This window comes from Micropterus salmoides, unplaced genomic scaffold (genome assembly GCF_014851395.1).
Source record: "Micropterus salmoides isolate LMB-PRFRI ecotype aquatic unplaced genomic scaffold, ASM1485139v1 Ms_hic_scaffold_8, whole genome shotgun sequence".
Taxonomy (NCBI): domain Eukaryota; kingdom Metazoa; phylum Chordata; class Actinopteri; order Centrarchiformes; family Centrarchidae; genus Micropterus; species Micropterus salmoides.
Genome location: NW_024044570.1, coordinates 14659300 through 14803478, shown reverse-complemented (window position 1 = coordinate 14803478; position 144179 = coordinate 14659300). Strand labels below are relative to the sequence as shown.

The 144179-nt window shown below is 39.6% G+C and overlaps 4 protein-coding genes across 6 annotated transcripts in view; 2 read left to right on the top strand and 2 right to left on the bottom strand.

The window, feature by feature from the left end:
- The first annotated feature begins 28137 nt into the window (after positions 1 to 28137).
- Positions 28138 to 103490, top strand: LOC119893568 (cGMP-inhibited 3',5'-cyclic phosphodiesterase A-like). Its single transcript, XM_038705807.1, is given in 15 exon segments — positions 28138 to 29005; positions 29008 to 29810; positions 66831 to 66881; positions 76253 to 76513; positions 78574 to 78731; positions 90109 to 90182; positions 91116 to 91267; positions 91401 to 91538; positions 91827 to 91938; positions 92160 to 92273; positions 92894 to 93093; positions 93547 to 93750; positions 95010 to 95171; positions 97825 to 98083; positions 98802 to 103490. Coding segments are annotated over 15 exon segments (3114 nt in total). The 5' UTR covers positions 28138 to 28893; the 3' UTR covers positions 99116 to 103490.
- Positions 103491 to 107113: 3623 nt separating this feature from the next.
- Positions 107114 to 121899, top strand: LOC119894428 (solute carrier organic anion transporter family member 1C1-like). Of its 2 annotated transcripts, XM_038707173.1 has the most exons (15): positions 107114 to 107329; positions 110006 to 110176; positions 114092 to 114233; positions 114963 to 115095; positions 115412 to 115533; positions 115798 to 115944; positions 116184 to 116282; positions 116790 to 117038; positions 117320 to 117484; positions 118050 to 118245; positions 118679 to 118844; positions 119036 to 119220; positions 119559 to 119623; positions 120059 to 120176; positions 120779 to 121899. In XM_038707173.1, the coding sequence occupies exons 2-15, from the start codon at positions 110081 to 110083 to the stop codon at positions 120999 to 121001; spliced, it is 2106 nt and encodes a 701-aa protein (XP_038563101.1). In that variant the 5' UTR covers positions 107114 to 107329; positions 110006 to 110080; the 3' UTR covers positions 121002 to 121899. The 2 variants fall into 2 exon arrangements, with proteins under 2 accessions (XP_038563101.1, XP_038563102.1); XM_038707174.1 differs by lacking the exons at positions 107114 to 107329; positions 110006 to 110176 and having other exon boundaries at positions 114102 to 114233; positions 115389 to 115533.
- Positions 121900 to 122208: 309 nt separating this feature from the next.
- Positions 122209 to 125237, bottom strand: LOC119893076 (B-cell receptor-associated protein 29-like). 2 transcript variants are annotated; one of them, XM_038705004.1, is made up of 8 exons: positions 124990 to 125237; positions 124521 to 124625; positions 124207 to 124307; positions 124048 to 124103; positions 123610 to 123711; positions 123316 to 123412; positions 122974 to 123074; positions 122209 to 122869 (listed from the first exon to the last, which is right to left on the bottom strand). In XM_038705004.1, the coding sequence occupies exons 2-8, from the start codon at positions 124610 to 124612 to the stop codon at positions 122834 to 122836; spliced, it is 585 nt and encodes a 194-aa protein (XP_038560932.1). In that variant the 5' UTR covers positions 124613 to 124625; positions 124990 to 125237; the 3' UTR covers positions 122209 to 122833. The 2 variants fall into 2 exon arrangements, with proteins under 2 accessions (XP_038560932.1, XP_038560931.1); XM_038705003.1 differs by having other exon boundaries at positions 123610 to 123745; positions 123956 to 124103; positions 124990 to 125236.
- Positions 125238 to 141981: 16744 nt separating this feature from the next.
- LOC119894339 (G-protein coupled receptor 22-like) overlaps positions 141982 to 144179 on the bottom strand; it is a 5311-nt gene continuing 3113 nt past the window's right edge. Inside the window, exon 3 of the mRNA XM_038707032.1 lies at positions 141982 to 143671. Coding sequence (XP_038562960.1) covers positions 142351 to 143667 — 1317 coding nt within the window. The 5' untranslated portion in view covers positions 143668 to 143671 and the 3' untranslated portion in view covers positions 141982 to 142350. The remainder of the gene's footprint in view (positions 143672 to 144179) is intronic.

Here is a 144179-nt window from a genome sequence, read left to right as displayed (position 1 = left end):
ATGCAAAAGCTTCAACAAGGCCAAAGGGGGATCCCCGTTTGTTTCCCAGAGCAGAAAGAAAAGGGTGGCCAAGTAACAAGGAGCATAGTTGGGCCTCACCAAGCAACACACATCCCCCAAGTCTTAATAGGGAAACCCACAGTGAGAAAGTTGATCATTGAAGGTGAGCCTTGTGATGTTTTAATGGACAGTGGCTCTACTGTCTCTATAGTCTTTGAGGGGTGGTATTCCCAACACTTGTCCCATCTGCCCCTTCACCCTATTTCTAGTTTAGACTTATGGGGCCTAGGCCAGACAAGCTACCCATATAAAGGTTTCATTGCAGCTGGGATACAATTTCCCGAAGAGGAAGGGCAGTGTGAGCCTAAGCTAGTGTTAGCCCTTGTGTGCCCAGAAGCTAATGGCCCAGAGCAGCTGCCAGTTATTATTGGCACAAATGCCTGAACTTTCAGTCACAAGTCTCAGACCCAGATTTCTGAAGGAAACAACAATCTAGCCCAGACCATGCAAGTGTGCACCCAAACCCCAAAAATGAGTCTGTTAAGACCAAGCTATTCCCAAGGGTACTGTAATTGCCCATGTTCATAAAGCAGACATAGTCACCCAGCTGCAGCAGACTGAATCTGTTTCAAAGAGACTTGACCTTGCCGTTTCAATTTTGGTGACTCCCCCATTGCTCAGAACTGGAAAAGCAGACTGGCACAGCTGGCTAATCGTCCTGACGTTTTCTCCATGTCAGAGTAGGATGTTGGTCTGGTGAAGGGAGTTGAGCATCACATCAGACTTTAAGACTCTAGCTCTTTCAGAAAGAGTTCGGTAACTGACTCTAGTAGATATCGATAATGTTTACCGACACCTGCAGGATCTTCTTGCCGCAGGAATCGTCAAAGATTCATGCTCCCCCTATGCCTCGACCATTGTGATAGCTTGGAAGAGAAATGGCAAAATACGGATGTGCATTGACTACTGCACATTTAATCTCAAAACTATGCCAGATCAGTACACTCTTCCTTGGATTAACAACGTGTTGGTCTGCCTTACAGGCAGCCGCTGGTTTTTTGTGTTGGATCTTCGCAGTGGCTATTACCAAATTCATGTCAGAGGAAGACAAGGAAATGACAGGGTTTCTAACATTTCGAGTGCATGCCACAAGGCATCACTGGAGCTCCTGCCACATGAACTTACTGCAGTGTCTTGTCTATCTGGATGACGTGATAGTGTTTGGTCGCACTCTGGAGGAACACGAAGACCGTCTTCTAAAAGTTCTCGGCCGCTTGGAAGAGTGTGGCTTGAATCTCTCCATTGACAAATGTCAGTTCTACCAGCCACAAGTCAAATATGTGGAGCACATTGTGTCTGAAGCAGGCATTGCAACAGACCCAGGCGGTTGTTGATAACTTTCAGGACAATCTTTATGTAAATGTAAATGCTCCGTATTTGTATAGCGCCTTTCTAATCTTTTCGACAACTCAAAGCGCTTTTACACTAAATCTGCATTCACCATTCACACACTGAGCCTAAGAGCTCAAACAGAAACTAACATTCACACACCTCCTGGATCCAGCAACAAGTGTCATCAAACAGGCGGTAAGCCATGGAATCTGGCCAGCAACCACCAAAAAACTTTGGAAAAAAGCAGGTCTGTTGTACAGAAAAGCAGTGAGACCATCAGGGGGACAGACAATACAACTAGCCCTTCCAGATGAGTACTGCCTTAAAGAGGTGGTATTATGCCTTTTGGCTTTTTCCCTCTCATTTATTGAGTTATAGACCTTTTTGTGCATGTAACAGGTTTGCAAAGTGAAAAAGCCCAAAGTCCAGCCCAAAGAGAGTTCCCATCTCCCACAGAAAACACTGCTCTGAACTGCCGAAAAGAGCTCATTTGTAGTCCAGCCATTTCCCTTTCACCCCTGTGATCTCACAGGCATGAAAGCAAATGCCCCTCATATAACGCTCGCCAAGCAGCTAGTCCGACACACCCTCAAAAACACTGAGCTGCAGCACACACCTCCCCCTTCGAAACACTAGCTACCCTCCAGGCAGTCAATGGACAAAGTTGATACTGTGATGTAGAGACTGTGCTCAATTAAAACTTTATGGTTGAAAGATGCATGTGTACAGATTAATAACTCACCACTCTGAAACTCTTGCTCCAGTCTATGTTGCTCTACAGCTGAACTGAAGCCCTGTTGACCGGCTTCTCACTGATGCGCCTTTCTCTGCTTCTGATTAGCTAGTAGTCCTTAACTAGGAACTGCGCATGTGCAACACCCAACAAAGATCATTTAGAGACAAGATGTAAAACTCTATAGCTAAAACGAAGCGTTCAACATACAGGGGGAAAAGAGGAACTGCAGCAATGTGCAGTATGACAAAAATATGATGTTTTTTTTCTCAACCTGTTCTGGTACAACCCCTAAATAGGATTTTGAAACTGAGAAAATGAACATGATACCATCTCTTTAAAGTGCTAAAGTCACTGCATGATGACTCCGGTCATCTGGGTGTTGAATGCACCATTGCATTAGTGAAGGACAGATTTTACTAGCCAAAGATGGGGGCTGACATGTCTCATTACATGAAAAACTGTGGTAGGTGTATTCCCCGTAAGACTTTGCCTCACCGGGCGTCCCCTAGACTTAGTTTGTATTGACTTCTTGTCAATTGAATCAGACTCAACTAACATCCTCGTAGACCATTTTACCCGATATGCCCTGGCTTATCCAACCAAAGACCAAAGAGCATCAACAGTGGCCAAGGTGCTGGTAGAGAATTATTTTGTGGCGGCAGGATTTTGAGAGCTGCCTAATCAAAGAGCTCTTTGGACTGCTAAGATGACACCTTATCACCCCCAAGGTGACCTGCAGCCAGAGCGGTTCAACCGCACTCTCTTGTCCATGCTTGGAATACTCAGCCCCAGCCAGAGACAGAAGTGAAGCCAGTTTGCTCGTCCACGCCCACAACTGCACATGGAGCGATGCAACTGGCTACTCTCCCTACTTCTTAATGTTTGGTCATGAGGTTTGTCTGCACATTGACCTGTGCTTTGGGACATCACCTGATGGAGAAGATAATGTTAACTACTTGCAATATGTTGACAAAATGAGAGGAGATATGAGAAGGGCCTCCAAGTTAACAGTGAAAGCAGCTAATAAATCACATGAAAGTAATAAGACACACTATGACAGCAGAGTAAGAAACCAAGTTCTAGAGGATGGGACCATGTTCTCATTCAGGCACAGGGTTGCCAGGAAAGCACAAACTTGGGGATAAGTGGAGCTCATGCCCTTACCTGGTGTTGGAAAACTTCCCAACCTGCTAGCGTACCGAGTAAAGCCTGAGAAGGGAAGGTCCATAGTGAAAACTCTGCACCGGGACCATCTCTTGCCTATAGGGTGTTTGGTGAGGATTTCTGCTGGTCCAGAGGAGACATGGACATGTCAGAGCCTGAGAATGAGAGTCTCTGATCCCACCAACTGCTCCGAGAGAAGATATCTATCAAGCCCTTGACTTTCTTGCAGATCACTTCAGTAAGGAATGTACTTCCTGATGATGTAGCCTCAAGACTTTGTCTAGGCCTGCTGCAGAGTGACTGTTGTGAGGAGCCGTTTTTCCTGCGGATCGAGGACTTTGGTAAATCAGACTTTGGGGTGGTGAGTAACCTGGTTTTCACTGATGGTCACTGTAAGCCGCCGTCATCTTTATTGTGGCCCAACACACACCAGCAACAATCAGGCCTGCATCAGGGGGTTACAATTTAAGAACGTTGCTGGCATTTTTGTTGTTTTTTATAGGTGGGCCCACTAGTATTTCAAGAGCAGTTACATTTTGTGAAGGTTTGAATAGTTCAACTTAAGTATAAGTGTCTACTGGATATTTTATACACATTCAAGGTGATTTTCAAAGGTTTAAGAAGTAAATGTTAAGAAGTGAGGTTGAGATGAATACTTACCCATAGAAGAGGAGACTGTCAAATACTCAACTGGTGTATTTGATTGAAGTGAAATCCTCAACTGGTATTTGTTTTGGTGAAAATGGGCAATACAGGCATTTATGCACTAGACATTTTTGTTTTGTTTTCCTTTATTCAAACCTCAATATTAGTTTAATAAATATGCTTATTGATACTTTAAAGAATGTAATGTGGTCCATGTGACTAGTGTCCTTTGTTAATAGGGTGTTAAGGGTGCATTATAAGATCCCACAAACATAGTATAGTCATTAATAGTCTTATTTCTTTATCACGTAGACAGTCACCCACTCAGAACATCTGTGTTGTACAATAAAAATAATATCACTATTGAGTGTAAGTAAATTAACTTAGGGCCCTGTTCTCTAGGGATGTCGAGCAGAACAGGGTTACATATATTAAACTTGCTCAGCTGCAGTACAAAAAGTGATTCCTGTATAAGATATGAAAATGGGCCAGCATACTCCGCCTCACATTACCTTTCCAACAGAACTTTGTTTTTGTCATTTTGGATAACTCCAAACACTTCCTTGTCAGCACACTTGAGTTGTGGCATCCCTCAATTCTCAGTACTTGGTCCCTTCTGTTGCTTCTGGAGCAACTAGGGGTTAAGTGTCTTGCTCAGGGACACACCGGTGGATGGGTCACAGTGGGGAATTGAACCTCTCACACCAAAGGCATGCGTCTTATCCAGTGCGCCATCACCACCCCATTTATATATACTGCCTCTTGGCCAGGTTACAGTATACAGTATTACAGTATATAATATGCCGTTAATAATAATCTTTATTTGTAGAGCACTTTTCAAAAACAAGTTACAAAGTGCTTTAACAAGTGTAAAGTCAATAATACCCAAAAGACAATAATACAAAAACAATACAAGATAAAAGCAAGAAAACGTTGAAAAGACTAAAATACACGTTTAAGATAAATAGAAAATAAGTAAAATAGAATAAAATAAAAAGTGATAAAATAAAGTCAAATAAGATCGGGAAAGGCTCTCCTATAAAAGTGTGTTTTAAGAAGGGACTTAAAAGAGTTCACTGACTCAGCTGATCTGATTTCCTCGGGCAGGCTGTTCCAGAGCCTCGGGGCCCTGACAGCAAACGCTTTGTCCCCTTTAGTTTTCAGTCAAAACTCTGGAACAGACAACAGACCTCTGGCAAGGATCTCAAGGTACGTGCTGGTGTGTATGGGACTGAAAGGTCAGAAATATAACAAGGCAAGAGGCCATGAAGAGCTTTAAAAGTGATCAATAAAATGTGGTCATATTTCTTTGTTCTGGTTAAAAGCCTGGCAGCTGAGTTCTGGACAGTCTGCAGTCGATCAGTAGATTTTTGGGTTAAACAAGTGAAAAGGCTGTTGCAGTAATCCAGGCGTGTAAAATGGTCTCAGTGTCCTTAAAAGTTAACATAGATCGAATTTTTGCTATATTTCTAAGTTGATAAAAACATGATTGAACAAGCTTTGTGGTGTGCTGCTCAAAATTTAAATTACTATCAAACCAAACACCAAAGTTCTTTGCAACAGGCTTAATGTGATTTACTAGGGAACCAGCAGATGGCAGTATTTGTTTTGCCATTTGCTGGGACCCAATGACCAGGATTTCTGTTTTGTCTGAGTTCAGCTGGAGGAAATTATTTGACATACATTTTTTAACTTCACAAAGGCAGTTGTTAAGTGAACTCAGCATTCCAGGATCTGTGGATCTGACGGGCAAGTACATTTGTGTGTCATCAGCATAAATATGAAAAGAAATACCATGTTTATGGATAATATGTCCAAGGGGAAGCAGATAAAAGGAAAACAAAATGGGTCCTAAGACCGACCCCTGAGGCACACTATATTTAACTGGACAGAACGAAGAGACATAGTTGTTTACAGACACGCAAAACTTCCTGTTTGACAGGTAGGAGGAAAACCATTCTAGGGCAGTACCAGAGATCCCCACCCAGTGCCTCAGTCTGTCTAACATGATGTTGTGATCAATGGTGATGATACATCTAAAGTCATTCTGTTCGGTCCCCCAAATTTCCAAAGCTCTAATATTGGCTGTTGTTCAGTCATGTTTCTTCCAGCTCAGGATAATCTTTAAAATTATGTGATTTTTAATAATTGTTGCTTTACAAAAAGTGGTGCACGCTTTTATCTACTCCCGGCTTGATTATTGCAACGCACTTTATTTGAGTATCAGCCAAGGCTTCCACCACTGTCTCCAGCTGGCACAAAATACTGCTGTTCGACTCATAAACAGGACAAAGAGGCCCAATCACGTCACCTGCTTGCCTCCGTACACTGGCTCCCTGTTAGATTTCAAATTGATTTTAAAATGTAATTGCTCTACTTTTAAGGACTTAAATGGCCTTGCTCCTAAATACATCTCATGTATTTTGGTCAAGTATGTGCCCTCTCAACCATTGAGATCCACAGATGTAGCCCTGATGATTACTCCCAGGTCTCAGCTTGTGACTGGGCTTTTGCTATTAGAGCCCCCACACTCTAGAACACTGTCCCTACTGAACTCAGACACGCTACCTCTAAGCTCCTTTTAAATCTGTGAAAGCTTTTGTAAATGTTTGATATGTGTTATTGTTTTCACTGTTTTTATTTTGTATAGCTAATTCACTTCAATAATTTCAAGAAATTCAATTTCAAGTAATTTACAATGAATGGGGTCTACCAAAGGATTGCTCATTGTCAATATGCAAATGTGGTTGTATCTTGGACTTTAACAAACTTCTCAAAAATAAATCTAACTTTAGTGAAAAGCATAACATTTTAATTGAAATAGACTAGATCCTATACAGTATATACATACTGTACATGTCTTCTGAGAGGTCAAAAGTCAGGGACAGAGCTGACAGAACTAAGCTCTGAAAGGGTTCAACTGAGTGGTGTGTATATTATCTTTTTTGAAATAATAATCCACTAACAACAACGTTCTCAGTTGTAAGATGTTCTTTGGAAACTTAGCTAGTCCTTTTTATCCCATGACATTATCTTCTCAGCTTTCAATGTCGGGCCTTTTCCCAGCCATAAATCCAGTCTCCTACAAAATGCCTTAAAAACCATGTAATTGTACATTGCTAACCAAACAGATTCCTTTGTTGATTACTGCACAGACACAGAAGCCAGCTGGAAAGTTTCCCTTCTAGATTTGGCCCTGAAGACAGAGGAGCAGACAGGAGAAACATTGGCGGGGTAACAGGGTGGCAGGGTAGCCTAGTGAGATACCCTCCCTAAACAGAAGGGTCAAGGAATCGATTTGCACTCCCACAAATGCAGGATCACCCACCAACAGTTTGTAAATGACTACAAAAATTATAAAAGTATTTATAAAAGTACTAAAAACACAAATCATTTTAAATTCAATTAAACTTTCATATCCAGATGATTTAATTTATAATACTTTGACTTAAACTACTAAGTGCAAAATACTGTAGGCAGATAGACTAGCAGTCTGAAATTGGTCATGTGAACATAGTTGCGTCTAATTTCTCATTTATGTCGTGAATTATTCTGCCCCTCCTTTTCTGCTGTAACATTGTTTTATGTATCACACTGGGTGTCCCTGCAGTGTTAGTATGACTTTATCTCTCACATTCTTCCTTGTCAGATAGACTATCGTCTAGTGTGGTCTGAAAGGTAAACAGGACCCAGGGGGTCTGGGAGCCCCAGCCTGCATTCACTCCTCAGTGTCAGAGTCAAGTGTTGGCTAATGGAGCCTGTCAAAATCCCTGTAGCCTAAAACCACCTGCCTTGAGAGACCTTGTGTGTGGATGTCAACTCACTATAGTAATACCCACTAGCCCTGCAGCTAGACTCAATACTGTGCTGTCACACTTGATTTATACACTAAATGGAGAGGAATAAATGCCACAATTAATCTTAATTAAGCCTTGGTAATCCCAACAGGACTCTATTAGCTGTGACTTGTGTGACCTGTAAATTGAAAATGCCTCTGTGTTGACTTGGTCAATGTGGTCATTTAGATTTAAAATGCAACTATGTGGCAGAATTTTCATTCATTTCATTTTTTAAAATGTTTTTTCAGTGATTTTGATATTCTGTATATATTTGATTCTTGTTTATGATTATTACTGAGCAATTTAGTCATGTCTGGGTAGATGGGTATTAGTAGTAAGTATCAAAATGCAATGTACCCCATCTGAACATGTGTTCTTGAAAATTAACACACACATGCCCATGCATATAGAAAGAATAAACTCTTATTGATATAACTTTACAATAATTATAAATATGAATTTAATGGCACATGAAGTATTACAAGTCGAAATAAATTATAAAAATGGCATAATTGTTGCAAGTGAGCAACGTTACAATTTGTTGTTTTGTGAAGACCTAAAACAATTGATTGAGTGATTATTTGACTAGTTGATCGACAGAAAATTAATCAGCAATTGTTGTGATAACCAATTAATTGTTTAAGTATTTTTTTTACAACAAAAATAATCAGGTATGACTTGAATATGAATATTTGTTGTTTTTTGTTGTAATCTATGATGGTAAACTGAACATCATTTTGGACTGTTGGACTCAGGCTACAGTAGCTAATAGCTATGTGTTCTGATGTGTGTCAACTGTGTGCTCAGCCAACTATGGAATAAACAATTAAACAATAAACAATTCTTAAATATTTGTTATGGTAATGGCGCATTCAAAGGGACTTTATCATTCAAAAATGTATACAAGATCACAAAATCTACATATTTATAAAATTTACACTTATGATAACTAAAAGTAAGTATTTGTTTTATTTGCTTTCAGAATAGTCACCAACATTCACCATATATTCCCAAGGTCAAGACTGAATCTTCATGTTCAAAAGTATGTGTCATTCACAAACGATTTGGAAAAAGACTGCTTAACAATGAACAAATTACACTTATACTAATTACTTTACTAATTTAAATATACAGTATGTATAATCTGTATAGAGTTGTGTAATTATTTATTAATCATACTATTTAAATTTCATTAGTAGGATGATGTTTTTGTTATACAACTAGAATAGTTATTTTTAACAAAGCATATCACACTTTAATTTGAGAGCATATTGTATTGTATTGAAAATATGTATTACAGATGACGAATCTTGCATATTTATTTTTTGCAACAAATAAGAATATAACTTAGGCAGTGACCAGCAGTTGTAATACTAAAAGAAGGCCATACGATCCGGCTCCCTTCAAAGAACAGGTGGGTGTATAATGTATTATAACTTTTTGTGAAAATTAACCCATGAGCCTGCTTAAAAGAGAGCCAGCTACTATCCTTCTCAAGATAAAGCCCCTAGCTGTCTGTTCCTGGTGTTCACACATGCAGTGTCCATTCATGCTGCAGACACACTGCCTGTCGGTTGACTCAATCTGGCTCTCAAATCGCATTACTAGCAGCTGTTTTATGAGCTGGAGAGCCATAACGAGTTCTGGAAATTAGCTAATGCAAGCTCAAAAAGTCTTGTATTTGTAGCTGCAAAAATTGCCATTCCCTGTAAAAGTTAACAGTATTTATTTGTCCTGTATTCATACGCTGAGCATACATTCTATTTTACAGCACTGCTATGGTTACTGATACACTGAAGTTAGATAAATGAACGTCGAAAGAACAGACACAACCAGAAAACATTAATAAGCAGTCAGAATGCAGGCTCAGTAATAGCAGGAGTGATTTTAGATGATCATTGTATAGTATTTTAGTCACAGGGTAGTGTAGATGTTGATTTTAGGTGGCTTTGCAGATTACTCCATGACATCAGTGTGCTTACAGTAAACGAAATGAGATATACGATTTTTCCGACAAGGGTTTTTCAGATAAATAAATCACACTGGTTATTACGTCTCTCAGTCAACGAAGACCAGCCAACCTTATCATATAAAATGTAGTGGTGAGTAGTTGCAATTATTTTGAGTAATGAACCAGAGAGTGAATAGTAAACGGATCTCAGGGCCTAAATGTGAAGATCGTATCATGTTTATGAAATTACATCCTAATTATACAGAATTGAGAAGAAAACCCTTTTAATAATCATTTTCCCACACCTCTGAGGGATGCTACTTCTGTTTCTTTAAAGCCTATTTTTTGGGGGGGGTGGAGAGGCAAGTTTACCAACAAGGTTGTTTATTTAAAATGTAAACTTTTCATCAACTCAGGCTATATTTTTAAGACCAATAACCTCAACAATTGTGATGGAGTGGCTCCATCACTGCTGTGGGCAGTGCAAGCATATTTGCATTAATTACCTATTTAAGACTAATAAGGGCAAATTACAGTGCATTAAAGGAAAGTTGTACTTTCACAGTGACTAAAAGAACAGAAGAACAGCACACTATTCACTAGCAAGGACCACAATCAACAGGTATGATTAAATGATTTATTGATAAACAAACAGAAGATGTATGAAGCTTGCAGTAGCTGAACAGACATTCGAAAACGTTGTGGGAAATAAAATAAATACCTTGCAAAAGAGTACTTTTGGCAGAGCTGGTAGAACCAGAACTGAGTAGCTACTAGACTGGTCTCGGACGATATCGCGTGGTTGTGCGCCGGGTTTCCCTATAGTTCACGAGGGTTTTAGAGGGTTCAGAGATGACTGGATTTTCAAGAAAAGATGAATGTAAGCTGGCCCGATTTACTGGACTTCGGATCGCTTTGGTAGAAAGCAGTGTTGTTTGAGGAATGACTCAATTGTGGGCATGACGAAGGTCAAGCAAAGAGGAGATGCAGTGAAATGAAACCAAAGAGAGTGAGCGTGGACATGACGTCTAAGGTTCAAGTCAAGTGAGGGATGCTGTAACCAGCGCAGATGGTGTGGATGCAGACGGACAGAGAGTCTGCTGTAAGAGGAAGGCTGCCGGGGTCTTGAAATGTCTCTTGATGTTGAGCACCTCTAAGAAGTTGGGTTATCTGAGAATGCATTTGGAAGTTTGTAAAAGAAGCCAGTGCTTCCGCTAAGATGGACTTCAGTGGAGTGTGTTTTGTAGCCACTGTGGGCGTGTTGATGAAATGAGAAGTGGTGACGAGATTGAATGACAGGGAGGTCATGTTGTGCTTGTTGACAGTGGCTGAGTTCTTCGAAGAAAGCCTGTAACCCGAGAGGGCTATGCTGTTGGTAGGAGAGTTTCGGGGACCATTCTCTTGCGATGTCTTCTTTGTAGAACCCCCAAAAACCTGCAGAATATGTGGCGGCAGTGTACGATTGGTACCTTGGGGTGTCACAGTTGAACACGATCCCACTGGCGAAGGTTGAGCCAAAGCGAGGAGGAATTGGGGATCGAATGCTGATTGCATGAGCTTTCAATCCAGATTAAAGTGTGAGACGGATTGTGTCGAGAGTGAACCCTAGAAATCTAGGATCTTGGGAAGACCTGCTGTTTCTATGCAGACCTTGGAACCCTGAGGTTGGAGAAAACCGTAGAGCTTGGAGCGGCGGCAATGGGTTAGGATGAGGCAGGGAACCACTTGGGGGGCATGTTATGGTTGCGTGGTCGAGTGGGCCCTGATTACACTACTGAAGCAAGCTGTGGCTTGGAAGCAATGTGGATTTTTTGGTAAACCTGTGCCTCTGACTTGGGGACCCAATCTAGAATAATGGCCATGTAATTGTCTTAGTGTATGGAGAAGGTGTATGCAACTTTTCAGGAGTGAGTTCCCTCAACCAGGTGGAGGTTCTCCCTTTCGGGTAGATGTGCCCTTCGAGGAATCTTTTAGTTGGCGGTTAGCGAGGAAAAGGCATGATAGGAAGAACAAGATATCATGTAGTTTACGATGTGTTTGAGTAAACTATTGAGCTGAAGTACGGGAGATAAAGATGAAGAACGGGAGATGAAAGAATTAGGATTAGCTGATGTCGGCGTAATGGGTCAAGAGGAAAGACCGAAATTAGAAATGGAAATAACTTGGTTCTGTTAGGGCTATGGAGGAAAGCTGGGTGCCAGTGCCGGAGCTTCTAGCTGTAGTTGCTGGACTGGTAAGATGAAATGCTGGAGATCCTGGCATCCCGGTGCCAGAATCCCAGACTGGAGCAACCTGCAGAGATTGATGGATGTGGGCTGCTTGGGGTTTTTGCATCCCAGTGCCTAACAACCCGACTAAAGCTAACCCAAAACGGTTTCCAACAACAAATTGGATGGTTCTATGTAACGAACTGACTGACGCAGTCAGATTAGTGATGACTGGGAGTGAGCGGCATCCCGGTGCCCCAACTGAAGCCGTTCGATGGTAGGCAGCAAGTCGTCACGGTGTGCGTAATGACTCACCTGGAAGGGAGCTGGTGTTGGTGGAACTGTGGGCATGCCATGCTGACATGATAGCGTTGAAAAGTTTGCTGTACTGTCTGTTCTGTAAACAGGATTCTTTCATTTTTAACAGTTTTCTAAAGAATGGCTATTCTCCGTTTCAAAATCGTTTATTTGACACGGGGCCTCGCTGGAGCGTGGTAACGCTGTGATCAGTTGTTCTTGTGAGGCGGAGGATTCTTGTGTGAAAGTTCCCAATTGTTGCGATGAAGCGGGCCATGGAAGAGATGGAGTTAAGGCTGGACTCGCCCTCTTCCTGGACAGCTTTACGATCGTGGAAAACGGGGTCTCAGCATGGAGACGGAAGAGAAGATTTCGTCTTCTGGCGATATACCGGCCCTTTTGAAGAGGTAAGTGGATGGATGGAGTAGCTTGTGATGGTTCGTATTATGGGGTAGCAGCGTTAGTGTAGCGTGCTCGACAAGCTGTTGCTTGGTCTCGGTTCGGGTGCTGAATGCGAGAGCCGTGCAGGATACGAGAGTGAAGGGGAGGAGTTAGACGTGTGGGTATTTATGGAAATGCTGTCGATGACGTGCTTGATGTGTGGTCCCGCTCCTGAAACTCTGCTAATTAGCACCACTTAAATTGCATTAACTGTAGAAAGATGTGTCCTTCTTTAATATTTCTTTGAATATGTATTTTATGAGGGTTGTGACCAAGAAAGGAAAGAGCTTTTAAATGTATGTAATTTACATTTACATTTGGCAGACGCTTTTATCCAAAGTGACTTACATTTGACAGCAAGAGATCTACAAGTGACAATACATACTAGTAAGAGCAGCAATAAATACTAGTAAGAGCTAATAGCACGTACGTACGGCATCAATGGGGTAAATACCTAGGGAAAGAAGTAAGAGTTAACAAAACAGTGCAATCAATACAAGAGAATTGTAAGGGGATAGAAGAAGTGCATGTTGGAGGTTAGCAGTCTAACGTGTACAAGTGAGGAAAAAACACTGCTTTATTTTACAGTCAGCATATGTAGCTGGTAATAATCATAAGCAACATTATCCTTTGACCAGTTATGATGCAATATTAGTTTTGACCACCCTAAAAAATATATTTGTGATTTTCCCCCATAAGTATATCAATGTACCAAACCCTTAATTTATAAATCCCATGTAAATATTAAACGATTGCCTATTCCAAGACATCATGTGTAGGGTGTTATCTAATCCATTAGTTATATTTGTTCTAAAAATTTAACATTCAACACACAGTATTTGATCATTTGAAATCATTTTTGCCACCTAAATACTAGACATGACTGATGGAAGCTAAACTCAGAGACAAGCTCAGAGACATAATTATTGCTAACTACTTCTGCTAAATACTAGTTTGCATATTCAGTGGACAGAAAACAACTACAGTGTTTCAGAACAGTGTAAGCAGGGTAGTAAGATAGTCTGAGTGAGTTCCCTGGCTTCAGTGATGTGGAATTCTAACCACATTGTCTCATTATAAAGTTCCATTAATTTTTTGCAATAGAGGGTATGGGCATGACGTCACAGAACGCAGTTACACTCACTGAGTGGCAGAAAGATGAGCAGCAGTGTTAGCTTGAATCAGCTAAAACACAAAAAACACATCTAAAATGGGAAAGAGCACCACTGGTTCTTTGGTAAGCAGTAAGGATCACTGTTGAGTCCGACTGCCTTTAATTTGAGCAAATAATCTTGTTTTACTCCCGTTTGCTAAACACAGCCATGCTAACGGATGTTTTGCTACTCAGTCCAGCGTGTTCCGGAAGGGGAAGTGACATCAACGCATACCCTCTATAGACAATATTTGTTGACTTGCAGTTGGAACACTTCCAAGGCATAAAATGTTCCTGGTTGAAACATCAATAAAAAGATAAGTACTGTATACTGTAAAAAATCTGATTCTTTGATACAAATTAGAAGGTCGACTACAACTCCCAAGGAGCACCTCAACCAGAAACATCCAATCACAGAACGTTAACTCTGTTGCATGAGGGCTGAAGCTGAAGGTTACTCTTTGTTTAAAATGATCTATTCAGCAGATTAAAACAGTGCCTTTTTGGATTTTTTGTCAATGTAGGTGAATCCAGCAACTGTGGTGCAGTGTTTTGTTCCAGATAGCAAAATGAAAGCCATCTGAATTTGCTACAAGTCTAGGATTTAGGAGGAATGTTGTTAATATTATTAAAAAGAAACCTGGTTTAAAAATTGGAATTTGAAGTTGTAAAGAACCAGCAGCTTCTCACTCTTTGCAGTCTCAAGGGCTAAATTACCGCTACTGTATTTTTCTAGCTATCCTCTGTTCGACCTGTCTCAACATTATGGCGTCATCTATACTGTTTAGCCCTCCTATTGCAATAAAGCTAATGATACGATACTTAAGTAGAACATTTTAATGGTGCCTTCAAATGTGTGTCATCTTCAAAGATGTGAGTGTCCTCAGTGATGGTACTGTTGTTGAGATGACGGTGAGAGATATTCCACGCAGGTTAATCCACTCATATATGTGCGTCTGTGTGTGTGTTATAGGCTTCAACATATATGTTATATACAGGCATATATTATAGGCTCTATATGTTATAGGCTTGGTAAAATGGTACGAAAACAACATTGCCGGCAAGATCAAGTGTTGCTGTTCCAAACCTTACATGCACATCTTTTGACCTGACCATCTTCAAAGTATCTTTATAGTATATAGCGGAGATGTAGGCACAAGGCAGCCTAAGCTTTTGAGTCTAGGTCGACCAAGGTTGTCTGTGTGTGCTTAGCTCTGATTGGTACACTGAGTGAAAGAAGTGGTGGAGTAACATTCATACAAACTTTTGCTTGCATTGCTTGCGTTTCTTGCCTCCAACATGCTAAAAAAACTTACAGTATGACTACAAAATCTTGGCACAAAACACCATCCTCTTGGCATCATTGTAAGTGACTTCACACTACTTTTCTGACTACTGCCATTTGTCTATCTGGATATTGTAATACATAAAAGGGTGTGCTGGTTATAGTTCTCATGATTGATAAATATGAAATTAATTCTCTCTTTGTTGAATCAAATCAATTGTTAAATAACATTTGCCAATGCGTTATTAAATCAAGAACACACAATGAAGAGCTGGAATATTACATGAATTCATGAGTTCATAACTTTCATTCGATTTATGGACCTCCTGCTATTTTTAGGTGGGTATAATAAATCTGAGCCTACTAACACCATGGACTGTATATGCTGTTTAAAGGCTTGCCTTGGATCAACCCAGGGTCAATGAATTCAATCACATGATGTTAATGTCTCTTACAGAGCACACTACACAGCAAGTGTTTCTCCTTCCTCATGCAATGGAAACTCCATACAGCTTCTCTGCCAGTCAACACGGACCAACAAAATATCCAGCCAAGGAAACTTGACAGTACTGAGTATGTTCTTCCCAGATGGTGTGCCTGCTGTATCAGCCAAACATGATGTGCCCTCAGCTGCACATACAAACTAATATCAAATGCTCTCATTCACATGCAAATAGTGCTGCAGGCTTGGTTTGTCACGCACACCCAACCATGGTTACATGCTCACACATCTATCCATGGGCATATGTTCCCTTAACAGACTTGTTTGGATTCCTGAGTGGTTAGTTAGTCTGTAGGCTTATCTGGCCGCTGAGACCAACGTCAGAGTGCATGTGTAGAGGAAGGAGCACTTTCCTCATGCACCGGGGTAATAACAAGCTGTGCTGGGTTTTCTTGCCCAGCATAGATTAGATCAGAGCCAGGGCCTGATGGTTTTGTCTGTCTGAGAGCTCTAAGACTTTGGATTTTAACACTTGGACTATTTGGAGACCCCTCTCCCCAGGGAAATGTCCAGCTGAAGCCAAGCAGAGTAGACTGCTGCAGGGAAAGTCCAAGTCCAGCACACATAGGTCTGAGCACCAGGAAGTACAGACAGGAAATGACATGGCCTTTGGAAGTCATTAAACCCTTAATCTGATACCACAGGGTTAGGACACACTTCAACAGCTCCCCTTGCCTCTCCTGTGGTTATTTTATTCAGACTTTCCAGTGAATCTTTCAGTTTGTAATTTTAGTTTTTCTGCTGCACAAGTGATGTTTTTTGTTTGATGTGATTTGTGGTGATGTTTTATCTAAATCATTAAATCCATTAATGGTTTTATATTAATATTTTAAAATCCAGCATATCATGCCAAGCCAACATACTTCCAACAGAGGAATCATAATTGTAATGTTGACGTCAAATGTTGATCAAATAGAAATAAAAGAAGAACTCTTCGATTTTTTATGTAGTTTTTCTAGCTCTTTTTTTGTGTGGCAGCAATGTTATTTGGATCCTCTTGAAGTTTCTATGTTACACACCCCCCATGAACGTCACACTGGTAGGATAGTGAGCACAATAGTGCAGTGCACAAGTCTGGCAAAAGGGGGTGTTTAAATTTTTATACATATGCCATTTTAGCACTTTAATTATTGAACGCTCTCAGTGAGGCGTGAATAACTTCTGCATAATGCAGACCCAGAGTAATGTTTCAGCACCATATATTCTGATAAATTTGGCTTATGTCTGTATGCAGTGTATTACTCATTACAGTTTTCTAAAGGAGAAAAGAGTTTGTTTTGCATCACAGGACTTGAAACTCAGAAAAATGTTTTGTCAACATGAAAACAAATCTATAGAGAAGATGACCTTGACTTATAACTTGATGATGTATTCCTCAGGCCTCCTGTAGTTGAGTGAATACCATTGTAGCTGTATTAGTGCTGATACAAAAGCATGTCAGCAGAGATTACTGAAGGCACAAGGAGGAGAATCCAGATTCAATTAATGTCCTTTACCTCACCTTAGACCCACATATTCAGGCAAAATTCTTACTGACTGTGATGTAATGTATTTTGAGAGGAAACATGCATGATGTCAGCCACTCAAAATGTGTACCCCTCATTCTTAATCATTATTTCAACAATAACATGCATCTCCGCTGGCTTTGCCTTTAAAGGGTAACAGAGATCCGTTGGTACGGAGCGTCTCTTATAAACACTCCTGACACAGGGTAATGTTCAGTGTATCATGCCTTCTGTAAATTGGACCATATCTCTTTTGCTCTAAACAAAATAGGAGTCAGACAAAGCTTATCATCTAATAACAAGGGAAAACAAATATAACAGCTTTGATTCAATTAAATTTTGTAATTTTCTTAAAATATAGCAATGAAATCTAGGGTTTCCTGGTAGATTAAACACACGTCCTCTCTCTGTGCCAGCTCTCTGAATCACTGTTTAAACAACGTCAATCAGAGAAATCCCTTTTATCAACAGAGCACTGCATTTATAGATTAATCCAGTCAAATGCTTTTGCTAAGCTGCTGCTAACTGACTGTACTATATGTATGTCAATTTCCATGGCAATCTAGTAAACATATTTAGGGCTTGAGTACTTGACCAAGTGACTTGACATGAAGAACATGAAGAAAACAATTACGGAAAACGTAGGGAGAATGAAATGCTTCAACAAACACTAGAAGTGAGTGCATTGTCACTGCCATCAGTGAAAATCAGCATTTTAGCCAAAATGTCTTCAATATCTCCCTTTTGCTCGACAGCACATTGTGGGTTTTGGGAATAGGTATGCTTGGATTGCAGACATTATGAACATGGGAAAAATTCATTTACAAAAGAGGCAAACTTTGCTATTTTATGCACACGGTAACAAAAAATACAAAGGTGATTTACTAACTCTGAGACATAAAGGCCCTAGCTCTTTCTCCTCTTTCAATCCAGTTCTAAAGCACAACTGGATTTGCAAAGCTAATTATTATTTTATTTACTGCTAGGGTCAGGCTTTCACTCATCAATGACATGACGTTTTATGTCATGCCAGATCTCAGAGACTATAACAGGGTGTTAAGGTAGTGTGTAGTTAGAAGAATGTCATTCCTGTCATGTGAGGTAAGTAAGTAATGGCTTTTAAACTTCTTGTTAAAACTTAACATATAGCATATATTGTACTTGGCAGAGGTTCATGAGCGACTAGGATCAAGTACGATTTTCCCCTGATGTTTACAACTCTCTGGCTTAACCAAATGACAACTGTAAGCTGTTAGAGAGGTTTCTCATTTTTGTCAGTTTACTTAAGACAGCCTTTCCTCCATTAAATGACGTCAAACAGCCACTGGTTAGACTAAATAGGGCTTTTTAAAATCTGTTGCCGTCTACACAACTGTCGTCATGCTGTTCTTAATGCGAGATTTTAAGTCCGTCCTCAGTTGATGAAGGGAGAAAAGTGAATGGGTGGAGATGCTTTTCTCATTTTAAGAGGCAAAAACGTTGCCTTAAAAGTCTCTGTTTAGGGTATCATACATGTAGGTGTTTCCAATAAAATGTTATCGATAGAGGAGGGAACAAGAATGGAAAGTAAGTCTGTAAATGGAGGCCTCAATCCGCCTGCTTCCTCTTGAGGGACCACACACTATATGGATCACTTCTTCCTCTTCTCTGGTCCAAGAACTGGCTGATGTGTGCCGGCGCCATGCTCTTTGATGGCAACCTGGATAAACGGTACAAACAGCGGGGGATACATGGCAGCTTAAAAGCCTCTGTCCCAAATAAAAGTTGCAAAAAAAACCAACAAAAAAAAACAGAAACCGGCAGAGGGGCTGTCAGAATCTAAAGATGAAGACCAGGCATGTAAGATGCGAACTGATTGGACAGAGCTGAGATGAGACAGAGTCCTCAGGTGCTGCTTTTCAGGGACAGGAAGTCTGCTGTGGTGTCCTGTCTTCTCTCTGCCTCTCCCTCTGTTTAGGTGCCAGTTTGCCTGTCTGCTGTCTTTATTCATGTGCTTTTTTGAGTGCCAACCCTCCAAAGGTCAGCCAACATCAAGCTAAAATCTCATTCTCTCCTTTTCATCATAGAGCTAAATTGTGTTTTACAGCAAATCACCTGACAAGGGATTCAGAAAAACTGACTTTTATGAAGGTCTGCGGAAGTTTGGAGGATTTGGCCTCGGGAGAGGAAAGTTGACTTGTATGCTTCACTGAAATCCCACAGCTGTTGGCTGCTTCTGAGTGGCACCCTAAATTGTTCCGTAGTTTTTCATCCTGAATGATTGTTTGTGTCTGGCATTTGAAAGACCAATAGCATGTACTTCAGATTCCTCTGTGTATGAAGTCCTCCCTAAACAGCTAGACACATTCTCCAATAGCATATTTACACCCCAGGAGAATAAAGTGGTCTGCCAGCCTGCAATGCCACTAAATTATTACATACAGCTTGAAATCTGACCTTTTCTCTCCTGATACTGTTTCTGATACCTAAAATCAGGGCCAATACAGGGCTCCAATACCAGTGCTCACTGTTACCCAAATTTAAAATCTGTGAACCTCACTGCCGGGAATTTATTGGCATAATTTGCATGTAAGGTAACATGAGACTTTCACGTCAAAAGGAATAATTTTCAACCTAATTTTCAAGTGATGTCTTGGCCACATCCAACAGACACGGAGCCACATTATCATAAACTTGGAGTCATGTTTGTATCCACCTGATGAATGAAAGTCCAGTATTTACTCTAACTTTTTGGTGAATTCCTTGTGTGGCTCTTCACCATTTCATCAGCTAGTTGCTAACTATCTCTGTCCGATAGTTCGTGCTGAGCAGGTAGTGTTAGTGAGTTTTTCCACTGAATGTTAGCAGTGAGAGCCAAAGCAGTAAAGTTGTCATGTGATCCATTGTTAATATAGAATTAGTTATTATAATCGTTTTAACAATACTGCTCTTGACAGTTTATGAGATTGTGTTGTTGGAATGCACCTCAGCTTCATGTTTTGTAGTATATCCCAACCTTAGGGAAGAAAACTTCTATTTTTCTTCATTTTCATCACCTTAAAAATAATGTAGGTCCTTTATAGTTTTTTCTTCTCAGACTGAAACAATTGTCGTTTATAAGATAAACATGAGTTCTTGTCTTCTGTGCCATGCTATTGAGCTTGTTCAGCATGTAGTAAGGAAAATTATCCATGCAGCGCTTCAAACTGCAGTCATGACTGAATAAATTAAAGTGATAGCAGAAACACTGAATGTTATACTGACACTGAAGAAAGATTGTGGTACTGCAGTATATGATTGATACCCAGTCTGATTAAAAGGGTAAATATTGGAATGGTGCATCCCCACTTTTACCATCCATCCATCTAAAGTGGATGTAAGCATTGCTAGGAACAAAGATCCTGGTAAAGAATCAGGAAAGGTCATATTTGCTAACTTGAACTATGAACTGGAAAAAATTCATATAAAAATGTCCATTCATGTGTTCAACATGGCTCATAATCGATCAAACACATTTTGTTGATACAAAGGGAAAACTTGTCTCCAAAATGTCAACTGCTCCAAGCCTGAAAAAAACAAAAACTTGTTTTTACTTCATCCAGTTGGCTTGGAAAGAGTTTCATCAGCATGAGTGTCATGGGATTTTGTCATCACATAAAGGTCCCTGTGATCTTTAAGTTGAAGAAAATCAATAGAAGTGGAGCGCACAATTTCTCCCAACAGTGATGATTCCTTATGAGGGTTTTTCCTGGTAATTAGATATTTAAACAGCATAAGTATGTTGCAGTCAATAACAATCTGTTTGATTGTTTGTGATTATGCCTGGAAAAGGTTGTCCATTGCCCTCAACCTTTTTCCCAACTGGAAAGTTGCCGTGAAGCACTTTACCCATGACCCCCTGTTTCCCTGACAAGTGAATAGTGCCTAAGGATCTGTTTCTGGGCCCGAGCTCCCGACAGCATTCCTCATGTTTAGGAAAACATGTAAACTGACGTCGAAAAAATAAAAGTGAGCAGTCAGCTCCCTTGGCCTTTCTCGGCTGGCCAAGATGCCCATATGAAAGCTGACTTTTGTGTGCTGAACAACTCTCATACAAGGTGGACGGCCTGTGTTTTTCCTGGCATGTCTTGAACAAACACAGACCAATTACACTGGGCTGCCTGGTCTGTCAAGCCATGATCTACAGTTTTATTTTGCATTATTTGAGAAGGCTTAGGAAGTAAATCTGTACTCTACAGAACAAGAGAGACAGATATATATATATAAATATAATAGAAGTTCCTGCAGTTTCCCTGGGTTAGCATCAATCCCAGACTCAAGCAGATATCTGGTGTCTAAGACAAGCAGCACGTCCCACGCCAGCTAACTGCCACATGGTCTGAGCGAGCTGCGGTGGCAGAGAAGCTTTGAAAACTTTGATCTGAAATATTAAAAACTCATACATGCAACTTTCCTAACTATGCTGAATATATATGCAATAAAATGTGTGGCTCCTTTCCCACTCAAACCTTGGAATTGCATTATTCATCTGAGGCAGTGTTTCAACTTTCTCTCTTTCTCTGCCTGCAGTGCTCCCACACACACCAGTGAATTAAGTACCCGTCTTCTAATGCAATCCCAGCATTCTTCCCCATCGTTCTCCGAAAACTGAGCCCTACTAGTGTGTACATGTTCTGCCTGTATGTGCATGGTGGAGATACATAAAACCTTTTCACCTAAAGTTTTGGCAGATTGAGATGATATGATGTATGAAGAATTCAGATCCAAAAGATATTTGATGAGTTCATGCATAAAGAAATGTTTTTGTCTGTTATCTGTAATGTTGGACGATATATTCAGATCAACAGTAACAAAAGTAGCAAAACCACACTATAAAAATACTACTGTACAAGTGAAAGTCCTTCATCTCTGAGTGTGATACTGTTATATTGGATTATTATAACCAATTGCAGCATTTTACTGTTGTTAGTTGAGATGGAATTAATTAACTATTTTGTAATATAAAATTTGATAGTTTAATCTATAATGATGCATATGTTATGAGCTCATTTTGTGTTTTGATGTAAATTTTTTTTTAGATAACTAGAGTAACTATAGCTGTCAAATAGATGTAGATGGAGTCCAATATTTCCCACTGCAGTGTAATATCCCTAGAAGTCTAAAGTAGCATAAAATGGAAACTCTCAAGTAAAGTTTAAGTACCTCAGAATTGTACCCAAGTACAGTACTTCACTAAATGTGCTGCTGACTATATGCATGTGTTATGATTAGACTGATATGCAGACAATTAGGCTTTTATAATACTATTAAATGCTCCTGAAGCAGTTTTGTCCACGTTGTGTTGATTTGTTTAATTGTTCAGTAATAGTAGTAGTAAAGTCTGTTAAAGATCTTACAGTTTGCTTTGCTTTATATTTATCGCAGTGAGAATATATATAATAATTTACAGGTTTTTTTGATCACTTTGGTACTATTATCGCAAGTATGTGGTAAAATTTTACAACTCTTACTACAAAACTCAAAGCAGATCATCAAAAAGGCTATATTTTCAAACATGTAATCACATGTTCAATTGACTAAGTACAACACACAAAATTACACAGTAACTTTTTCACCACACCTAATCACTGTGTCATCAAAGATATACCTTTCATATGAAGTAACTGTCTTTCACAATGCAATGCTCACAATACTTTTGATATGCTTCTCTTCTGATTTGCATAAATACATCTGACCAACACTTAATCCAACTGATCTTAATGGTTAATCACTGAACCATTTGGTAAAACTATAGATTTTAAATTGGTTTGTCAGCTATATAAAATTTGTGTAGTGTTAGATCGCGAGTTACCCCTGTTCAGGAGGTACTGGACCAGCTCTCCGTCTTAAAGGGTCCGATCCTCTAGGCCTATGGGTGTTACCCTATTAGGTATAACTGAGGACTGTTTAAGATGGTGTCGAAGAGATTCGCCAAGCTTCTTCTTCTGAAATGGCACCTGACTGAATAGCCATAGAGCCAAATACCACCTCAGCCACGCCCGTTAACGATAGCTCTCTTCTCTTCTCTTCTTGTGTTTAGTGATCAGCACAATAGGCCCCAAGGATAAATTAATATCGTTGGCTGGCGGCAATTTGCGGTATTCTTCATCCGACAGATGTCCTCCTTTGCGAGGCGCTGGCGTTGGTCTTGACGGTGGTGGGCCTAGCTGAGTTCTTGGAGGCGTCCCCTGTTGTCTCTGATATGGGGCTTGAGGATTTTGCCTTGGGTATGATGACGCAGGGGGTGGTCTGTTGTACTGCCCCTGAGGATTCTGCCTCGGGCCACTCCTTTCCACCGCTCGTCTGTGGTCCCAACTCTTTTCTCCTTTTTTCTTCAGTATGTATGAACATCTCAATTATATTTAACCTTATCTAACATGAATACTCATTGATTTCATCTTGTAACCACAACTGGTCACCCATTTCAAGGCAGTGTGTAAACACTGGCAGTTTCTTTCAGTATGGAGCACAATAGACAGTAAGGAAGAGGAAGAAGTGGTGGACAAGGGATCCATCAGAGAGGTGGGCATAGGCCCCAACAGAGAGGTCAGACAGGTGGTCAAAGGTCCTGTCAAATGGGTGGTTGTGACGGAGGCAAAACTGTAGTCTCTAATGAAGTCTGGGCTATTATCGTTGATCGTGTGGTGAATCAAGCCCTTACTATGGCAGAGGGTGCCAGATTAGTTGAGCCAAATCTAAAAAGATCACGTCAATTGAATTATTCACACTTTTCGGCAACCCCCCCCAAAAAAACGGTAAGTCTGGAGGATATATACTATGCTTTACCTTTAGATTTACAGCGCTGTAAATCGTAATGCATGTAAATTCATCTTCAAATTCTAATTCATGTTACAGTATTCTTACAGTAAGATCTAGTGACAGTATATTCTTTTCTATGCTAAAAATTGACAGAAAAACTACTACTGTAAAAAGAGGGTGATTGTGCTTGATGCTGATGTGAACCATCACAAGTACATTTTTGTTGATGAAGTTGGCTTAACAGTAATAATAATAATAAAAATTTGATTGATTGATTTTAGAGAGTATACCTATGTTGTAATATATCTGGGGGAAAAAAATAAACTGGACAAATGATTGTAGAAGATGTCACAACTTGATCTTGACTTGACTTACAAAAAGGATAGATATGATGTAAATGATCAATTCTGTAAACGTTGGGTAACGAAAGTGTATTGATTAATGTGAAAATTGTGTAGTCTGTCTTTTACAATACTGTAGCATACTATTTTCAGCACTTCTAAGGTGATTTGAAACATGTATCTTGCATTGTTTATCATTGGATTCACTTATAGTTAAAACTACTAAACTGAAAAGATATCCTTATGTTGTGATTAAACCATATGTTCTCATAACTTTTCATGAGAAACTTAGATTTTGAATCAATGGCTTGTGTGGTGAGAGATGTTTACAATCCAAATGAATGCACAATGGCAAGTTTTGAATGAAAGACTGGCGGTGTTACAAGTGTGATGAGTTTGGAGTTTGTACTAAAAGTTGTGAAATTTTACCACATACTTGCGATAATTGTACCAAAGCGATAAAAAAAAACATGTAATTAGCATTTGTGTAGGTGTCCCACTGGTTGAATGTGATTTCAGAGGAAATATTAAGGTGCTGACACTTTTTCTGCCATGAAAATGGGCAACAATTGATACTGAATATCAAAACCAAAACAGTTATTGCAGTCTCTGTACAAACTTATTTTTATTGCTATCAGCTTTTAAAATTTGGCTGCTAAACGTGTGTGTGTGTGTGTGTGTGTGTGTGTGCGTGCGTGCGTGCATGTTTGTCTGTGTTAGTTTGCATGTGCATGTACTGTATATAGACACCTGTTTAGGTGTGACATTTTATAACCCTTCTTGTAGATACAGCGTGTTACACCAACAAGCACAGGAAGAAGGTGGCACACAGAGCCTTTCCGCTTCAACAGTAGACTGTTAGTAGTGGACTGTAAGCAGTGGATTATTTTCATTATTGATTCATCTGCAGTTAATTTTCTCTATTAATCCAGTCATCATTTGGTCTTTAAAACATGGAGATTCAGTTTACTGTTAAGTAAGACAAAGAAAAGCAACAGTGGGACCATCAAATGTTTGGCATGTTTGCTTGAAAATGGGCTAGTCTACTATGAAAACTGTATTTGACAGACCAATTAATCGCTTTAATCATTGCAGCTATAGATCACATATTTTTGTATTAGTCATTTTACCAGAGGGAGATTACAGTTTGCATTGATAGTATTAGCTTTATCTCATCATCTTTGGCTTGAGCATTTTATGTCAGTAGATTGGATTTATAAAATTATATGTAGATATCTAAGTCCTATACCTCTATTGTGCCAATGAATCCCTGGATTGTACATGATTTCAATTTGAATATTGATGGGAACAGTTTGGAAGATGTTGAAATCATTGACCCAGACTCATACATAATGCAGTAGGCTCTGCTGTAGGTTCCTGCTCCATTTTTGCCCAGATTGTGTAATACAAGATAGCACCCACTGATTACAATTTGAGGAAACCACATCAGCTCATCCATGTTTCTGAAGAGAAAAGACGCTTGTTGATTCTTCAGGTCTGGCACTAGAAGGTCCCTGCTCTGTGGGTTCTCTTGCAACTGTGTGTACATACACTTAGGCAGATAAATGACTGTCAGGAAGTGTGTGCACGTGCATGTCTGTATATGATGGTGGTCTTTGTCTGTGTATGTGTGTGTCTGTGTGTGAGATAGGTGTCCACAGCACCTCAGTGGAAACTTGGCCATGAGCCGACCGTTGCCCGTGAGGGCTTGTAAACATGCTGCGATGTATCTCCTTCTGCACACAAGTTCCAAAAACAATGTAAACTTGTTTCCATCACTCCATTTAGCCACTTACTCTTCTTTTTTCCCTCTGTTCCTTAGTCTTTTAAATTTGAATCACGATGTATTCTATGTATAATGTAGAATAATGTATAGCTCGTCTAACATTTAATAGCACAATCTGCTTTTTGTATCACATTGCAACTGCTGCCAGAGTAAGACCAAACAGACAGATTATTTAACACTACTTAAAGTCAGACTTGCCTGAAGTGTAAATCAAGTGTGAGGTATGTGATCAGTTCATTTTGGATATGAGGAGAGCATATAGGTTTAGGGCCGGCAAAGGTCTCAGTGAGATCACATCAAATGACTGCCCCCCATGCAACATCCAAACCAGATGTCTGATGAATTTGCTCCTCATAAAAGATTCTCTTTTACAATGGACCGTGGCATTGCCAAATAGGGTAAGACCGTTGCGCGTGCATTCCCCAGTCGTTAAAATTCTTACGGGTAATTCAGAATGGCCTCTAGACGAGTTTGTCAAGACAACTACAAGAAAATTTCACAATGATCTTGTCCTGAGATGCTGGGTGTGGTGGCTGCTGAGGACTGAAGTGATTCATCTTCATTTGAATCAGAAAGTGATGCTTTTCATAAGGGAAAGGTTCAAGTTATGATAAGTTGCATGCTTCCTTTACAATTGACAGTTTGCAGGAAAACAAGGACAGCTGTTAGGTTTCACATTTGATAACACAGGTGTTGTTCCAGACATTTGACATCTTGCCTAACTGTGTTTGTTCTCTTGTTTTCCAGCTTATAACATATGTCATTTTATATTTCATTACCTCACAGATATAGTTATTTTGGACAACCTTTTTGCCCTCATATGATGGACTTGCCTCTTAAATTTAAAAGAACACCAACAATAAGTGTACCACGGTATCCCACAAGTTAAATTAATACTTGTATATCCCTATTTTCTGGCTGACTTCAACTCCTTTCTCTTTTGTGTTGCTCATATCTCCTGTTTGTATAGAAGGAATGTTTCTGTTCCTGTCACCCATGATATAAACCAGTGAGATAAAGTAGTATTTTTCAAATCCTCCAAAAGTTACCTTTGGGCCCCGATAAGCTGAAAAAAGCAGTTGATGTTGCAAAAATCTGCTCACACTCGGAACTGGCAGCTGTCCTGTGTGATACACTACATTGAAATGGCTGTCTGGCACTTAGGGAGCATGTGCTGAGTGGTGAAGGACAGGACCTGGCCTCCTCGTGCTCCTATCACTCCCTGTTAGCGCTTCTTCTCCTCCCATGCTTCCCGTTAATCACAAATGACAAGGGATACACAGATTTCAAGATTTCAAGAACATCTGCATCGCAAACACGAGGCCTTCTAAATATGCTGCTTCTCTATTTTGAAGGCTGCAGCTTGAAGCATGGCATGATAGAGCATTGTCTATTAGAACACTCCATCTTCATTTAGATGCTGTGAGAAGACCAGATGTGGAAAAGCTTCAGGGTTAAATGTACAGTAAAACAGCATGTGTGTGCGTGTGCATGTGTGTGTGTGTCTGAGAGAGAGAGAGAGAGAGAAAAGGGAGAGTCAAGAAAGAGACAGAGACTGACTACATGCACAGTATGTTTGTCAGCTTCTTTGTGTGTGCATCAGCAAATGTGAATGAGATTACTTGCTTGGCTGTAGATGTCGGTATATGTGAGTGGGTGTGATCCCATGAGAGCGTTACATGGACATCTGAGGAAACACACGTGCGTCTCCTGAACTGTGAACACATATACTTATTACAAAAAGACCCCATCATCATTGACACTTAATGTGGGATGAATATTTCAATGACCCGGTGAAGCGGGGACATTAGGAGGCCACAGAACTATTCTGGGAATATACTGCAAAACAGTTGGCATGCAGGGCTCCCATTTCTTTCATCATAGACACATCTCCCCAGTTTGGCTTTGTAACCTTGCAAAGATATTATAAAGATAAAACATGTCTGAAATGTTAGCGCCTAAACATACCATATTTATTCCAGAGGATCTCACCAGGAAAATATAGGTCAATCCCATTTTATACAAAACAGGTTTTGCTGCAGTTTAAATAAAAAAACAAAACAAAATATATTAATATTAGTATTGTTGTTTTTCTTTTTTTTTTTACAAAAAACTAAGGTATTTAAAACTGTTCAAGAGGAAATAATTGTTAACATTAAGTCAGATCTGGTGAGGACAACGCCTGCTGGGCTGGCTGAGGAAAGATTTGGGGGTTTCACTGCTGCTGCAATATCTTGCTCCCTGTGTGGAGTCGGAACTCGGGGGTGTGAATGAGCTGAGACTCACGGCTGGTTGGAGAGCTGGTGACAAACACTGCGGATTTGCCCTTCAAAACGCCGAGCAATAACCTGACGGACACTCACTCAAACTGCTTATATAGAGTATAGAGACCGGGAAGTGCCCAAACAATGGACACAGAGAGTGTGTTTTATCGCTGAATGTTCACGGAACGGGACTAATGTTTTGCAAAGACTGCTGCTGCTGCTGCACGGACCGGGTCGTGGAGCCAGAAGGCGAAGACAGGGCCAGCAGAAGTCAAAGAAACGGCGCTCCACAAAGGAGGGCAAAGCAGGACGCGTGTGTGCAGAGAAGCAGTGCCCTAGATCTGTATAAGAACTGAGTTACTCAGATTCATTCGGGCTCCTTTCAGGCAGCAGTTCCTCAACCCGCACCTGGAAAAACAAAGAGAATGCGTTCTGGGGGAGCACATCTCCATGCGTAAATGGAGACGCATCGGTGCGTATTCGCTGTACTTTTTCATTACGCATACAATAAATGATGTTTGTTTTGTCACTAACTCATGCCCTGTCCCATGACCACACTGGTATAGATGCATTATAGACTTCCTCATACTTCATATCTGCCATGAGTGATGGCGATGCCTGCAGAATATGACAGTACCGGTGCGCAGAGCAGTACACATGAAAAAAGCTTCAGCGCACCGGATCGCAATGGATATGTGAAAACATGTGTCATCCCACTGTGCCTGACCGAGATTACGAGTCGTGGGTGAGGCTAATGTTCACAAAAATATGGAGTTCCCAGAGACTCCGGAGTGCGGTATGTGCGGGTTCGCTTTCGGTTTTTCTCGCTCTGTTGGTCAAATGTGCAGACTGGAAAGCTGAAGCCAGCAGCAGCAGCGCTGACAACAGACTCTCGCATTCATCGTCTCCCATTCACTTCGTTACAGGCTGCGCGGTGGAGCTGTTGCAAACTTGCTGGAGTGTGGTTTCGCCATTGTTCACCCTTGTATGTGCCTTCTTTTGGGTCGGTGTCTACTTAATCCATTGCGGGGTTCTAATCCAGACCGCCCTCTCACTCCTAACCCTGTGCCACCTGGGCGAAGCAGCGGCGTGGTCTCTCCTGGACGGGACAGATGAGCAGCTGTTTTCATTCACGACAGCAGCCGTGGTCGTGCTCATCTGCGTGGCTACCGGCGCACTCATGGTAGCACGGCTGAATCAGGGCATATCTGTGATCGTTTTCATCAGCATAGTCAGGACTATCTCGTTCTTCTCGCTGCACAAAGTACGGGCCACTTGGAGACCATACATAGCGTACCTGGTTGGAGTGCTGGGCATCCTGCTGGCGAGGTATGCTGACAAGTTCCTTCCCAACCAAGGGAGACACAAGGAGGGCTGCACCCTTGTGACTGGAGCCAGGGAAGAGATCCCTGTATTTAAAAGGCGCAGGAGGTCCAGTTCTGTGATAGCCTCAGACATGGCACACAGTCAGTCCAACAGTAAGTCACATCGCCGGACCTCTCTGCCATGCATCCAGAGGGACCAGGTAAGAAGTTTCTGTCCCATTCAACTTTTCTATTTCTGGCTTGTTTTCTTCTTCCAATAACGAGTTTTGTGTTTAAGGCAAAGGGGGAAAAGGAGGGAGCAGTGAAATGGCAATAAAACAAGGACTGTTGGCCTTTTATGACTCGGATTAGAATTTTCAGTATTATTTTACTATTATTATGGCTGTTAAGCAATAAATGTAAAATTGTGGGTTAGGGCGTTTTTATAAATTGCATGTAGGCCTATGTCATGTGTAACAACAGCAACAATACATTATTATAGAATATTATTATTATTATTTAATTATTTATTTTTTGTGGTAATAGTAATAATAGTATGTGTTTGCATGTTATGATCCTGTTTTGCACTGCAGTGTGGATATTACAGTTTGGGTGTGCTTTGGTCTTTGATCTTATTGATCTGATCATCTTTGTCCTGATATCTTGTCATATTCTGTAGAGTCAGTTGGAGCCATTGGCAAACAAATCAGGAATTATAACAAATTACAATATGTTTTTTCTACTTTACCTTCACAGGAACATTGTTATACAATGCCTCATTAGAATTACTTTTTTCATAAATAAATTATATATTATCTTTTACTGAAATAATTAATTAAACCTAATTTTCCAAATTTTCTTCTAAAAGAAGAAAAAAATGCTGTATCCATCACACCAATGTGATGATTTTATCATAAAGACATATACAGTATAGTTGCAGGTGGAGCTCTCTTCTGTCATTTGAAAATAAAATACCAAATTTGGTATTTTGTTGCTAAAGGGATGCTATTTAAAACAGCTCTCAAGTGCTTACGAGAAAGGGAAGCTGAGGATACGATGTCAGTGATTCATCTCACCCCTAATTATTTATGTCAAACATTTTCGCCAGATCATTTCTGACCCACTGCCACTAAAATGACAAATGCCTTTTTATCTTTCTGTCCTGGACTTTGATACCACTTCATCACTTATTGCAGCTCACTGTCCTTAAACCCCAGGAATGTAGCAGCTCTGGCCTTTAAACTTCCTCTCTGATATTGATACACATGCGTACCTGTGTTAAAAGGAGACTTGGCTGGACTCATATCAGTTCTTCTGCCCATCTTATGGAAAATCAATGAGTATGTGAATGGGAAACATTTGGAGTGATCAAAGGTCTCGTTGTGACCTGTGAGTGCGGTTAGGTTGGGAGATGAGAAGCTGCACTGTCGGCCCAGCCACTTGAAAGATGCCCTCAGCTCTCAGGGCTAGTTAGCGTTGTAGTGTGCTTGTTTGTTTTTCTTTGTGGTCACACACACACATGCACACACTCCTGCACGTACACAAATCAGATATAAAAAGACTAATAGATATTTTACAGTTTACACATTATTCTGATTTAGGTTTGATGTTTCAGCTAAAGATTACTCAAGTGTTAATCATTATTAAATTGATAGGCAGTAGTTGCTTTGCTGCAGTAATGGAGTAAGGGTGTATGTTTGTTTTTGAATGAGAAAATAGCTGGCTAAAAAAATAGGTACTGTATAGAACAAGCCCAGACGGAAGATTATTTTACACTCTGTTGTGTTTTAGAGAAATGATGGAAAGAGAAATCAGGCTCAGTGTGTATTTACAAAGAAAACAATTAGTATACATTATTGTTTATATCTTTTTTGTGTTGTTGCATTAAATAATGCGTGTGATCATGCATTAAAAACAAGAAGGAAACTGTATATAGGTAAAAGTTTGAAAAACTAAATAATAATATTTTCCCCACTTCACACTTTAGCGTTTTCATTATAGTAAGAGTGAACATAGGCATTAGACAACCAAGCTGTAATAAAGTCATTTATTTTCAGTCATAGCAATGTACCATTTCAAAGACACAAAACAGGATGGTTACCATTACATTTGGATCCAGACTCCATTACTTTAAGGGACTCAAAATGATGTTAGTTAGAGAACAATAAAAGCAGCCCAAATCAAGACATTAGTCGTAAACAGCTCTTATTGATGCAACTACAGCCATTAACACGTTTTTGTCTGCTTTAGATTTTTTTTTCTTGCAGCAATGTCCCAATAAAAGCTGAGAGGAATGGAACTAGTAGACAAACAAAGGAGACAATGTCATGCAAAGATGAAAACATTTACAACATCTCTGAATCTTGTCTGCTTTGTCACCTCAGCCAGACTGGAGCCCTCTGCTGAGAGATGATAGGATAGGATATATAGGATATAGCATAGGCAAATATAAGCCTTGGGATTCAGCCTATTCCTTTTTTTGGAATTCTTCCTTCCTCTGAATTATTCCTTTTAAATGTTGCAAGTTATTTTGTGTGAATGGATTGGTTTAAGCATATATAAGATTTTTGTAAATTGCATATTCACACAAATTGTCATTCTTTGTACATTATAATTTAAAACCAAAATAAACCATTCATTCATTCATTCATGATCTCTTTAACATTTTGTTGTGGGTCAATAAAGGCAGTCGTGATCAGACTGTCTTGATAGTATGTGAGAGTTAAGAATATAATAGATTTTCTGCAACAAAACCTGTGTTCTACTGTTCACTCGCATCTCTGCTAAGCAGTTGACCGGTCGTGGCCTGCCTGTAATTGAGACACATGGCGTACATATGCTGTCTTAACCGTGTCTTGTCTGTGTGGTCTGTAATGTGTAAACAAGCCCATGCTGACCCACACTAGTCATCACCTTGCTCACACCGAGCTCTGGCCTCCCTAAGGGGGGTCAGGCGCACGTTTGGTGGCCACAATGCAACCACCATATGGTGATGGGACAGCGGAGATGCCAGACAGCATAAAAATATAGGGGAACTACATGGCCACAACATGGCTATAATTTTCCAGGTACTGTTTCTAATTTATACTACCTAAAGAGGCTGAATGACGTTTTAACAGTTCTGCCCTTTTGCTATGTTCAATAGAGTTATGATGTTTTAAAGAAGCAGTAAGAGCACCATGACAAGAAGTAGATCTGCACTTTGTTGACGTGACAGTGTTTGCATTAGTGCTGTGTGTCTCAAGTGTTTGAAGAACAGTGTGAGGTTAGATGAAGGATTACAGTTGATGCTTAACTTGTTTTTCTCAGGAAGCTTCTCCCACAGACCTTTGTCTAATATAAATGCCCTTCAGATTGATAGTGACTGTGTAAAAACAGTTTATTCAGAAAATAATTAGAACAAAGAGGATTCCTCTGTATTGCCCTCCAAAGCTCTTCCAAAGCCATACTCTGAAGCTATGCTTTCACGCTGCACAACTGTAGATTTAATAAACAGCCATTTTTCCTACTTTTTGATTACAAATCAGCTGCCAGCATCTATCAACTCACTAAATAGGTGCATTTCACAATGCTGGGGTCATCCTTCCCATCATGAGCATAATAAAAGAAGTCATTATCAGCTGATCTGATAGCAGTTAGTGTTAGCCTCTGCGGGATTGTTCTTCTTCTTGGGTTAATACAAAATGACAGGCTGATCTTCTGTGTTTCAGCTGGGGATATTGAACTGGAGGAAGAGGTGTGGACTTGTGGTGTGGATTGCTTTTCACATTGTGTAAGGAAATTTGACTCTCCTGCTGCAGACATCAATGTTATCATAGAACTTTCTCTCCTCTCCAACAGAAGAAAGCAGTCTGGCATGTTGCCAGCACACATCAAATGTCTTTGACTAAACCTACTTGAGCTACACAGTTTTAGCAGAGCTGATTAGCCAGGAAGGCTAGTGGACATTAGCAAGACACTTCTGTTTTTTAGATGATTCTCTTTACAAGGTGTTGAAGCCACTCCCTTTGTCAGTAGCTCCACCCTCTTCACAGGGCTCTGCTCTCTGTCCTCTCCCTGACACCAACACAAATATTATCCCAACCAGAGGAGGAAATTCTTTCTTAACTTGGATGATAAAGATATTCTTGAAATCTATGGTAATGACTTCCTGTGGAATGGGATCCAAACATAATTACTGTTGCTGTTGTAAATGTTTCCTGTTACTCTATTTTTGCTGCACCGTCCATAATTGAATTGTGTTTTGGATGGAGGAGGTTGTTGATAGCCTGTAGGGCAGTGATTTACCACTGGGCCACTGCACACTCTCATCCCAAACAGCTTGTTTGTATTCAAAACACATAAGCTCATGGGATATGATGTTTTTTTTTTGACTGGACTGGCCTCTGAGTTAGAAACGGTCTCATTGAAAGCCTCCCCCTGCTTTTGGAAAGAAAGCTGATATCAGCATGGGGTTGTGTGTCTTGTGATTGGGCGAGCCACTTCACACTTTCAATCCCCATTCAGTCAAGGGGTGGAGGAATTGGGGTAGAAATGAAAATAGGTCATTGGAGGTTTTGTTTAGTAACCAGGCAAACAGCAGGCTTACTCTTACCCCCTGGATGGTGGTAGGGTCTTGTGTTTGACTGATGCAGTGTAGCAACTTTAAGCATGCTTGTGCTCCGGATTTGTATGTGTTATCTCTGCCATGTTGGCTACACACCGGTAGTCACATTACACTGGGTTTTGGTCTGTGGCGGCATAAACAAGAGCTTTTTGGCCACATTGTTTGTGTCTCACCAAACGGACTGCCATGGCCAGAGTGCCATGATGGCCATCTCCCAGCTATTTAAAGGATTGTTTAGGTTTATTCCAACCTGGGTCTTATTTTCATAGTTTTGGCAATCATTTCAATCAGTTATGATAATACTCCCCAAAGTAATTGTTGAACTTGGTAACACAGCAAAATCCCGGGACACGGAATTAGCAGCCGGACAGTTAGAGAGGTTGTAAACAAACCACCAGTTTAACCAGATTATCTAAACCACTTTATTTGGAGTTAAAACCAATAGTGAGCACAACTGAAATGCTGGTGATAATCCCTCATTGCACAGGAAAACTACGTCCAAATAAAATAGGTTAAACTTGAACCGAGAAGTCATCTGTAAACTAATTTAACAATGACATCTGCAATTAATTAACAATATATAAAGTGATAATCAATGAGGGTTTTTTTTTACCTCTGGACAATGCCAGGCTAACTGGCAACTGGCTAACTGTTTCACCTGTTTTCAGTCTTTACACTAAGCTAAGCTAATCAGCTGCTGGATGGAACCTCATATGATCATGACAAAATGTTTTTGTCTTTGTGTAAGTACATTGAGAGCGACAAAAAAACAGAGTCAAGTCTTTGTATGTGTACATATAGTTGACCAATAATGCTGGTCCCGCCGATCAATTCTCACATCTAACTCTATATGTCCCAAAATGTAGAACTCTTCCTTTAAAATCATTTGACTGCCTGCGTATTTCCTCACCTCTAGTGATGTTGTCATGTTCCTAGATCACAGCAATTAACTGGGTGAGAACAATGTTATTATCGAGAGAAATGAAAAACTATGAAAATAAGACCCAAGCTGTAAAAGAGCAGAATTATCCTTTAAACTCTACATTACATGGCTCACCCATCTGTATCCAATTCTTTCATTACCTTCATTTACAGCAACAAGAGTAGCTCATATCCTGAGTCTTGCCCCGTGTCTCTGATCACCTAAGCCAACCAAACCAGAAGTCCAGGACTAAGCTAACCCTCGTCCCTCTATTCCATACCCCTGGCATGACCACGATCTGGCTCCCTACTGATTACCATGGAAATTATGGAAGGACGTCTGTGTGAGCATGTGTGTGCATGTAAGTGAGTGTGTGTGTGTGTTGCCAGCAGCTTGATGACTGCCAGCTGCTGCAGGCTGAGAGGTTGAATCCGCTCAGAGAAACACGGAGGGCCTCAAACCACAGACACAACCCAACACAGCTGGAACTGCTAGACAGGAACAGGCCTCCAGTCCTGACACACAGCACACATATTAACACCTCAGGTTCCTAATAACTGCCTAACATTTCAATAGAATAGTAGAATCTGAAGCAAATTATGGATTTTTTGTGGGTTAAAGGGTAGATTACGTGATGTACTTTTATTGTTCTGTTGTCTGTTCTAGACAAAGGCAATTAGGCCACTGAAGTTTTCTGTGTTACCATAAGAGACCGACCATTTCAATGATGAAGGTGAACAGAATGTTCCTGGCACAAATGTGTGTATGCATACAGTACGTAGGTGTTGATGCTTTTGCAAGAGTGTGTTTCTCTGTGTGAGGCAAAGATACAGAGACAGAGAGAGAGGAGAGTATGTGTGTGTTTGTGAAGAACTGGATGCAATTGCATATATGGTGTATGAGTTTTGGTAACATAACATTATATTTTTTTAAGAGAATCCCTTTTTTGTTAAACATCTAAATTTTAGATGCTTTAAAAACACAAGCTGCGACATGGGCGGATCTTCTTGCCAGGGTGTGCCAGGTGTGGGGGCTTCATTATTTATAGGTGGGGAAAATTTGTATTTAATACATAAATAAAGTCAGTTTAAAGTATGATATGCCTAATACAAACAGTTCTGACTTCACATTTTGTTTTAGTTTAGTTTATTTTGTTTGACACAAATTCAAATACAGTGGTAAAAAAAAGATACCAGCATATAAGACATTAAAAGGGAGAACACGACAAAGTCCAGGACTCATTTCCACCGTGGTTCCTGATGTTCCATCATAGTGTCCTCGCCACAAAAAGATGAAGTCAGCCATTCAACGTCCAAAGCAGAAGACATGCAATCACATCATGGCGTGTGTGTGTGTATTTTTAAACGCAGCTACAGTGTATTAAAATGACCATGTCCCTATTTGGAGATGTTATTTCTGTTTGACCTTTTTCTTACAGGCTTGTGGGTTCTGCACCTCCTGGATTTTATTCCACTCTGTAGCAGCAGCAAAATGAGCAAAACCTCACCCATCATGGCGTTGAATTGATTAAAGTACAGGTTAGCTACCCCAGCTCTGGTATTATGTTTATGGACTTCTTCTAACTTCTTAAAGTAATTGTCAAGGTAATTAGGAGCTCTGCCATTTGAGATCCTGTGGACCATATTAAGTTGTATTTGATGCGCTCTATCCTCAACTGGAAGCCATTGGAGCTGAAAGAATGACTCCTATGATCTAGCATTAGTACAATTCTCAACAGTTTGTTTTGTGGTACTTGAAGTTTATGTTTCAAGCCTTTGTTAAGGCCCCAGTACCATGAGCTAACAACATAGTTACACTGGACAAAGCAGGATGGCAACAAATTTAGGGACTTCCTCCCCAGTAGTCTAGCCCTCCTGGCAAGGTATCCCCAGGTTTTTCCCAGGTGTCTTGTCTGTTGTCTGATTGCCAGGTCTTTCGTCTATCTAACTCGTCAAATAGTATTTCATGTATTCTTTTTTTAGATTTATATGACTGCCAATAATATAGTAAACTACTATCCAATAAAATCAAATCAAATTAAAAGTCTATAAATGAATGATACTATTCAGTGCTCTGATAGGAATGGTTGATAGGACCCAAGGGCAGAAAGAAGGCAGGAAAATGTAGAAATTAATTAAAAAAATATAGGGAGAATAACACAGAAACTACATATCAGAACAAACAAACAACACTGACAGGAAATGCCCACAAAAATTGCATCTTTAGTGACAGAATATTCCAGCAGAAATATACTACTTATTCCTACTTCAAAGGAGGTGGAGGTACTGCAGCATGTCACAGGTCTTCCCCCGCTCTTCTGACTCTGTCTCAATGCTGGCCGTGCCTTTCTCAATTTCATGCCACTTCTTGATGAGGTCGTTTGATGATGGAACAATGCATTTTTAGCATGTTGCTAGTTTACCATAGCAAACTGAAGAACTGTATACTTAAACAAGTACATCTCACACTTTCCGCCATGATTCCATTGCATCGATGCACTATTGGATCCGATCAACTAGTGAATGGGAGAAACACCTCCAAATAAATAGAATCAGAAAGGATTTTGTATGTCAAACATCTGATAATTTCTTGATGGGGCTATGGCCATCTCACTACACCATCTTACCACCTGTCAGAAGTCTTTGCAAAAAAGAAACAGTCTAATATTGGTAAAATTATTATTTAAATCAGGAAATAATCTGATCAAATCATTAAGTCTCGACTTTTAGTACATTCAGTATTTGGCTGTGGACATATTTTGGTCCACACCAAAAAATGATTGAGATTTCATTACCAGCTCTATATATGATAGAGGCCCTTGTGTAATCCTGAAGCAATGTTTTCACTCTTTAAAGGATGAGCAGGTTAATAGGTACCAGTACGTATCCGGTACGGCAGCACATCACTTTGGGGAACTGAACCCAACACATTTGGCTTTCATCTCTATTTATCCTCCTGAAGGGCCTTTTCAATCACACGAGAAGCCCACCTTTAAGACAGTGATCCCTTACATGAGGGGACATTCCTGTGCTTGCCCGGCACTAAATTAACTGGAATGTGCAGGTTGCGCAGACCCTGAAGGACAGGCCTGTGGGCCCATTCAACCGGCCTTCCCCTTCCCGACCCTCCTCTCCCCGCACACCCTGACCTGAGCCAACACCACCATTCTGGGCTGTCACCAGGTGTGCAGCTGGCCTCTACCGAATGAATAGACACTCTCACATCGCCCCGGGAAGTGTGTGCTCGAGTGTGTATGTGTGCATGTTTGTGAGAGTGAGGTAGAAGCAGAGGGAGGGGGGTAGAGTAATCCTAAATGTAAATAGCTGCAGTCACTAGAATGTGTGAAAAACAAATGGAAGAAATAAATGTTCATTTCCCCTCTCATAGTGTGCACGTGCACTTCTGGGACAGAAGTGTCCCAAAAATGTATCTCATGGCCTTTGATTGGTGTCCGGGTTCGGAGAGGAAGTGCAGCTAATCCCTCAGGTCCAGTCTGGCCATTGTGTCTCCACTAGAAACAGACCAGGCCACAGTCACTGCTGCTGCTGCCATGATTCATTCAACAAAAAGGAACATTTTGAGCCCCTCTGACTGGGCCTATCCAATAAATCCAAACATGGTCAGCTATTAATTGATTATATATTTCAGGAGCATGGCAAGGAACGCTGCTTTCACTGATGATTCACGGATGATTGCATTTAGTAATCCACCGCCTTCCTACAACTGGACAAGCCATTGCATGTATTTTATTTGATTCAAATTGTTCATGCAGCATACATTTTCCTCAAAACATTATGAACTCTCCATTTCACCACATGACTGTTGCACATAATTTCCAAAATACCAGTGGTTTTAAAGAAGCATGAAGATCCCATACTTAGTAAAAGGAGCATCGCAACAATATAAAAATACTTCATTATAAGTATAAGTCATACATTCACAATATTACTGAAGTAAAAGTACATTGTTTTATAGTATCAAAAAATATTTGTTATGCAGCATTATATTATCACAATGTATTCTATTTTTCTTATGTTTTGTATAAAATCTTAATCTGCAAAGGAAATAAAAGCTGTCAATTAAATGTAGTGGAGTTAAAAGTACAATATTTCCCTCTGTCAGCAGGCTGCATGTCTGTCTAGCTCAATGGCGTGGTGCGAGGAAATGTGTTATTGTAACCTCTGCCTGGTGAGCCCTCCCCGTCGGTCCAGCCCGCTGCCTCACTGGCTCGCCATGGGCCTGTCTGTCCCTGCAGCCAACAAGGCTTCTGCTGTTCCCTGCTCAATGCTATGTTTCACTCTAAATATGTTAGAGAAAAAAATCTGTCTGTATATCTGTCTGTCATTTGGGTTATTTCACCCCTTGCAGGGGCGAGAGTCTTAGGGTTTGGGTTAAGGGCTGTCACTTTCAATTAGTCAGATATTAAAAGCGCAATGTATAGCTGTGTGCTGTGCTGAATTTGCATAATGGTATACAGGTAGGTTGGAATGCTGGTTATGATGCAGTGTTGAGCCATTTGTGAACCACTTTGGTAAATTTTCTGTATTCACTCTGCAAACAGAAACCGCTAATGGTCAGCTCAGGGAAATGAGTTATTTTTATTAATTAAAAATAGCAATAAATGGAAAGTCAAAAATTTAAAAGCAGTTTTTTTGAAAGTACATTTTTGCTCTGTGATTCTAGTGTTTGTCCTATTTATCTTTATTTGTTAGGACCATTCGTTGTAGAAAGAGGTGTGTGTGGACGTTTGTGCGTTATACCTTATTAATGTGGGACACTAGAAAAAGTTAAGACAAACTTTTTTCCATTTAATGTGCAAAGCGCAATGAATATTTAATTATATTTTTAAAGCGAATGCCGTCTCAAGTTAACATTCACTTGTTAGGTACACGGTGAGGACAAGACATCCAGAGGGCCCAAGATATTCCCACACTTGCAAGAGTTCAGCTACACACTGTATTATTCAGTTTGAAAGTGTGAGTCTCTGCTAAGTAATTGGTGAGGCGAAGGCAGGAGCTATGGCTTGTCCTCAGTCCGTTTCCCCAAAAAGATAAAATGGTGCCCCCCTCCAGCATGTAATTTCTATACGCTGTAACCACCTGCTAATACACACAGGCACATGCACAGTCCAGCAGAGTGGCTAGACATGGCCTCATTTGTTGATTTGTTGCTGCTATGCTCTCCATTGCCTGGAGACACTTAACGATGTCAAGGCTGATGTGTTCTCATGTAGGTGACATCAGTTTATACACGGCCACAATTGATGGCAAGTCCTGTGTAGTGGAGATAGTGGGCTGTTGCTTCCAAGCATCCCTTCCTGCCCAAGATAGCCAAGCCCACCAGCTAATTGCTTTATGGAGCCCAAGCCAACCCTGGTCCGTGGATCCTGGTTCAGGTCACGTCTTCGCCTGGAAAACAAGAAGTGAGAAAAGACATGCCCTGACAACATGTGAACCCCGTTGATAAGAAGAATGACATTGTTTCAGAAAACTTCAAATTAATCCCCATCCGCAGCACTTTGTCCAGCCAGATAACACATAGCCACATTCGCTGTGTAAAGAGAGTGAAAATTGAAAATGGTACTCACAACAATGTCATTGGGGTTAGGATAGGCGTACTGAGCCTTTATTTTAATGGTTATGTGTCTGGGACTGCCTCAGGTATCTCTCTCCACACTCTTTCCCTCTCCACAGTGTTTTCAATTAGCTGCTGCTCCATTCATACTCTTGCTGATCCCTGAGTTGTCTCCTCTGGACTGGACAGCTTAAATTAAATCTCTATACCTATGTAGCAGACACCTAACCTCTTTTCCTCCCCCTGTTTTTATTTTTCAGTCCTCTACATTGACAGGGGAAAGAGTTAATTGCAGGTTCGGTCTTTTATAGAGCAGTGCTACCGACATTGCACCTTTCATTTACCTCTTATTATTATTGGTCTCTTGTGAGCTACTGTTATCATGTTTTTGCCTCTGTGAATAATCAACTCTTTACCTTATGTATTGCTTTCATGGTCAGTGTTAATATTTAAGAATTGTGAGAGGTTTGGCAGGTGATTCATCAAGGCTTTGGAGAGAGTGTTTCCATTATAAGGACGAGGAATAGCATGTGGTGGTTTTGGCAAAGTTCCACAAACTGGAGAGGCAGAAGGACTTTTGACGTCATTGGGAAACGTGACCCACTTCTCAAGAGGCGAGGAGCCTTGGGCTAGTTGAGCAGATGTTGCACAGATGAGCATGCACACACGCACGCACACACATGCACACACACACATGTACACCTACCCTGTATGCACACTTTCTACTCAGCCTTTATTTCCATTAAAAAGCCCACAGAAAAAGAATCAACGGCCCAGGAACTTTATCCGGTCTCATTTGGGTTTGTGCTGGTGCACAGGCGTGAACTGATGTGGTCATCAGCTTGTGCGCTTTCAAAAGAGGTACATCATGACAAAAGGGAGGGTGTCATTCAGGATTATATCTCATATTTATAGCTCACTTGTGTTTTTTTTAAACTGGTCTCAGAGGGGTAGAAAGGAATATTGCTCCCGTTATGTAAGGTGGAAGTAGGGAAGACGAGGTGATGTTGGGCCCAAGAGAACAACTAGCTCAGTTCTCTATGCTCCATCAGGCTCCATCAGCCAGGGGCAATCCCTCCTCCTCATCATCTCTACCATCACTCTGGCACTTTCAAACATTACATAAAGATTTTCTTTCTGGTCTCTCAGTTAGTTAGATGTGCTTCAGAGCAATAGGCTCTCTTTATCTCACTGCTATTTGCACCTCTATTTGAAAAGGTGTAAAGGTGCCTGTCGTAGTGCTTGTTCCAAGTGACTGGGTAGATCGCACAGCTCCAGGCTGACATGGATTCCCACTGTAGCACCACAAAATGCAAACTAAAGCCTTCTGGGTCGTCTCTAGCGCTACTTTTCTATTATCTTAATTTTAAAGCGGCTATAATCACAAAGAATCACATGTACTTGAAAGGTGTCGTTTGTAGTTATGAACCCTAGAGAATTATCACTCGACTCTGCACTTCCCTTCAGTTCCTCTCTGCAGGCTGTATTAGCATCTTTCACTTCATTGTACTTTACTGTTACTGCGTTGTATTCAGTCACAGCAGGCAGCTATTTTCAGCGGCAGAGCCTTCAAAAACTCACTGTAAGCTACAGCCCAGCACCAAACAGAAGACAGACAAAGTTAACTACTAGCTGGTTAACACAATGGAGCATTCTGCAGCTAAAAAGCCAGATATTTCCCTCAGAAGTTCATAGAGACCAAAACAGAGCTAAAAGGAGAGTGAATATATATACCTTTGGCTTGGTAAATGGTGATATTATGTTGGTGTGTATTTACAGCTTGTTTCTGCTGCCCCAAATGGCCAAAAAAACTGCTTTGTTCCTCTGCTTTACTATCAAGTTTTTTAAATCAGTTTAGTCAGTTAATTTCATGTGCCATCATGTGAATCTGAACTCAGTCTCCTGTGGGAGATGATAGTGTATCATCTAATCTGATTTCACCCCCTAAACCTAATACACACATTACAATTTGTGGTGTAACCGATTCTCTGTATAATTTGTGGTAAAAAAACAAAAAAACACCTCAAATTTCACAGATTTCAGCTGATTAAATCAAATCCTGAATACAATGTCTGTGATCACAATGCTAAGAAGCAGTTCTTTTCAGTTGGAGAGAGTGATGGGCAGAACTGTCTAGCCTGCAGTGGGATAGTTGTGTATATGAACATCACAGTTTTGACTTATTCTCCATGTAAACAACTTATTTCAGGGCATTTTCCCTGGAATCTTTCTTTGTGACCATTTGGACCACTTTAGATAGATATTTTCGGATTCCATCATTGTTACATATAAGTTTCTCTATCCATAATGGGGTCAGGGCATTCCTCCATTACAAAGAATTGCATTGCTTCACTACCTGCCAAGCTGCAGCTGGCAGTCACTTCCCAATTTCGGCGTAAAATCTGGAGAATATCCTAAATCTATAGAAAAGTGAAAGATCAATGCCTACTGATCTCAATCATAATCTTGGCTATGTGCTATTTATATGTTGGTATTGTTTAGTTTTTAATCTAGCTCTGTGTGGCAGCCGTGTCCTCTTTTTGTTATCTTTTCCCCAGGGACGGGTCAGAGGCTATATAATTTCAGGCAGATGTTAGGTCGGCCTTTCTTTCTTGTGTGTTCAGACTTAAGACAAAGTCCAGAAAACAAAATACCGGCTCCTCCGGTGAGAGGTGGCTCACACTGTCTATGATGAGCTCATTATTTCTGAAATGTCAGTGGTAATGAAGATTGGTCACCTTCAAGAAGCAGCTCAATTTACTGTGATTGAGTTCTTTACGTTTCTCGTCACGCCCAACTCCTCGCGGTTAAATACTCTGTTGCTGAGGGAATGCGAGCTGAGAGCAGACCCGACAAAGTTACATGCTTATAAAGATTATTCTTGTTTCATTTCACATGTGCTGATAATGTTTCTTGTACGGCAGGAGTGCAGGATGTCGGAGGAAGTACAGACAACATTCATGAAACCTACTTGCACATGCACGCACAGCACACACACACCTGTGTAAAGGGGGGCAGAGCCTGTGATGTTGCCACAGATGCAATAAGCACTCATTCATTTCCATGTTGGCAGAATGTTAAGACTGATTCAGGGCCGGTAGATGAAAAGGTCAGTGGGCTTGTTTTGAGTGAGTGTAAGATTTCCATCATCACGCCGCATACTCTACCAGGCCCAGTCCAAACTACACAAACAGTGTCTCTGAAGCCCTTGACAGCCTCGATTCTGCCATTAAGTCAATAATCTGCCCTCACTCTCTCCTTCTCCTCCTCCTCTCTCTCCTCCCATCACGACTGACCTGCTGTTAGTTTACGTACTTCCCTTTTTACTCACCCTCAACAACGCTTGTCCAAACAGCAGCATTACTTTCCCCCGTATGTGTTTCCCTGTCTCCCAGAGCCCATGCCATTTTCCACAATTCTCCCACTTTTTCTCCCCTCCCCACTTCTCACCCAGCAGCACCTTTCATTGTTTCCAGACAGTGGTGAAACATATTGAGAGAAATGTGTGGAACGTTTGTCAGTCTGTTTGCATGGAGAGAGACAGGGACACTCACACACACACACACACACACACACACACACACACACACACAAACACACACACACAGGATGAATTGTTCCAGGAAAGTGGCATCTGTGCAGCCCATTAGACAGGGATTCAGTGGACCTGTGCGGGCCTTTTACATATGGTAGTCAGCTGCTGGAAAGGAACTGGAACCAGGGGTCACATTTGAGCGAAAACATTAGGGGAGATGATGTATGTTGGACACACACACACACACACACACACACACACACACACACACTCTTCAAAGTTCTGTAGTGCCCTTCACCGCTGCCTGGTAGCATTGCTCTGGCCAAGTTGTTCATATCCGCAGGTTGGAGCAGACAGCTACCCTGTGGGCTGCGACTAAACCCTTGCTCTCACACATTTGAAGCCTCATCAAATTCTAACACTCAGCTCCTCCTGGGTCACTTCTTGAAAAATAAGTCCGCAAAAGTTGGACATTTGTTCTGAGAAAGTCTGAGGATCATGAGTAAGGGGTGTGGGAGAGCGTGAACTCTGAGAGGTCACTCATCAGTAGCAACACAGTTATTATTGCAGGAAAATCCCTTCTACTGGAATGATTGCTGAAATGGCTCTCTAGAGTGCCGTCTACCTACTAGACTTTAGTGAGAGAAGAGAAGTGAGTGCGGAAGAAAGGACTGTTCTGCAAAGGTTTATGGGAAGAAAAGTCAGGAGGCTCTGGCCGATTTACTGTGTAATCAGCTCTTCTTAAATGTTTTCTCACAGGTGAATTACATGTACATGTAGTTTGCAAAGTTACGTTTATTAGTTAGAGTCCCTTAAATAATTTTCTGGAGAATATACTGCATTTATAAAAGCAATATGATTACATGCAATGTTTTTACACTTTTCAGAAGTTAGTCAGTAATAAATTCAATTTGGAAAATAACTCAATCACCCTGTTTCTGGTCATGTTTGGACAGCCTCCCATATTTTGAAAAGTTAGTTATTGTCAGTTAATGTTATTAGAGTGAAGTTTGAAAGAAGACTATTGCTCCTGGGTGGTATGTTGATGGTCATGGTGATATTACAAGAGGTATGGCCCTCTGGTAAGATCCTTCCCACGTTTGAATATGTGTTGTGTCAGAGAGCACCTGGTCAGAGCCTCAGGCAGCGGATGTGGCTCCACATACTGCATGAATACGAGACTCGTTGAGTTCACTGGCCTGCCAGGTGGACTGCAGCTTGTTTAAGCACATACACAAACTCACATGGTGCACACACGCTCACACTGTGATGCATAAATGTACACATGTGTGCTTACTAGTAGGTGCACAGATGAGACACGTTCACACACTTTGCAGGGACAGACAGAGGGAGGGAGAGCTATTGCGCTTGCAGGCCTCTAATTAGATCAACTCCGATATGGTATCATGTAACCAAATTAGTGATGATGCAGAGTATAGTATATCACGTTTTAGCCAGTGCTCAGTCACATTTGTGACAGAGAAGTGACATGGAGCACTTGTCCCAAATGCAATAACTGAACTTGCGTCATGCACATTAAGGACAGTTGAAAATACAGATACTTCAAATGAAAATAGACTGACGCGGGATGAAGCTCACATGTACGAACAGAAAGAGACAGATGCTTCTGACTCGAGCTGCTGAAGTCACTCAGCTGCAGTTACAACGTGTCTTTTGATCAGTGCTAATCTGTCACTCACAGCAGCAGACACTTTTTCAAGAAAAACCCCCAATAAAGATTGTCGCTTATGAAACAAAACTCGAAGTTGGAATAGTAGTGATGTCTAAAAACATTTACACATAATTATAACTCCTTATTTTTATGTTATAGTTAAAAATACTGGAAATATTTCTCTGTTTATCATGAATTTTTTTACTTATGTAGAGGGAATGTGGTGAACAATAAATGTTTGAGATAGTATGTGGACTTGAAATTTAGATTAAACCTATTTTTCTTTTCAAAAACAATTGGGTATCTTTTGGTAAAAATATAAAACTGCTAGACATTCACCTTGTTATGTAAATGTGATGGCAATGCTGGAGTAACTTTTACATTTACGTAAAACATTTACGTTACGCACGTTACGTTTAAGTTGTGACAGTATTAATCTAGGTTGGATACGACACAAGTCTGAAGGATATCATATTGACATGAGGGTCACTGCAGTGACATGGTTGTGGTTAAATACACATCTTGTTCACTATAAGAGCCCTTTAATACATTGGTAATTTCCTATGTGAAATATAAAAAAAAACAGTTTAATAAACCACAAAACACTGTCAACGAGACAATTTTGAGTTGTCAAGAACCATAACAAATCAGTCTATATATGTATAATAGATTTTTTGTCCATCTCCAGAACAAAAGAGGTAAAAATAAAACTACAATTAACTCCCTACATTTCCAATTATGAATTTGGATTCTGTTATCTAATAACTTAATACGTTGATAAGAAAAGGTACTCTATTAGGGAATTCGGTAACTACTAACTAAAGAGATGAAGTTACTTATTTCTTGTTCTATAAGATAAGTTATCAGAATATCAGATATGTGCAGCTATTTTACTTGTTTTAATTTTGCACACTGTGTATCAGAAAATAAGGATTTTTCTTTTCACCAGAGATACACAGTAGACTTTTGGGTGAGGTCTGGTGGCTCTCACCGTCTGTCTGGACTCACCTAATGGTGTTTTTGCGGTGGGAATGAGTACGGCCCCAGTAATAGAGTCTGGATCACTTTTGTCTCGGCATACTCTTCTCTGATAGGCCCGTGGTTCTTAATTACCAGACTGACTGTTTATCCACACTGTTTGCCTGGATCCTTATCAGCCCTAACAGTGTTTTAACTCCCAGTGGAGAATGTGTGGGAGATGGCGAGAGGAAGTGTGTTTGCCTGTGTGTGTGTGTGTGTGTGTGTTGTGATGCACAATAGCGTACATGTCAGCGTGCATGTTTGATGTGCTTTGTCAGACATGGATCACAGTGTGTGGAATGCAGAACACATAGATTCTGCCAGTGATATCATGGTTGTGGTTGTGCTGATGAGGTAATGTTTGTGCTCCACGTCGTCGGGACAGAGTCAGACTTGTGGTCCGGAGTCACAGAGGGGACACTCGTGTTGAGGTTTTAGTGCTGAGCGATGAGTGTCCAGGTTATTGCCTCATTCCTCAGCACCAGCGTTATCAAGCAAATGTTGAATTTACACGTTTTGCATTCCAAATCAGGAGCCCTTGTAAAAATTTGACGATTTTCTGGATAGTAAAAATGTTCATACAGTGTATCAACAGTCTGCTTTCTATTTAAGGTGGAGTTACTTGAATGAGCTAGTACTTGTACTGTGGATACAAGTGTGTTCCCATATGCTTTTGTTTGTGCTTCTAGTGTATGTGTATGTGTGTGTGAGTGCGCGTGCAAATGTAAGCATGTGTGTAACATGAGCTCTGGCCATCTCCCTGTGTGTGAGTAATCGTCCCTGTTTTATTGGCCCGCTCCTCAACAGACTCTATGAGTAATCACATAATGCCTGCTCTGACGTCAGAGCTGTTTCCATGGCAACACAGTGCTCCCCAATCTGGGGAGGTGCATTCATTTTTTTTCCTTTCCCCCTCATCCTATGTGTGCTCAAAGCTCTGGCTCCGTATGGAGACATTACTCCTCGAGCTAAAATCACCTCCCCCTAATCTATAGTTTGACAACTTGCTTGTATGATTAGAGCCCCGCACTTTGCTCTCTTTTAGCTTCCACTTTTTTTCATTTCATCCCCATGTCTCAGTCTCAATCTGAGCCTCTCCCTCTCCTTCTCTCCTGTCCCTATTTTAGTCATCCTCTGTCTCTTCTTGCCTCCCAGCTCTGTGTCTTTCGTGATTAGCCCCCATTTTACTCCCTGTCCTCTCCCTTCCATTCTCCTTTCTTCTCTTCTCCAAACTCTGTAATGCCCGACAAACCACCTCTCCTATTTCCACTCCAGATGTATTAATTTTTTTCCTCCTGCCTTTCATGCACTGTTGAATTTCGCTGAACGGCCGACCCCTCTCTTTTCTACAGGCTCTTCCTCTTCACAGTTTCGCCTTTTCCTTTCTCTTTTCTCGCTCTGGTGAGAGGACAGGCTTGGACGCAACGGAAACATACTCCCTCGTGTAACCGTGCCTACATAATATTAATACAGCCTCAGCCATCCCGTGGGTGCAAGAGGACAATAAAGCAAGTTCAGGTTTAGTTTATTGCTAAATTAAAAAAGAAGTATCATGAAAAAGTATCACTTGTCTAATGTTATGGTTGCTGGAGTGCACAGATACTCTATTAATTCATTTGCAATTAGTTTCACATTAAGTCACACATATTTGGATGCACCACTCCAATAACCAGTGTATATGCATAATTCAAAGTACCTCAAAAGCTTTTTAAGCACAGTAGCCAAAATCTATCTTCTATGGGGTCTGATTTTTTCCAAGCCTGAAACCATCAAAATGTCAATAATCAGGCCAGCCTCAATCTCTAGCTAACAGCGGCGGGTCGTCTGGCTAGCCAAACACTCACACAGTGAAGCCGTTAATGGCTCTGTGTTATGTCTATTGTCATTGCTCAGCCGGGGCTGAAGGCATTACACTGCCCATTTCCAACCCATTTCCTTTCCCTACTGAAAGTAATGTATTGCTGCTGAGGAAAGGGGTATTGCTGTCTCCCTAACAAGCAGTGATCTACCACCGCCTCTCTGTCATGTGGTGGCTTGGCTCCGTCACTCTGGGAGCAGGACCACTGTAATGGACTCTGTGTCTCTTGCTAATCAACAGGGCTTGCCTGGCACTGGCGTCCGTCTTCATTTTCCAATCAATTAGACCCCAGTGGAAAACAAGCCATCTGACACAGGTGCATTTGTGTGTGTGTGTGTGTGTGTGTGTGAAGTTTTTCTGTGGATGTGTGGCGGGGTGTGAGAGAAGAAAAAGAGGCAGACAGAGGAAACATGAGGGGTAGTTCATGAGTGTGTGGGATTCTGTGTAGTTTGCCAGAAAGGCAGCCATACCAGATGACGGCCATAAAAAAGTGCCACTGTACAGCTGAGCCTCAAGTGACGGCTGGGTTTCGGCTGACGTGGCCTTGACTTGTTTCTGAGGCCCAGGGACAGATAGAGCCATACCCATAAGTGCATTTTACATGTGACCGGAGTTTTGACCTGAGACCTTGGGAACACTATTGAACCATAACCCAATGAGCCATAGTTGTGAGTGTTACTGCCCGCAGCGAGGCCCATTCTGTTTAGTGTGGCACTGCCAGCTCAGCAGAGAGATTGAATTCAGGACGAAGACAAGGTGAGAGTTAGAACCGGGGGGGGGATCTACACTCTGCAAAACTGTTTCCAAAACTGGAAAGTGGGAGAATCATTGTCAAAGAAATAGGTTGACCTTTTGGGAAATACAGTTATCTGCTTCCTTGCCAAGACTTAGATCAAAAGACTGATACCACTCTTATATTTGTCTGTTAAATATGAAGCTACAGCCAGGCAATGCTTAGCTTACCTTAGCTTAGCTTAATTCATTTTTCCATTCTTTATGCCAAACTAAACTTAGGTCTCCTGGCTGTAGCTTCATATTTGACAGACAGATATTAGAGTGGTATTGATGTTCTAATTTAACTCTCAGCAAGAAAGCAAAAACAGTGGATCTCCCAAAATACTGAACCCCTCTCGTCAGCAATGCTGTCATGTTACAGCCCATCAGTGTTAATCTACCAGTTGGTATCACAGTGTATAAAAGACTGGAATGAAATGTGACACATGGAAAATGCACTGTTCTACTAAAACAATCTCCCTTCGACCTGACAGACATCAGTTAGCCACTGGGTTCCAACTTCTGATTATTATTGTTGCTGTGATTAGTTCTGTAATGTTGTAGTCACTGATGGGATGCAGATTGGGTGAGATCTGTCCACAGTTTCTTCCTCCGTTCTTGTCTTTAGGTTTTACTGTGTGACAGTGGCAGTGATGGCTAGATCTGTGAGCTCTCTGTTCATACCCCCCTGCCCCAACCCCTTTATCCCAGCTGATTGTCTGCACCAGATCCATTTGGTTCAGGCTGGTGCAGCTGTACTAATCAGGTCATATAGGGAGAACTAATTTATTTTGGGGTCTGTTTTCCATTAAATTAATGTGAACATGCTCATAATAAACACGTAGATATTTCAGATGTAAAAAAAAAAAAACATTTGCCAAATTTTCATCGTTTTTAACTCCAGGGTGGCCATTTGTATTTAAAAGTGTTGCAGAGTACAGTCTTATCAGCGATGCAGTTGAAGCTGTTTATGGCTCAGTTTTATGATACCTCTCTTCTAGTCTACCTCTCTAATTAATTGAACTAGTTCCCATTATACTGGATTATCTTTTCCAATTGGGCATTTTTTGAGCCAGGATTGTAAAGCCAGGATTGTGAAAACAATCCTGGCTGATGGTCGTCATTTATCCAGAATTGCAGCAGACGTTATTTGTTTCTGCTTTTCCATGGTCTACGGAAAGTGCAATTACAGCAATTACAGATGAGAAGTCACACTAGCTTTAGGCTACAGACCCACTTTGCCGAACATATACGAGATGTGAACTTTTGCTGAACACGGTCTTAAAACCAGGATTAATCTTTCTTTTCGCTGTTTGATTAATTATCCTGCCATCATTACTGATTGGCCAATTAAGAGTGTAACAAATGAGGATTTGGACAGTGTAATGACTGAGTGAGGTTAAACACAGCCTCCATCAAACTCCATCATGTTTTCTCTGCTTCTTCAGATGGTAGTGAGATGGGTATGCTGTTCTGTGGTGTCTTTGGACCATGTTGTCCAAAGGCAGAATGTGAAAGGCAAAAGATTTCAGCTAATTGTTTCCTCAGCTGTGCTGCAGTTTGGACTGTTTAGGATAGGCTAAGAATTTAGAAGCTCTTTTAGATTTGTGTTGTCTTAAACTTTTTCTGTTGTGAGAGTATTCGTGGCTTTCAGCAACAGAATGCAAAGTATGAAACCACCATTTTGTCAAGGAGAAAAATTAGTCAGGAAAGGGAACAAGATGGACAACTTTTTTCTTAACAACAACAACAATGAAGTGACACTGGTGTTTCCTGTGTTTATGTTCATGTTGACTTTATCGTACACATACTACATTAACAAATCAAAGGAAGCCATTATATGTTACTAATATCTTATCCCATGTATGCATTGTAAACGGAATTGCTGCCTGGATTATGTTCTTGCAACATTATTTCAAGTGAAGGAGGTGCTATGTTTTTATGCCACAGGAAGTCTGTAGGGAGGTGGTTAGGGGTGAACAGTGGGTCGTACAAAGTTTGATTGGTACACCAAAGACTGGGCTTTCCACCCTGAGTCCCCAGTGTAGTTAGGTTTTGGCTTTGGTTAACTGTTAATTAAGTAAACACTTTAACTTTTTCAGTGTAAAACGAAGACACAATCTTCCCCTTACCTTAAACAAGCACTACGAGTGCCTAAACAGTTTACCCATGCTAAGGTGCTGCGAGTGGATATTGTATTGCAAGAGCGGATGAGAGCAAGTGAAATACATTTGTACACTGTAAATTAAATTAAACATTTTGCTAATGTTCAGAATCAACATTTCACAACTTGTCAGATAACTTAATTCTATGTTTCCTCATCAGGATGTTAAAAACAGTTCTGTTGGCATTTTTGATCCATTATTTTCCGTGCTTGTTTGTGTAGTGATACAATGGGTTTAACAGTTGACTGTGAAGCCTGGCTCCATACAGTAACACAATAAGAAAGATGTGAAAATATCGTGATATGCATAAACATCTGACCTTGAGGGGTATGTAATGTCTTATCAATCTAAAACAGTTCAAATTAGTCTTTACAGTTTTGCGTCCTTTTTTAACGTGTTTATCAAATTTAAGTTTGTGGTCCAAAATGACACCTAACAATTTAAAATCAAAATTGACTTCCTCTATTTCCTCTTGATTTATTTCAATTATAAGCTTATCTTTTGCTTTCCTTCTCATGGAAAAACTCATTGACACAGCCCTTTTCAGATTCAGGGTTAAATTATTGTTTTTAAGCAATAGAGATACACCCTTCATTTCACTTGTTAATATCTCTACAGCTGCACAAGGGGTTTTAGCTGCTACATAGATAATTGTGTCATCAGCATACATCTGACATCCAGTTTTTTTTACAACATGATGGTAAGTCGTTTATGTATAAGCTGAAGAGCAGAGGCCTCAAAATCGAGCCTTGTGAAATTCCTATGGTGGATTGTCGGGGGGTGAATATTCTGCATTGATTTTAACGCACTGCTATCTTGACTCAAGAAAACCAGCCAATTACTTGCTCAGAAAAGTTAAAAGTACTTAGTTTGTTCAAAAGCACTTCATGGTTCACAGTATCAAAGGCCTGTTTAAGATCTATAAATACTGCTCCCACTACATTACCCTTGTCTAATAAGGACTTGATGTTTTCGGTGAGGTAGCAGTTGGCCATTTTAGTTTAATACCCTGGTCTAAATCCAGATTGTTTAGGATAAATAAGTAAATTATTTTCAATGAGGTCAACCAGTTGTTCTGCCATAATTTTTTCCAGGATCTTTGAGAGAAGTGGTAGGATAGAGATTGGTCTATAATTTATGCTAACATAATGTCAAATTCTATTGGTACATGCGCTTCTGTGACTACAAATTATGTCTACATACGTATATGCATGAGGAATCAGTGCTTTTTTCTATAGCTATACAATACTGCTGTCCAAAAGTAAGCAGAAATCCTTTTCTATCATGTAAACAATTTTTTCTGATAAGTGGTGAGTAGCTGTAAGTGTTGACAAGAACAGTGTAATGTCCAGCATGCTTTGGGAGTCTGGACAGTTCAGTATCTTTCAGCCCACCACACAATGATTCATTCACATACTGCACATTATCATGTAGTTTAAAACTGAGGTATTCATGGATATTTAAGTAGTGAGTTGTTTGTATGCGTCTCTTAACAGCAGTTTTGCAATTATTTATGGAATCCTTGATTTAAGTGGAACAGGAAGACTATTTCAAGCAATAGCTGTTCATGAGCACCCAACTGCTTATGAAAACAGATGGCAAACACAAAGTAGTGCTTATTTATTATATCTGGAAAAGATAAATATAGCAAACACTGGGCCAGTGAATGATTACTGCTTTTATAATGTATGATCTCTGCTCCCTCTGTTCCACAGCATCTGAGACAGTATCAGTGAGAACTGAGACAGATGAATGTGTGGAATGTAAGCTGACGTCACTGGACTACCGTAGCTTCAGTCACATGGCTAGGTAAACACAAGTAGCCGTTTGGCCTCGGGTGTGTGGGTGGCACCAGTGGCTCTGATTAAGAGGATCCAGGAGCAAAGTGTTCCTTCAAGAGAGTTTTGCTCCATGTTGTTGAGTGTGAAAAAGAAACAAACGCTTTGTGTATTTTTACTAGGATTCCTTCCATGTTTAAACAGCAGACTTACAGTTTTTTAACAATGTTTTTCTAGCTTGTGGTTGGCCTTCGTGCTGTTCCAGATCCTGAGCACACATGCATACATGGACACTATTACACATCTGCATGCACACACAGACATGAAAACAGAGCCATGTACAAGCATACATCTATAGGGATAAACTGTATGTTTACTGTTCACCTATGTACATGGATAACTGTATACATAGATAAACTCACAGACATACTGTGTAAACACACAAAAGACCAACTTTGTTATATACTGTTTATAGACATGTACTGTAACAAGAACACATTTAAACTCATTCACGTGCGTATTCTAGTTGTGGTAGCTTACCAGAATCTGAATTATATTTACGTGAATATTTCCATTTTGTGCTACTTTATACCTCTTCTGTATTACATTTCATTACATTTACTGTATCTGACCCTTTCAGTTCTTAGCTGCTATGAATATCAGGGTTTTACATACAAAACATATAGACTATTGAGATTAGGTAAGTTGCAAATACTTAGCTTCACTTCAAACAACTTTAATATTAGGAAACTGTTTACACATCAATGTATCCATCCAGCATTAATTTGTGCTTTCATGTATGTGATTGGCCAATGCAGTACATTGCCGGATAGAAATCTCTGTGCTGCAGCAAAAGTTGAGCCAGGTTCAGCTTTTTTGCAGGAGCCCCCTACATTTACACCCCCACTGCGGTGTTGGACTGCCCTCATTCAAATGAATAAGAGGGCTGGGTTTTTTCATGCAGCCTCAATGCATTGTGCTGGGAAAACATATATGCCCTTTTACTTAAAGCTGCAATAGTTAATGATTTCAAATTAAGAATGGATCAGATAACTACATAATGTGAAAAGTGTTGCTCATAGTGATGAACCCACAGAGAATTATCACCTGACTCTGAAGTTCATCTCTGTTTTGGTTCAATCTCACCATTGTCATCAAACCACATTTCTAGACATTGCAGACAGCTGTTTTCAGCAAACAAGCTCTGATAAAACCACTGTACGCAACTTGCCCATCACCAAATGGCAAACAACAAAGTTAGCAACAAACTTGTGAACATGAGCATTTAAGAGCCAGAAATTTCCCCAGAAGTTGGTGAAGATCAAAACAGAGATAAACGGAGAGTTAAAGTTTTAGTTACTTCTGTATTTTTCACCCATTTTTTGATATTGGTTCAGTATTGAGTGAGTGCGCTGCGGTCAACAGCAGCAAGACAGGGCCACAACGTAATCCTTGCGCGCAATTGTGTAAAGTTCCACTAAAGTGTTTGTTTTTGCCACTGACAGGCTCAGATTGTTGTTATTAGTGTCTGACCCAATCATGGAAAGAATCCCTACAAAGATAGACCTTTACTTTTATGAGTAAGGTCAGTAATTCCACCTTGCAGAACACAGGTGTTGCTGGTCTACTGCTGCCTTGATTTGTTAGTTTGTGTTATTGTGTTACTTAAAGGGTTAAAAACACCAAAGCGACACAATAACACAAACAAACTAACTGATCGAGGCAGCAGTGGTTGAAATTACTGTTTTTAAAAATGCTGTCTGGTGGCTATAAACAGAGCAATATGGTGTCTGTTTCTTGTTAAAAAAAAGGATCTTACTTCTTTCTAAATACATTTACATTGTGGTATTACTACTTCTACTTAAGTAAATGATCTCAGTGCTTCTTCCACCACTGGCTAACACACATGTAAAGCATGTATCCACTCACAAATTCACAGTTTGAAATAAATTTCCCTCCCCAGCGATTGTGTGGTCCAAGAAGTTGGCTTTCTGTCATTCATGAAGCCTGCAGCCTATTTCCCCAGAGGACAACCAGCATCTCCTAGATCTTATCCCCCTGTTTGCGCTGCTCTAATCCAGGTTTCCAGGATGGCTATCAGTATGATGGCCTTTTCTTAATGGCTCTGTGCTTTGCCTCATAGAAAGAAGCCCACCAGAGTGTCAGGGAAGGCCATTTCTTGTTCCGCCGTACCTTTGTGGTCTCTGCAGACCTGCATTCCTTCTACATGGGGAACTAGTGCCCTCTGTGAATTTTACTGACAAAGCAAGCGTTTTACAAGCTTATAGTGGAAAACCTGCCCATGGGGCTGACCTGAGCCTCCCCTAGGGGAACAGTCCCTGTAAGGCAAATCATTCCACCTGCAAAAAGAGGAAGCAGAGATTTATGCCCCACACAGGTACACATGCTATTTATTAGGGGCTGGTATTCATAACTTTCATGCATGCACACACACACGCACACTCTGAGTACATCAGTCATAGGTACATAGGTGCTGTCTGGACCGTCCATTTATGTTTCTTCATCAGTGATTTATAAAGGACGTAGGGATGTGATTTAAAGTCATATGCTTGAGTGGGCAGTCGCTGTCTGTTTGTTTACTGGAGTCCTGTGGGAATCTTGATGGGACTGTAAATGTTCAATGCACAGCTGAAACAGGGGGGGAGATGTGTGTGGTCCTCTCTATGATGAGCACAGACAAAACACAGAACACAGACCTAGCTGAGTCAGGCCTGTGAATAAAAGATGAAATAAGTATGCACTAGAGGCAGCATGCATTCAGAAATTCCCATGCTGCTTTCATAACATTGCCTTTGACTGATCTCTCACATTCTTATTCCCTATTCAGTGAATTGTCTTATAGCAAAGCTTAAGTTGGATTCTACAGCTAGTACAGTGTAATATCACAAAGTAGATTTCCACACGTCATTACTCAGCCAAAATTAACACAATTTAAAAGTCCAGTGCATTTGTGTCTGTTCACATGTCAAGGTCAGGTCCTAATTGTTTTGTTATTCAACTGTTCATTAACTTTGAAAACCCCTTTTGACGTAGATCTCCTCCTCCAAAAAGAAATATTGCCTCCTGTCTCAGTCAGACTTATGGCTTCATAAAAATGTTTTACAGTGGAACTATAACACCCAGCCCTGTCGTCTGAGACCTGCATGGTGCACTAAACTAGCACAAATCTATCCATTTTTCATTGCTTAAATAAGACCTGTGAGCAACAAAATAGGGAAAAATGTGGCTTAACTCTTTTTATCAGCCTCCACTCCAAATCGTCTGGCCTTTCATAATGTAATTCATAAACACTACAGAAAGTCTTTAAGAAGACACATGAATCAATATTACCATTTCCATTTTGTGAAAGCTCAGCTGGAAAATACCCAAGTGGCCGAAGCAGGCTGAAGTGCTGAATCACAGAGTTGATGGATTATGGGGAAATGCACTCTTCATCTCAATGCTTCATGTTCATCAAAAAGAACTGACATGTTTTGGATGAACATTAAGCAAGGCCAATAACAAAAAGCCTGTAAGAGACAATTTGTTGTGCTCTTAGCCTATCAACAAGCAGGTGTAGTCACCTTATGAAATATAAAGTATCGACCACAGAATGGGAATGAGAGTGAGCACAAGCTTAATGTCTGTATTTCAGAAGAAGACAAGTTAGCTTTGATCTATTAATTGAATTGCACCGTCACAACCTATTTATTTTGACATAACTCCTCAAAACAAGTGTGTGTGGCCAGTGAGTAGCCACTATTGTTGCCACACTGTATACCGTTTGAATCAACTGTGAATTAAACCACACAAAGCCCACTGGTACCTTGCAGACCATACAGAGTAGAGGCTTGTAAAACAAACAAACAAGTGAGTACTGTGTTCCCTTCTCAGCTCTCCAGGCCCCAGCAGTAATCTTGACTGGATCATTATACGCTAATGGCGTTGACATGCTGTTTTGAGGTGGGCTGCCAGGTCTGCCGAGCCAGAGCCCCTCTTTTTCACCCAGCTGAATGTGTGGAGCTGGGAACCTAACTGATGTGAAGGAGTTATCCAGAGCTCAAGGAAAAACAGTACATAAATAATATCGCAAAAAAAACAAACAATGATCCGTTTTAATCAGAAAACCTCATTAATTACTATCTATACAGGCTTTCATTAAGAGATTTTCGCTTTGTCAGTGACACATTTCATGCCATCATGATAGTTTTTGAGGTCAGAATATGGGGTACTCCCACTGAGGTTTTCTCTGGGCCACGGCATCCTTGTGGCCTGTGCTTTCACCCAGGGAGGCTGACAGATCCATCTCTGGTAGAGACTCAAACACTGGGTTTCTTCTAGGATCAGGCTAAGTCTCTCCCAAGAAACAAAAAGACGATAAATCCATTTGTCACACTTCAGAAATGAGAAGAGTCTGAGTAAGAAAGTTTGAGTTGAGTTAGAGGAGGGGCAAACAGAAGCCAGAGTGCAAATGCAGTGCTGGTGTGTGAAATATGTCATGGGATCAAACACACGTGTTTTTAGTGCACATCCAAGTGTGGTTTTGTTTATTAAGTGTGTGTTTGCTATGCAGGCCAGTCCATGAGAGAGAGAATGTGAGAGTGTGTGGATGCCAAACAGCTTTTAGGTGTACGTGTGCTAATCTTCGCATACACACAAGTGTGTTCCTCATTCCCTGCACACGGCCCCCTCCGCTTTGGCAGCCCATCTCAATAGTTCCCTTCCCTCCAGCGATGACGCAAATGACCCACGATGACTGACCCCCTCGGTAAAACCTGTAAAACATTAGCCAGCGTGAATAGGAATGATTCTCCATACTCTCCCCTCAGCAGGCAGGCAGAGAAGGATTTATAAGTGTCCTCCAAGCGGATGGCTGCTGTGCTCGGGTGGATGTGGCAGAGGAGAAGGTGCAGCAAGGTTTTTGGAGTCTCTAGGACAAAGAGCCAGACAGTTTGGTTAGAGATTTGTGTCTGCCTGGACCTGAGCCTTTCCACACTCTATTACTGCAGTTTTACTGTGTACTGTACACGCCCCTTAATTCTTACTAGCAGTTTAATATCTATTTTCCTTTGCCTTCTTGCATTACTATTGCCTGTCCAGTTAAATACAGTTACAGTTTATGAAGAGATTTTCCAAGGAGGATGAGTTTTTTTTCATAATGTCAGTGATGTAGCAAATTTACATAGCTGGCATAGGCTCTTTCTGCAATCCCAATACTACATTTAGAAATTTGCAAGGCTGACGGATATAAAAAAAAGCCTGTATCTATCTACATATAAGAATAAGAAACAGAAAAAGAGCATCAGGTAGAAAAAAGCTTCCTGTAGCAATTAATAGAAATGTATGTAAAGTATATAAGTATGTATACTACATTAATTTATCCAAAACTCCCGCCTTATCCAAGAAGGGAATCCTGTACATTTTCGAAATTCTTTAAAAAATTAAAACAAAAAGGACAAATTCCAAAAGAGGATCTCAAGAGGAAACAGCTATAACACTATTCATGAGAACATCTCCACCTGGGGGTGCAAAACAAGATTACACCTCATTTTTAAAGCTGTGATGAGCAATATAGAGTTTACTGTGGCACTAATACCCATGAAGGTGAGTATAAGGATCTTTGATTGTTGCCTTGATGGTGTCCTAATGAGTCAGCCACGGTCATTTCTGAAGCCTTCATATAGTGAGACTTAGTAGAATCTGACCTACTTTCCTTTTTCTTGACTCAAATGAAAGTGAGTGCAGGGATGTCTGAGTCAAGAACTGCAGATGTCACAATATCTTTGACAGAGAGCAGTGATAAAAGAACAAAGGAGGAATAAGTAAGAAAATATTTTGAGATCTTGAGGCAGTGGATGTGAGCCTGTGTGTGTGTGTGTGTGTGTGTGTGTGTGTGTGTGTGTGTGTGTGTGTGCACTTGTGTAAGTAGTGTGAATTCATGACTTTGCAGACCTATCTGAAAGTGAGAGCACAGTGAGTTTTAATTGGACAGAGAGGTTGTGCATAAAACCGTTGGGTCAGGCTGATTGGAAATCTTGCAGACTGATCTCCTGGTCCCCTAACACCACCTTAATTAACCCAAACATACTGAAAGATCAGCATTTCTCTTTCCCTCTTCACCAACCAGAAGATCTCTAGTTGGCAGTTCTTGTAACTGTGTCTTCAGTGGACATTGATTTTGGGTCCTGCGCGCTAACAAGCTAATGCAGCTACTGAAGATCTGAGTCGACACACATCAACTCCACTCGTATGAAGCCAGTAATGAGGCACAAATTTGGACGCGGTAGGCAGAGAAAGAAGAATGAAAGCCTGCTCATGAATGAATGATTAAGAAACACTGCTTGCAGTTAAATTGCACTGAGCTATATTAGGTCGAGGCAGTTTCCGGTTCACTTTCCAGACAGATTTAGAAGAGTAGTAAGTTGATGAGAGTGGGTCGGGCTCATTGCAAGGCTTCAGGTTGATCAGAGCTGAGCTTCACTATGGGGGCCACTGCTGTAGCTCCCACCACTTCACACCCACAGGGAAGTGGTTCTCAACTGGTTATTGGCGGGAGCAAGTCAAACAACAAGCATATTCCAGTAGTTTGTTTGTACTTTAACACCATGGTGTTTACCCAGCACCTCAGAGGCACGGCAGCTTGCTGTGGGCTGTGGCTCGGAGCCATGGTGGTGGACAGTGCATGGCTGCATACTGGCATCCACACTGCTGCCCTCTTAACACTCTGGGTGAGAGGAAGGCTGGGAGTTTACTTGGCTGGCACTATTTTGAGTTATGAGAGCGCAGCTCATTTACAGAGGGCAGCGAGCATATTTTGGCTGGCTGCTTTCTTTGTATTTCTGACATTTTCATATCGTCTACTTATGAGTGTCCTCCCCATTATTTACCTTTATGCCTATAAGTGTTTCTAAACAAGCTTTCATTGAGTTGGATAGTAAAAGACAGGACTTAGGACTTCTTTATGAAGGCACACGTTAAAATCTAAATCTGTAAATACTACTCTTCTACGTCAATCTTAATCTCAACCACGCTGCAACAAGGGGGGACAACATCCACTGTCCTTGTTTTGGGCAAAAAGACATACTAAAGTTCTGCCAATGCTAATATGAGGTTTTATCAGCCTGAGCTAGCTGAATTGAGTCTGTATCTTTGTTCTGGTAGTCATGCGAAAGTTATTTGCTAGTGTTTTGTTTCGGCAACAAACCTATGTGTAACTACCAGGATGTATCCTTCTGCCGCAGCTTAGCAATGAAATATCATCCAAGGTAACATAAACTGTACTAAAAAGACTTCAACATTTGGAGAACACTCACTCCGTTTTGGCTAACGCAGACTGGAGTCTCCTTCAGTGGGTCAAATGATCTAAATTATAGAATTTTCTCACTCACGTCAGGCAGTACATAGCTCTGCAGAACATGCTGATTTAATTTGTCCAAGTTTTGAAATATCCCTTTCTGAGATTTCTGTCTCCACCCCAATACAATGACGGTGAATGGAATTTTGTTTTTGGTGCTCACAGCAGGGAAAATGGCATTCAGAAATCAACAGCAACATCTCTTTCCAGGAATAATGTCTCTGGATGTTCCACAGATCTCATTGTACTATACAGGCCTCATAGGTAGAAAATAGTTCCAAATAAAACTGTTGACAGTGAGGTTTGTGGTTTATCCACAGTCATTGGGACGTTGTTCCTGGAAAGACACATTGCTGTTGAAGTTTTTAAATGTAATTCTTCTGTGCTATGAGCAAACAAAATTTGATTCATGTCTACAATATAGCGATGGAAGCAGAAATCAAAATGATAACTCAAAACCTGAGCAAATTAAACCAAAACTATCTGCATGGATAGAGACCATTTCCCAACCAGGGAAACTTGAACCCTAGGAGGTACTGTTGAAGTTGCCACAGGGTATGTGGAAAGAATGTAGAGTAGCTTAACTTAAATTGAACTTAAAAATAATGATGTGGCAACCAAACGTCCACACAAATACACACAAATAGGATTAGTAATCGGTATCAGGCTGATTTTTAATAATATTTTACAGTAATCGATAAACTGCAACAACTCACACCTGAGTCAGCTCATCAACATTCCGAGATTAAGAGTGTGTGAAAACTAGTTAGCAGCTACAAAAAGTAATGGGAAAAATGGTTCAAACTTTCAGCCTCTGCCACTCGAAGTGATAGAAGCATGAAAGCAACCTTAACCAAACCTATTGAAAGAAAGACACAGAAGCCGCATTTTGACCAAAAGTACCCGGGACTTTTAAGTCCCCGGATCTCTTTTCAAGGAACTAAAAGGTTCCTTCAGCCCATTGTTATGTGCGTTTCCACCGTGGTCTAAAGATCTTCAAAGATTAGGCAAATTAACCAGCTGATATAGTCTATACGCCATGCACAGCGATGCACCAGCATCATTATTTAGTAACCACTATCTATGAACAAAATGTATAAATGAACATCAGATTTGATTGGAATATAATGAAAAACTATAGGCTATGCTTGACATTAAAAACAGCTTTTTTGTGTGGGAGTATGGAGAGACACACATTTAAAAACAAACTGGATAAAGCCATAAAGTTCTTAAAGTAACTCCAGCACAGTGAAAGCAACATAAAAATACAATCGCAACAGTTTGGAAGGTTATTAAAACATTTCCAGCCAACAAGAGCTGCCTATCAGCTGGCCAGACTCATGTCTGTATCGGCCTGAGTGTCAGAGAAACGGGATGTTTAAGGAGCTTCATTAGCCTACCTTCTATCAGCTGTTCAGCTTGTTATGGAGAAGAGGAGACCGACTTTGGTTCTGTGTAAAAACTTTCTGACTGATGAACTTCGGACCCAGTATTTAGCATATCTCCATCAGCTGTAGGCCCTAAGCTGTAAACACACCGCTGCTCACTGGCTGCTATTTCCGAGCAATACTCGCTGACGTACAATCTCAGGCTGACATCGGCGAGACTTGTGTGCTATCTGACTGTGATTTTTTGGTTTGTAAACAACGGTGGAAAAGAGAGGAGCAGTCGTAGAAAAACAGCCGACACGCTCGATTTAAAGCCAGTAGCCACTACTCGCCCATTCAGAAATTCACTGCAAGGCAAGCCCCACCCCCCCAAAGTACTGGTACTTTCGGAAAGTAGGCTACTACCCTCGAGCAGGGACTTTTCAGGGACTACTTGGTTAAATTAAAGACCCTAAAACTAAATTTAGTCCCTTTGGTGGAAACGCAGTGAGTTCCTCCAAAGGTTTCTAGTTCCGGAGTTCCTTTGGTCAAAACGCAGCTAGATAGACCAAACCTTAATGACAATGCCAGTGTATGAATGTGTGTGAATGTTAGTTTCTGTTTGAGCACTTAGGTATGAATGTGTATGAATGTGTATGACTGGTGAATGCATATGTAGTGTAAAAGTGCTTTGAGTGGTCGAAAAGACTAGAAAGGCGCTATACGGAGCATTTACATTTTAATCCATTTTAAATGGACACATTTGGAGTGGTGTAAATGAAGGGGTACTTGAACTCAGCATGATTTTAACATTACTTATTTCCAATTTATTTTATGGAAGGATCCCTTTACTTGTACCCTCTATTACAGAAACATGCTGCTGAACTACACTGTTATCATGTTTCCTCTTTTATTTCTTGAGAGTAACACTCTGGGTCATGAAAATACAGTAAATCTCCAGAATGTGTTCACCAGTGGAGCCAGATCATATAAAAATGCCTTTAACCTTAATGAGTGTGTCATGTTACTCTAATAACTATTGTGCCTCGACTGAAAGACATACTTCCACTTTCAAAGACAGAAAGCATTTTTTTCTTCCTAGGACTGGTTTCAGTCTTACTTTAAGTGATGGAAAGCCACTGCTAGACCTGGCTTATTCTGAGTTATTGGGCAGCATCATGAATTTAGCAGAGGGTGAAACAAAGGGCATAACTTCTACAAAGTTGTTATTTTTCCCAGTAGGTGCACTGGAGCTTTAGGACAAAAAGAAATCCATTTGGAAATTTTACTGCTTCGGCTGTGTTATGCTGCCTGGAGGGTGTCCATGAAAAACCAGGAGATATCTAAGAAATCATTCATGTGTGGTTTTACCTCTTCAGACATAATATTGGCAGTGAACTGTCATATATTTTAAGTATAATCTTAGATTGATCTTCTCCATCCTCCTGAAGAAAAACAAGGTAATAAAGCTTGAAGAAGAGTATTTTTTTAAAAATCATTATTGTTTGTGAAGGATTATCTGTCTTGAACAGAAGATGTATAGCCTCTTTGTATTGTCACATTTCTTGTTTGTTGCAGTGATATATACATATTTTAGCCTCTGCAAGGTCGTTGTCTAGGTCGGCAGTTTTTCCGACTTTCGTAAATGCTGTTGCTTTTTGTCTTTGAAAAATGGATGATGTTTGTGTTACAGTAATTTCTTGTTTATTCTAACACCGGTGGTTTGAAGTTTCAAAGCACTAACACCAAAAAGTGTTTACTGATTTCCCAGCCCTAGTAAAAAACATTTGAACACAGTGGCACCAGACTGCATCCACTGTTAGGTTTACTAACTGAGTAGCACACCATCCATATGTATTTGTTTGATCAAATTTTTGTGTTTCAGAGGAAATGAACTCCACTGTGGCCTGTAAAGTCACTCTGTTCACTGTACTCTCAGCTATCTTTGCCAATTTTATGCTCAGCTTTGATTTTGTGTGGGTTTTTTGTTTAGGCACATCAAAAGGGGGAATGTAGACTTCTGTGTAGTCTGGGTCTGTCTCTCAGAGCACGGGGATGAAAGGTTGGGTTACATAAGACCGTAACACAAAAAGACTGTTTATGTGTGCGTGCCTGGAGAGCCTCACTGATACTAGGACCTTATAATGGAGCAGGACTCCGCTGTGACCATGGACGAGCTGCTGCCAGTTCCTATACTGTAAAAGCAAAACCCCATTGTCAGAGCAGTGAAGCTCACTGGCTGGCTAATACTATCATTTACAGTAATTTACATGTCATAAATGAACCTTTAACACAGCTGATTGCTTGCTGACTTTCCTATCCATCCAGTATGGTTATTTTAATGCATGAGAAGGTACGTGCACGCTTGATGGAGCTTTAAAGTGGCTTACAGATATTATCACACTGACGATCGGAGAATCCAGGCTCTTCGTAGCGCAGTCCTCTGGCTCGAAAATGGACTATGGACAAACCTCTCGTGCTGCTTTTTGTTTTAAAGTCTAAATGTCAAACTGTGGAAAAGTGGTTGCACTTTATGAATGGGTGTGCACCGTGTTGACCTGTGTGATTGTTATGATGGTGACCTTGTTTGCTTACTGTCAGGGTCACCACGTTGTACTGTAGAGCAGTACCCATTGTTCCCAGAACCTTGACCCAAGGATGAGCTCTGCAATGACTATCCCATAAAGTATCCAACAGACTTACGTCATGCCCAGCTAAATATTTCAAAGGCACATTTGGTGATCAAAATGTAAAGAAAAGTGTCACCGTAATTCAAAACACAAGATTTAAACCTGCTATGACTCCCAACTTGATTTACCGTACAGGTCTTTAAAGGCCCTGAAAACATATTTTCTCAATCAGCTTCTTGCTATGAGCGATGGGATCCTACATGAAAGCACAACTTTCTACGTTTTTTCACTGTTTTTTCTGGAACTGGAAAAGGGGAATATTAAGATTTAGCAGTATTTTAACAACATTTGAATCAAAATGTGATAACAGCTGGATAGTTGTTTGTTTATGTTGGCCACTGTCAATCAAATTTGATCAAACCATGCCCACACAGTCCAGACAAAGCAAATTAACTGGGACTCTGATTGTTAAACTGTTCATAAATAATACCTAAGAATTTACACATTTAAACATTTACTTACTGCTTGTTGAGTCTTGAATATTTAATGTTATTGACAAATACTGAAGATATGAAGTTTTCAGAGACTTTAAGTACAGCTACTGCATCTTAATGTAAGTTATTCCTATTCTGTTCTACTTGACCTTAGGACTGCAACTTAATTCCATTATTATTATTTCCATTATTGGTTAATCTGAAGATTAATTTTTTGACTCACTGATTCATCATTTTGTAACAGTCCAAAACCAAATATATTCAGTTTACTATCATATATGACAAACAAAAGCAAAACAAGTAACATTTGAGAAGCTGGAGTATTTTTGACTGTAAAATTATTAAGAGAATTAATCGATTCATTTCACATTACTCTTATAAATGCAGTAGTAAAAAAGGCTGATAATTTGAAGTTTGATAAGTTAATAAACACGTTATATAAAACATTGCAACTACTTCTACTGAATAAATAGTCAGTATGAAATGCTGACAGGACAGTTTCTGCTAAAACAAATTATTCCTATATTTTTTTAATTACATTTTTAATGCTTTGAGGAACATAAACACATTTCCCATTCACCTCAATTGAATTGGAATGGGAAGAAGTATCAGAGCCGCATATTATAAAAGTTAAACTGAAACTATCGGCATGGTTAGACATCATCACAAAAATTCAATAAACAGTACAAATATACTTCTGTTTTTTTTTTTTACAGTCTAACTAAACAGGAACAGTAACTTCAGTATTGTGTGTGTTTCAAACTAAGCAGCACTGTGGGGAAACACTCCACAAAACAACACTGCTGCTCAGACAGACCCATAGCACTGGCGGCTGTAAAGCCACTGTTTTCCTAATGTTTTTCCTCACAGCACGGCACAACTCGATGACCTCCACTGACACAGTAAATTACACCTGAATTATCAGTTTGGCTCTTATACTCAGACCCTTGCCTCAGTGTGTGCAGCAGCAATTTATCACAGCGACATGCTGGGTTTCTCAGGGCTTCTCAGTTCTGGGCCAGGAAGCCCTAACAAAGGCTATGATGACTTGGCTTTCCTGCAACGTGTTCACCAAAAATCAGTTACAGAGCTGTACTGATGCATTCGGTGACTCCCAAGAAAGTGGAAAACGGGTTTACAAGGCCTGTGGGAGGACACAGTGGCTGGTAATTAGACAGCATAAAAATCCTCAGCCTCCACCATCCCCCTAGGCAGTGAATAGGAGCTAAAGTAAACCAAACCTGACTGTGAAATTGCATTAGACGTCTGTGCTTAATGGAAAGTGAAAAAAAAGACAAAACCCATTTTTGCATTTATGAGTGTTTCCATTCCCCCCACACTTCCTCAACTTGCATCACCACTCCTGCTGCTCCTCTTTTCCGCTACAGCACAGTATATCTCCATCATGGTGTTGCCTTTATGAGGAGGCAAGACTGAAGCAGGATGTGCAGGACTGCAGTTTGAAAATGTCTCTGTCTCTGTTTTCCCACAGATGCTCCCCCGCTCGGATTGGGAACACAAGAGAGGCTCCCGAGGATCACAGGTTAGCCCTGTCCACAGAAGGACAATAATGATAAACAGCTGAAAACAAACACACACACACACACACACACACACACACACACACACACACACACACACACACACACACACACACACACGGAACTAGCTGCCTGATCTCTGTCATTCGCCTAAACACACCTTATAAATGACCCAAATAGCAGAAATCTTACCACTAACAGGCTTGTTCACCCACTCATTTTAGCCGTGGTTAAACAGCATGTCCAGAGGTGTCACTTCCCACCAGAGTCCTACTTGTGCTGGACTCAGCACTGGGGCCACAGCCACATCCTTGAGATTACCTTTCCAATCTGGGAAGGGGGGCATGTTTGGGAATTGATGTATTGAGCTGCTACAGAGCCACAGGGCAGGACTCTAGAGTACATGAAGAACAAACAATGCCCTTGGTGTTGGCATGGTCATATACAGTATGTGTGTTTTGTGTTGCATGTTCTCCTATCAGGAGGATATCCTTTAGAAATGAATGGACAAGGCATTTGTGCTGACAGTGTATGTATGGGTATCTATAAATGCCAAAAAGTTGTGGATGGGAGAAAATTAGAAGATATTCATGAATAACGATCATAACTGTGCAGCCCAGGATTGGGCTTGAAATCAAATTACACACTGTATAATTTCCAAGAGACGCTAAGACTCATATAGTCGTATATCAGTTCCCAAAATCAGCCTTACAGTATTATCCCGTCAGAGTGGAGAATTTTGAAATAGCATGTTACCCTTTTGAAATATTGTCCAAGGCTCATATCAATTTGTTATGTGGGGTTAGTAGGCAAGCAAATATTTTTTGATTGATGAACTCCCTAAGCTTCCATTTATACTCAGTGGTCAGTTTTCTCTTCATTTTATTTGGATTGGTGCTATGCGTTCATCAGTGGAATCCTGTAATAGTCCAGAGACTGACGAGACGTGTAAGAAGTCAAGGCTTATGTTGGCATCTCTCTCCATCCTGTGGCGATTATCCCTTGGCTCCACTCTTTTGGATCAGGTTATTGGTCAGAGAGGCTGGTAGCACTTCACTATGCCATGGCACCTCGGAGAGTGTATAAATCACACACTCCGCTCTTTAGCCGTTGACCAGAGCGCTTGATTGATCTCCACTGTGTCGTATTTGCCAACATGCACACATTAGCAGGCTCATTTTCCAAACCACGTCTTTTTCTTTTTTCCCCGTCGAAAGCCTGTGGTGGATGTTTTAGCTTAGGGATTGACAGTGAAGTTATGTATGGAAAGACCTATTTAAATATTTTTATTCGACTTGAAAACACATTGGTTTTGGAACATTACCACGGGAGATTATCGGAGAAAAGGGTGTTTGTTAGGCCCGGATCTTGTGACTGTTATTCTAAATTACAGACAGGCTGGAGGTCTGTGAGGCAGACAAGCCATGACGTTGCAGTCATATTGAAGATTTCTCAAAAGCACTATGAACGCTTCAAACACTCGAGAGCAGAGTTAAACTGCGGGTTTTGGGAGTTGAAAAAGGTCACTGCCCCTTTTCTGGTTGGTCCCATCATGACGACCTAGTAGAGTATTTTCTCATTATATGGTCCTGTGGCAAGACTAAATTTAAAGCTGAAAGAGACTAAAAACATGTCCCTTGGACTGTCCTCTGCCTGGGAAATAATTGGATCTGCTGCAAATAATACAGAGGCATTAGCAATTTTCAAGCTCCTGCTTTTTATGACGTGCAACAGTTAAACACCTCTGAGCTGGTGCCATTTCTCTGAGCGAAACTGAGGAATAAAATGACGTTCAAATTGATTTTATTTATAGTATGTTCAGTTTGCAAGTTTTTTTCAAACTCGTGACTGTGCCTGCTGCAGCGCTGATGATGGATATATGTTTAACCTCTTGTATCATGCGGTAAATCCTCGCTCACCCATCGCCCAGCATAAGCTATCTGTTTTACCTCATGTATCTCTTTTGTTTACTCTGTCCTTTAGGCCAGCATTTCCTGCCTCTGCCTCTACCAGCCTGTCTGTGTGTCTGTGTCTCTATCTCTGTTTTTTGCTCCTTTGCTGGAATCAAACACCCTGAAATATGTGGAAGGAGAAACAAGCCTCTTCTTTGAGATGAGATGACTACATGTTAGGGGTCAATTGGCTTGACCTTTTCTAGTAAATCTTTAATGAGGCAGTTATTCTTTTTTGTTTTGTTTTGATCCCCCAGCCTCTTTAATAAAATATGTAATAGCGTGTAATTGTATCCTGGCTGCAGCACGGCTTTGGTCCGCGCTGACGGAGGGGTTGTGAGGAGAGATGGGTAGCGGATGGGGTGAGGGTTGCTTGGGAAGTGGGAACTGCAGTGCCAGTGCTGCTGGGTGTAGTTTTGGCTGTAGGAGCTGAGGCAAAGAGTAAGGAGTGTCTCAGTGATTACACTTTATCTCTGCTCTGTTATTTTAAGTAAAGAACATCACCATCTCCCAGGCTCCCCTTCAACTAATCCATCTCGACAGATGTAATCAGAGCCATTACACTAACTGCACTGCCACTGAAATAGAAAACTACACGTTAATGATTTTTTTCTTTTCTGTGTAAAGGAAATCAACCTAAGAAAAAATAATAGACTCACTTAAGTATTTTTTAATATGTTCCCCAGCTTCTTGCTCAGCATATTCCTGCATTTCTCAAAGTGTGAGGGTTTGTGCAAGGGGTTAATTGCAAAATAAGCACAGCAGTGTGCGTATCTGTGTGCCTTATGAAGAGCCAGAGTTGCGTACATTATTGAAATGTGTTCACTGAGAGAATCAAATACATGTCTTTCTCCAGTTGGGCCCTTGGGTATTTGTCCAGCCTCTAGCTCTCCTGTGGGATACATTATATTCTCACCATTGCACAATTTTAAGAAGCCCATGTATCGCTGCCATTTTACTAGAGGCTTAGAGGACTATTTGTTTAGATGAGAGAGCCTAGTGGTTAAAAGTGCACGAAGTAGGCCATTTCAGAAATGATAAAAATGTGACCTCAGTGTCTGTGTATCCATTAATAATCATTAGACAGAAGGATCAGCATTTTGTTTGTTCCACCAAATGTACTTTATCTGTCCTCTGCACAGTTATTGGCAAACAACATGTGGACACAGCAGGAGCTCCAACAATCAAACTTCTATTGCTCAGTGTTGTTGCAACGGTCGATGGTGTTGTTTGTAATAAATTATGTTTCACATGAGAAATGTACATGTTGTGCATGCAAAAATTTGATATTTATGGGTACAAGTTTAAATGCGGGGGATGCGTGTATGCACACCAGCATTGAGCAATTCATTTTCAGCATTATTTATTATGTTATCCTATCACAGATGGGTGTTGTTTGAGTTAGTTATTCATCAGACTGTAAATAAGTTTTTTAATCAAATGTTTCTAGTCAAAACTCCATCAATCTGTACCCATTTTCAGCAATAAGAATTATTTGCAAATAATATTTGGTCCATTTTTGGTGCACGTTATTGCAACTAAAGCTACACACAGTTAAGTAGGGTCTGAAGAACAGAGACGTTGTGTGGACAAACAGCATATCACTCTTCAGGAGAGATTGCTGGTTTGTTTTGACTGGCCCTTGGTTTGGTTTACATGAACTGCTGTGCTGGTGTTAATCTATGGCAAGTCTATTGATGTACTGTTTCAAACTGTGTTCACACAGGCAATTTAGACTATTGATCATGTACACTGTTGTTCATTCATAGTAAAATGTCATAACAGAATGTTCATGCATGTCAACAAAAGCTGTTGGCTTGAGACCAAATCTCACAGGGCTTGGACTACAAGGATCAGTAGGTGTGTCAAGGGCTGGCATCAGTCCAGTCAGGAACTTCCTTGCCTTTTAAAAGCTGTGTGCGTCCTGCCAGTTAAATGCAAAAGATTGACAAGCCACAACTAGCTGCAAGCAGGAAAGAATCCACAAGCTCCAAAAATATAACTTCTTGGACAATACAAGTTCACTACAATTAACCACAATGGCAAAAAACAGGCATATAGGTATTGAACATTGAATAAATATTGCTCGTGTCCCAGTTGTTAAGGTAACATTGAACAATGTTTTTAAATAATATAATAGTAGTAATTTACTTGTCTTTCCCTAAGAGCACCAGTCTTTTTCATTTATTTAAATCAATAGTTTGACATTTTTGTAAATACCCCAATATACTCTCTTGGTGAGAGTCAGGCGATAAGATCAATACCACTGTCAGTGCCTGTGAAGTAAAAATGAATCTAGAGCCAGTTATGCTACAGCTAGCTGGTTCTAGCTAGCTGCTGAGCTAGCCTAGCTCTGTCTAAAGGGACAGAGTAAACAAACAAGATAATGTGTCAATTAGTGAGATTTAGAGGTGGAGGTATTTTTTTGTTGCCTTTGGACAGAGCCAGGCTATCTGTTCCCCACTGATTCCAGTTTTTGTTCTAAACTACACTGTTAAAAACACATCTCTTTTCTTTGGCATTTCCTTCGAGTTAAGTCTGTTATTATTCCTGGCAATTTTAATGTCACTATATATCGTATACTGTATATTATAATGTTTAATTGCTGTACTTTTACTGTGAGTAGTGTCTTGTTGTTGTATTTAACATGTTGTTTTAAGTGTGCTATATAAATAAAATTGATATTGATATTGATATATTGAAACTAACTGGCTGCTGATCGAAACTGCATATTTACCATAGAGACAATAGAGTAATATCATCTCTAACTCAAAGCATGAAAGCAAAAAGTTTATTTCCCAAAATGTCAAACTATACCTTTAATACCTTCTTAGTGTTTCTAGGTATGGAGAATAAGTATATAAGTATGTAATATTTATTATTTATAGTTTTGTTATTGTGTCCAGCATTTGTAACAATAATCTGTCTAAAATCTCTCAGCCATCCAAAATCAAAAGCCAGTGTACATCCATTGTGCCAATGTATAAATCTGATCCGATCAGGGGTTTTCAGTTTGTCACTTTACCATCACTACAGGCCTGCTGCTGCCAGTTGTTTTCATGGCCACCGACTGTGTGCATATGTTGCCTTTTAAAAAGAAATGTTTGTCTCAATTGTAAAAAGAGGAATGATGACTCATTTTCAAACCAAGAAAGCTGTTGTTTCAATGATCAAAGAGGTAACCTTTTTCTTTTTGCTCTATAATTTAAAGTAGTTACTCCCATATCTTATACACCCAACTATCTGAGGTGCTGGATCCCTGACTAACTCTGAAGGGTGTATTTCTCAGAAGAATCTCTACAGAGAGGAGTGTGAGCCAGTGGCAGACAGTTGTTGACAGTTCCCAGATGTGAATGTGTGTTACTTTGAATGTGGTGTAGAGCAGCAGTAAAAAGAGCATGTATGCTTAGGGAACCATTTAGAAATAAGTCATTAAACACATAACCAACCTCAGTGGAAGGTTAAAATATACTGATTTAATCACAATGTTTGGAATTTACAAACATTGCAAATGTGTCTAACGAGAACATTTGCCATGATGCTTTCAGAAAAATATTAGGAATTTTGAGATGCTCCTTCATAACATCTGTTCAAAAGCTTTTTTCTGTGAAACTCTTTTTCCCAGGCAGGGGTCACTCTGTGGGGCTAGTATAAGATATATCCTCCCAGAAAGTGAAGCCTGCTACTACAGAGGTGGCCATGGCTGATGAATGAAACTGATCATCTAACCTGACAGGAAATGCTTATATAACCATATGATATTATGTAACTTACTCATAATTTGATCTGTTACAGGATGTCCACTGACGATTCTTAAGTTTTAGGTTGCAGATTGTTGCAAGCTTAGGAACATCAGGAGGTATTTTCCAGCCAAGACACAACTTTTCAAGAGATATGTAAAAACTTGAGCCAGGGATGGTTGGGACGTTACATTCTTTATCTTTCCCTGCAGTCAGCTTTGTTTTAATAGCTCAAAGCTCTTACTCATCAAACAAACATTCTGTAGAGAGGTTCACAGAGAGAGGAATTTTAAAGGTAGATATATTTTTTTTACAGCAAATCATTTCTCATGCATCAGCATTATGGCTTGTATGTTGTAGCAGCAATTTTTCAGGTCAATAAGAATAGCACAAATTCATTGGAAGCAAAATTCCTGCTGTATCCCAACTTACATCTCAAATGCTACCCATGCACCTGGAGCCTTTCACCACACCTTACTTTTCAAGTCAGGTTTTGGGCATTAAGTGGCTTGCTCCCAGTGCAAAATCAAACCCAACACATTCATTATTCCCTACCCAGATAGCCTCAGGTAGAATTTTGGAGTTGAAGTTTAAGCTTAGTGTGCTCATCGTTCTTACAAAATATTTTTATCTGAATGCACACATGTGTCTCTGTGCTGTATGCTCACAATGATGAGAACAAGGGGTTAGATGTTTAGAAGTCATGTGTGTGCACGCACGCGTGTTTGGAGGTGCTGAGACCAGATGTTCTTCCTCAGCTACATTCTTCTTAAACCCCCTCTTTAGCAAACACCTAAATCAGCCTGTAAATGAGCTGAGAGACAGGTGTTTACATCTTATCCTTACAGCATGCATTAGTGGAGAGTATAGGGAAGAGAAGAAGAAGATAAGATGTAGAGGAGAGGAGGGATGAGACAAGTACAATACTACTCTGTCCAGAAATGTTCCATCATACGTCCCACGTACGTAAGGATGTCTCCTTAGTCTTTAAAGGTACAATGTGTAACAGATGGCCAGGATTTTATTTTGGTTCTACACACTGATGTTGCCTCTCTGATACCTGACCTCCCTCTTGCTTTTGCTTGACGTCTCTCCTGTCCCCGCCTGAACCTGCCTTGTCTTTGTAGTCTCCGGAGTCAGAGTCCTGATCTGAGCTGTTGAAAATCACCTCAGTACTGACTGACTGAGCTAACTAGCTAGCAGCAGCTAGCAGCAGTTATACCCTCATATGTGATATGCTGCCCCCTATCTTTTTTGGAGTATAAATTCGACAGGTGGGGAGTAGTCTCAATTCTTACACGTTGTACCTTCTTAAGGAGATTAGTTTGGTCCCACTACTGGTCATGTATCAGATTTATCAACAAATGAGTGTGTCATCATCACATGTGGAGGAATGCCCTCACACTCAATGAATACACCTTTTGTATTTTTGCAGACCAATAGAACTATTGTATAAATACAGTGACTTATCTGATATGATTTGGAAAGTAAAAATGCGAAACTTTCACTGTTCCCACAAGTGGAGGCAAATAAAAGGTGCTCACACATGTGTTGTTCAGGTCAACCTCTTGCCACTTAGCCAGTGTAAACAGAATAATTCTTGGTGCCTGGCAGCTGGTGTCAAAGTGAATGGGACATTGGAGGAGAAAATTCTGATAACATTCTTTGGGGAAAAAGGGAACTTGTGAGCTTATTAGATAAATGTGCTGGCAGCCAAGACTGACCTTTGTTTAGTTGCGGTCTTTCAGCTGCTCTAGGCACAGCAATTAAGAGTGGGTTGTGAACTTTTCACTTCACCCTGTAAAAATAAGGCAGGCTCACACTACGCTGGTGCCTTCAAAGCTGTCAGCAGATGGTCAGAAACAGACGATGGCTATTGGTCGTCTGAGGGATCGGGAGTGACGAAGTCAAAGATCAGATTCTAGCTGAGACATTGCTAATGAGTCCATTCATTAAGCATCAAGAATTGTATAACTGTGCTGAACATGTTTTGACCTAATGTTTAAAAGGCTGCAAATATGTCAACTCCTACTACTGTGAAGTACAACTCCCCGCTCCCCTAAGGCTTTTGCTTTCTCTAAGCTAGAAGGGGCCATATAGGGTATAGAATTAAGCCTTTGATGTGTGAGTGGATGCAAGTGCGCATGTGTCTGTCCGCCTGAATGTGCGTAGCTTGGTGTGATACCACAACTATAATACACTTAACAAAGTTTGGCGGAATCTCACTCCGACACTGTGATTGAATATGTGTCCTGTAACAGCGGTCCAAAATCCATTTTCTATGGTTTTCTTAGCTTCATATTGTTGTGTTAGGGTGTTGTTTATGGGTATCATTGGTTTCATTTCATGCCATGTTGGTTTTTACCTGAGCTAAGTGCGCTTTTGAAAAAGGATTTGGTTATGGCTGTGTACACCCTCATTGTCCTCGTATAATACATTCTCAATTACCATCCTGACAAATGTAAATTTTTTCTGCTGGACAGTTTGCCTCCCACATTATTTTTGCATTCGAATTTAGACTTATAAGCCAAATGTAAATATACTATTTTCAAAACTGAATGTATTCATTATACAGGCAAAAGTGTTATATTATTATATACTGTACTATTTGATTATTACTACTGAAGCATTAATGTGCAAGAGTAACTTAATGCCAGACTGAAAAACAATGTTTTACTGTCCTCTGTGGTTGTTTTGCATCTACATCTAACATCTACAATCAGCATCAACATGAGTGTTGTTGTGTTTGGCCGGCAGTGTGCTCCACTGCACCTGTAACCACATCTAACAGTGACATCACGGTGCACTTATACACTCTGAGTACACTTTTACATCAATGCAGCAAGGTGAGAAGTTAAACCACGCAAAAACAAGATTTTGAGCTGCTGTTAAGTCCCTTCTTAATGTTGAAGCTAACTATTAACTATTTTACACACTGTTGTCTAATTTAATTTACTGTATAGACATACATCAAATGTTAACACCCAGTTGGGAAATAAGACTTTGAAAGTATCATTAAATCTAAAATGAAAACTCAAACCTGCATTATCTCTTTTTTTAAGCTATGTGGAGGCAGCACAACAAGCCTTAAACGCAGCCTTTTCTTGATGACTTCCTGTCTTATGTGAAGCACTTTGATTTGTCTTGTCATTGAAAGGTGCTACACAAATAAACATGACAAATGTCAAGACAAGGCAAATCGTTTTAGTTCAGTTTTGTTGTCCACCCGAGAAACATATCTGGCGCTTTAACTGCTAAATACTAAACTATGTTCACCGACTAGAGAGAGCAGAGAAACTGAAACAAAACAATGAAGTTAAACAATGAGCTAGAGATAGGCTGGGAGAGAGTTGGGGGAAACTGTAGAGTCAGACACAAGCCGTAAAAAGCAACACCTTTCACATTCCATATAGTAATATAATCCATTGTTTATATAAAAATATTGACTAGTGCAACTTTAAGTTGTCAACATAATTTGACTTCCAGTTCAGTAGAATAAGCAAAACAAGGGATGCTAATGTCACCTTTAACCACATTATGTCATTGCACAGGAGCGACATAGTTTACACACCTTCTCTTCACACCTGCCACAAAGAAGCACACAGCCACTATCAGACCTTAATTAATTAATTATAAACGTAGTCTTATTTCTTGTTTCTCTGTCACCTTGTCACCCAATAGTCATCAGGCACCACTGTCATGGTGGACATTGCAGTGATGGGAGAAGCCCATGGACTAATCACAGACCTGCTGGCTGACCCCTCTCTGCCCCCCAACACCTGCACCTCACTGCGGGCTGTCAGCAACCTGCTTACCACACAGCTCACCTTCCAGCCGCTACACCGGCCACGCCCTGCTCTCCTGCTTAACCCCAGCGATGCCTATACCTTCTCTGACTCAGAGGAGGGACCTGAGAAAGGAGAGAAGACGTCCATCCACAAGGTAATGGATGAAGTGTCATGATTTACACCTTACTGGTAAGATATGTAGTACTAGGAAATCTAGATGAAAGAGGATAGTGAGGATATTTCACCCAAATATCAAAAGTCAGAATTGTTCAACAAAAGTAGTCAAGGGCCAGACATAAAACAACTGCCGAAATAATCCTTAGATGGAAATGCACTCCTCTTTATGAAGGCCAAATGATTTATACACCACACAGCACCCCACACACGTTAATCTTTCAGCCCATGTTTCAGCTAATGAGTGCTTCCTGCTCTCTGAGCTTTTAGCATCAAATGAAGGAGTGTATTTTCATAGAGTTGAGTGAAGAAAAATAGAGTGCGTCTACTGCTTGGAGCACTGTTCTCCCTTTCATAGCCACAGCTGTGTCAACATGACAGATGTGCAGAACCAGACAGTGTGTGTGTGTGTATGTGTGTCTATGTGAGTAGAGAGGAAGAAGAGAGGCAACATGAAGGTGAACGCATCTCTCAAAAGGTTATAAAGAGGGGCGAGTATGTGTCAACAAAATGTGACCCCCAAGATGATTATGGATCTAATTATTTATCTGAGAAAGATACCTATCCTGGCTGTCTTGGAAGCTGGTACGTGGTCAGTGGCTGCCACGCCATCAAGCCAATCGCTTGGCTGACAGGTGTTTTTATATCGTCTGAACTTTGGAAAAGTAGCTAAGACAAACTGTGCCTGTGGAGTGGCCTGTGAGGCTGCACTCTTTAAGACTGTTCTCCCAAGAGATGACGTGCCCAGCTCCAACTGCCGAGAGGAGAATAGCGGGAGGAGTGGAGGTGGTTAGAGCAGGAGTGGAAACCACTGTGCTCACTTTTCTGCCCCCTGGCTAAGAGTATGATGTCTATAGTGACGCATACTGATGCCTTTCATGTACTTTTCTAAAACTAATTTTCTGTCCAACAAAGGGCATGTTCTCGGTGCTCCAAAATATTCACTGCATTAGAAGCAGATACTGCACAAATATGAATGAACAAAAAACATGAATGTCAAACCCACAACTACTTGTAAAATGTTTAAACTTACACTGATGTCATTTTTCTCACTTAAACAATTATAGAGATAAGTCAAGTTATACACTTGGATCAACACTGGCAGCAGCAAGGATCAGCAGTCATTTCTTTTCTTTTTTTATGAAGAAGGCCTAGTTTTACCATGCTGTTTTAATAATCATAGCACCATCACACACAGGATTTTTGTGCAATTTTCTTTTTTTTGTGTATCTGTGTTTTCTTTTAAGTATGCATATACATTCACAAATTGATTAATCTACAACTCAGTTCAGCACATGCTAAAATTAGATATGTTTTCTCTTTTTATTCGACTTAAATTCAGGTTATTCAGTGAAATGTCCACTAAAGTGACCTAAACCAACAGCATGTATGAGTATGTGTGTGTGTGTGTGTGTGTGTGTGTGTGTGTGTGTGTGTGTGTGTGCTTGCACTCAATATGCAACACCGTGCTGTGAATGGGCTCATTCAGGATTCTGAGGCGATTTTTACTAGGTCACCCCGCAGCAGACTGAGAGAGAGAGAGCCTGCCATGTTTAGTGCCGCTGTGCCAAGCTGCTGCATGGCACCGAACAGATGGAGGCATAACAAGAGCACAGACCACTGGGAATCCCAGAGAAGGACCAAAGAAAAGACAGATAAAGAAAGAGACTGAGAGAAGGAACAAAAGAGACTGAAAGAGAAACTGAGAAGCAGAGAGGCAGGGTCTCTATGATGAAATGTATCTGTGCAATGCAATACTGACATTGTATCTAACAATGTACCACAAGGGGCATCACTGGCGCAGCAGCCTGTCAGTAACCTCCAGTCGGTGATGACCACAGTGTTAATTCTGTTTAGATCAATACAGAAAAAAAAATTAAAATGCCTTAAATGATGAACAAAATTCCAGGTTATTTCACCTGCATCATTTGTTTCATCTTGAAGTTAGTTACGAGTGACGAGTGATTTTATTTGTTTATTAAAAGTGACAAGAAAGGTATTCCAGTAGTGGTGACTGTGTATATGTTCCTGTGTGTGCAGCGTCTGAGGCGGAGTCTCCACCCTGGTCTTCTGAGGAGGATCTCTTCCACGTGGACCACCACCACCTCCGCCACAGGCCTGCCTACCATCGAGCCTGGGCCTGTCCGAAGGGACCGCAGCGCCAGCATCAAACCCTACCATGAAACACTCACCTGCAGGTACCTGAGCCATTGCTGAATGATGATGTCTTATTTTCTTGTATTCTGTCTCAGCATAAACCTCTCTTATCTTCAGAAACTCTTTGCCTTTTGCAAGTGCAGTGATTTTTTGCTTGCCATGTTATTTTATTCTACTTTTTCTATGTTTAAAGCAAAGTCCTAGAATTTTGTGTTTCAATATACAAACTGTGTGACATTTTACTTTATGTATGCACAGTGGCAGAAGACGTAAAATCTTTTACTCAAGTAAAAGCTGTAATACCACAGGTAAAAATGCTCCTTCATTTAAAAAAAAAGTACTGAAGTATTAGTATCAAAATATACCAAAGGTACCAAAAGTGAAAGTACTCACAATGCAGAATGGCTCATTTGATAAAATGTAGATTATATTACTATGAGTGATACATTAATGTGTAAATGTCACTAATGTTGCATCTGATAAAGGTGGGGCAAATTTCATCTAGTTTAGCCTAATCTATAACAATGTATCATCATTTATTAGTTGATTTATATTTTGTATTAATCTGATTCTGAGAATCTGCAAAGTAACTAGTAACTAAAGCTGTCAAATAAATGTAGTGGAGTAGAAGTATCATAAAATTGAAATATGCAAGTAGCTTGTACTTTATGCTACTTTATTGCAAAGTTGTGAAGTACAGTAATTGAGTAAATGTACTTAGTTACACTATCACAGTATGACACATCACTCTGAATGTTAAAGGGGTTTATTCCCAGCAGTTTGGCTGTAATTATACCAAAGACATGAGTGAACAGTAATGGCGCAGCAGTTCGGAAGAGGATGTGTGTGCAATGGGAGCCAGAATGGAAATATGCCCCACAGGCAAAGCATTAACCTGAATAACGAAGACACACATCAACTCTCTGCACACTAGCGCTGAAGATAGCACAAGACTCAGGCTACACAGAAGTATCATGGCTCAGAAGATCTGCATGTGAAATAATGATAATGTGTGATTTTGTGTTGTTGTGTGTTTGAAGGTATTGTTTTAGTTGGGAGAAATGTGTTGTGGGAAAGATAATGTTGCAGGTTATGTGTGAGTACTGATTAGTGTCTGTGTGCAGTCATGTATATGTGCGGTGGGGTGTTTGTCTGGATGCATTTTGTTTGCAAACGCTGAGAAACGTTGGAAAATCTGGCCTTATAGCTCTATTGTGTTCAGATGGGGTTAATACAGATGCAGGGAATCAGTAGAAATGTCAAGAAACAACAGTCCCATATTGTTGAAAATGTAACAAATATAATTTGAAGTAACAGAAGTTTGTTTCTGTAGTGTTTTGTTTTGCTAGTAAATCACATCGATGCATTAAATGTAGAATAAACACAGGGTCATAATTTATTAGGGTAGTCATGACTACTATGTGAAATGTTTCAGTGTAATTTACTGTGATCAGTGCAGAGATTACATTCCTTACAATTACTTTGTGATTACTGTGATGTTATGTTTGGATTATATTAGAACAACTCAGGAAAATAATGTTTTTTACAAATTTAAAAGGAGTTGAAAATTGAGAGACAGCTGTGCATGTTTGCGTGTATGAGTTATCGTGCATACAATGTTTTTTTATGATGTGGATGCACAAGCAATACTAGAGAGCACGTGCTCCCTGTCCTTAAAATATTAACTATGCCTCAACAAGAAAGAGTCTCTCCATGTTTCATCTACCTTATTCTGTCTTTCCCCAGCCGAGTTTGTCATAGGCACGAAAGTCTTCTGACAAATAGAGCTGCTTCTGTGCTGCAAAGCACCGTCACAGATGCTTGTGATGTGCCAAACTAGGGGACAGTTAGTACTTTGTATGTATGTGTGTGCATGTTGTTGTTTAAAGTCAGTTTAATTTTCAAATGTTGCATTTGTCTGATCTCTAAACTGAAGCTGGAGCTTAATTATTAATGTGTAGTAGAACCTCAGAAAGCCATGTCGGATGTCTGACTCAAAGACACGCTGAAAACAGCCTGCGTGGATTTAAACACTACACTTTCAGCTGATGACAGCAGTTACGTTGATGCCTTTGTTTGCATGTGCAGACATACAGAACAACAATATATGGCTCTTGTTTCTCATTTTTTGTATTTAAAGGTGGGGTAAACGATTCTAATCCAATACATGTCTTTTTGTCAAATTCAGCAAATAACTCCGTTGTGTGTGTGTGTGTGTGTGTGTGTTGAAAAATAATCCAGTGTTTGTACACAGCCCAGGCTCTGTAAATGGGAAATAAACTAAGTGGCCCGCACCCCGCCTCTCAAAACTATTCCAGCCATTCCAGCCAAGATCTGTGTGTCAGGTAACGTTAAATGACTTGCCCATGGACATTCAGTTTACTTTCTAGTTTGCCAAGACTTGCTGTTTTTGTGATGTTAGCTATAGTAGCAGGAGAGTTGTGAGTATCTCTGTTTGGAACTGGTGTGCTGGCTCTAGGACCGTCTTGTCCTCTGCATGTTAGCTTTGCAGCAGCAACTGTAATGACTAACTCACAAACTAACCCACAAACTGGCAATGTGTAGTAACATTAGTTACATTACTTGCTGTGTCGTTGTTTACTCTATATCATGGTATTTGTCATGGTCTCCAGAATACTCCACCTTGGAGGATGGTATTAACAAATCTTTTATTCTAATACAAAAAGAAGAACGCAGAATACTTCTCATGAGCTTAGTTTTCACTACAAGCTTTATGTCTGGAACTTGAGATTTGAATCAGCTTGCTCATGTACTTACCGGACCAGTCGGTATATTTTTAGATATAAACTAACTCACTGCTTTTGCAAACCCCCTGAAACTTTTTAACAATTGTTAAAGAGTAGTGGATGTAAAATGAGGCATGCCAACTTCATGGCTTATTTACCACCTCTGATTAATTTAGAAACTAATTTGGGTTTTTTAAGAAATTTGGTATTTCCAGAAGAATTACTTTGTTTTTTTCAGTTTGGAAATTAGAAGCAAAGACTAATCACAGAGCATCAAATGATAACTGAATTTAGTTGGTATAGCTGGTATATATACTCAGTTTATTAATTAATTTCAAGTACATCTTACTTGAAAAATGCGTATGAAATATGAATTAACTCTTCTGCAATAATCTGACCTGTTCTATATTGAATGTGTTTTGATATACATAATACCGCTACCATAAATACACTATAAGGCCAATAGCATGTGGACACCTGTGTCCCCTCACTTTACATTACATTACATTTATTAATTTAGCTGATGCTTTTATCAAAAGCAACTTACAATTGCTATATATGTCAGAAGTCACCTCTGGAGCAACTAGGGGTGAAGTGCCTTTCTCAGGGACACATTGGTGGATGTGTCACAGTGGGAACTAAACCTGTGTCTCACACACCAAAGGCATGTCTTATCCACTGCACCATCGCCACCCCACTTTTGTGTACTTTTTGTTTACGCTTTGTCTCCTTTTTTCCAATCATGTGATATCTTAATTTTACAACATATAGTGATAGATAGTTTGCCTCCAACTTTGTGGCAACAATTTAGGAAAGGCCATTTCCTATTTCAGCATGACAGTGCTACTGTGTACAAACAAGGTCAATCGGTTTAAAAAATTTTTATTGTTTTGAGAGAGGAGTTTTGGGTTTCCCTGATCAGAGACCTTAAACCAATCAAACACTGTTTGGATGAATTTGAAAGCTGACTTGTCTCCCAACACAGTGTCCAACTTCACAAATGCTCTTGTGGCTAAAGGGGATAAGATCCTAATAGCTAGGTTCCATATTCTTGTGGAAAGCCTTCCAAGAAGAATGGATGATATAGTAGCAGTTTAATGTTCTTGCTCAGGTGTTTGATCAAGTACTTTGTACATTTCCATGTACGTATGTTTGGCCTCTGTCAGTGTGTGTGTATATATCATCTGGGCTGGAAAAAAATCTACGTGCCTGTCTGTGTCCTTTTAGCCTGCTTTAGTGAGTGAACTTCTCAGTCTTATGTAGCAAATTGTAAAAAAAAACAAAAAACATTTTTGTCTGTGTGTTGCACATATCACTGCATACACTGAGTGAATTCTTTGCTGACCACTAAGACCTGCTCTTTTATGAAAAGCGCTCAGCAATAACTGTTGTTGTGATTTGGCGCTATATAAATAAAATTGAATTGAATTGAATTGAACTAAGAAAGCACATTACTTGCATTCTTGCATCCTTCTGATGGTTCAGGTGAGGTAATTTAACAGCCCTCTTAGCTTTCCATTTCTTTCCGTTTCTTTATTCAAGTTCCCAGAGGGTATTCTCTGAAGAGGAAAATGCTTTTTAAAGAGCTCTTTGTGACATGTGACATCCTCAATACAAACTCATTCTGTTGATATAGCTAGCCCATAGCCCTTTAAAAAAGTCTCACCTACCTACTAATTTGTGGGACAAATTCTGAGACAAATTTGTGTTTTTAATTATTTATTAAAATCTGCTACTGAACAATTAAATATCCAGAAACAGCATGTAAAGAAAATAAAATTTCATCACAGGCTTCTAAACTTGTATGTATGCCTTGGTCAGGGAGTCTTCAATACACATGCATGTATACATCTGTGGACAGCATAACTGTTAGAGTGTGTATCTGCTAGTTGATATAAATCTAATGGTTTGGTTTGGTCTGTTTTCATTCTGTCATAAACAATCATAAAAAACAAAAAAACACTGCTGTGCATCTACTACATTACATACTGTGGGAAAGTGAAAGTTGTGACATGCGATATTAATTCTATGTTCTATGTATCAGATACATTCACCCATCTCTCTTCTTTCAATTGCCTTTAATAAAACATTTGACCTCTTTTTATAAACTCTAATAGAATCTATATTACAGTTTATATGTAGTGTGTGTTTATCCATCCATCGTCAACCGCTTATCCTGCATACAGGGTCGCAGGGGGCTGGAGCCAATCCCAGCTGGCATCAGACGAAAGGCGGGGTACGCAGGGCCACACATAGACGAACAACCACTCACCCTCATACCTAAGGACAATTTAGGGTCACCAATTAACCTAGCCCACATGTCTTTGGACAGTGGGAGGAAGCCGGAGCACCCAGAGAGAACCCACACAGACACGGGGAGAACATGCAAACTCCACACAGAAAGGCGGGGGCAACCGGGGCTTGAACCCACACTTTGAACTTCTTGCTGTGAGGCGACAGTGCTAACCACTGCACCACCGTGCTGCCCTGGGTGTTTATTGTGGTGTAAAATTTACATAATATATTTGAAAACTGATTGACAAAATTATACAGCTGATGACTACGGTATATCCAACCTTCAGTTCTAAATTATATTGTTTAAAAAATTCTGTGCACTGTTTTTTGTGTCTTGAGCCCTTTAAAGAACTGTGTGGGCTGCATCTGTCAATGGCGTGTTTGGGTCTGTTTGCACAATGACAGTGTGATACTTGAACAAGTTCTGTGAATGTAAGCACACTGTGCAGCTTCTGTACACAAAGCCCCGTCGTCTGGTCTTAAAGCTCAGCCCAGCCCAGCAGCAGGCCCCAGCTATGGCCACTTATAGTGGTGTGAGTATAAACAAACACCTGGGCCTCTCGCTTGTCCCCAGAACCTCACAATTAACACACACACACACAGACACACTGTCACGGCTGCTTCTTCTGGAAGGGGTTATACAGACACAGTTTGAGAATACAGAGAGTCTCTGGGTTTAGTTTACTGCAGCTAAGAGGGCTCTCTTCTGAGTAACACTTAATTTAGATTTAATTTTAGGCATTATCCAGATGCCTAAAATGAGAAAGAGAGCTAGTAAGGCTTCAGTGTTGAGCTAAAAGACATTTAAACAGGGTCCATGCCTACTGACAACTGCTTGCTGTTGATGGTCTCTTAGCAATCGAGAACCTGCCAACACATAATCTCTCAAGTAGGCTTTAACACAACAATCACAAGTTTTGAGAGTAGAAGAGTAGAAGGCTGTGTTTTTCTAATTTATCTACTTTAACCTGTATTTGGCAGTAACATATTAATTTATTTACAGATCATACAAAACACCAATAACCATTTCTGATATGTAATGAGTCCTCTCAGAGAAGTGAGAGGCAGAAATGGATGGGGAAGAGGGAAGGAGAGAGAGAACACATGGAGGGAACGTTGGGAGAAAATGAACACGTGGCTTCAATTGCCTTCTCTCTGCTCCATCATCAAATCTGTACAATCTTAATTAGGACATTAGGCTTCTTTTTTTCTCCCTCTTTTTTCCATCATGTCAGCTTTCAGTGACGTACAGTGTTGAGAAGGAATAATACCGACTTCAAAGAGACAGTATCAGCTTTTTATCAGACAGACCTGGTATAAAAGAGGGCGATTGAATACCTTCCATTTCCCTTAGCCCCAGCCACTGTGCTGTTATCTTCTTCACGTCATCTGGCTCGAGAGTAGGTAGATTACTGGAAGCAGAAATAATGGCTGCTGTGTTTATAGTGGCTTGGACACTGTCCGTTTGGGCTCTAAACCAAATGTAATCCGTCAACCTGCTGTGAGTGGTTGAGTATAAAATCTGGGAGTAAACTGCAGTGGAGAGGGGAGCGGGCAGAGGCCAGTCAGATCTTACTGCATGGCTCCAGACATTAAGATAAGCAACATGGGAAGAGGAAAGGCAGCAGGGCTTTCAGAAAAAGCAGAAAATGTTGCAATTTATACAGTATTTCCTATTCGAAATACTGTATAAATTGGAATAATTTCCTACTACAGGATAATTTACTTTATTAAGGTTTATACTGGAGAATGCCAAGGTGCTTTTAAAAGAGTGACTGAGAACAGGAGTTATTTTCCATTCCAGAGAAAGACTTCTAATTGACTGCTTACAATTCACTTTCGCTGCATTTAAATTAGTTTAAAAAAATAAAATAAAATAAAAAACATATTTTGACATTTGACCTTACTTTGACTGGTCTTCTAAAAAAAAAACTACCTCAACTCTTACAAATGTTTATATACTACTCATTTGAAGGAGAGCAATTATACACACATCACGTAGGTGCAAGGCTCTTAAACCCCGCTAGGTCACCCGCTTTAGCTGCTTCTAAGCTGCTTCTAAGCTGCTTCTAAGCTGATCAATATGTCAGTGTGGACATGCTGCACATCCTTAAATCGTTTAGATTCTCCACAATTCAAACATTCATTTCATTTACCGGAAACAACAAGCCATAAAGTCTAATTCTTATAGATTTGCTGGTGTAAACAGCATGGTACAATAGATGAAAAGACAAAAAAGTGCCAACTTCCGTTACCTTCAAAGCGCTTGTTAAGTCCACTCACTAAGTCCGAATGTGTCTGTTCCTTACGCTTGCACATACACGCTCGCACCTACATACACACTGTCACGCACATAGATACCTGCTTGAACACACAAACATTCTGTCAGTTGTAAGAATGTATGTATGTGTGAGGTGAGTATTTATGTATCCGCAAGGTTAGTATGTATATGCAAGAGAATAAGTATGTATGTATGTCTGAGGTAAAGTATGTATGTGTGCGCAAGGTTAAGTATGTATATATGCGCAAGGTTAAGTATGTATATATGCGCAAACTGAGAATGTATGTATGTGCAAGGTGAGTATGTATGTATTTGCGAGTTAGAGTATGGGGATCAAGGGATGGGAGGGTGTGATCCATAGTACAGTGGTTAATGCTCTTGCCTTTGGTGTGGGAGACCTGGGATTGATTTCCACTCACTGCATCTGTCATTGCAGCAGGTGTGGTCATTAGATAGATATACTTTATTAATCCCACAAGGGGAAACTCAGTGTTTTCACTCTGTTGTTAATTGTTAGTATTTTACACACAGGTCTGAAATTCCTTCAGTTTATAAGGATCTACCGATCAAAAGAATCAAAACAGCTTTTCATAAAAATGTATCCAAGTTATGAATCCTGTCATGTGAAGTCCATCACTCTCTCACACTTTTCTCATCCTGCACCGTGTTTTTGTTTTCATTAGGTTTCTGCCTTCAAAATACAAGCGCATAAGCCGTCTATCTGAGCAGATGATGAAAATGAATAATAATAATAATAATAATAATAATAATAATCTTTATTTGTAGAGCACTTTTCAAAAACAAGTTACAAAGTGCTTTAACAAGTGTAAAGACAATAATACACAAAAGACAATAATACAAAAACAATACATGAGAAAAGCAAGAAAACATTGAAAAGACTAAAATACACATTTAAGATAAATATAAAATAAGTAAAATAGAATAAAATAAAAGGGATAAAATAAAGTCAAATAAATCGGGAAAGGCTCTCCTATAAAAGTATGTTTTAAGAAGGGACTTAAAAGAGTTCACTGTCTCAACCGACCTGATTTCCGCGGGCAGGCTGTTCCAGAGTCTTGGGGCCCTGACAACAAACGCTTTGTCCCCTTTAGTTTTCAGTCGAGACTCTGGAACAGACAACAGACCTCTGCCCGAGGATCTCAAGGTAAGTGCTGGTGACATGTATTTAATATTATTGGGTAATTTTTATACAAGTAATATTCTGTTTGAAATAAATAAATTCTTTCATAGTAGCCTATTTCAGTTTTGTGCAAGACAAATTAAAGGCCTGTCCCATATGGACGCCTGTCCCAAATATAGGCAGGGTCAATTCAGTGATTTTAGCAAATAAAAGCCCGGGCTATTAATCAAAGTTTAACGGTATATACAAACATTATATCAGATTTATCATCTCATATATCTGAATGTACAACACCTACGTTAAAAAATACGTTGTATTAAGTTAGAGGAAAAAGAGAAGACATTTTAAATTGATGTAGAGATATTGGGTCTGAACCCCTTCCATGAAAAATTAACTAGTAAAGAAAAAAAGCACATGTGTTGTATTTAAAAAATATAACATTGTTTTCCATTTTACAAATATGTGTGTCAGGGCCAAGAAAATATAAATACATTGGCCTATACTGTTCATTTGCAACTAATTTTATATGTTTTGAAAGTTTTTCTGCCGCACAAATTACATTTTATATCATCATAATGAGGAGATTTCAAATTCAGCAAAGGGTCTGCTAGCTATGTGTTCTGTGTGTGCGATGAAAAAGGATCTGGTGTTTGTACACAGCCCTGGCTCTGTAAACAAACAAAGTGGCTTGGACCGAGCCACACAACACTATTCCAACCATCATTTGTGTGTCGGGTAATATTAAATAACTTGCCCACAGACATTCAGCTGACTTTCTAGTTTGCCAAGACACGCTGTTGTTGTGATGTTAGCTATAGTAGCAGGAGAGCTGTGAGTATCACTGTCTGGAACTGGTGTGCTGGCTCTGGGAAACCCTCCCGTCCTCTCTTCATGTTAGCTTTGCAGCAGCAGCTGTAGCGACAGTATGCTAACCCACAGCTTAGTTGTATTAGTTGCTGTGTCATTATTCACTTTATAATTATATCATGTTATGCATTATGGTCTGCAAAGTCATGAAATGATTATACAGAACTTATCTAGAGCTGAAAAGATGTGTTGATTAATCAGTTAATTGAAAGCACATCTTTAAATATTTTGACAATCAATCATTAATTTTTTCTCGCCTCTCAAATATAAATATTTTGCTGTTTCTCTGCTTTTATGAAAAGTAAAAGTAAGATCTACATGTTGGCATACCACGGGTACAGGCTTTTCCTTGGCTTAAACAAATTTGCAGGCAGCAGTTACCTTGTTCTCAAAAGTATTAGGCAATCCTTAGAATGTAAACTTACATTTCTAGGAGACAGGGTTGAAACAAAAACATATAGGAATGTGCATTTCGTCTTTGTATATCTCACTGTGACAGTTAAATGACTGTAACTACAGTGCAAACAACTGTAACTACACTTTGAATTTTTTTGTGATGAAAGCAGAATCACTTGATACGTGACCAACAGATTCCTCGAGTGAAAATGGCCGGCCTACTTATTTACATTCTGTGCTGAAGGCTCAATGTCAATAGCGGAGGCTATTCTGCTGCATTAGCAGAATAGGAAGGGTGTCTGCCAGTTCTTCAACTTTCATTAAAAGTAAACCTTTTAAGCCAAGCATTGCTGCCTGCCCAGACCCCCCTGACAATAATGTACTGTTTGCCCGCCAAACTACCAAACTATTTTATATTACACACCTGCTAGGCATTACACACAGTGGTCCAACCTGGCCATGCAAACACAACAGAACTACCTTTGTTGGGGCCTCAGGACCATTAGGCAGGGTGGGTACAGCTCAAAAGTGTTCAAGAAACAAGTTATCAGAAGGAGATAGACACACTACAGGCCTTTGTGCTCCCTGTGACACCATGCTCTAACGGCAGGCATTTCCTGCGCTGAGAAGGCAGGTTTTACAACATTTAGGGAGAGGTATTTTAATTGGAACCACCTACAGCCTGACAGAGGCCTCAGTGGAGAAACATGCAAAAGCTGTTGAGCAGCTCGGGAGGCTCCCCATGGTGTCACACAGCTAACTAACCAGTACAGGCCGACTCAAGGCTCTTTCCCTAAAAGATAATATTTGCTGTTTGATTTATAATGTTGTCAATAAATGTGAATATTTCCATCTGTCTCTGAGATTGTGTTTAGCAGTAAGCTGTTGCTGTGGCTGATTTGTCATAAAGCTCAAAGAGGGGGGGCTCAATTTCTAATGAGTCATTTATAACAGCGCCAGTACCAGCAACTGTTTCAAATTCGTTTTGTTGTTTATTCTCATTGCATTGTGTTAATGTGTGCATCCATTAGATTCATTAATGAGTATTTTTCTTGAAGCATCTGTACAATGTCTGTTTCATGTGGGGATAGCACAGTAGGAGTCCCATTAAGTTTTTTTTTGACAACTTCTGCCGACTGGTTAGACATCAAAGACAGATGTAGAGAATGGCATTATTCCCAATTCTTTGGCGCAGCTACAGACATTTTGCTTTCTACAAACAAACACACATGTACTATTCTGCATTTGTCTCCCAGTGTTCTATTTCAACTTTTTTCTGTTGATTTTGGGTTCTGGACAAACCAACTAGGTAGAATTCTCAGCATAATGATAAACACCACATTTTCTTAATTACAATGTAGTGTTATCACACAAAAACTACAAAACAGCAACTTCCATTTGATTAGCACATGCTTTAATACACAGTTGGATATAAATGTTTGAGCAGAGGATAAAACTGACCCTGATAACATGTTGTCTTTTGACTTTCAGTGTGTAGTCTCTAGCATGAACATCAATGAAATGTTTTACTTTCAAAATCACTGAAATTGATTGATTCTGACATATATACACAGCACTAGCTGCAAATATTACAGCATTACAGCGGGAAATGTCATCCATTATGGAGTTAAATGAAACATTTCCCTTTCATGCACTTTATCTCTAACCTGTTAAACCCCTCTTGTCTACAGCTGTGGGAGACCATACATCAAACTGAGCCATGGGGAGGGCTCAATAGACAAGGGAGACAGGATACCACGGTCAGGTATGCTCATAGTCCTCTTTCTTTCTATTATTTCGGTCATTACCATCACTATGTGATATAGGAGCCTGACCCAAACTGTACAGTTGCATAAAACCCCAAACAAATAAATAAAGTAACGGTCCCAAGTAAATAGTTTTGTATTGATGTCAAAGGAAAAATGCTGATTTTCTGATGGATGATTTTCTGATGGATGATTTTCTTTTTTTATTTGGTTTTCCATACATAACTGAACTAAGATGCTGGGGTGTCAAATCAAGATAATTATAATTTTCAGCTTAAGGTAAACATACGATTTTGGTCTCATTCACTTTTTGGTCTCATTCGCTTAGTACTACACTCTAGTATAGAGTAAGAAATTCTTACCACATTCATCATTTTGCACAAGTATTCAACAACCAATCAGTTAGAAATCCAGCGTTGAAAGTGCAGACACACTAGGTTTTCTGATGATCCAACTCAGATTGCTGTACAAAGCATTGCTGCCAACTTTAGGACATGTTCTGAGTGAAGAGGTATGGCAGCAATCACAGAGATGCACCAGTGTAAACAAACACTATTTTTGCCTGATGGAGGTCTTGCATAGAAACATTGCAAATAAATGTAGTATTGTAAGTTAGATAGTGTGTGGGAGTTTATTTGCAAGTTTTGGTCCACGCATACGTCTCCTACGCACCTGTCTCATGACTTAAATGTGCAAATAAGTGTTTGTCTGTTCTTACAAATAAGACCACTCACCATCTTTGGGACTTTAATTCCAAGAACTATAACAAACCAGGAATAGGAAAAGTGGTGAAAAGATGTACCAGAGGAGAAAATTCAGCACCCCAAAATATCTGACAATATGCATCAGCTTAAGGAGATTAACAGTAGATTTTTACACTGTTAGGCCGCAGTGTGACATCTCTTTGTTTTTTTTGTTTTTTGTTTTAATAGCAGAGGACCAAGTGGTTGTGTCATCAGATTATGACAGCACCCACGAAGCCAACAACAGTGACAGCAGTGATGTAGCACATACAGAGGAGGACACAGAAGAAGGAAAAAACCCTGCTCAGAACATTATCCTCCACCCACTAATACCTCCAGAGGTAAGGCAAGGCTAATACAATATAACTCTGTTAATGCAAGAAAAAAAATATAATCACACAGTGATGCTGGAACACACATTATTTACTTTGTATCTGTTTTCTTACCATTTTTTATCCAATGTCACTTGTATAGGACAAACCAATTCTCGCTCCAGAACCGTTAATAATGGAGGACTTAGAGCCTTTGATGAGTCAGCTAAACAATTGGAACTTCCCCATCTTCACTTTGATGGAAAAGACCAATGGGAAATATGGACGGATCCTGAGTCAGGTGAGCACATCTGAGAGCACCAATGATAAAGGTCAGAGGTCAGCCAGAGTGTCAATAAAACTACGGATTTGTTTGCATAATGATACGTAGATTGAGACAAAATATAAGCCATAAAATGCTTGAAAGTAATACAGCTCACTTAGTAACATTATGTCAATCTTAGCATTTATTGAATATGATTTCCAGTTTTTTATAAACTATTGTACCCCTCTTGCACGTAATGTGTTGATTATCCAAGCCCGGTGATGTTCACAAACTCTCTTTCACACTTTGATTTTGGTGTATCAGGTCTCCTACAGGCTCTTTGAAGACACTGGCCTGTTTGAGACTTTCAAGATCCCTGTAAAAGAATTCATGAACTACTTCCACGCCCTTGAGAATGGTTACAGAGACATACCATGTAAGCTTGAACATCTCTCTCCCTCTTGTGTTTTTAATAATGTTGTTTGCAGCTGTAAAAATGAAACCAGCCACTAGAGGGAAATATCATACCGTTTTTCCCGTCTTGTCATATTTGACTATCTGCAGCCTTTATGTTGGTACAAGATTAGCAGCTTAACAGTGCACCCTGGTGGACAAGACTACACACACTAAACTGAATTATTTTCTTTCCTGACCCAGATCACAACAGGGTCCACGCAACAGATGTGCTTCATGCAGTCTGGTACCTCACCACGCAGGCTGTTCCTGGTCTGCCATGCCTCATTACTGACCACAGCTCTACCAGTGACTCAGGTGTGTCCATTAGTTCATATATGTGGACATTTACATGTCCCAGTGGGGTACTGGTGTAGATGTGAATCAGTCCAAAAAGTATGGCGTTAGTAATCAAGTTAAGCTGCCGCAACACATGAGCTCTCAATACCTTTTTGTTCAGTTTTTCTAACTTTTGTTAAGCCATTTATTACCACGAGATTGTCTATATGTAGGCCAGACTTTTTATTTAGATTTTCCCACATGCCTGCAGCTTTACTGTGAGTCATCTCATTAACGTCTGAGCATCTAACCTACAGGAGTGCTCACAGTTTGTCTTATCTTACTCAGGCTTTTGGCACTTGCATTTACGTACCAAACACTATTTGAAGTCTAGAACAGCATGAAATTGCAGGCAGATTAGAGTTCCCTCTCACCCATATTTCCATAACCTCATTTGTATGCCTTACCAGGGCCATCCCTTTGATCCACATATAAGTGGATTTGAATGTCAAGGGTGGGTTTCTTTGTGTGTGTGCTCTTGAGTGTGTGTGTCTGTGTGTGTTTAGGGATGTGCACATGACAGTACAGTATGTGTGCTTGTGTAAATTATGCCACCCTGCTCTTCACCCTCCTCACTTTGTCTGTTCCCTTGCGGCTAGACTCCGACAGCGGGATAACACACAGTCATATGGGCTTCCTGGTTTCAAAGACCTACACTGTGTCAGAAGATGGTTATGGCTGTATGTCAGGCCTCATACCTGCTCTGGAGCTCATGGCCCTTTATGTGGCTGCTGCAATGCACGACTACGACCACCCTGGGCGGACCAATGCTTTCCTCGTGGCCACCAGTGCCCCACAGGTACTCGTGCTATTCAGCCTATAGTAAAGAACATTACCTGATTAGGATCAGAGTAAATAGAAGTTAGTTTAAGTTTAGTTAGTTCATTTGTTTGATTTACTGTACGCACGTAAACACTCGTCTTTGATTTTCAAAAAATTACAGATTGGATTTGTAAAGTTATGTCTAGATGTATACTGTATTTTTTGTCTAGACATATCTCCTAAATTTTGGTAAACAGGCTGTCTTGATACCGAAAGACTGCTTATATATCAGATAGTAGCACGTTTGTACTCTTCTTGACAAGACTTTAAAAGCACAATCTCTCCCAGTATTCTAACTTCTTCTAGCAACAGTTGAAGCATCTACATTATCCAGTCTCCCTTTTTGTATCTCTTTTTAGTGCCGTATGTGCAGGATTGCTGGCATTTTTGTACTTGTTTGTGTAAATGTTAAGTGCTTGTGTGCTTGCAGGCTGTGCTCTACAATGATCGATCAGTTCTGGAAAACCACCACGCTGCCTCAGCCTGGAGTCTCTTCATGTCGCGGCCAGAGTACAACTTCCTCGTTAACCTGGACCACGTGGAGTTCAAGCGTTTCCGGTTTCTGGTCATTGAAGCCATACTGGCCACTGATCTGAAGAAACACTTTGACTTCCTAGCTGAGTTCAATGCTAAGGTAATGCTAAAAGCGTAATTTTTTGATATTAGCATATTGTTTAATATTGAAAAGAAATGACTGTTAGATCTGAAGAGTTTATGGATATAATGGTGATTCATTCGACGACATCATGAACTTAAAAAATTCTCAGACTGTTTATTACCTTTAACATAAGCAAAGGGTTCTGGGATTTTACATTGGGACAATACTGGGTTATGAATGTACTGTTATATATTGTTATATAGCTGATTAATAAATTGTCCGGTAAACTTAAAATAGCTGCAGTATTATTCAGTTTGGTGTTTAATGTATTCTGTAGAGGTGCTCGCCTCATACACTCATACCTCAGTTTTGTTAATGTTGGAGGAAAAAATGTCCCTTTATTGAAAGGGAAATGGCCAGTCTGTTATTGCATAACATTGCAGTATGTTCAGCTCAAGTCAACAACACAAAGTGCCCTGCAGCTTTTCAAGAACTCGTTTAAGTGCAGACAGAATGTTGGCTTTGGATTTGAGGGTCTTGGATTTTTCCATTGTGAGTATTAGTACAGTGGTGGTGCTCGATGGCCACGGCCTGTCAGCTAGCATTGAGCCCGCTGGCTTGGCAGCAGAAGTAACAGCAATTTCTCTCAGTGTATTACACCCTGCTCTGCTCTTCCTGGAAGCAAATTAGCCTTCTGTGAAGTACCCATCATGTTTTGCACTTGATTTCTTCAGCTTCCTGAGTTATTAGGTTAGAATTATAAGACTCTGGGAGTCAGTGGTCCTGCTTCTGCAGATCTGAAACTCATTAAATATAACAAGAAATAACAAGCTGTAACGTCACATGTTTGAGTGCTGCCACGTTTATAGAAAAAATGTAAAATGTATAATTAAATGTCACTGATTATTATTATTAGATAGTTATATCTATCTTGATATACATAAACTGTAAGTGGTCATAACTTTTTAAAGCATAGCGATTGTAACCTCTACATTTTTAAATAAAGTGCAGTGTTATTCCAGGAAAAAGTCTGCTTATGTACCTCAAAATACTGGTGGAAGCTACAATTTCAAGGCTTCAAGTCCTCATTGCATTGTCTCATCCACAGTGCATACCAATGTTGCTACATGTCTCATCCCTGATTAGTAAATCCTCTAGACATTAGTATGAATACACAATCTTTGAAAAGCAGATCAACAGCATTACATTTACATAATGTCTGCATATCACATGCTGTGTCTGCCAACATGCTTTAATATGTTAAATGTCAACATGTCTGTTTGTTGATCCACTAGGTGGGTGATGATCCGTCCACAGGTATTGATTGGTCTAATGAGAATGACAGGTTGCTGGTATGCCAGATGTGCATTAAACTGGCTGACATCAATGGGCCTCTGAAGTGCAAGGACCTGCATCTGCAGTGGACAGAGGGCATTGTCAACGAGTTCTATGAACAGGTGTGTGAACCGTCTCTGATGGGAACTTAGACCTCCTTTGTATTTGCTAAACTAAAGATCAATGTACTTTCATGCTTGCCTGTAGGGGTGGGGGCACAACAACACAAACACATGCATGGTTTAATAACACTGCAATTACAGGAGTTCTGCAAAACTAAATCATGGCTTTATAAGGGTTTGGTTGAGGTTTTGTTGTTTGTTGAATGTCAATATTATGGTCATTTGTATTATTTTGATTTGATTTTATACAAACATATAACATACATATTATTGCTTCTTTCAGTAAGCCCCAACCCACCCAGTTTCATTGAAACTATGGCAAGAAGAATATAATACTTGTATAAACCAGATAATACAAGACAGAGGCCTGAATCTCCACCTGTGTTATAACCCTAACAATTGGTGCTTTAAAAACCTATTCTCTAATCAAACCTCATTCCTGACCTATGACCTTTTTTTGATTCTGTCAAATGGATGACACACACACACACACACACACTTACACATAGGCAGAAAATATTTTACAGCTACTTGAATTTCTCACAGTGTTTTCTCTCTAAATAAAATAAAGTAGAGGAGCAGAACAGAATTATTACTGGTATCATTCTGTGTGTTTCAGTCAAATTCATTCTATTTTGTCTCAAAACCGACTGAAATAACGGTCCTAGCTTTTTTATTTTTCCTTCCCCATAGACTTCAGGCTCCGTTTAATTTATTTTTCATTGAATCTCTCCAATATATTGAGATAATGGCTGTTCTCCCTCTGGGAGCTGTAGTTGTATGAGGAGGTCATAAGTCCATGACAAGATTTATGTTTCTGTTCAATTATGTACAGTACAGTATTTACATTTATGCCAAGGGAACTATTGAACTAGTAAAATTAGCTTGTAGTTTTTGCTCTAAGAATGGGCTAATGATTCACATGTAAGCCTTTTATGTTTAGCTTTATTGTCAGTATAATAAATCAGTGGCCACTTTATTAGGTACACCTATACAATCTATTGCAATTCAATACAACAGCTCTGCCATAAATTCTACCTTCATGGAGTTTAAAATGTTCACTTTTTTCATTCACTTCAAGTATATATGTATTATTGAGGTCATAGTTAAATGTGGGGTTGTACTGGACTACAGCATATTGAGAGGTGTTTTAAATGTTTTGTATCCTTCCCATTAACATACATGACAGGGGCAAAATATTACACTTCTGAATATAAAGGGGTCCAGTACAACAACATCAGTAACTGTGACCTCACTACTAAAACATAGAATTTAACACCACTATGACAGTGGCATAATAAGGTAAACTTTATAGCTGAACCATTTAGGTTGCATTAGATGATACAGGTGTACCTAATAAAGTGTCTTCTGAGTGTACTGTGCTGCTGTAACAAACTCAGTCTAATCATGCCTTCAGTGTAATGCCACCTTCAGTGACCTTTGTCACAGTTTGTCCCCTTGGCACTGAATGGCTGCTAATCTCTGATAATTGCCTCTAGGTCAAGATCAGACCCTTATGTACCCTGCTACTTCAGCTTGGTGACTCAACCAGCTTGTTACAAACCACTCTGAGATCTATGGGTGGAGACACAGAGTGCAGGAGCCTCACAGGAGTATTGCTCTTCAGTGACAATAGTTTTAGTGCTGCTAGATGTGGTGACGCAAGCTGGGTGCCCCGGCAACTGTCATTCAGGTGGAGCAGCAGCCTCAGATTATACTGACAGCCTTGAGAGACCAACGACCTTGAAAAAAGCAGCACAGCAATACAACTCATCCTTGATACAGAACAAGTTTCGGCATACAAAGCATACACACCATTATCAGAAAACACGTCAACAGAGCCTTGTGGTTCACTATGCTGACAGGCTTTCTGAAATTGTATGTATAAACATGGATTTGGGTGTGATAAATATCTGGGCTTACAGGGGTTGACACAGGAACAACTAGGTGTCAGAGCTCATCCTCTCTCTAATTTTTTCTACCCATTCATACAGCATTCATGTCTGCTCACCTGTCAAGAATTTCTACCTAGCTGCAGATCACTCTGAGATACCATTTTTCATGTCTGTCAATGGGCTTTGCATTAGCAGCTTCCTGCTCTGCGGGAACAAAGGTATTCTACTGTACGATGTATGGTATGACACTCAAGGTCAGTTACCAAGGCAACCAGGAAACCTTGCTATACTGTGCCTGTTTTTCATTCACATCCATACAGACATCACAGACAGCACACATGCTGCTGCCTCACATCCTTCCCACTATCACCCTATATTCTTTTGGCCTTTCTGTAAATGACTTGCATGGATTCCGATGCTAGTAGATTCTTATCCTTGTCTTCAGGACCCAGAGTGTTGCTGGTTTTATTGCATTTACTTGGCATCCCAGGTGTAAAGTAGTCATTGCTTAGCAGGCTGGAATTAAAATAAATATGGCTTAAGAACCAGTATGGACAACAACTGGTGTATACCCAGCTTTAAGCTTCCCTTTTTGTTCTACCAGACACAATCTATGTTTAGAGCACTGACAATGCCACAAATCATTTTCTTTGGTTTCACCTGTAGTAGTATGGGTGATGAAATGTGAATCATGCCATGTCTTAGCATTCATTCAGCTGGTGTTGACTTTGGACTAATGTGGGTCATGCTTTATGTAGGGTGATGAGGAGTCCAGCATGGGCCTTCCCATCAGCCCCTTCATGGACCGAGCGGCACCACAGTTGGCCAAACTCCAGGAATCGTTCATTACACACATCGTGGGACCGCTGTGCAACTCCTACGACTCAGCCGGCCTCATCCCTGGACGTTGGGTGGAACCCAACCCAGATGCAGAGGAGCAAGAGGTCATGGAGAATGAGGAGGAGGATGAGGAGGATACTGCAGAGGAAGACACGTCCACCAGCTCAGAAGCATCACGTAAGCTATAAACAAAGCTATAAAACTGAAATTGATCAGAAACATGTAGCCTAGAATGCCTGGTTTTGTACAAAATAGTTTGTTATTGCCATTTAGTCTCTTTATATGGATTTCATCATGCAGTATAACATACTGCAGGACATTTACAAGTTTGATAACAACATTAAACAGTGGTTTCTCCTCTAAATGATGGGAAATAAGTAAGTTTAGCAGATTTGTGTTGCTTACATTGCAATGAGTATCACAAGGCCTCTGATCAGTTCCTATAAATGTAAATAAAAACTAATTGGAAAGTCAAAGGGAAGCAATGTTTTTAGAAAGCCTCTAGACCAGACTGGGATTATTATTGTACATGTTGTATAGTGTATTTATTTCATATAACATAACCACTACGTTTGCACCACACAACATATGTACTTAGTATTTCTAGTTTCATGAGCAAAATAACAGAAAAGAAAGACATCTTAAATGGCTGTAAAAGTAGCAAGTGACACTGGCGGAGGCATTTGGAATTGCTCTAGTGTATTTGTGCAGCTCCTGCCAAAAGGATCTGACCACGTAGTCTGAGAGAGACCGATCACTGTTTTGAGGCTAGAGGCAATGGGTTTGCTTGGTGATGTGACTGCAATTATAAGTTAATTTTCAGTTTGGGCTTCCATTGTGTAAAATAAGTCATCAAAATCTTTTTAATCAAGTTATTTCTAAAAAACATTTTCAGAGAAAGCAGCTCCCAAGAAGAGGAGGAAAGTCTTCTGTCAGATCACCCAGCACTTGTTGGAGAACCACGAGATGTGGAAAAAGGTGATCGCAGAGGAGGCTCAGAAACTGGGACAAGGAGCAGAGTCTGTCCATTTTAACAATGTAGCTGAGCCAATCCTGGCTATTCATGAGGAGGAAGAGGAGCCAGGCAGCAGAGAGGAGCTAGTAGAAGGAGAGGATCCCGAGGAGGGAGTGGAGGACTCAGAGTGGCCAGTGTCTCCACAGGAAGACTCTAAACCTCCAGAGGAACTAACGGAGGAGGAACCACAGTGAAACAGCCTATGTGAAATATGGCGACAGTCAGGGCAAGGGCATGAAGAAGTATTTCTTGTTTTCTTATCCTATCAGCTGACTCCTGGTTTTGCCAGCACATCACTTAGACACAACACTGTAGATGTTTGGGAAATGTGTGCCTATACAGAAAATAACAGGGTGGGAAAATATGTGCTTTACACATTTTATCTGACTATCTGGTTTCACCAAACATTTGGAGCTTTCCATATTGCAATACAGGATTATTTGTGTACTTTGGGATACAGACTCTTTTGCTACTGTCAAGAGAAGAGGACGACTGCTTGTACAGACCTCAACCCTATGTGGTAACACAGGACTGCAGAAATTTGCTGCCAATTTATACATAATTATTTTCTGAATGCAATTATATATAGACATCACAGTTACTTGTACTTGTGTTTCAATTTTAGCAAGAGTTTTTGAGGTCTCACATGGGCCGTAATGTATATATAATTATACATATTATACACATTATACATATTATACATATAATTGTATATGTATATATAATCCATATATATATGTATATATGGATTATAAAGGGAGTCAATCAAATGAGGAACATTGGCGTGTCTTTCTTCCTTTTAACTTCTGCCAAAATGAATCACTCACCCATAGGCTTTAGCATTTGAATTAATACTTTTTGTTGCCAAATTTGATTTATACCATTAGGTGTAGCCATATAAGTTTAAGGAAGGAGACTTGAGGCTCCTCACACTCATATGTGTGTGCGTGGGTGTGTGTGTCTGTGTGTTTAAATTGATGCGCTCAAATGCACAATGTCTCTGCAGAGGACATAGGTAAATTAAGCTGATTACCTGTTATTTGTGCCAACTCTGTTCTCCAATCCCAAGGTAAATTCAATAGTTCACTGTCCCAGATGTTGTAGCCCAGAGGCCTGCACTGACAAAGCAACAGTGGGTTGGATATTAATCTATGCTGAATACCAAAATGGGAATACCAGTACACAGAACGTGCGCTAACACTACCAAAGTGTCAGGAAAATATAAGGGAATAATAATAAGGAGGGACAACCGACAAAACAGGTAACCATACTTTCATAAGACATTATAAAAAATCACAAAACATACACAAAATACTCCAAATAAATCAAATGTATAATCCAACAAAGTTCTTTGAAAATGTCCATAGGTAGAATAACCAATACAGCGTCCTTTGTCTTTTCTATTCCATTTTTGACTTTATGTCTATGTATTTGGATTCAGTGTGTTGTATTATACTCTATAGTTACTGGTCCTCATCATATAAAAACCTGCAATTGATGCCGAACTTTAACCCTCAGGAAAACCTCAACTGTTAAAATTCAAAGTGAACATCTGTATCACTTGTGAGGACAATAAATTACAAATATGCAGGGATAGTAAGCTAGTTTAGAATATGTTCATAAAAGGCTTAGAAAATGTTTTATGTCACAGGTCCCCACTTTTCTGCTCTGACTATTAGAACATCTTTGCTGATAAACACAGTGAATCTGTCTGAATTCTTCTCCTGGCACCCCAGAGAGACATTCATTCTCTCAGAGTTAGAGCAGACAAGACTCAGGAGCGCTTCATTGGATGTAGTTCTTCTGCAAGTGATAGCCCAATATGATAACACACATCTGTTACTGCAATTATACACAGGGAAATTATTCTGGCGAATTGAGCTAGCAATGTTTTTTCACCTAAGAAAAATGTAGTGTGAAATCTAGTCAAGTTCAGTTTTCATCAGCCAGTCATGCCTGTCTGTACCCCCACAAAACAGTGGTGTGGATATGAAAACTGAAACAATTCTCTGAAGCCAGCTACTGTAGCTGGGTGATGCCAGTTGAAAAGATTGTTCTGTCTTTAATGAAATGGATATGCAGTGGATAACCTTGTAAAAGTTACCTTTTCAGCAATGACCAGGATGACAGTGAATCTGATGTGAATTTTGCCACAAATTTTAGAAAAATAACTGCATTAGTAGCACAATGTGATTATATTCAGACATAACATTCTCTAACTATAATGCACATCTTTGAGAAATGGTAATGAGTATGTTAGTTTTAGTGATCGTCAGATTGAATTGTCAAAATTACTAATGCGAATAGCAAATTGAAACAGTTATTCAGGGGTTCCCAACAGACATAAAAATCATTGTGTCTAAAACATTACTTATTAATGGAGTTTAACATAATAATGACAATAGTGCAATGAACAGGACCTGATGCAAGACAGTGAACAAAATATAAAAGAATGCTCCATTGTGCTGTAAGACTTGAAGTCACATGATGGACCCTGCTTTCAACTGATATAAAGCCATGAGGTAAGCCAAATTCATATTCAACTGCACAGTAGCTTGCATAGGAAGAAAAATGTCTCTGATATATCCTACTTTGCTTGAATAATTTACATTTACCAAGAAAAAGTGTTTGAGAGACAATAAGTAGATCTTGAGTTTCATAAGTACGGTGCTCTACACTGAGTTGGAGGGTCAATTTTCTGTCACACTTGAGTGCAGTGAGGCAATATGTAATGAATTATCCACTGCTAATCTTGTCGAGTTCTCATGACCTACATGCACATCTGAATCTCTTATGCACTGGCATCTCATACTGTACCACGGCTTTCTTCCATAATCTCATTTCTTTAAACACATGTCAACCTGTAGATAGGGTACGACAGAGCAATTACATTATAAGATAATGTGTAGAACATTATGTCCTTGTATTTTTGCAGATCCTGCATTAGTTTACTCTATTGCCACACGATGTTCCTGTCTGTGGTGAATAGCGCACTACATGCATAATGGCAAGTTTACTGCTGCTCTGACTCTGCTACAGTGTGGCGGGGGGAGAAGGAATGTAGACCACATGAGTTGAAGATAATTGTTGATCCACTGATTAGAAAGGATTTAGACAGAGAATAATTTACCCTCAATCCTATATCAAACAAAACTGGTTAGGAGCCACTGAATTAGAACAAATTTTATTTGCCTCTAATGAGCATATGTGGTCTCACTCATTGTATCTTGTACACAAAATGCCTGCTGTTTTCTGTATGTTGCCTGCAATTCATCCGTAATGAGCAATAACCATCCTTACAGAAACAGTGGATGCATTTTATTCAGCTTTTGAAAAAACTTGATGAGAGATCACCAATGTTTTATAGGAAAGCTATCCAATACAACACAAACATCTTAACTGAAGTGGTGAGGGAAAAAGAACACATTCATTCACTGGGATGATGAACTTCCACTTCTAGTTTCCATTTCAAGCTTGACGATTGTGCAATTATATAATTACATTAACTCCTGCTTTGTGAATTTATAAATACAGTATGAAGTGTGTGAGAGAGAGAGCAAGAGAGTGTGTGTAATGTCTATTTGAATTCTTCCACTGGCCTGTCAAATGTGGCTTTGTCCAGTATTTGGCTACTGTTAGATAGTAGGGACTGGGGGTGCTGCTACTCACAAGTAGAGATGGAGAAATAATGAAGGGTAAAGTGATGCAGTAAGTATTTCTTCAATTCTTCGCAGATACTTGGATGGAATTTTCATTCGCAGAAGGTCCTAAAACATATTTCTCCTTGCGCTTCCTCTTTGATCTGACAGTACCTTAGCCTGCAGATCAGAGACCCTCACTAGCAGCAGTAGTGGAGCATTCGTCACACTACACCTCTCAACTTTAAAGGTGACGGGATTCTGTCCATTGTATTTGTTGGTGATCTCATTTTTTTTTTTAGAGCGGACTATGTATGTATGTATTTTTCCCCCAGTCACAGCAGTCTTAAGTCAATTCTTGTGTTTGAATATCAGTGTATTTCAGTGTTTGTGTATTTTTCATGTCTATTTTTTTATTTGATTGTCATAGTTATTCACACATGTAGCATAATTGTAACAATGGGAACCAAACAAGCTTTACAATTATGTAAAAAAAAATTAGATGAGTATTTTTATATAGTTGACACATGATTAAAGAATTGCTTTCTTTTCACTAGTACATTGCACTTACCACATGTACTAATACTTACACAAGGAAGAATATGTCCAAATACACCATATTTGTGAAAGTAAAATAATTAATTCTCTTGGTTGATGCTCCATTTTGTACAATATACATATATGCTGTACAGTAAAGAAATTTTAAAACTACAAAAACTCTTTTAGATATAACATTATTTATTTTTACCATTTTGTAATTTAGACACTATACTGTAGCTTCAATATTGCCAGACTTACTGGAAGTGCCTATATTGGTATTATGTATCATACAGTGAATATATTTGAAGATCATTAGAAGTTGTCACAAACTGAAACATGTGGATGTTGTAATGTGAATACATTGAATTACAAGACTATAATTTCTGTGGTATCACTGTGTCTGTGTTTTCATGTAATTATTATTCATCTCTTGATCTATATTTAGAAAATGTGCTTCATCAAGACCATATATGTGCTTGAACAGAGTTTAAGTCTTGAACCTAGGGAGAGTTTTATCCATTATCTCCTCAATTTTATTTAAGTGCAGTTCTGTTTGGCTATGTTGAATTGGTTAGAAGCAGACCACAGATACTCCACAAGTCCCACACGGAGCCCAGATGGAGTATGTCTGTCCATGTTATAATAAAGTTGAGAGTATGAATAGAAGATGAAGATTCCCTTTCTTTTGCCTAAATGGATAATGATTTTATTCATAATATTCATATTTCTCTAATGTAGAAAAGAACATGTTTTACGATTGCAGGGAAGTATTTATAACATGAAATTGTAAATTATTTCCTCTTTAGAGTGAAGCTAAAGGAAGCGCACACACATTCTTGTATGTTGTTTGAGCCAGTTGTAGCAGATGGCAGGTGAAGCACTCCAGGATATATGGGTTAACTGGGAAACCAGGACATTGAAAGACCCTTGTCAAGAAGGTAAGGATTATCAGCTGTACTGTACTTAAACATGACTATTTAGTATAGAATGACATTTCTTTATAAATCCCAATGTAGATAGATAAGCATTGTATAGTTTAATTAAGTGTCAGTCCTGATGATGAACTCATTTTTTTCTGTATTATATTATTTAGATCTTTTGATTGAGTAAAAGTAGCAATCAAGTACTTTGTTACAAGTGAAAGTACTGCAATACAAAAGCTTACTGAAGCAAATGTATATAAATGAATTAAGCAGCAGAATGCCCATGTCAATGGTATACTGTATAATATTTGATTAGGCTACTGTGTTACTATGTGCTACTATGTTATAGCTGGTGGAGATAATGCAAATTTAAACTACTTTAGACATTTTGAGAGGTTGTTATAAACTGTTCTTAAGTATTAGAGTAAATGTACACCTAGTTACTTTCTACAGCTGGTGCACATTCATTTGATCAAAATCAGCAAGAGAATAAGTTACTTCCAGATGCCATTTTCAAAGTCAAATCACAAAAATAAGTCAAAGTTTTTTAATTGTTAAGCAAAAGAAAAAGAAAAAAAGCGATGTATCCTTTCACATGACCAGCATGGGTTGGCTTATAATTGTCATTCAGAAAAAGCTATGGAACTCCATGATGTTATATGAGAGGCACATTGGGTTTGGCAGATATTGTTTTTATCAAACTAACAGGACACTTGTGTGTTCGTCTGTCTGCAAATTAATATTACATTAACTGATAAGTGGATAGATATTTAGGCTAATATAAAAATAGATAAAGTGAGCTTACAAAGCCAAAAAGATACAGCTAAAACCTATATGTGATCCCAGCTAAGGACTATTTGTGGTGGAAACTGTATTTTCTGACCATTCAGATCTACTGATGTCTGTCACTTTCTTAAAAGTATTATCCATTTCTTCCCTTTTGAATTTGCACCTCAGCAGAGTCTTGTGGATGACATTTTTAAGAAAGCTCGCCAACACATATGTTGTGATTAGCTAAAAATGTGAATCTACTGGACCTACAGATGTACTTGTACACCTGTATATTCTCACAAAGTCAAATTAGACCAAAAAATACAAAATGTAACTTTTTTATTCTCAAAAGATAGCCTAAGAAAGATCATTTACTCATCTAGAAGTAACTTAATTTATGAGCTACTTGTAATCCTTACCTTGTTTATATTTTTGGCATTGCCAATATTTTGGATTTTGTTGCTTGTTTATTAATATTTTTCTACGTGCACCTTTATTTAGATTTTAGATTTGCACTCTTAATATTTGCACTTGTACTGCAATTGATACACAACAATTTCCCCTGGGGAAGTTTTATCTTATCTTATCAAAGCAGATTTGGCGGTGTGACATTTAGGGTTGTACAATGTTATAATATACAATATTGTGAGAGGATTGTCTACCATCAGAGATTTTGCCATATCGTTGGTACCGTGGTTGCTATCACTTTAATATCTCTGGGTTCTGACAACTGTGAGCAATATGGAACATCAGAAATCAGGACCTTCTTTAAGCTAATGTTTGATTTGGAATGAATTACTTTAATTTGTAATTTCTTTCAAACACATTACATTGCTATTACACACATTTTTTTTTATCCGTGAAAAGTTTTCTCAGGTGATTTTCTGGATAATGTGACATGTAGATTGACAGAAGATTTTATTTTATCTTTACAAATGGATTTATTTATTTCCCACTCCTATATATATATATAAACACAGTAATATAGAGCATTTTAGCACCAAAGCAAATTATGTATCTCACTTTTGGTGCTTAATAGGTTATGTTAACCTACCTCTGAAGCCACAGAGAGAGGTGTGGACATGCTCATAACAAGTGGGTCTGCTGTGTATAGACCAGTTATCCCCATAGCAACAGAGAAACTTGAGAAAAAATTAGGTCTGACCACCTGGTGTGTCAGTAGGATCAACAGGGGAATTGAGACCTTATCTAGATGCATTTTTATTCTGGGGCCAAGCATCAAAAGGTGTATTGGTACTGTCTTGTTTTTTAGGCTCTTTAAAATGTCTCTATTTATTTATTTTATGAAAATAACCACTTTGGGGTGAATCTTAACAATCATCAATCCATTTTTAAAGCACCAACAGTTAAATGTGGAATAAATTATAGACCTTTCATTTATCAACTTATTTCCATTTTTTTCTTTGGTCAAGAGGAGTTGAGTGAATAGGCCCTATTCTAATTAAACTCCGTTTTGAGACCTGATTGAATCTTCTTTTGCGAACCTATTTGTGGTGCCTTTATCACTAATTTTAATAAAGCTGACTGCAGTAAGACAATAGTGTTTGATTGTCTCACAATCAAAGTTGTGTGACTTGTTGAAAAGCAAATAAATGCGTCCATAATTGTGTGTCAATCCCTATTTATCCTATTTTGCTATGAATATCAGTCCTTTAAAGATAGAGCACAGGACTCGATGTAGGTTTATAGACACCACGATAAATGAAAATCATTATGCTGCATTATTACAGCATCTGCAATATTTAGAATAATTGACTTGATCATAGTTCATGATGCAGTTAAGTAAGTTTTCATTCAGTTTTATAATGAACCGTTTGAAGTCCCTTATGCACTTCAATCAACTGTTACAAAGTGAAAACAAAGATGAAGTGGTCCACATCTTCTCAATTTCATCGGGTTTATGTTTATGTTTTCTAAGTTTACATGCCTCCTCATTGTGTGTGTGAGCAATCTGCGTGATATGGTATTACGTTTTGTTGTCTGAGCCGTCCTTGAAAGCTGTACACCACATACTGAAGGAGGAAAGGGGGAATCATTTATCCATGCATGTTGTTTGAGCAAAATTGTGGGGAAAGCAAGTCTACAGTCAAATTAAAGCCACAACATGCTGCATATAATAGATTAATTATTAACTGCGGGAATCTGAATCGTGGCTTCATCTTGTGGCTTTACCGACGCACCGCATAATGTTTGCAATTCAATTTTACCAGTTTTTATTAGAGCTCGGTGAAAAGGTGGGATGTGGTATGGCCCGTAGTTTTCGCAGCTCTTTTTGACGCATCACGTGTGATTCACTGTGAACGCTGTGCTCAGTATCCACCCTGTCGTTCCCAGAGAAACGCCGCTCTCCTCTGCCGAGTAGCACGTACAGCAGCCTATGAGTAGGTGACTTGAATAAAAGAGGTCATTTTATGCGGCTAACGCCTTTATGTGAAACAGGACCTTGCCTCCATTTGTATCGTAAATTTCGAAGTTAAAGACGTCGTGAAGGGAAAGGGTTGAAGCTCCGAGTTGGGTAAGTATCGTCATGATGTTCTTTTAGTGAAGATTCTCTGTCACTAGGAAATCATGCGGACGTTGTTTTTTTTACATTTTGATTATTTTCAAGGCTAGAATTTAGTGAAGTTGCTGTGATATGATTTCAGACAATTGCCGATTCGAGTGAAAAACTGAAAATAAGTTGTCAGTGTCAGTGAAGCATCAACTCCTCAAACACTTGACCGGGGCAGTGCACACAGCTGTCCGTAGGGACAGCAGGGGATTTGCAGAATCCAAAGAAAGCATATCTGGCTACTTCATATGCATTGTTTCAATCAAGCTGAGTAGCCTATATGTGGTATCACCAATTATTCAAGAGAGATCGCGTGATTGTTTCTACGTTAAGGTACCAAAAGGTCCACTGAATATTACTTAAGATTCTCTTTGAACTTGCTTGACATTAACCTTTAGTCTTTATCAGTGGGGTTTTAAAGAGTTTTGGCCCCCTAAAAGATTTTGATATGGCTTTATATGCACCTCTGTGAAGGCCATTCTCTACAGCAGCCAGGCACTTGTGGATTACTGTGAAGAATCTTGATCAGGATGCCAATCACTGCTTTTAAAAGAGAAATAACCATTTAAAATAATTAGACCAGGCTATGTATTAAAAGCACCAGTTTACCAACCAAACATTTGAAAATCATGCATCATGTCTGATTTTTTTTATTAAACTGTAGCTGCTCAGTAATATTTAGCATGGCAGGTGTGCATTTTATTCATCCTGAATGGGATTTGGATTCACAAAAAAACCCATACATTTGTAAAGTAGCCTACTTCATTTAGCTTCCATCCTGTATGGACCTGAATGGGCGATCTTGTTGAATCCCATAGAGAGTCTGAAGAGAAAGCAATATAAATGTGCCTATTGAATGTAGCTTAGTAGTATGTGGAATACTTGTGGGACACAATTTAGAAGATTGCTAACAAAAGTACTGTACAGTCATCATCAAATGGCTCTTCTTTCTCTGTGTAGCCCTAATTGGTAGGCCAGTTTTATAAAAACTAAGAGAGCTTCTTTAATTCATATAAGAGAAACACTGAGGTCATTATCGTTTACCATCTTGTGCCAAAAATTATTTTCTACCAAATGTCTACTACAGTTAGAGGAGCATGAAAGTCATCATCAGCTACAACGACATTTCTTTTCTTGCAGAGAAATGCTGTGGTCTGGTGCATGGAGGAGGGATCCATAGGGAATTGTCATGTCACTGAATAAGCAGTCTGGCTTTTAAACAGTGTCACAGCTCTGCTCTTTGCACTGCGCGCTCTCTTTCACTCTCTCTCTCTCTCTCTCTCTCTCTTGTCATCATTCAAAAACACAAGACTAAACAGACTTGGTGAAAATATCACTTAACTTTTTCTCAGTCACACTCATGGTGACACTTATTGCCTTCCTGGTTTTAGTTTGCTGTCACATTAAAGCAAGCAATGCAAATACATTATTTGAATCCTAAATAGGACAATATGTCATAAAAACTCCAATTACAACAACAACATGCACCGGCCAAGTTCAGCAGAATGCCTGAAGCAAATCTGGCTGACTTTCTCATGAAGTCCAATAGTTTGCTGTAGTGAATTCTTACTTTACTTTTCTTTTTCTGTCACTCAACTTCGAGTGATATTATTCCTCTTAAAGTTCACCATTTCAAAAAATAAAATATAAACTCTTAGTGATATCATCACTGAAAAGAGATTATTCTAACCATTAGATGGAACATTTTATAAAATTACTCATCTCTTCAGAATGATATGGTGCCTCTGGTATTTTGATTGTTGTCTAGACCTTAAGCAAAGTAGCTTCTTCAGGACTGTTGATAATGATAACAGATGATCATTATTTTACTGGATGTCAAACATTCTTTATGTCAATATTACAGGCATAGGAATAGTTGGGAACTTAGTTGAGTTTTTCTATATCTTCAAACAGTGTCTTTAAACTGTGATGCATGTTCTCTTTCTGATTGTTTTAAGTATCAAAAGCTTGCCAAATCTATTTTTTCCTGCCATCAGGCTTTCACTGCGCTCGGTTGGTTGTTCTAAGAACATTTTCTTGTTTTCTTCTTCTTACTTCCTTTACTGAGTCATTGCCACTTGGATGATCAGCTGTAATCAGTTTCCTCTCTAAAATAGGCGATTTGCTCTATTAACTGAGCTATCCATTGTCTTGTTAAGTCTAGCTATTTTATATTTGCATAATATTTTAAAAACTTTTACTGTTGCGTTTGCCATGTTTGAATAAGGTGAGATTTGTGATGCGACTGATTAATTAATTAATTAATTAATTTCTTTACACGCTTATTATTGTACCAGGGTCAGAGGGTTTTTGTCTAGGGAAAATAACTACTTACAAGTAATTCAAGGAATTTCAATTGTCATGCTTAGAGTAAACAAAGCTAATAACCGTAGCTAAGAGGGGAACACAGGCTTGTTGCCGGTGAAGAAAGTGTGAAAAATGAAGATTGAACCAGTGGGAAATGGCTAACTTTAACTTGTAACAAATTACGAAAAATATGACTTCCAACAGCTGCAACATTGTCTTTATTGTGCTAGTGCTAGTTATTAATTTGTGACGTTCTGTCTTAGATGAGTACAGTAATTGTTGTTGAGCAATTTGGGCTTGACAGACTTCTAAAACAGAAATTCCTTCCAACAGGTGTGAGTGAGGACAGCCATAGTAAATCATCTCAAGAGAAACCACAGCTCAGGCAAGATACAGTAGGAGGCTGCCATGAAGAAAATTGACAATGCAGCCACAGGCAGCTGGACTCAAGACAACAACCCCACCTCCTCAGAAGTAAAGAACTTCTGCCATCCCAGTCTAAAGGTATTGAACTCCCCTGACAAGCCCTTGGTTCGACCTTTTGCCAAACCATATATCATTTGTGACAGGTCCTGGACATATAACATGTGGTAACACAATCTTCATTTAACTGAGATCCACATCTTGAATTCATATGTTAATATGTTAAATGGCTTGCCCAGTGGAATGATGAACAATGTGGCCATGAAGTCCATGTTTTGTGCAAAGACAGTACAAAACTACCAACATTTCAGAAAATGTTATGTACATCAAATTCGGAAATATGTTTATTTACACAATTATTTTATCAAGTCATGTGGAATGTTCTTTTTTTATGCAAAATTTCAGTGTTGAAGCAGAGTTGGAATACATAAATGCAGTTACACAGGCCAAGTGTTGTACACCAGAGAGCATGGTGTTTCAGCCTGAGGGCCCACATGTCTGTCATGTTTAAAGTCATCTGACTGGCCGAGAGGGGAACCACAAATATCTCTCCAACGACTGGGATCACATGTATGTAACATAGACACAGGGAGTACATGTTGGTGAATGCACCCTCTTGTGTGTTTCATGTATGTGGAGAATATGTAAAAAGTATAGCTGTAGGCATCTCTGCTATACTGCTATTTCTTCAGCCAGGTCATTTAAATAGCAAAAAAAATTTTCTTTCATTCTCTGTGTATATTGATGTAAGTCCATGAATATATGAACACCCATTGAAGGTCTGAATCTACATGTTTCTAGTAGGCTTAGTTGATGACGTGAAGGTGTTGAGTGCAGCAGTTCTCTGTGCCCTTTGGACAGGGTATTTATTCGCTGAAAAAAGTCCTTAGACAAAGTTTTTGCTTCAGTTGAACAGGTCAGGACTGAGCGTCTGTACCGTTTATTGGATTAAGAAGCACATTGGACAATAAATAAAAAAGCTGCTTAGTGAAATACTTGGGTAACTGCAAGCAACAGTAATAAGGAATTCCAGTAATGCTGCCTTTTTGTCCGTGTGTTTTCTTTCTGAGTGTGGTAATCCTACAATGAGAGCCTCAATGTGATGCTTTTGATACAGCATTCACTTGTTCATCTACAGAAAGGGTTTTTCTCTGCATGTAGCACATGTGTATTGCTAATATTTACAACAGCCTACCATTACGATATAATGGTAATATACTACACACTGCACATGTATTCTACCCCACATGCAAATATTGTGAAATTAAGGTAGTGGCATACTAGTTTTGATTCTTGAAAAGATCTTTCTGGTTCTGTGTACAATGGTTGCACCATGTGGACTTATAGCAAGGTTTTTAAGAAGGGAAAGGTTTAATTAAATATACAGTTAATAGAAAGGTTCAGAAAAAAATTACTTTTATTACAACAACACTGTTTTTTTGCCATGAAGCTGTATACCAATAAGAAATTTTGCAGAACTTTATATTTCAGAATTTAAAAAGTAAAATACCTTTCGAAGCAGTGGAATTCACAAGGTGATGACTACTTTTTTTTAAGTAAGTAATTATATCCCACATTTAGTATCTATTAGTTCCTATGTAGATTTTTTCTATTTACACAACTATTTTTGGATGAACGCTAAAACAAAAGGAAACCACTTTTGTAAATTTTGCCTTTGTAACAAGATCTTTTGAGGACTATAAGTGCCTCACAATAAGTACAAATTTGGTGCAAACCAGATTTAAAAACAGAAGGGCAAAGTAACAAAGCAATGCAAACATTGATCATAGCAGATGCAGATAATGGATGTATGAATGCATAGATGGGCACAACAGAGTGAAGGAGCTAGAAGGGCATAAAACAGTGTTAAAATAAGCTTTAAGAACAGATGTGAAATGATGTTGCTCACACCTGACCCTTCCATGTTTCAAAAAGTGGTGAAGGTTCCTTTAAATAATGGCATTTGGCAAAATAAAAATAACCCACCATGATGCTGGTAAGAGGTTTCTAGATCCCCAAGATATGAATGCAGTCATATGAACACCATCATGCCTCAGCATTCCTGCAGAAGCATTATATCCACTTATATTCTGTGGTATGAATTGTAATTATGCACTTGCATAAGATCGAAGCCTGCACTTCTGAGAGATGTATTTCAAAGTTTCTTGCTCAACCTTATTCTGATTGGATACACTGCGGGTCAGAGGGTAATGAGGACACAGTTTACATGACCCAAAGTTTGAGTGCATTGCCGAGGTGTAAAGTCCAAGTTGTGTGCAATGTCCGTGGCAGCACTGCTGCAAGGTATGGCGTCTCTGGGATTTCTTAAGCAGACTGTTTTTTGAGCCACTCTAACAGGCTACTAAACCTGGCTCAAGCTGTCAGGTTCATTACTCATGTTATTCAGGATCTACTTTTTAAGTAGAGATTTCTCTTTTTGTTTGAGCTCCCAGGATCAGAGAGCCAGTACTACCTGTGATTTAGGTATAATAATCAGCTACTTAATTTGTGCTTACACTTGGAGCCACATTCTGAAAAAGATAACATCAAGTCACTTTATTTGTACCGGTTAATATGATGGTCACTAGACTGAAATATCAAACCTTTGTACTAAATAATTGCATGATAAGTGGATTAATTGATTGTTCAGCAATGATTGTGATAATTGATTAATCAATTTAGTTAATAAGCATATATATCCCAGCTTCTCAAAGGTAATTATATTTGCAGGTTTTTTCATGTTCTATGATAGTAAGTTGTCTATCTTTGGGTTTTGGACTCCTGCATGTGCATGACAATAGTGTACAGTAGACTAAACAATTATTACAGATTAGAATAGTAGTTAAAAGTTATGTATGTTCACAACATAACGCAAAGATACATTAAAGACAGAGCACTCAGGTCCTCTGATCCTCTGGCACTCTAGACTAGAACAGAATTGTGATCATGGTTTAATGGGCATGCTGCATAGGGTTAAAATGTACATAGAGGGCCATATACTGTAGATAGATTAACTGACTGAGTAATGATACCATTTATCATTATTACAGTCTTGCAGTCATTTTGTATAATATTTATTCAGTGCTGATCTTTTGAAACTCATCTGTGAGGTTTTTTTTACATTTTGGAACACATTTTTATAATTTAGAGACCCAACAGGGATGCATCTTTAAAGCAGGTTATTAATAAAAATACCATGATTGTCAAAACCAGGGGTATTTCATAGTTGCTTTCAAATGACATTGGGTTACATTCAGTTAACTGATTCACTTAACTGGATTTGTGAAAAACAAGAGTATGCATGTGTGTGATAGTGGGAGGCCCACGTGTGTCTTCCAAGCTCTGGCTATTTTCATCCCTAAGAGTGCAGGATATGGTTACCTCTCACCTGTTTTCAATTATGCTGCATGCGGTCTGTCAGCTTATAGTGCAATGGATGTGTCTGTGTTCCGGTGGGATTGGCTTTTCCAATCTTCCCTTTGTTACTGACTGTCAGTGTCCACAGGTGGCTTTGCAAAAGGAGGAGGGAGCTCAAAACACTCCCTTGCCTAAGATAACTATAAAGAACATTGACAGCTTTTCTTTGATACAAAGTTGTATCTGCACTGCAAGTTCAAGTCATAAGTACATACTCACTCAGAGAAATACACTTCACCAGCTAGTGCTTAGTTATATGTACTTGTTTGTTTTGTTTTAGTTACTAAATCATTCTATTCCCTTTCAGCGCAGCCTTATAATTAGACTTTCTTACGCTTCTACGCGTTTCCTCTGCTTGCTGATTTGTAGTTGACTTATAGTTGTAAAAATGAATGTTTGAACTACAGTGTTTTGAACTGCAATACCACAAACACTAATACTGATAATATTTATAATATGATAAAAAATAATAATGATGCAGGTTAATATTTTCTTTTGAAATTTAAATGTAGAGGAGAAGCACTTCAGGACCACTTTGTTTGACACAGCGTTCTGTCTTCTCTTCCTGTATATCTGTAGATGTTCCTTGCAGCTTTGTCATTTGCCTACTTTGCCAAGGCTTTATCTGGCAGCTACATGAAGAGTACAATTACACAACTAGAAAGGCGATTTGACATCCCCAGTTATCTGATCGGCATCATAGATGGGAGCTTTGAAATAGGTGAGTTTCTCAGTTCCATTTTATCCATGTCTCTCCCTGTTTACTGGATTTCGTGCACATATTTTGAAGCATTTAGATGCTGATGCAAGTAAACCAAGAATATGTCCTCAGCATGTCAGTGAACTAGCCATTATAGCATATGCATCCCCTTTGAGCTTTGAATTATCACTTGTCGAATACCTAATTGACTCTCAGTGAGTGGAAAATCTTTTGAAGCTACAGCATGTAGGCTTGAAATAGAGATATTCTGTAATGGTTTGTGCAGTCACACAACAGACTGGGGACACTGGATGAAGAATATGTAATATATGAATATGAATATTCACACAGACTTTGATCAAAACCGGCACAGTTCTCTGGTAGGACTGTTGATACTGTAAATGATATACAGGCAGTGGAGTCATGAGACACATCTGTCCCATGCATTTTGGGAAAACCCAGTTTATACTGACCAAGATATTGTGTGTGAGATGCAGATATTGTCCGTAAACAAATATTATAGAGTCCAGGGTAGGATCTACAAGAGATCACACCTATCAACATGTATCATTTAGATGATTGATTCTGATTTAATAAAATCATTTAGATGTTCTTAGAATTTTGGTATTCTGAAGAACTTTTCTTGTATATATAAAAAAATGCCTTTGTAGAATTCTCAAAGCAGTAGGTATTACATATAATGTCTTTGACTCATATGCATCTCCTTTTCTGATCATCTCAACCATGAAGGGAATTTGTTGGTTATTGCCTTTGTGAGCTATTTTGGTGCCAAACTCCACCGACCCAAGATCATAGCAATCGGATGTGTCTTGATGTCTTTTGGGACCTTCTTGATCGCCATGCCTCATTTCATCATTGGCCGGTAGGCAAAGTGTATATATGCATGCATTGCAGTTCCCAGATTCCATCCATGTATTTCTTTAATTTAAGTCTTCAATCACCGTTAACACAATATAATTCAGTTCAATTAAATTTTATTTTTATTTTTAACTGAAGTTATTTATACTTTTCATATAGAGCAGGAAATATACTCAACCAGATATAGTGTCCATATGTCTTGCACTTTGAAAATGTACTCTCTGATGTATGTATTTGTGCCTCACATTGTGAGTATCTAACGATAGCTGATGCTTTCTCCCTTCCCTTGTTTAACAGTCACATTGGTATTTTGTACGCAGCTATAAGATCGAAACATCAGTCAGATCATCAGTGAACTCAACCAGTAACCTCTCTCCATGTCCAGCAAGCTCACCTGAGTCCACTAGGGCAGATGACAGACCCTCTTTACTGCTCTCTAGAGGTAAGATTAGAAGTAGACTCTTAACTGTCCTGCTGTGATGTGGCATGTGTGTTACACACCAACACAAGCTGTCTCGTCGTGTTTAAAAAGAATAATAGGAGAATAAAAAGACTGTAGTAATATGGGATATTGAAAGATATAAATGCATGGACTAAGTTACATGTATTTTTTGGGTAGAAGTCAAAGAAGTCAAAATAACATTTGAATTCATGTTTGTATTTGACAATTCTCATAAATTGTTTCGTATTTCATTTTGATCTGTAGGCTGTGAGCGAGAGTCCAGCATTTCGATGTGGACCTATTTACTTCTGGGAAACGTCCTGCGTGGGATTGGAGAGACTCCAGTACAGCCTCTGGGAATCTCCTATATTGATGATTATGCACAGTCTGAGAATGCTGCCCTCTATATTGGTAATGCACCTTACTCACTGTCTATGTTTGTAGTTTTGGACGATACGAAGATTAAGGTCATTGCTTTTTCAACACAATTAATTCAGGAGGTGTATTTAAAGTACCAGTCAGAAGTTTGGACACACTCTCTCATTCAGTTGAATGAGAAGGTGTGTCCAAATGTTTGATTGATACTGTAGTTTAATAAAAGGGGTTAATATCTAGTCAATAAAAACACCTTTCTTTGTTGTATGCTCTAGGATGTGTCCAAACCATATCAATTATCGGTCCTGTCTTTGGGTACCTGCTGGGGTCGCTGTGTGCCAAGATCTACGTTGACATTGGCTATGTGGACATGGGTGAGTAAGCTGTTGTCTGACTAATAATCTATGACTGATTAAATAAAAATGTGATTAGTAAATTATCACTTCTTCACACTGCAGTAAAGTACTCACACTCCTCTGAAGAAAGTTGGATTTGAACATTGGTTGTTGTACACAAGATACAACACATCTGCCAACAGGAAATTAATTGGTGCAGGGTAAACACTGTGATACAGTATAATCTGACTTGGAAGCAAACACTGTGAAGATGTTGTAAACCTTTCCGTGTAACAAGTCAGGAGACATTGTCTCATGTTATGAAATGTTGCCTTTGAAAATTTAACACAGCCCAAATTTTAATGGTACGTAAATGACTTTTACTGACGCTCTAAATAAATTGTATATAAATATATACGTATAAATAAACTTGCCTTGGCGTAGAAATGAATATAACTTTCAAATAATGAAAATGTTCTAAATGAGGAGCAAATTAAAGAAAATGAATCCATATACTCTGCTGATAGGGTTCTTATCTCTTGGCAGAGATGGTGACTATTACCCCTAGTGATGCTCGCTGGGTGGGGGCATGGTGGCTGGGCTACCTTATCGCTGGTACCATCACCCTCATGTCTGCTGTTCCTTTCTGGTTCCTGCCCAAATCACTGCCCATGCCTGTGGATAAACATGATACCAGCTGCACACCAGAGCAAACCAGGTTTATTAAAGATTCCCCAAACATGGAACACAAGTTCAGACCTGAAGAGCCAGCTAATTTACATCAGATGGCCAAAGGTAAAATTATAATCACACCAAGTTGAAATGTTTAAAAATTGAGTATTGGCATCATAATCTGCATGCAGTCTTTAGGGATGTTATAACTTTCCCTTTTGCTGCTATCAGTAGATAATATCTTTTGTGACTACTTTCCCTAAGAGACCTTTATTGACCGCAATATTCTCACATTGATAAAAAAAAAAAAAAAAAAAAACTTTATTTCTTCTTATGAATTTACATTGTCCTCAGGTCTGTGGACAACTATGTTTTAAGTGGTATTCATAATCTTCCCCACACAGAATTTCTGCCCACAGTGAAGAGTCTGCTTGGAAATCCCATGTACAGCATCTACTTATGCGTGACTATCATTCAGTTCAACTCTCTCATCGGGATGGTCACCTACAAACCAAAATACATTGAACAACACTATGGCCAGTCAGCATCAAAAGCTAACTTTCTCATGGGTAAGCGGGCTATTTTGATCACTCATAATGTTTACCTTGTTTGGATGCTTTTTGTCTGGTTATCTTTGTGATTATGTTACAAGCTTGTTCAAAACCTGCGTTGCCTACAATTAAAGGAAGGTATTTAAGAATGCAAAGGCATGTGAGCTGGATGGTCATCATAAGTCTTTCATGAACGAGCTTTTGATAATTTTTTTATGCTCCAACTCCCACATTTCAGCAAACGCTGCAGCTTCAAGATGACAACCAGGTTTACCACAATTGTTGGACATTGTGAAATGACATTTAGGCATTGATTTTTAAAAAAGCACACGGATAATGTAACCATTCATTAGATCAACCTGATGGATTTGGAGACAGTGTAATAAAATAGCTATTTTCATCCGCATAAGAGAATGAGTGCAGAGGGTGTCATTTTCATCTTTCAAATCATGACTTCAGTTCACGGACTACTTTCATATGAATGAGCGACTTTGATCCCTTTTGGGGTGCGATGTTGCTTGTTCACATTGTTTCCTGATCCTCTACCCCTTTAAGAATATGCTATATTCTGCGGTTTGACTAGGCACAATCAACATCCCGGCTGTGGCCCTTGGGATGTTCTCTGGTGGGGTTGTCATGAAGAAGTACAAGCTGGGTATCATGGGAGCAGCTAAATTTGCCTTTGGGACCTCCTTGCTGGGTTACTTCCTGTCACTCTTTTTCTTAGCCATGGGATGTGAGAACTCCAAGGTGGCAGGCATCACAGTTTCATATAGTGGGTATGTGATATCTGGATACGTTTCCCTCATGTCTTAGTGAAATAGCTAAGGTTCAGAAAAAGGAGCTATGTTTGGCTTTAGGAAAAATTCCACAATTAATCGTTATAGCTAGCACAGATCTGAGAGCTCCTTTTGGTTTGTGTTGCCTTTCTTTATCTATATTTTCATATTGGCTTATTATTTGAAAGAATTAGCCAAAACTAAAATAACTAATTTGTTGTATTAGTTTTATTATGTATTTATGAGTGCCTTACAACATCAGGCAATGGGACTGCCGATGGAAGATAGCCTGTGGCTAACTTTGGTACATTTACATTTCTTTTGAATGTTGATCAGTGCACACTGTCCCTTTTCAAATAAACAATAAATCAAATCAATTTTTTCATATCAGCAATCAATAATATATGCATTTTCTTTATCTTGTCACATGGAGAGTGGAAGGCTTGACTTATCAGGAACGGTCTCTCTTCTCTGACTGTAACTCGGATTGCTTGTGCTCAAGAAAGGAGTGGGATCCAGTGTGTGGAGAGAATGGGATCACTTACATGTCTCCGTGCTTGGCTGGATGTACCTCCTCCACTGGCTCTGGCAGAAATACGGTCAGACCCACACCACTGACTTCATGACACATCCATGTTTGACTAACAACCACAGCGTAATTTTCAGGCTTAATTACCGTGTTTCATTCAGTCATGCAGCAGTTTTTACTGATATTATAATATCACTGATGCCTACAGAGGTGTGCTGCAGCTCATTCATCATTAATAAACATTGTTTTCTTCTTTGTTAGATGTTTGACAATTGCAGGTGTGTAGCGCTGGCTGATACCGAACCAGGCAACCTGACAGCCACTCTGGGCCAGTGTCCACGCAGAGAGAGCTGTGACAGAATCTTTCCTTACTTCCTGGCTCTGTCTGTCCTCAGCTCCTTCATTATCTCTCTTGGGGGAACACCTGGCTTCATGCTGCTTGTCAGGTCCATCGACAACCCCTTTGTGGACTAAAATATTGGAATCACCAGACTCATTTCCCATGCAGCTTATTGTTGAAGCAGTACATCATCTTGTCATTCTTGGAAAGATTACGCTTCCTGCTGTCATCAGAAAAAAAATGTATCACTTCCAAATTATACAGTATCATCAATGGAGATAATTCATAAATTACTAAAGCATTTTTCTACTTTTGCACCTTAAAGCATCTTATCAATGAAATGCTCATTTGTAGTGTTTTGCTAGGTACAAAAATTGTAAATCATTGTCCTTTTAGTGTTTAAAAGTTGAGTCTCCTATTAACACTGCTGTCTTGTTTCTGTAGGTGCATTAAGCCCGAGCTGAAATCCCTTGCTCTGGGAATCCACACATTGGCCACTCGCACCCTCGGTGAGATCCAACTTTGATATTCTGTACATTATTGTCTGCTTAGTGTGAATGTCAGGTGCTCAGAAATCGCCCAAGAGCTGACATTAAGCATACTGTATGTTGGTGTGAGCAGGATTACTGGAATAATGCTTTTATTAATACTGGATTAAAAATATAGAAACAAATCATTACTTGAAGCTCATCATTAACTATTTCTATATTTTTTTATAATCAGGTATCGTTATTTTACATTTTGAAAATGTAAAGGATCCTATGTGAGCATTTTTGTCACAGAGTGTTTGAGGCATCTATCATCCATTAAATAGCATTATTATAATCATTATAAAAAGTACAACAATAACAATTATTCTATTTTCTCAAATGATGGATATCTCATATTGAAGCAACCCTTTATTTGCTCTTTGTTTGAAGTAACAAGTTATTTTAATTGCACAGCTGGAATACCTGCCCCAATATACTTTGGAGCCACAATCGACACAACATGCCTCAAATGGGGATACAAGATGTGCGGAGGAAGAGGAGCATGCAGAATATATAACACATCAGCTTACAGGTAATTGGTTCTGTAGGGCTTTTGTAGGATGTTTTTTTTTTTTAAACTCTAGAGATCCCTTTGAAACAAGACAAAACATCTATAACCATGCCAGCTGCCCTTTAAGGCGGTAATGTTCATTAAGAAAATTATTAGGTGGATAAAAAATAGAGAGACAATGTTTGCTGCAAATTTGGTACCAGATGGAAAAGCCATGTTAGCTGTATCCTTAGTCAGAGGCTGCTATCATGAAGTGAGTCCTTTAAGGACCTGGAAGCTAACTGAAACATTCCCTTTGCGCCAAATGAGACTATTTAGCGAATAGCCCTGCAAGTTATCTAAATAAGAATTGAGGTGCAAGATTAGTTGTGCTTATACACACCAGCAATAACTTGTTAGTAAAATGCATTGAAGGGAAACACTAAACTACTTAAAAGAGGGAATGTTCAAAATCACTAGTAGTTTGTTATTGTAATGGAAACCAACATTCGTAGAACTAAGAGACTTCCATACTGACTTGTAATAAATTATAAAAACTTGAGACTGGAATTGTGACCCTCAGAGACGTAGCTTGACTCTGTTTGAGTTTGTCTTATAAACGTATTGCTTTCTTCTTTTTACAGGATAGTGTACCTAGGCCTAACATTGGGCTTGAGGACAGTCTCCTTCTTCCTTTGTATTTCAGGCTTTGCACTACTCAAAAGACATATTAAGAGGGAGGAGAAATATGCTCTGGCAAATGGGAGTGCAGAGTTGGAGTCACTAAAGAAAGAGAACAGCTCCATACACTGTGAGCAGTTTATACTGGCCTTGGACCGCAATCCTGACCGAGAAACTCGCTTGTGAGCCTCGGCATGTCTTCTCTTCTGACTCTGCTCCACGGAGCACCTCAGATATATAGAGGAACACACACTGTGGACACTTTCCATAGCACACAGAGCATACAGTACATTTGTCCAGGATTTGTGTAGATGTGCGATATCTGAAATAAGTCATTTTAAAAACAAAACATGAAATTTCTGGAATGTATAAATTGATGTGTTTGTGGTTTTCATGAATGGATGACTTTTGTAGAAAAGAAAGAATGTAATTGTGCTGTATTTTCATCTTCGTTTTTTATGATTAAACTTGATAAAATCTATTTTTGGATTCACTACTGAACAAGATGGTTAAACGTCATCATGTCAGTCTTGTGTTTGTGGCTTTGCTGTCAGTAAGAAGAGAAACATACATTAAATTAACATGTCTGTAGACTGTTTCTGTGACGTACCTGGAACTGTGAATGTGACTACAATGAGGTTCAGCCTGTAAACGAATAAAGTGACAGGCAGATCAAAGCAAGAAGCAACACAGGAACAGCAGACCTCTGAAAGATGATCCCATTGGCATACAAAGGGGAAACTACCACTTCCTGTCCAGATGTAACAGAAAGCATTCCTTCAGTAAGAATACCATTTCTTTTTATTGACAATCAAACCTCTCTCAAGCCTACTGTAGCAAGCTGAAACTGCTGTTTCTAAGGTCAAAAATGAAATGTTAAGCTCTATTTTTAAGTCAATATGGATGAGAATAGACAGCCAGAGTCATGTAGAGTTTGAGCACCTACAATTCCATGACAGCTGTCGCAAACTCAGTCTGCTAATAAGGATCATGTGATATGGTGACTGCTCCATAACAAGTTTGTAAGTTGACCTTGAGTTGAGATTGTTTTGTCAGTCTGTCAATATGCTATAAATTTAATAAATTTGGGATTTTGCAGGATTGTCTTTTCAGTTATTATATGCTTATACAGTACTATATGCACCATATCACTTTGAGAGAAATGTTAGTTTTCTTCATATCAGAACACAGTTTGATCTTATATATTGTATACTGTATTTTGGCTTTTATAATGAGGCTTGTTACAAAACCTACCACATCTACCTGTGTGCCTCATTATGAAGCTCACTGCATTGTGTTTAACAAAATATGTAATCCTATTTTGTGTCAATGTGGTACCAGCCTTTTTTGTGACTCCATGAATGATCGCAGCATGAAAATGAGAAACACACTATCTGGGGATTTGTTTGTTTATTTTTCATGTTCATGTCTTTGTCATACACCAACCAAGCTGTCAGCAAATTATAAAATGTCAACAATAAGAAAGAAAGAAAGAAAGAAAGAAAGAAAGAAAGAAAGAAAGAAAGATTCCAGGATTCTCAGTAAAGCTAAAAGGCAGATGTCAAATCTTTGAGCTAACCAGTGCACTATTTGTCTACAGTGACCTAAAGTTTAGCATAATAGCATAACGTTTTTCTGGAGTGTTGTCAGGTATTAATCGCTTTTAAATGTTAGCATTAACTATAAGCAGGAGCCCCTGAGACAACATGTCAATTAATTTGTACATTGTTGATACTTACAAGATACATCCAAAAAGATGTATTTGAAAACTTGATATTCTACTGTTTATCTGATATACTGTAGCGGTTTGTTTGTTTAATCCTATCAATTAAATAAATGTGCCTCGGTTGAAACATCAAAGGAAAAGTAGTTGTAAATGACAGTTGAAAGTTGTAAAAACAAACATGGCCTCTGGTGGTGCACTGTACATAGCACACAGCTGTAGTATAATGAGAAGAAAATCTTTCCATGGAAAGAGGAGAGACAACACCTGAAAACAAGTCACTGTATTCCTGTGGTTACTGATCCTTTTTGTCTGCAGCACTCTGGAGATTCTGTGGAGCAGAATCACTCCAGTATTAGTATGGTTAACACAGTGTTCGGTAATTTCATGCACATATAAAATTCATCTTTGTGGGTGTGTATGTGTGTGTTTTACCTGGAGTTGATGGTGTTCCATCAATAGTCTGTCATATTCTTGTGCCAGACCTTTTGCCTGCCTCTTCATTGCTTCTACTTCAGCATGAGACTTTCGCACAGCTACACACACACACAAACAGTACAGCATCTATAAATTGCATTATATTTTATAATACTGCAGCTGGTGTTTGTATGCAATAGGTGACCTTTGGTGGTCCATGCTCTGCTGATGTTTAATAGAGTGCTTTCTCATCCTTATAGCTTTTCATGAGCATTTTATCATAACAACAGTTCTTTGGTTTAAAAGGGCATGACTGCTGTTGAAGGACCATCCTGTATTAAGGAAGTGATGATTACTCACCCTCCTCAGAGGCCTTCACTTGCTCTACCAGCTTCTCAACCTCCAGCTTCACTAGCTGGTTTTTTGCTGACTTAGATCTTTCTTCATCCAAAAGAGCCTGATCACAAATGATTCTCCTTAATCACCATGCTTAAATTGTTTGTTAACAGCAGACAACAGAGCACATACAATTATAATTATAATACATTTTGAAAACAAAGTTATGTTACACTGGAGAAAACTGCAGACAGTACACATTGGGAAAGAAAGGAAAAGAAAGTTTAGTTCTGTCATCAGTCATTGATTAAGTCTTACATGTCTGAGCATTAAGTTGTCGTCTTGGTGCTGCTTGGCTGCTTTGATAGCAATGTCCATCTCCACCTGAAGACCTGCACTGTTCTCAGAGGTGACAGCAACCTGATTTAGCAAGGTGACAACCCGACGCATGATACTGTGATGAGTTCACAGGGCAGGAAAAGGTGAGAACCAGAAAGGAAAAAAGGCAGGACAAGACAAGACAGGACACCAGAAAGTGAATTGTAAAGGGTGAATAAGCAAGCAGACACATCTGAGGAATGGTATAGTAATATTTGCCTTTGAGTCGCATTATGAACACATTATTCTGTTATTCTGAATAGATGTGGGAAAAAATAACACTAACAGCCAGAGGAAGAGAGAAAAGCCTGATATGTAGAGGTTCCTCTGGGCTCTGAACAGCTTCATGTGGACATGGTCATACACATTTGGGTTCACCTTGGCATCGTGCATGGGCTCAGGACCAGAATATTTCTGCACGTCACGGACAGCATCTGAGAGGGGACCAGAGAGGGGACAGAAACATGACTGCTGTTGGCTGGGCTGGACTTAAAACATGCTGTATTCATTGACTGCCACTCACAGCAGATTGCTTACCAAGGAAAAGCACAATAAGAACCATGATCATAGTAAAGAAGCATTTGTTCCAATATGGAGATAACCAGTTCCATATTCTCCAGCTGAAAACCAAACGCCATCTACAAAGTAAGTAAAAAGGATACTGTGAGTGTCATAATACACGGTATTTCTAAAGGACATGGATGCACTCTACTGGGGATTTGTGTGAACTGGCTCTTTCAGTTTTCTTATTTAAAAACTCCTGCACAGGACATTTCTTTGATCAATTCAGAAAATGGGACAGCACTGGAAGCTGACCATGAGTTGCTGAATTAACTTTTTATTTACCTTACCTCTGTGGTGATATGAAGGGTGTACACAAGATGATGTTGACTGCTATCTCTGCATAGAGGAAGAAAGCCACAGCTGTCCACTGGAGAGTCATTGTATGTGATTTCCTAAAAAGATTAACATTTTTAATTAGCTAGTTAGTGGAAGTGAAAGTCAGTGAACATGCAGAAATACTATATTGTTATTTACCCTTTGCATACTAAACTATATACATCATATACTACTCTACAAAGCTACTCTTTTACATCGTAGAATGACTTTTTGAGCACACATACAAATGTTTCTGTAGGCTTACTACACACAAAAGGCGATCTGCAGCAGGCATTCATAGCCCATTTGCTATTTATAGGCTTTTACCTCTAAGTCTATTCTATCTCTTCAGCATTAGTATTATCGGCTGGTGTTCTCATTATGATTCATAGAGGGATGTGGTCGATCTATTCCAAGCAATATTTAGAGTTGTTAGCTTACCAGACAAAGTTGTACGATCAGAAGACTGGGAAGGTCCTAGACACGCACACACATGCGCTCACACACATTCACAACAGCTGCTGGTGAGCGTCTGAGGAGCTGCAGCCCTAAATAAAATGCTGCTGGCCAACTGACATCATCAGTCCCTTTGGATTTCAAAGAAAAGGAAAGATTACAACCTGACCAAAAGCTTTGTTTTAAGCCTACTGAATGAGCGGAAAATCTGTGTGTGTGTGTGTGTGTGTGTGTGTGTGTGTGTGTGTGTGTGTGTGTGTGTGTGTGTGTGTGTCTTCTCACATTTCATCACGGTACAAAAATATCATATCAATGTCATGTGAGGAGACACACTCAGCCTCCTTTTTTAAATAATAATTCAGCCTTGGTGTTTGCTATGTATCCTAAAAACTTTCTTAAATAAACAAGCAGACTTAATACTTTCAGTATCTCTTGAAAATGTTGCATTATGCATTTTCTGCACAAAAGACACCAAACAAAGGACCACAAGGGGGCGATGTTATCTAATGATATAAAAAGCTTTAGCACAGGGGCAGGAAGTCGGAAGTCATGTGTGTTTTGCAATTATTGCAGTAAATTCAATCCAAATATTTTGTGTCAATACCATGTGTCAAGGAGATGTACAGCCAACAGCGTGGATAAAGGACTCAGTTTACATACCTGCTAAATATAAATAGTCACTGAAATAGTTGATATAGGCTCATTCCAAAAGCTCACACATCACAAAAAGACTTGAAAGCATACTTCAAATGATTGCTTTTTTTGTGTCCTTGTGTGCCTTTTAAAAACGAACACAAACAGCTGTTGGCTTGCTCATAAACACAGAGATTGCATGGGTATTGCACATCAACAACAGAGACTGAGGGAATTCTTGAGCGTAGCCTTCCTTGCACTCTTTTGAACGAATACAGTACCATGGACTATTCTGTGTATTCTGCCTTCTCCACTGTATTCAGCTTGCAAAGTGTATTCACGCGTTCTTCCTCTGTGATAGAGACTGATAGTTGCTATCCTCTTTGACTGCACGTATCAGGAAGAGTGCTGAGGAGCAAAATGTTTACAGCTGCACCCTGTGATAGCTTTTTGAGAGTGGGCAAATGACTGTAGCAGAGCTGAATGCGCTTTGATTGCTCTCCTCATGATCTCAGAGGTCGCAGCTCAGGAGACTGAAGAGTCATTACAGCAAAATGCCTGCAGATGGTCAGGCTACAAGCGCTGTAACCTGATAGTCCCATCTATTTTATTTATTGTCTGTCTATGCAAGTATCTGTTGTGAAAGACGTCATAAATACCATCTCAAATGTTGTATGAGATTGTTTTCCCATTATTACGTTTTTTCTTTTAATCTAGGGAAGTTTGGCCATACATAAACTGTTTGCTCAACATTTCCCAGTGCAACCACAAACCTATATGATGCAAGGGTATGCAACTATCTGACTATTTAAGAGGAGTTCACATGTATTTTTGGTTACAGTTCCTTTGGGACCCTGGGGCATTTTTGACAAGTAAGGAAATATATGCCATATTGAGTAATATAGGTGTAACGTTGGTCTACAGCTAGCTGTTTGTGTATATCAGAGCTCCTCACCTTGTCCATGATGGGTAGCACAAATACCCTGCAAAAAAAATTTTCAGCTGATGGTATCCATATTGTTATCATTTCAGTCACAACCCACACTTATGACCATGGCTGAAGGTTGGAGCTTAAACTGACTTGTAAATTAAGAGGCTTTCCCTTCAGGTACTTTTTTCACTATAAAGCCCCAGCTTCCAACACCTGTATGCAATTTACTGCACTTACTTGCCTGTCTCACATCCATGTGGGCCCTCATCAGTTAGGACCCCACTGAGCTCTACTAGTCTAGCTGTACTGTGTCTACACACTTGGGTGACTATGTGGGATTAATTTGAGCAGTCACTGCCAGGTGCTACTTGTTCTGTTGACCCATTTGGAGTTTTCTGGCTAAATTGGTCTATGGTTGGTTACCAGGTGGATATGGTTTCAGGTTTGGAGGTACTTCAAATGCATGATCATCACGCAATGGAATCCACAGAGCTGCAGATTGCCTCTTAGAATGTTAGAGGTTGACACTTGAGAACACCACCCATCTATCTGTACATTTTCCTGCCTTCATTTCCCAACCAAACTCACACTCTGGAACTCACACAGGAAGAGAACCCCAATTTATTGACATATAGCCTACCCATCACATAGCAAATGTCAATCTCAGCGCACCTCATTGGCTATTAGCATTGTCCATTACACCATACCTACATTAACTCAAATTTGCATGCAACACCACAATAGATATTCACTTTCACAATTGGAGGCGTAATTTTTTGTTTTGAGACCAAAATGTCTGAAATGAGGCACCAACAATCAAGGGAGAGTTGCTTGGCCACTGGTGTTTGCTGGTGTGACACCAAAATCTGTGACCCATTAGATTCTGTGACCCAAATGGGAAGTTAAGGCCTCAGGGCTTTGTAACACATGGTTAACGTTGTGAAGCGGTCCTAGTGTGGTTAGGTTTAGGCAGCAAAAGCACTTAGTGTTACGGTGGGTGTGGGTTGAGCAGGTTGGAGGACCCAAATGCAGGACTCAAGGCAGAGGAGGTACGGTTCAAAAGGGGAGCACACTTTCAAATGAGAAACAAAACAAAAATCCAAAACACCAAGGGCAGAAAAATAGCAAGACGAGACTGAAGCCATGAGTGACATGGGGTAACACGAACAATGACCAGATGAAGACTGAAGAGAAACACCAAACATATATATACCAGGGACTAACGAGCAGGGCGGGAGTAACACAGGTGACAGACATGAGACTAACGAGACACAGGCAGGCAGAGAGAGAGCTGGGGAAAACAGAGAGACTGACATGCAGAGGGATACTGGGGTAACAGACACAACACAGGTTACTGAACACTAAATACAGGCCATATCACAAGAAGTAACAGATCAGAAATAAACAAACTAACTCAGACACGAGCAGACTAAACTAGAATAATGCAGACAAGGAACCTGAAGTAAAAACCAAAACATGAACCAAGGCACAGGACTGGGAACAAAGACAAAGAACTAAAACGCAGGAACAAGAGCTAAGATAAGAGACAAGACATAAACTACTAAGGACAACGAACGAGAGAAACAGACAAATAGAAGGACACATGAAAACAATGGCAAAAACTCAGAAAACCCACAGGAAAAAAATACAACTCATAACACTTAGGTTTAGGAAAAAGTGTGTTTAGACATAGAATCTGATGGCTTACATACCTTGTTACAACACCAGTGTTGTAAGTCACAGAATCTGATGGGTCACAGATTTTGGTGTTACACCTTTAGACCTAGCTACATAATGGGAGAAAGCCCTATTCTACCTGGACATTGGCAGGTGGCTGCATAGAAAGTGGCTTACTTTATCTTTTGCCTGCAATTCCATTCCTTGACTATTGGTGGCGCAGGTCTAGGAGTGCAAGTCAGAAACTGCTGCTGGAACTTAACAGACACAGGTGTGTGACGATGGATACAGATCCAAACACAACGCTCAAGCCTTCTTGGGATTTCGCTGGATCTGCACCATGATTATTGCCTTGAATTCAGGAACTTTAAGAACGCTGGACAAAACAGAAGACATGTCACATACAGAATGAAGAAGTCCGACTACTGCCGAGTGCAGCTCATCATGACTGAAGTCTCATCCTCACAGGTCAGTGTTTTAGCTAGCTGTTTGGCTAACTTTGGCTTTGGCTGGCTACTTTACTTCGTTTAGTGTTTAACTTAAGCATGATTTCTTTTTATTATTCTTTTTTTTATTAAATGTGTTAATGGAAACATAGAGTAGGCTACTTTATACATTATAAGTAGTTAGGAGGTAAGGTATACTTCTGCGTCAAATCGACGGCGTAGCCTCTGCGTAGCCCCTTACCCTACGCCGTCACCTACGCCGTGCTCCTGCGTATGTGTGTGTATCTATATAAAATGATACACTGGATTTATCATTGGAAAATTAATCGTGTGCAATGGTTACAATTTGTTTCTTTTGGAAAAACCTCTTTTAGATGTGGATTGTCTTGCGTAGTTTTGATCTTGAGACTGCTCCCGAGTCCACACTCAGAATCAACCCACTCACAGTGGGTGTTGTAGTTTAAACACTGTCTCTTTTTTTGGATTGTGACATAGGCTATAGATATGTGGCAATAACGGTAAAGTGTTTATTGAATAAGGAAATAACGCCACATGATGAATTCACAGTATGTTTGCAATATCCTTGCTGTATAGACAGTTTCCCAGCAACGCTATTTCAAGATGTGCATACAGATAAGAGGTAGAAAACAGGTTCACAGAGAACTATGGTAAGAGGAGTTGAAGGGGAGTTGTTGTGTGGTTAATTGTGTGAATCACAAAAATGGTGGGAAATGTTTAATATCAAAGAGGTTAACATTCCTGTCAGCCTGTCATGGACACTGTGGAAATTTTAAAAGCACAGAAGCAGCGACAGTTAAAGCACCACTGCAGATGTCATTTAGTACCATGTTGGTTTTGATCCATGTGAACACTTAAAATAAGGTGGAGAATTAAGTAGAATTGAAATAATGAAATAACCTACTAGAAATTAGGGGTGTGGAAAAGAATTGATTTTTAGATACAACTGTGACACATCCACCATTGTGTCCCTGAGCAAGACACTTAACCTCTAGTTGCTCCAGAGGCGTGCGACCTCTGACATATATATAGGCAGTTAGCGCTAGCTAACATCTCCTTTTCTGACTGAGGTCTGGAAGTTGAGCAGGACGTTTTTTGGCTGCAAGTTCAAGTTTGTTTGTTGTCATTCATCCACATATCAAGTACACAAATGAACAAAGTTTCTCAAGGCCCATGGTGCACAATACAAGATTACAATAATCAACTTACAAAACAAGACACAAACATGTAACTACACTAGACGAGACAAAAAGAGGAATAGATATATTAAGGTGGAGTGAACGTGGTTTGGCGTAAAGTGTGTAGTTCAACAAGTATCTGATTCTATACTAATAACAGCAGCACCAGAAATGAAAATAGCATCAGCAGATGTCAGTAATAATGCTGTAATAATGCTATACTTTGTTAGCTACATTTATATGAAGTAACATTAAACATCTGCATTTCATTACTACCTACTTGTTTGGATTGTTACAAATACTTTGCTTTAAAAGTACCAAGTAGTCACACAGTGTTTATCCTATTCGTTTTACAATCGCATTGTAGCACTCATAATCGTAATGAGGATGCCTAAAAATTCCCACCCTTGAGGCGATGCATCGAGATATCGAATTGAATCGTTGAGCTGATTATCGTAATCGAATTGTGAGACCAGTGAAGATGCACACCCCTACTAGAAATACAAATAGGTTATACACTGAGCCCATGCCTCTTCTTTGATGCATCGTTGACTAGTTCACAATTGAGTGCTGATTGGCGAGCACCGATTGCTTGCAGATTTCACCCTCCAACTTACTGCGAGCTTGGCAACCAACTTTTCATAGGTCTTAGGGCTGTGAGATATGACAAAAAATTCAGATCCCAAACACGAAACATATCCCAATATAAAACATTTTTGGTAAATTCAATGAAATATCTACTGTTGGAATTTCCAACAGTAACTCATGATATTTCCCTGCATCATAAAGGTGGGGTATGCGATTCTGGAGAAATCCAATACCATGACAAATACCCTGATAGAGTGAACAAGGACACAGCAAATAATGTAACTAACGTTTGCTAGGTTGTGGGTTGGCAAACTGTTGCTACTTGCTGCTGCAAAGCTAATGAGAGGATGAGATGGCCGAAGAGCAGCACAGCAGCTCCAAACTGCGATACTCACAACTCTCCTGCTGCTATAGCTAACATCACAACAGCAGCATATCTAATGGAACTAGAAAGTAAGCTGAATGTCTGTGGGCAAGTCATTAAATGTTACCTGACATAAACGTCATGGCTGGAACTGCTGCATATTGTTGTGTGGCTCGTCCATACAGTAGACTTATCTTTGGTATGAGCTTCTTGTTTTTTGCTTGCATATTCTAAGTCTTCCTGTTCAGCAATATCAGAGACATTTTATAGAGGAGACACACCACTCAGTCACATCCTCAAATAACTCTATGGGGAATAGGGTGCCACTCAAAAATAGAGTTTCAGATTTTCATCTTCCCACCCCCCAAATGTGTTTATAATGTGACAAGAACTAAGTTGACAAAATTTGGATGTATTCTAATAATATTTACTGGTCGCTCAACACTGACAAAATGTAACAATATGCAACATTTTCCGATTTTATCGTGTGATATAAACTTAAATATCACAAGTTAGAATAATGCAAAAATCCTCAAAAAGAAAACCAATTGCTGCTAAAAGTTACTTCAGAAGTTAATAATCAACAATAAAGCATCCATAAGTGTTCAGAGAATGAGTATACTGCACCTTTAGCAACAGCTACATGTGTTTCCTTGTAGGCTAGCTCTCCAGCTCACAGAGCTGCAGATCATTCTATGAAGCAGACGAGACACATGCACATGTAAACCAGATAGAACTTCAGATCTCTTCATTACTGAAGTGGGCCAAAGTAGGCGGCTGTGGCTTGGAGTAGAGCGGTCATCCACTAACCGGAACGTTGGTGGTTCGATTCCACCAACCTTGAATAGTAAAGTGAAAGTGATGTAGTGTATAGCGCCCTCGGTGTAGTGGTGTGAAGTGACCTTCTTTATTGTACCAAAAATTACTGGTAGGTGCTGCTAAAAATGAGAATAATTATGTATAAAATGAGCAACAAATGCGGCATGGTAGTGTGGAGGTTAGCACTGTCGCCTTGCAGCAAGAAGGTCCTAACCCAAAAATATTATTCTGATTGCATGGTATTTAACCCAAATAATAACACATATTAGGAAAAAAACATGAACTAGAACAGTTAAATGACAATAATACTTACTTAAGGATTACTTTACTTTGGTAGAGGAATTTTATAATTAAATCCCGATAAATGTACATATGAAAACATTTGAGCCCATTGAGCTACCACTAAATACTACCACTTAATATTTCTGAATGAAAATTACACAGTTACTATGCTGCATAAAAGGAACAGAATAAGGGGGTTGGACCTGGAACATGTTAAAAAAAAATTGGCCATTAGATTGAGTAGCACCCTAATGGCAAAAGCCCGTAATGGCAAAGATGGCGGTTATCCCACCCTCTCGCTAGAAAGCCATTCGTCTCCTCTTAACAGCCAAAGTGGGAAACACATTTCAGCCAATCGTGTGGTTCTAGTGACACAAGGGTCTGTTTTACTTCTACTGTGCATGCGTGGTAGTAGTGACACTTGCATAGTAGAAGTATAGCAGGTCGGGAAAAACACATTTTAAACCTTATTTTGGGACAAAGTCGTCTTTTTCAGAAATTTTTATTAGATTTTACTGAAATTTTTATTAGATTTTACTGATTTTACTTTTACTCTTGACGATTTCTCTATCGCCTAACGATAGATATCGTCATATCGCACAGCTCTAGGTCAGTTAGTTGCGGGGAAAAACAACAGATGGCTCTCATCGTGCCCCTTCGTGCCACAATTTATAATTTAAAGGCATTTTCTGATGCCTCAAACATACAGTATATTTAAATAATTAAATTATATCATAAACACGTGACAACTAGTCAACCAACGGCTTGAGCTAATGACTACTAGTCAACTAGAAAACTTTACTTGTCAAAAAGCTTTTCCCAACAGGTGCACTAATATTAAAAAGGGATGCAACTGGGATGAATCTACCAATTACTTTCTTAGTGGAGCTTCTGAATATTTCAATTTTAATCATATTTTGGTTTTAGTATTCATTTTCCACAATATTGATCCTGAAAATGCTCTTCTCTTCTCTCCAACAGTGAGCTGATACACACACCACTGCAGTGCCCACACAACCTTTTTTGACAAGTCCCGCCCTTGTCACTTGTGATTGGATGCTGGCAAAGGATACAAGCAAGCCTATATGAAAGTGACAGTACAGAGCGGTGCTAACGAAAGAGCAATGCACCTGCTTTACTTATATAGATAAGTTAAAGAGGTGGTATTATTCTTTTTCTCTCTCCTTTATTGAGTTATATATCTTTTTTGTGCGTGTAATAGGTTTGCAAAGTGAAAAAGCCCAAAGGGAGTTCCCATCTCCCACAGAAAACACTGCTCTGAAATCCTGAAGACAGCTCGTTTGTAGTCTAGCTGTTTCCCTTTCATCGCTGTGACATCACAGGGATGAAAGCCAAATACGGGTCATAATGCTCACCAAGCAGCGAGTCCGACACGCCCTCAAAAACACCGGTGGAAAAACACTGAGCTGCAGCTCTCCTCTCCCTTCCAAACACTAGCTACCCTCCAGACACCAATGGACATAAGTTATTACTGTGATATAGAGACAGTGCTCAGTTATATCTTTATGGATGAAAGATACTTTTATTACAGATTAATAACTCACCACTCTGAAACTCTTAGGGCCCGTGTCCACCAAAGCGTTTTTTGCCAGCTGAAAACGCCACCTGCTGTTCTAAAAACGCCTATCTGTGAGCGCTAGGGTGCGTTTTGGAGGCGCAGTGTTGCTATGATACATAATTTCCATGGAGGCGATGTGTTCAAGTAGGGTAGCGTACTTAATTTTAGTGAATGTAAAAATGTCACCACAAAGTATGTAGGCCTACGTGTTCTGGCCCTTGCTCTGCATGAAGAGAAGGCTGAAACATGAGAGCACAGACGTATGTGGGTTCATGAGATTTTGCGGGCGAGGAAACACCTCGGCGAGTAGGCACATCGTTTCGTTCAAGATCGGATGTACTTGGTGTGGTGTTTGTCCCGCCCCTCCTGCACTGTGATTGGACGGCTAGGTAAAAAGTGACAGCGACGAGCGCAACGTTTTTCCCAAAGTTGAACATTTTTCAACTCTCGGTGACCGGAAAAAAGCCCTCAGCGCCCAGCGCGGAAAAGAAGCTCAACGCCTCGTCATGTTCCTGCCGTTTTTACTAGCTCATAAAAACGCGGCGCTCCCATTGGAATGAATTGAAAAAAGACGCTGGCGTCAGAAAAAAACACATTGGTGGACACGGGGCCTTACTCCAGTCTATGTTGCCAAGCTGGTAACAATGTACAGCTGAACCAAAGCCGTGTTTACCGGCTTCTCACTGACCCGCCCTTCTCTGCTTCTCGGCTAGTAGTCCTTAACTAGGAACTGCGCACGTGCAACTTCCATCAAAGATCATGTAGAGGCAAGATGTATCACTCCATAGCTAAAACGAAGCCTTCAACACACAGGGTGAATTGAGGAGCTGCCGCAATGTGCAGTATGACAAAAATATGGTGTTTTTTGAAAATTAAACCATGTAAACCTGTTCTGGTACAACCCCTAAATAAGATTTTGAACCTAAAAATGAGCATAATACCACCTGTTTACTAAGATAATTCAGTAATTATATTCAGTAATTTAATCAATATGTGCGCCGCGGTGGTTAGGGCTGTTGCCTCACAGCAAGAAGGTCGTGGGTTCAAACCCGGTTGCCCCAGCCTTTCTGTGTGGAGTTTGCATGTTCTCCCCGTGTCCGCGTGGGTTCTCTCCGGGTGCTCCGGCTTCCTCAGACATGCAGGCTAGGTTAATCCAAAATTGTCCTTAGGTGTGGATGTGAATGTGAGTGGTTGTTTGTCTATGTGTGGCCCTGCGATGGACTGGCGACCTGTCCAGGGTGTACCCCGTCTTTCGCCTGATGTCAGCTGGGATTGGCTCCAGCTCCCCGTGACCCTGTACGCAGGATAAGCGGTTGACGATGGATGGATGGAATTACCCCTGTGGTATCAAAAATGGTATCAAATATTGATAACAACACTATTTAAGTCATATTAAGTCATATTTTCTGTAAAATATCCGACAACACAGAATTAATTCACCATCAAAATAGTTAACAATTATTTTTATTACTACTGAAACTACTGAAAATGTACATCAAGCTACCTTAACGTACCCAAAAAGGAGACTGAGCATTTTGTTAAATTATTTATAACACATTATGACATCCCACAAGTCTCGTTCAAAACACGGGAATAAATAACTTCCAACTTCACAAGAACAAATGACAAGGTGTAGCTCCCGAATGGAGTTTGAGGGGTTTTTGCAACTAACTGTCCAATGAAAAGTTGGTCAACTAAGACTTCTCTTTGACTGATAGACTGGTTCAATATTAGAGGGCCCTACTTTTGACTGTTTCTTAAAGAGCCAGCTAGTGCTCATCATTTGTACTGATCAGTCACCTATAATGAGTTTATCCAAGCCCAACGTTGTCTTTGCAGAAAATTAATGGGACCTTTACTTTGACACTTAAAATAACTACTGCCACTTTGCAATTCTACGGTTACATGAGGACACTTGGTGGAGAATGGAATCTATTTAAAACATAATAGTCTATTTTGGCTTTAGTGAATACAAATGCACACCATGTACTAGTGTCAGACGCAAGCTGCCAGGCTGTGTTAGTGAGCTCTGCTGTGGTGGTCCCGTTCGTATCTTTCCATGTGGAAAGAAGAGTGGCGGTATAATCACCAGACAGTAGTCATCACTGTGAGGAGAGCTGGAGGGCAGCAATTTTCTCTCTGCTGTCTCCCCCCTCACACACAGTGGTTGACACTCTGTCACTGCCTGATAAAACAATTGGACCGACACATGGCTGCGAGTACATACTAAGTGTGTATGGGCATAGCTGGACACAAGTACAGGACACACACATTGCTGAAAAGATTCATGCACAAACGCACACAATCGCACACTGCCTGGCAGGTTTACACACACTGGGACTGGGCATGCAGCCATGTCGGCAAAAAACTTCTGACATCTTTTTGTCCTTCACATTTTTGGTTAAGTGCGATAAGACAATGCTCGTCGGTCCCTTTGTCTGAGCCACATTTCATTAGGATGATTAAGATTTTATAATATACTGGCACATTTCATCAAATGTAAAATTCTTACACTCTATAAAGTCTCTACAATCATCGTTGATAACATTTATTATGTTGCGGTCAATTTGCCTTCATATAAAATCCATGATTATATTTTTAAAAATTATTATACTACATTATGCTATATTGTCTACTTAAGCATGCATGTAAAATTGCTTTTCCGTCTTTATCCCCCAGGATTCAATTGTTCTCTGATGTAGCATGGAAAATAAAGGAGGGCACTTTATGTGACATTAAACGTCTGCTTTCTACTGATACCGACAGAGAATAGTAATCTATACAGCATTGATTTAAAAGCAGATTGATGTGTTCTTTTTCTCCAGTACCACACAATGGTGCCATTAAGGTCATAGCAGGTACGGAGGTCATACCCCATTGTATCTGTCTGCCTTTGATTCCTGGTATCTGAGCCTTAGCTTTTCTTGTACAGAGATATAGGTTGTAGGTCAGAGTCATATGTCTTCCGACTCTATAAAGTGTAGTTCCATCTCTAAATGTGGCTTGGTGAGAGTAAGATTTGGAAAATGACTACAAGCAACAATTTGTCAAGCTGTGCTGACTGGTGTGCTCAATTCACTTTCTTCTTCTCTACGATAGAAAAATTACAGTTGAGTGTTCGCTGACCTAATCCAATAGAGGCTCCATTCGAACAGAGTAATGTGATTTCCAAGGCTTTTATTCTGTGTCTGCAGCAGCTGGATGGAGAGGGGCCCTGAAGAGATGGCATTTCAATTGGGGATGGCTGCCTAAGAGAAGTAGCCACCGAACAATAGTGGGAAGGACTAATGTATGTGATAAGGACAGCAGCAAGTACCATCCCTGAAGTTGCTGTATAGGGGAGAAGGAGAGGGACACACCGGGGTCAAGTGACCCCAATAATGCTCACAGTGAATCACTGAATCTGTGCTGAGTTGAGATTGACTATACTAGTGTATTGGCCAATGTTTTGCTCTGCAGGTTCCCTCAGGTTAGAGGTGTAGTGGCTGCCTGCTAACTTGCAATGCTGACCTTGAGATTTGTATATATATGGCAGCTGTGGAATGTCAATCAAAGTGGTCCAACGTGGGCCAAAAACATGAAAATACTTATAGTATAACAGTATATTAGTTATTATAACAATACGGTTATTACTTTCTTTAATTGAGTTCAGAGTTTTAACATAATCAAACATGCCTCTCACAATATTATTTATTGGAACTAAATAGTAGAAAAAGGAAAAAAAGACCCATGATGGTGTAAATTGGACAACTTTTAAGCAATTCAATGACATGAGTCATTGTGTGTCAGAGTGTGTGTATGTATTTCAGGTTGATTTGAAGCTTGATTAATCTATATTTTTGATTATTTTATAACATTGAAACACTAACTCCCTGTAATGAACTTGATAAGCAAGGGTTTGTTTAGGCTATATTGTTTTTTCCCCCTTGGGTGATCAAGAATTGCTAAATGTAGCTTTAAAATGTAATTGTATTTCATCCTAATAGCTAGGGGTTTGACGAGACAGTTAACCGACGAGACGAGATTCAAGATTGGGTTCATGAGATCGAGACAAGATTTTAACTCTATTTTTAATAAATCTTTAATGCTGAATTATATAGGGCTACACAATTAATCTAATCGCGATGTCGACATCGCGATTAGATGTCGACACAAAAAGTGTGCGATTTAATAAAACAGAAAAAAGTGTGTGAGACGCTCTCTTCTCTGTGTGCGCTGCAGTCTGCTCATTATCTCCGCCCACACTGGGCTCTCTCATGTGCCCTTCAAAACTAAAAACAGATAAGCCTGCGTGCAATGACAAAAATGATTTATGAGCAGTGTGCTAACTTTTAAGAAAACAACCAACAACCTCGTCACAGGAGCACCGAGAGAAATGGCGGTGCTCGGGTCGCTCTGTGACTGAGACAGAGAGACATTGTCGGCAGCAGCTGAAGCAGTAAGACAGAAGAAAACAGGGACAAGAGAAGGAAAGTTTGGGTTTGGCTCGCTGCCATTTAACGTTAGCTGTATCGTGCCTTTTGTGGTTCAACATGTTCAACTTTTCACAGAGCCAACGTGCTTCTCAGTCACTTTTTGTCAACCGACCAATCATAGCCTGGATGGGGCAGGACATTAAAAAAAGTTTGACATGCACACCAAATAATTAAATGTTGAACAATATGACTATTGACAAGTTAGAGACCAATGTAGAGCCTTTTGCTTTCACAAGGATTAAATAACAACCCACAGAAATGTAACAGCTATAACTGGTTTTAATACTCAACAAGTGGTAAAAAAGTATACTAATCTAGTTCTAATTCTAATGAATGTAGTATTTAATATATTATTGTTATACCAACAGTAAACTATTAACATTATACTCTTTATATAATACACTCACGTACAGTTCCTCCTCCAGGTTGTGGATAGAGACTCTGCATTAGAGAGATACATAGAACAGGTGCCGGGATGCCACTGATAAACTTGTTATTGTTATACATATTGTTTATTGTTTAACTTTATTCATGTTGAAAAATACACATTTCAAAATGTCAGTATTTTGCGCATTCCTTGATAATTAAGCAAGTACACTCATAGTACCATTTGTTCCATATAATCGAATTGCAATATTGTAATCGCAATATGACTTTTTATCCAAATCATGCAGCCCTAGAATTATATGAAAATTGTGAGTATTAAACACTTTATTTCCTGAATTCTGATGAATTTTTCTGTACCAGTTTATGGTGAAATTTTTTTCATGTAAAAGAGAAATACAAAATTTAAAATCTATAGCCTAAATATAACAGAATATAATCACTTTTCTCATTCCTGCTGAGTCATGATTTAGTCTTCCCTCCTCTTTGTGTCTTTGTTTGGGGAAGTAACCTCTTTAAATGTGATTGTGGCAACTTTTCATCTCAATGATAAATTATTAAATTTTAATTTAGTTATATAGTAGTATAGTTATATAACTCCTGGAATTTAATAACTCCTGTGTTTCAGCAGGTTTTCTGCTCATGGTTAGATCTTTCTGCACATATGTGTTCTCTGACATGTCTAGAATAAAGTCATAATATTACCAGACCAACGTCATCATTTAATGTGAAGTCTACCTGCCCTTTACTCTGCTGTGCATTACGTTATTGATCCGCTGGTAGTAACGTTATCCCCTTCAGACCGCTTGACCAGTACATAGTCAAATTATTTCAAATCCTTATTCACCTATGCGTAGGCCTACGTTTAGCGCAGTCAGTAGGAGCGGGATTCCCGTTGGGAGGATTATATGATTGATCCCAACATAAGGCAGATATATTTTTTTTCTCCCTTGTTAAACAAATGGACACTTTTGCACATGCTCACAATAAAGCATGTGCTGCAGCGTGTGCGTCCCGGCATTATACAGTTATATACATTTGTATTTCACTGCGTGAGAAAATGTGGCTTGACAGACTGTGAAAAATGTAATTTGCGTGACAGTCTCGCGAGATAGCTTTTTATCTGACGAGAATTCTAGTCATGGCGCGAGATCTCGTAATAACTGAGGTCACAGGTTATTGCCTAATGTCCACCACACCATTTTACAGTATACCCCAAGGCTCTGGATAATATTTTGCTACAGATCTTGTATTTGAGCTGAATATTTCAAGAGCCTACTGGAGCACATTTTGCAGCTACTTGACAGAAATATGCTATAGTGTATAGTATATATGATGTAAAATCAGTGTTATTTGTGGCCTGGCTCCAGGTCTCAGAATTGGCGGCCACATTTAACATTTTGTTAAGAGTTTCACAATTTGCATTCACGAATGGCATTTCCCCCAGTTGCAGAAACTACCAAACTCATCATTGCCTTTATACGTGCAACCAAGGTTAGGAACAGTATCTAACTGTGCCAGTGCCAGAATCCAAACAAATGTAGCAACAAGCATTGATATAAAAGATGGCGCTACTGAGCCTGTAAATAAAACGAAAAACAACTCTTAAGTGAGAACACCACCATGCACTGAAGACATTTCTATAAAAGAAAGGAGTTTTTGCTATTCTGCCCAAGATATTTAGAAAAAGTTATAAACTGGCCCTATGGTATTTTAGGAAATTTAAGGTGAGATATAAGAAGACCTATTATTTCTAACCTGATGGCCTTAATAAGGACCAAGTTATAGAAGCTGAGAGGCTTAGCTTGACAGCCACAAAACTTGGTGTGCAGTGACAATAAAAATAGTAAGTAGTTAAATTAACATTGTGGTACATGTTACAAAAACATCATCTTACATAAATGAACATGATAAACTTGAAGCTAACTGCTTCTATCCAGTACTCACACAGCTTCAGTGTCGGCTGAAAATGACTGAATCTGTCTCAGTGATTAGTGAGAGCAAAATACCCCCTCCCAAACAGAAAATGACTAACAAGAAGTGAATGTCAGACTGAAAAACGGAGTGTTAACAAAATGTCAGAACAGACAGAACATCGGGCTGTGTTGCTTGTGCTTGAAAGGCCTTTTTGGCTCAGCTAGTGCGGACAGCACCTCGGGATGGAAAACATTGCATGACCTCAGATTGCAGTTGGTGTAAATAGTATTGGTCTAATTTTAGAAGGTAATCAATATCAATGATTGTTTTAGTAGCACTTGATGAAGTTTGGAAGAGAACCTAAATTATACAGTATATTCATCAGGAATGGAACATAGCCAGTAGTTGTGTATCATTGTTATTGTGGTAACAGAAATAAGTGTATACATTTGTATGTATTGATACCTGACTGATATACATATACTGTATGTGCGTTAAATTTATTCTTTGGCTCAATGTTTGATCTCATAGGTCATTTTCTCTACCTTGTGGCTAATCTGTTGCTGGCTGTGATTCCATCTCCACTCTCAATCACAGACATGCCCTCAAGGCACCATGAAAGCCACGTTGTCTGTTTACAGCCGATTCATAAAGAACTTTGCCTGCATCAATATTCACATATCAGCCCTCTCTGTTGTGCTACAAACCACACACTGGCAGCCTGAGAAGCATCTGATCGAGGTTGTGTAATTACTTTGGTAGCCTACAGCCCTGTACTCTAGGGATCTAAAGGGCTCTTCAATTTCTACTGTACCTGAGACAGCAACGGTGTAATAAGCTCATTACTGAGATATACTATGGACTACAGCATGCATATACATTTGTGTGTGTGTGTGTGCTATATCTGCATTTTGCATTATGCATGCATGTGTGTGCACAGTAGATATAGAATCTTTAATTGGGTTTTAAGATTTTTGCAGTAGTTCTTTATTGAAGTTATGGATTTGCTTATTTTGAGAGTGTTATTGTTAGGTTAGTGTTATTAAAAACAGACAATTTGATATTACAACCATTTTCAACATTTTCCTTTAGTTTGATTAAATAACTTTTATGTAAAACCATAACATCTGAGGATTATATTCTCTTTGAGAATTAAGGCAATATTTTCATTGTGTTCAATGTGTGCTCTCCCTGTCACAGTCCCCGTTCCACCATAAAACCATGCTCAATTCATCAAACCAAATTAAGGCAACTGTAGATTTTCCATTTGGCTCAAAGATCTGACTGTTAAAATGAAACAGACTAGGCTTTGTTTATGTCTGGTTTATGTCAAATGAGGTGATGAGAACCATTGTGTTCTGTTGTGTCTGTGGAATTCAAGGGTTCTTAAACTCTAAAAGCAATTTGCAAATAGTACCCCTGTAGCTTTTTAACTATAGCAACATAACATTTGTTACTTCCGTTCCTCTCTCCGCTTTTGACCTGTCTGTCTTTGTTGTCATACCTATAGTCTTATTTGAGTCTGAGGGCCTTTCCTCTGAGGGCTCCCAGGCAATAAGGTCTGTGGTCACTGGGCATTGCTGGGTCTGGTATGGAGCAAGTGCATGTTGATGAATGGGAGTAATCTCACCATTGTTACAGAATCACAAACACTTTACTTGGGGGAGGGGACAATAGGAAGCCTTTTGCTGTGTTAGGTGAGTGAACACAAAATTTATTATAAATATACATATACATAACAATTCCTACTTCTCTCTGTCTCTATTTATATACCTTGTTTACCCTAAGCTGTACATGGATTATGTATGTACACAATGTACGGTATGTTGCTACTGTTACAAAAAGCCATGCAATATCTACAATACAGTATATGGTTATCTATGAAACCTACTTTTGTTCTCAATAAATAGTAATAAATTATCCACTTCTTGTTTTTGTACATTCTATTGCACATGTTATATACATTACTGCTTTGGATTAACATTTTCCCTTTTTCATCATGACCTGATGTCAGTTTTAGCTGCTTTAATTGACTGTATACCCTAACGAGTTCCTTCACGCCACTTCCTCAGAAGACAGACATTTCTGTCGGGCATCTTTGTCCTCAAATGTCACCTTTTTGTTTCTCTTTGGGTCGATCCAGGAGTTGTGGATAATGGCATTATTAGGGGTAGGATCTGCCTCAATGATCGACACAACTCGCTTCTTCATCTTGCTTTTCAAGACTTTCTGGAACTTCTGCCTAGTGAAGGCATATAGTAGAGGATGAAAGATAGTAGTCCCATAGGCCATGACCAGGAAGCCCAGTCTCAACTTGACCATTAGGTCACTGGGGCCCACACTCAGGATGACTGTGTTGAGTACTGTGATGGGCGTCCAGCACAGCAGAAAGGTTGACACAATCAGGAGGGACATCCTGAAAACCCTCTTTTGGCGCTCTCGCCTTTCTCTGTGGCGTTTAACAGCCCTGCGCAAGGCAATGATAACAGAGACGGAGGTACGCATACCTAGTGTAGGGTTGCGACTGCCACTGCTCTGTGATCCATCTGTGGCCTCTTGCTGCGTTGTCATGGCCGTCATGGATGGACGCTTTTTCCTGCGAGCCTTCTTCTTCTGTGAAGCATGAAAACGTGTGCCAATGCGAATATTGAGTGCCTGCAGGATCTTTGAGTAGGTGATGAGCATGACAATGGCAGTAAAGAAGAAAATAGGAATCTGAGCGAGCAAGTGGTAATAGAGACCAAGTTCTGTGTAGTACTGGTTAGTGTGGACCACATTCTCCACCGCTGTCTGGTTCAGCTCAGCATGGCCCTGGGCGAAGAAGCCCACCTCAATAAAGGGTACGAGGAAACTAACAAAGGATAGCACCCAAATGGCAGCCAGCAGTGCTAGGGCACGGCCCATGGTCAGCACCCGGTTGGCTGGTTTGACTGAGATGTCGTAGCGATCAAGGGTGATGGCAAGCACATTAGCAGCAGTGGCAACACTCGCAAAGGAGACACAGGCTTCATGGAAGCAGCAGACAAGAGCGGTGTCTCCCTCCAGGGAGAGCAACACCACCACAATGGTAAGGGGGATGCAGCACACACAAACCAGCACATCCAACACATGGAGATTCATAGTGACAATGTTACTGACAGAACTAATAAGGTTCGACTTCATACAGTAGAGGGCAAGGACAGTGAGGTTAGAGCTCAGGCCCAGGAGGATTTCCAGCATGAGGAACCCAGTTAGGGAGACCTGGAAACTAACAGGATAGGGATATGGGCTGGGGGTTGCCGGACTCATGGTGCGGCTTATGGGTTCAGTGTTGTCGGTGACTGTGACGTTGCTCATTGTGGCTTCTTGTTCCGGGCAGGGAAGGATATGCATTATCCTGCATGTCGGGAGAAGAGAAGAAGAGATTTTATGAAGATGAAATAGAAAAGAGAACCATTTTCTGCATCTCTAGAAAGCTGTAATTAACACACATCTGACAAATTGTGTCAGACGTAATGTTGCCAGCTATGAAATGTTAAAAAAAGCCTTTTGAGTTTTAAATGCAGAGAGCAGACAGTTTAGTGCTGGTGATACATTTTTCTTGCCATGCCCTGCAGATTAGATTGTCTCAGTACGCGCATGGCATGACTAACTACTAACTACCTTACCTCAATAAGCTTTTACTTTTGTTATCACCATCCTTGATCAGACAGTTGCATCCACAGAAGAGGCACATAACAAAAACACTTTGGAACAAATTAAATTCTATTAACCTCAGCTGTAATGGCTCGGTATGTTGTGGCTTTGTAGTAGCTTCTGTAGACTGTTCAACAGCACATTAAAGCTGACAGTTTTAATGTATTAGCATTTTCCGTAATACTTATCATGGACTAGAGGTCATGAGG

Coding starts and splice junctions, on each gene's coding strand:
- LOC119894428 (XM_038707173.1), top strand. CDS start 110,081: ATGAAGAAAATTGACAATGCAGCCACAGGCAGCTGGACTCAAGACAAC. Junction 110,177..114,091: donor TCTGCCATCCCAGTCTAAAG/GTATTGAACTCC, acceptor GTATATCTGTAG/ATGTTCCTTGCAGCTTTGTC. Junction 116,283..116,789: donor CATTGGCTATGTGGACATGG/GTGAGTAAGCTG, acceptor ATCTCTTGGCAG/AGATGGTGACTATTACCCCT.
- LOC119893076 (XM_038705003.1), bottom strand. CDS start 124,612: ATGACTCTCCAGTGGACAGCTGTGGCTTTCTTCCTCTATGCAGAGATA. Junction 124,308..124,520: donor CCCTTCATATCACCACAGAG/GTAAGGTAAATA, acceptor CTTACTTTGTAG/ATGGCGTTTGGTTTTCAGCT. Junction 123,746..123,955: donor TTTTCTCTCTTCCTCTGGCT/GTTAGTGTTATT, acceptor AACTCATCACAG/TATCATGCGTCGGGTTGTCA.